The 144,179-nt window shown below is 38.3% G+C and overlaps 4 protein-coding genes and 1 long non-coding RNA gene across 8 annotated transcripts; 1 reads left to right on the forward strand and 4 right to left on the reverse strand.

The window, feature by feature from the left end:
• Positions 1-8,049: 8,049 nt before the first annotated feature.
• On the reverse strand, positions 8,050-13,277 carry LOC116713923 (uncharacterized). Its single transcript, XR_004337950.1, has 3 exons — positions 13,033-13,277; positions 9,267-9,388; positions 8,050-9,120 (listed from the first exon to the last, which is right to left on the reverse strand). It is a non-coding gene; the product is annotated as an uncharacterized LOC116713923 (long non-coding RNA).
• A 9,845-nt stretch (positions 13,278-23,122) lies between these two features.
• fbxo38 (F-box protein 38) lies at positions 23,123-67,641 on the reverse strand. Of its 3 annotated transcripts, none has more exons than XM_032555599.1 (21): positions 67,519-67,641; positions 65,799-66,019; positions 61,545-61,678; positions 60,547-60,710; positions 56,289-56,454; positions 55,727-56,002; positions 51,693-51,786; positions 49,086-49,216; positions 48,212-48,382; positions 47,976-48,118; positions 41,926-42,106; positions 40,527-40,718; positions 40,239-40,394; positions 35,789-36,469; positions 34,488-34,588; positions 33,941-34,043; positions 30,881-31,047; positions 27,969-28,114; positions 27,314-27,414; positions 25,322-25,435; positions 23,123-24,438 (listed from the first exon to the last, which is right to left on the reverse strand). In XM_032555599.1, the coding sequence occupies exons 2-21, from the start codon at positions 65,930-65,932 to the stop codon at positions 24,260-24,262; spliced, it is 3,534 nt and encodes a 1,177-aa protein (XP_032411490.1). In that variant the 5' UTR covers positions 65,933-66,019; positions 67,519-67,641; the 3' UTR covers positions 23,123-24,259. The 3 variants fall into 3 exon arrangements, with proteins under 3 accessions (XP_032411490.1, XP_032411491.1, XP_032411492.1); XM_032555600.1 differs by having other exon boundaries at positions 67,391-67,611; XM_032555601.1 differs by lacking the exons at positions 23,123-24,438; positions 25,322-25,435; positions 27,314-27,414; positions 30,881-31,047 and having other exon boundaries at positions 28,002-28,114.
• A 4,112-nt stretch (positions 67,642-71,753) lies between these two features.
• On the forward strand, positions 71,754-84,309 carry tmem129 (transmembrane protein 129, E3 ubiquitin protein ligase). Of its 2 annotated transcripts, none has more exons than XM_032555602.1 (7): positions 71,754-72,004; positions 72,302-72,360; positions 73,638-73,895; positions 82,789-82,949; positions 83,043-83,202; positions 83,299-83,371; positions 83,582-84,309. In XM_032555602.1, the coding sequence occupies exons 1-7, from the start codon at positions 71,800-71,802 to the stop codon at positions 83,764-83,766; spliced, it is 1,101 nt and encodes a 366-aa protein (XP_032411493.1). In that variant the 5' UTR covers positions 71,754-71,799; the 3' UTR covers positions 83,767-84,309. The 2 variants fall into 2 exon arrangements, with proteins under 2 accessions (XP_032411493.1, XP_032411494.1); XM_032555603.1 differs by having other exon boundaries at positions 71,997-72,060.
• A 5,223-nt stretch (positions 84,310-89,532) lies between these two features.
• Positions 89,533-106,575, reverse strand: atoh8 (atonal bHLH transcription factor 8). The gene is made up of 8 exons (XM_032555719.1): positions 106,486-106,575; positions 105,653-105,765; positions 105,139-105,256; positions 103,663-103,791; positions 102,066-102,251; positions 101,109-101,264; positions 98,067-98,258; positions 89,533-92,462 (listed from the first exon to the last, which is right to left on the reverse strand). The coding sequence occupies exons 1-8, from the start codon at positions 106,573-106,575 to the stop codon at positions 92,457-92,459; spliced, it is 990 nt and encodes a 329-aa protein (XP_032411610.1). The 3' UTR covers positions 89,533-92,456.
• A 2,979-nt stretch (positions 106,576-109,554) lies between these two features.
• LOC116714303 (E3 ubiquitin-protein ligase RNF103-like) lies at positions 109,555-142,604 on the reverse strand. Its single transcript, XM_032554780.1, has 4 exons — positions 141,647-142,604; positions 141,363-141,495; positions 124,385-124,471; positions 109,555-110,927 (listed from the first exon to the last, which is right to left on the reverse strand). The coding sequence occupies exons 1-4, from the start codon at positions 142,036-142,038 to the stop codon at positions 109,920-109,922; spliced, it is 1,620 nt and encodes a 539-aa protein (XP_032410671.1). The 5' UTR covers positions 142,039-142,604; the 3' UTR covers positions 109,555-109,919.
• Between the last annotated feature and the right edge of the window lie 1,575 nt (positions 142,605-144,179).

Consider the following 144,179-nt stretch of genomic DNA (forward strand, 5'->3'; position numbering starts at 1 on the left):
GCACCAGTGACTCTTGAAGAACTTCTGCAACAGCATGGCCTTTGGCCACTACCAGGCTCAGTCAGCAGCAACTTCAATCAGTTAATCTTGCAGTCAATCATATTTCAGATCTAAAAGTGAAATACCTGATGTGCAGAAATTGCAAATGATTTATTGATTTAAATACATGTCACTATGTCTGAGAAGTGACAAACATCAAGAACATTTGATCAAATGCATTATTCTTAAGATTCAATTACTACAAATAAAACTCCAAATTAACATGAGTAGGTAACTTTACAAATTTAATTATAAAATGTTGAGGTGTTTAAAGACATGACTAATTAAATATACATTCTGAAGAGGGAAATAAAAATAAAAATTTGGTAACACTTTATTTGACGGGGTGTGAATAAGACTGATATAACACCTGGCATGAACATGAGTAAGTCTTCATGAATATTTATGACTGTTGTCATAAAGTGTCATTCGGTAAATCATGACACTTTCAATACAAAGTTGACATTATTCAAATTGTCTTCGTTATGACAACTTGACATTAACCTAGAACTCATGATATGACATAAATTTGTTATGAAAGTATTACCGATTAAACTTTAAAAAATTATGTAGCTTTATGTGGTGATATTATATTGCTCTACCACATGTTTATGACATATGATGATTCTTGGTTAATGTCAAGTTGTCATAACGACATTTTGAATAATGTCAACTTTGTATTAAAAGTGTCATGATTTACCAAATGACAATTTATGACAACAGTCATAAATATTCATGAAGATTTACTCATGTTCATGACAGGTCTTATGTCATGTTTATGACAGTGTCATGTAAGTCTTATTCACACCCCATCACATAAAGTGTTACCAAAAAATTTTACTTTTGAAAATGTTCATGTAGAAATGACTAGTGTCTCCCACCCCCATTTTCAAAAACATCTTTTGGACCCTTTGAGCTTCTTTAGAATTTGGTTTTGTTTTAATTCAAATGGGCAGTGTTCATTACACGAACTAGAACAATCATTACAAAAGATTAAACCACAATGCCCATTTACACAGCAAAAATAAAAAATAATCTTACCAAAGATTTTCCAGTGCAAAGATCTTTCTACACTTCAAATAAGACACAAGACATAAGTAACTTTTTTATCAAGATATGAGCTTGTTTTAAGTAATTTTTTCCCTTAATATCAATGAAAAAGGACTTATTACATTGGCAGATTATTTCACTCATAGCAAGGGAAAGCTGTCCTCTTGTAAGTAAAACTAATATGCCAATGTAACTACTACGTTTTCATCAATACTAAAGAATTATTGACATGTAAATTAGTTTTATCTCTAGTGTACTAATATATTTGCACTAGAAAGTAGTTCAAAAATACTTGATAAGACCTTTTGTTTTTGCAGTGTGGCTCAAACATATACCTTTAAAATGTGAAACAAAAAAGTAGTTAAAAAAAGACATCTATTCTATGCAAAAAATATGCAAATATTGTATTTACATTTCAATATTTTCTGAGTTTGGCCATTACATTACCTTTACTATAACTTGCTTTAAAACACTTTAACTTTTCAAAACATTCCAATTCTTTTTTTTTAAAGTTACTTTTAACTGCATGTTAATGCCAATAATTTGGCATAATCAGCCAAATTATTGGCTGATTATGCAACACCAAAGGTAGGTGCCTGCAGCACCCCGTCTGTCTTTGTCTTTGTGAAAGACTCGTAGTCTGGGTGTACAGGAAGGCGGAGGTACTATAAGGCAAGTATTTGTTTCTGGGAAGACTTTGTTAGCCTCATGGAGGAATTCAGTTTGTGGACAGTGGAGACACCGTGGATGCTCTGGAAGCGAATTCCAGTATCATTTCGAGGGTACTGGGACTGCATTCTCCTTCCGAAAAACAAAATGTTGAAATTATGACCTTTGATATAAGGTATCCAGTGTGTACTCTTAAAGACATGGAAGAAAATGTGCTAAATGTCTGTCCTTGTTCCTCTTCAATCTTGTTAGATTGGTGATGACAATGCATTTCTTGTTTTGAAGTATTAGGGTATTATGACAATTTATGTAAAGAAATTAAAAATAATTTAGTCTGTTAGATTTCATTCACACTGCTGTCTATAGCACAGTTGACATATTACACTGTAATAAATATTTTTTAAAGTAAAAATATGTAGCTAAAGTTTGACAACTATTATCAAAGTTTGTCTTTACAATAAAATGCCTAAAAATTTAAATGAAGTTATGTTTTTTATTCATATGTTGAAATAGCAAATGCACATTGAATTATGGAATTGTGTTAATATGTTCATGAATACATCACTGTGTGTGTGTGTTCATCAAAAAAAAGATTTATCAGAATCAGCTGTATCAAATGTAATTCTTGTGCCCCAAAACAATGAAATAATCACATCAAAAAGTTTGAAACGTCCTTAGAGTTTTTTAATAGTGTGTGAGAGATTGTGTCAGTGACATTCATTAACTTAAAATACTTTACAGAATGGCACTTTACGAAGTTAGGTCCATTTACTTGTATTAGCCTGCTGGCAGATAAGCCTCTTTCAATATGGTTTATTTATTTATTTATTTTTTTTATATATATTTTTTGCATATATCAGAATAACAATAACAATCTCAAACAAGTCAGTAACAAATATTACAAAAAAGAATATCACCACTCATACTGTTAACAGATCTAATTTTAAACAAAGGCTAGAGCAAAGTATTAAAGCTAGTGATAAAACAAAAAAAACAAAAAATAATTAATTAAAGGGGACTACTAACTGAAAATCTTCCATTAACTCAAACAATTTAATTGTGTTTAAATTCTGCATTTTTCTCAGACAACTTTTAAAAAAGGAAAGTTTGTTTTGGAGAGCAGAGACTGAGAGGGAGCATTTTGCATAGCGACATTTATGGATATAAAATTTTGTTACAATCATTAGAACATTGACTAAGAATTCAAATTTTTTTCTTTTATAGATAAACCGAACTGAATGTTTTGTAAGGAAATAAAATCCACATTTATTGTTTTAGAAGACAGAAAGGTACGAAGTTGATCCCATAAGTTGAATACTTCTTTACTAAACAAATGTTTAGTTGTTTCCAATTGAGTTTTACAAAAACCACAATTCTCAACATTAAAATTAAATCTCTCTCTAAGAACTCATTGGAAGGATATATGTTATTAATTATTTTAAAATGTAATTCTTTATATTTTGGGAGGAATTGGGAATTTCAAATAATTTGTCCTAATTTTGACTATCATAGATTTGTTAAAATTTTGTAAGAGAACTGTGCTTTTCATCCTTCCTGGGTACATAATATTAATAGAATACTGATTCAAAAACTTGTTGCATTTATTATCTCTAATATCCACATGCTCAAATTGAATCGTATGGAGTCTAGGAAGAGAGAGATTAGGTAAACAGTTTTTAACTGACAAAATGAGGACATTAGGGATACTACGTAAAACTTTTTTATAAATTGTTAGTGAACAATCAGTTCCATACTTCCTGTTAAATTCCTCCAAACTTAGAATATCACCATTTCCATCCAGTAAATGAGTAATTGACCAGATTTGTTTATTCCACCAATCTTTCATAAATATAGATTTTCTACCACATAGAATGGTTCTGTTGTTCCACAGTGGGACATTATGGGGCTGAAGTTGTGTTTGAACATTAACTTCCATTGTAACAAAACCTGTTGATGGAATTTAGAGAGTTGTAGAGTGAGTTTTGATAATTCAAAATCACATTTCAATAACAGCTCAATACCTCCAACTTTTTGAAATACGAACGACGGTATAACAAACCAAATGAGATCACCATTTTTTAAAAGGGATTGAAGCCATCTAATTTTTAAAGCACCATTCATAATTTCAAAATTGATTGCCTTGATACCACCTTCCTCAAAATGTTTTAGCAAATCTCTTTCTAATGTAATGATGTTTGTTTTTCCAAATAAAGTTAAAATTAATTCTGTTAATCTGTTTTATGAGCTTTGGAGGGATGACTAAGGAATATGCATGAAATGTCAGCCTGGACAAGGATTCAGTTTGTTTTTTTTTTATATTTAATCTTTTATTTGGAAAGGCAAGTTACAATTACATTGTACAATTCAACTTCCAACACAATGGAATAGCATAAGCCAATCCAGGTTTTTTTTTTTTTTTTACAGTAACCAAACAACCATAACACAAGAGTGAGTGGGGGGTAAAGGAGGGTCAGATCTGATTCTTCTTATGTTAGGAGAAAAAAAAGAAAACACAATCAAGAGCATAATTTTGCCATAATCCTAAGCCCGGGTACAATACACTGCACAACAGTATTTGCATGTGATTGACATATTTAGTCCACAGGAATTATTGATTTTACATAGTTTGTCCATTTAGACCAGGTCCTGAAGAACGATTCCCTTCGACCTTGGACAGAAAAAGATAACTTCTCCAGAATGTAAATGTCCTGTACAATATTGACCCAGTCCTCAACTGTAGGTGCTTCAGGCTTTAACCATTTCCTAGTGATTGACTTTTTGCTCGCTGCCAAAAGCATTAACAGCAGTTTTTTATCATCCAGATTCCAGTTATCAAATGAAATGTTTCCTAAATATAGGGATTCACATTTACATGGGATTCTTTCAGTAAAGATGTTATTTAGGTGTGAACACAATTGCTCCCAAAAAACTTTAATCACAGGACAACCCCAGAAGATATGATGGTGATTTGCCCCGTTTGTTCCACAGAGTCTCCAGCAAGTGTCTCCGCTGCCCCGATGTTTTTTCTGAACTGGAGTTACAAAATATCGAACCGTATTTTTCCAGCAGAACTGTCTCCATGTAGGATTCAGTTTTTGTTAATAAAGTTCTACCAAACAACGTCAAGTCTCTTTGAAGCCAATTATTTAAGGTTTTTTCACATTTATCAATGTTGACTTGTAAATTTTTTCTTAAGCTGGTAGCTTTACATTTAGTAATGCACATGCCTACGTGCTAAATTTCATTTTTGACTGGAATATTGGAAATTGAAAAAGCAGAACAGTTATGAATACTCATAATTTCACATTTGTTTATATTTAGCTGCAGCCCTGAGGCTTGAGAGAACAATTCTATTTCCTTTAGAGCTAGAGGAATTTGTTCTTTGTTTTTTAGGAAGAAGGTTGTATCATCTGTGAATTGGCTAGTGATTATTTTCTGGTTATTAATTTCCAAACCTTTAATATTAGAGTTTTTAATTGTTATTGCAAGTAGTTCTGTGACTATAATAAATAAGAGAGGAAGGATACTGCAACCTTGTCTGATTCCCCTTTCTACTTTGAATCTGGGGCATGTGCCCTGTGACAGAGACACACAGCTGTTAATAATGGTGTTTAACATGGTAATCATATTAAGAAAACTATTTCCAAATCCAAAATTTCTCAACATGTTAACAATAAATTGATGTTCCACAGAATCAAATGCTTTGTGGAAATCTAAAAACAACATAAAACCCTCCTCTCCTATTAAATGACTATAATCAATAAGGTCGAGAACCAGGCGGATGTTGTTATGGATGGATCTGCCTTTTAGAAAGCTGGATTGTGTTTGACTAATTATTTTTTTTATTTTTTTTTACCCCTCCAGGGGGTCTTTTTGTGGGCTCTAGTGTCCCTTATATGACAGTAGGCTGACAGGAAACGGGGAAGGAGAGGAGGGAAGACATGCGGCAAATGTCGTCGGGTCCGGGAGTCGAACCCGCGACGGCCGCGTCGAGGACTCAAGGCCTCCAAATACGGGTCGCGCTAACCCCTACGCCACCACGGCACGCCCTTGACTAATTATTTTAGGTAAGCCAGATTTTAACCTTGTTGCCAAAACTTTCGTTAAATTATTTACATTTTTCTTATCCTTACCAGGTTTTGGGATTAGTTTAATTACGCCTTGTTTCATAGTTTCCATGAGTTCCTTCCTACTAACACATTCTTCTACGGCTTGAAACAGCAAAAGTTTTAAATCCTCCCAGAAATGTTTATAAAGGTTAGTTGTGAGTCCGTCTGGCCCAGGGGCGCGGTGAGAAGCTATATTTCTTATAGCAATGTCAAATTCAGAGATTCTAAGCTCTTTATCACAGATGTCCTTAAAGTTTTCATCAATAACAGGAATCAGATTACTTACTTTATCAAAAAACGAAGAAGTAATTTGCTCTGTATATGAAGATTTATAAAGATTACTATAGAACTTGAGTACTTCTTCTGTTATTCTCTTTGTCTCAGAACATTCCACTCCATCAATTATAAGACTATTAATTGCATAGACAGGAATATTCCTGTCTACGTTTTTCTAAGTTACAAAAGAAAGCACTATTCTTTTCACCATCTTCCATCCACCTGGCTCTGGACCTTACATAAGCACCTTTTGCCCTATTTATGTATATCTCATCTAATTTAGATTGCAATTTATTTATTTTTATTTCATTCTCCTCACTCCAACTTAATTTTCTGTAAGTGACAGTGATCTTTAGTCACCATTGTCTCTTCTGCTTTTATTTTTCTGTGTAAATCTTGACCAAATTTAATTGAATACTTTCTAATACTATATTTCAAGTATTCCCATTTAAGAATTGGTGTTTCAATAGAATTGTCAATTGATATATTTAGAATAAGTTCCTTAATAAATTGACAAAACTCTAAGTTTGTAAGAAGCATTGAATTAAATTTCCAGTAATTATTGGGTTTAGAACTTCTATCCAGTTTTTGCAGTTTTAAATTGATAATGCAGTGATCACTTAAAGGACAGTTTGCTATCTGTTTCTTTAATACACTCTAGGACTGCAGCAGATACCAGCCAATAATCAATGCGTGATCTACTTTGACCATTAGGTTTGTGCCAGGTAAACTATTTGACTCCACTGTGTAGCGCTCTCCAGACGTCCAACAATTTCGTGTTATTAACAAATAGCCTCAGTGTTCATTTGTTCCTGAGACATATCTTTAGTTCTTTTTTCCATGTGTGCATGTTTTTCTGGAGTGCTGGTTGGGGTACTGGCTACCCTTTCCCTTTTGCTAGCTGCAGCTGACTCCATTGGCACAGAATAGTCCTGATCAAATACAGAGTTTTTAGAAAGCAGGGTCTTGACTGCAGGTGGCGTAAACTTGTTGCTTTTCTTCATACTTCATACAAGCTGAGTACTGATATTACCGATATTTACTAGTAGTTTACTTCATAATTTAACTTAGAGATGGGACCTCTTAGGGAGCTCAGAGAAACTTGACTACCCTGTCCGCCATCTTCCCAGAGCCCTTTTCAATATGGTTTATATGGTCTATAGCGTATGGCAGGGGTGCCCAAAGTCGGTCCTGGAGGGCCGGCATCCTGAATGTTTTAGTTCTCTCCCTGATTTAACACGCCTGGATCCAATGATGGCTTGTTAGAAGACCTAAGAAGAACATTAACATGCTGAAAAGGTTGTTTAACATTTTAGAGAGGGAGAGAACTAAACCATGCAGGATGCAAGCCCTTGAGGACTGACTTTGGGCACCCCTGGCGTATGGCAACAACGGGCCGACCCGCTCAAGCGATAATTTCCGGTTCAAAAGCACTGTCGTCCAATCAGCGATCTCTCAGGTCTCCAATTGGGACATACCCTTTCCGTTTTGTTAATGTTGTAGCATTTTTGTAAGTTGTAATTGTGCTTTGTTAATGTTGTAGTATTTATGTTGTTGTGTTTTTGTAATTTGTATTTGTGCTTTCAATTTGCTGAAGTGGTTTGCATCTCAGGGCCACTGTATTACATATGTAATTACATATTACATATGTGATCTCATTTGCAGAATAAATTCACAAATTTGTTTTTGCCACTGAAATTCTGCATTATTGAGGTAATGCATGTTCGGAATCTAATATGAAAATAAATTTAATGTACAAATGGTCCATGACAAATCAGGTTTTATCACCTTTTTTTTTTTGCATGGAGGTGATTCAGTTGTTATGGGTTTTTGATTTCATGTCATAAATGATTTCATGTTTTCCTTTTGGAAAAAATGGTTATGAGTAAACAGAGAAAAATATACATTATTTTTAACTGTTTTCTTTATTCTGTCAGACAACCAAATACATTAGATATACAATTTGAAATGATATGCAAGTAAAACATGAGCGTAAATTACTTTGTCTTTTTTAAGATATCTCACAGCTGTCAACTCTTTTTTTTAGGAGTTCAGCTGAAGAGCACACACATATTAATTCCTTCTACTCTATTAATGTCATACTGGACTTGGTGAGAAGCCTCGCCCCCAAGATCAGTATTTCCAGGAATCCCCCTTTCTCGTGAGTGAAGGGATTCCTGGGAAAACTGGACCCCAGAGAAAAGGGTAAAGGAAAAACTAACTGAAAAGAGTGACTGTTCAAAATTCTACTTTTGGAAAAAAATAAATAAATAAAAGCTGAGTTCTTATTTTATGAACTCAGCTGGAGTTCATAAAATAAGAAAGGAGCAATACAAAACAGAAAAAATTACAGAATGGTAGACAGAATATCCTTTAAAACTCCATGGATGCCAGCTTCACTTTCTCCTTTCTTCTCTAGAGAAACATCTCATAGTTCCGCCAATCTTGATAGATGCTTCTTCCTTGTTACGGACATACCTCAACAGCTCTGTCTGTCCTCCGTCCCGAGCTACAGTGCTTCATCTCAGACTACCAACTGACCAGAGATGCAGCACTGCACCATGGGCCACAGGGATAAGCAGTAAGTCAACTGATGCAGCACATTTATTTCAGGACTTAATTGTATAAAACAAACAAAAGACTAAAAAAAATCTGTCATTAATGTGTTAAAAATGAAAAGAGTGCAGTGATATATGAATTACTACATTAATAAATTAAATTATATAATTAAATTTAATATTTAATTTCCCTTTGGAATCAAAAAAGTATTTTTGAATTGAGTTGAATTGAAATGTGTGAAGAGACCATAGAGATGAGCTTAATTTCCAGGGGACCTACATGACTTCCCATGTTGCTGTTTCTCCCTTGTAGACCACAGCTGTCTGAAGATGGAGGTACACACTTTGGAAGTACACAATAGGAAGCAGATAATGTTTGGCTTATCATCAAAAGCCACCAAGAATACAGATTCTTCTTTCTATAAGTAAGCAGAAAACAGTAAGTAAACTTTCTCTCATGTATGTTTCAAGTTGGAGCAGGAAGTGTGCTCTTACACTTAAATACCTATTTTAAATAGGTTATCTAAATAATCAAAGTCAAATAACAATACTTTAAAAATATTACCTTCTCCATCGGAAGAGCTCCATTTTTGTACAGACGTGAATCCCTCATGTTGTCCTCTGAACAGCTGCTATATTTTCCTGTTGCCTTAGGCTGCTGAAGCAATCCCCATCTTAGTATAACACCTTAGAAAAAACACAGCATGAAGGAGTTTGCTGACTTTTCATATGAAAAAGATTTTTGTTCCTCTAAGTGGCCTTTATGGCCCAGCTCTGACATTCACAAAGCAGGGAATTACATCAGCAAACTTGAGAAAAGAAGTTACTAAATGAGAAAGAATTCATACTGGATTTTTCTTACTCTTCTTTGGTAGAAATTCTTTCTGTCCTTATATGGTAGTTTTTGCATTTTGAGGACCTTGGAAAAGGGATCGCAGCATACGATAAACATTTGCTCTTCCAGACTGTGATTGCTTCCACTAACAGCCAGCCCCCGCCCTCCTCCCCACAGCTAACTACATACATTCCCTTTTCAAGTCACAGACTGGACATGTTGTTCAGGCAGCTTAGGAAGCCTTTATCTTCCATAGTCTTTTTCCATCTGCTATGGGCTAAATAAGGCCATATTAAGAAGAAAGAAGTTCAATGGACAGACCCCACAGATCTGTCTGGGAAATAAAAAAACACAATGCTATGTCTATGCAATGTATGTTCCAAGTTGCTTTTGTTTCAACTAACATTTAGTTAAATAGTTAATTCAAGCAGGATTCTCCGCTTGTTTGTTCCAGTCTGGCTTTTCATGTGATAAAGATTTTTGTTCCTCTAAATGGCTTTTATAGCCATTTACACACATACACAATTCACATACACACAGATACAGTAATTGTAATATTCCTCTCTGTTGGTTTTCTTTTTTTGTTAAGAAAAATTTTTCTTCAACCACAATCTGCACCATAGCTGGCAGATCAGTTAGTCCTTCTCCAGGACTAACTGTGCATGCTGCACAAGAAAAGTGCAGCATGCATAGTTAATGTTGAATCACCAGACAGACTATGAATATATGAGAAGAAAGGATCTACAAAAGCATTTTCAGGAGGAAAGACTGGGAGGATAAGATCAGATTGATTTCAGTCTCTCCTTTTTTGGCCACAGTTGGGAATGGTGTGTGTTTATGCAGACTGTGATAAGAGTCAGAGCCATCTCTCCTGCAAATCCAAACATTGCCTAATATGGTCAGCCTTCTCATTCCTTCTTGTTCTTTAAATCACATGCAGGAAGCACACTGTTCTATGTTTTGTCAGTCACCTTGCTTCAGCTCATTTCTCTCTTTTCCCTTTGATTCACATACACACAGATAAAGAACAATTTGGCATGTGTGTAGAAATCAGATTTAGTTGTTGTTAATCTGTTTTAAACCATAAATAGAGATGAGAAGAGGAAGATAAACCTGTGCTGATTTCAGTGATAATGTATCAATCAACACTCTACTGGATTTATATCTTATAAATGATCTTAACTGTTGCTGGTTTCTACTGGTGTTTCACTGGAAGGAAGCTGTTTGGATTTAGTCACAAAAATGGCATAGCCTAGAATGTCGCAGACAACTCATACACAAACATACAGAAAGTTTTAAAACAAACTTTTGCATAAGTTGAGTTTTACTGGAGTCAATTTGTATTAACCTTTCTCATTCCAGTATCTTCTGCTCTGTACTTGCCCTTCCCCCTCCATGTGAAAATTATCCTGGGAATGATAGTTTCTTAATCCCACTGGGGAAACAATGTCGAGGGTTATGGGAAAGCCTTTAGACCGTACCCTTCAGGATTTCAGTAAATAAATACAGCACTTCCTTTCCTCTCTGTCATCTACAGAGTATTTTCAGATACACTATTACAGCTTCTGTCTGGTTAAGTTGGTGATGAGAGCTCACCAACTTAAATCCTCAAAAGGTGCCCTGTGTGTTTTATGTTTCCCCTGGTTCTGCACATTTGAATCAACCTCTGGATGTTAAACTCAGTTATGTTGGAGCAGGAAAATATCCAGAACATGCATAACACTATTGTTTGTGTGCTGGAGTTGTTGACTGTATGCAGGAAACTTTACAGAAGAGACAATGAAAAATGCCCTGTTTTTAAAAATAAAATCCTAAAATGATCATAAAATATGGTGGATTTTGATGGATCCATTAATGAGCAGTCCATAAAAGAGACCCTACTTATAAAGAAAGGGAATGTCAATAGACTTGAACTTACATAGCACTTTCCAGTCATTTTGACCACACTCACAAACACTCAGCTTAACTTGGGGTTAAGCTGGAAATAAATCTACGACCTTCTTATCATAAGACATCTATGCTACCCAATGAGCCACAGTCACTCCTACATAACTTATGATTTCAAATGCATTGGAGTGCACACACCAAGCAAAGCTTTTGATGTGGCATGAAATGGTCCTACATTACAATTTGAGATCAGTGTCAACAATCAGTAAATTCAGCAAAAAGGTTATTTGAGTGACAGGCAGAGGAGGATAGCATATCCAAACTAATTGTACTCAAGCAACTTCAGCATATTTTCACCCAGGTAAAAAGCATCCATCCAAGAAATAACTCTTTTGTTTTTTGGAAGAAAAAAACTGTAAAAAAAGGCTACTTAAATACTGAGTAACTGATAAATTAATACTTTTATAAATTAAATAAAACAAAATAAAATTGTATTTGTATAGCACCTTCAAAAATCTGAGCTAAACAGTGTAATAGTATAAACTCAAAATGCATACCATATGTAAAATAGTCTTGAAAGCCAATCTTTTGCTAAAATTGGCTTAATAGGAAAAAGCTTATTTTTATTTGTGAAATAAGTGTTACTTAGAAGAAGACAATTGAAGGATGATTTTCAGATCATTCCATAAGATCCTGACCAGAACAGCACAATAACCTTCAGTTTTCAATCTTGATCTGGACATAGATCATCTGACCAGTTGCAGGAAGGTGTAAGGTGTGAGTAGCTCAGAAATACAAAGTGGGAAGATTGACTCAGTGTTGATTTTAAAATGTTATTTTTTGAAAGGAAAAATAAAATCTTAAAATCAACACTTTTTATTGATTTTAATTTTATTATTTAATATTTTTATTATTTTATTTTTCTTTAGAAAGAAAAATAAAATCTTAAAATCAACACTGTTAAAAAAACATACTACTTTAGAACAAATCTACAAAATATAAAATTGCATCTTCCTGTCTCTTCCTGGCAGCAGCCAGTCACTGCATGTTGGCATTTTGGATCATTTCGCTTGGCTTGTTTAGTGCAAGACCTTCAAACTCCTTACAGGTAACAAGTGCAAAGAAGCAAGTGTTGGAGTTCTCTATGGAGGACTCTAGCTGTACTAATTGGAGACAATTGAGGGCTATGTACACATGTACACAACCCTCCTTCATGTACATAGCTCACATGTGTGTGTGTCTGTGTACTGGAACACATACAGTATTGTATCTCCACAATATACTGGACATATTGTTTACTGTATCTTTAAATTGCACAAAGGACTCAGTCTGTGGAAAATAGCAAAACAAATCCTGTGTACACAGGGAAGCAGCAATTCTTATATTGGGTCAGCGGAATCTGACAGTGTAGATAGCTTTTTCATCTCTCACTCCAGGATTCAACACGTAATCATGCCGACTAGATCTATCTAGATCATTTATTGCCCCCCCCCCCCTCCAACCACAAAGGCTACCTATTTCTGTAAGAACGTAATTTAATGTAGTTTAAGCTTAAAACTGAAAAGCTGACTTACTGATTTTATTTCTGGAGAAATTGCTGTGGTCATACCTGAATATTTTGCTGCAGGTCAGCAGAGGTGCCGCTGGATGTTTTCCTTTGAAACCGGCAAAAAGAGGCTGATGCGATGTGCACTTTCTTCCAGTCTTCCAGTTGAAAACAACCATTATATGTTTTAGCAGATGTACCTGAAAGTATGAGGTGATTAAATAAATAACAGATTTTATAAATCTGAAGTTTAAGACCAAACAGAGGTGCAATCAGAGGATTTCTCACCAGACTGCTGCTTTCTGATCTTTGCACGTGCCTCTTTTATGGAGCAGCTGGACCCCCAGTCCAAAGCATTCCACCATCTCCTTGTATGGATGCTAAAGGGTGGGATTTAGAACAGAAAAGGCCTCCTCTAGATTTGACTGTCAAGCTGATGTTACAGAAGTTGCCATTGTGAATGTAGCATTTTTCATGGAAACGTAAGAACATTGCAGAGAAACTAAAGATGGAATAAATTATTATTTGTAAATGTCATATGTCTAAAATGGGAGAAAAAAAACTAATGAAATAAAAAGAGCATAAAGAGAGACTTTGGGAAAGGAAGTGAAATAGAAGGGCAAAAATTGTGAAGAAAGGGGTGTGTTAGAAATTAGGATTTTATTGTAAGGACATCAGCTTGACCAAAATTGACAAATTTCTGCCCCTTCTAGTTGATGATTAATCTTTATCTAAAAGAAACTGCAGGTTTGTGCAAAAGCAGAGGTGATAGTGATCAATTAGATTTTCTTGAGTTTTAATAAAATTAAATAATAATATTTTTAAGTTTGCAGTAGTTTTGCTGCAACATGCTTATGCTTGAGTAATTGTGTTCAGAAGGAAATTAAGCAAATTTGCGGCTATTCAACAAATTTCATTGAATAAAGAAATTACATGTTTTAGCAAAATATTTACCAGAAATGGACCCACATGCAATTTGTTAAAATGAGACTTCTGGTTTGTTAATTAATAATAATAATAATAATAATAATAATATTATTATTATTATTATTATTATTATTATTATTATTATTATTATTATATTATTATTAATAATAATAATAATAATAATAATAATAATAATAATAATAGGGCTGCACAGTGGTGCAGTTGGTAGCACTGTTGCCTTGCAGCAAGAAGGTCCTGGGTTTTTCTGCATGGAGTTTGCATGTTCTTCTTGTGCACGCATGGGTTCTCTCCGTGTACTCTAGCTTCCTCCCACAGTTCAAAAACATGACTGTTAGGTTTATTGGTCTCTCTAAATTCTCCCTAGGTGTGAGTGTTTGGTTGTTTGTCCAATGGACTAGCAACCTGTTCAGGGTGACTCCGCCTCTTGCCTGAAATGCCTCTCTGGAGACAGTCATCAGCACTTCTCAGGAACCCACTTCCCACTTCCATCCATTTTCCCCTTCAGAATGGATGTAATAATAATAATAATAATAATAATAATAATAATAATAATAATAATAATAATAGAAACGCTTCTTTGTCCTAGGGTTATTTTCTATTTGCTGAGCATGATGTGCTATCTAGAGGGCAAGTGCCAATACAATATTTAAATAAAATATTTCTTAAAATGTAATGTTTCTTCTGTCTGGATTAGTTATTGGTTTTTATTTGCATATTTGTTTTATTTTAGTTATGTTTTCAAATACCAGAAGTTGCATATAACTTTGTCTGTCTGACTAAATAGTTTTCTAAATGTTAAATCAGATGTTAAGATTACACAATTATTCAGTACCAGAGTAGCTTTTTCCCCCAAATACTCTTCAGTCATTTCTTGGGTGCCCTCCTTTGTACTTTTACTTAAGTAAAAACTATTGAAGTAAAATTCCAATAAAAAGCAGTATAGCAATGTATGCATTTTCCATAACACATACAGTTGAGTCTGTTCAGATGGCAGACTCAACTAAATTCAGTTAGCACAAAACTGTTTAAACACAAGCAGAAATTTAACAAGTGACAAACCAAAATAGGACAAGCCCTGTGAGAAGGACATTTCCTATTTACTACTATTTAACATTTCTTACACAGCAAGCACATCATTGTCTTTACTAACTTCATGTGTATAAAACACTGCAGCTTCTAAAACAATAGATACTATATTAGCTGTCAAGGACATTAAACTATCTTGTTCTCAACAATCAGAGCAGGCTGACTCATAACTCCTTCATTCCTTAAAGGTAGAATATGTGCTAACACATGTTGTATGTTTTTTAAAAGAGAGGCCCACACTAATGGAGGATTTTCAGTTTGCACTAAGTTATAAACATCCTCTTTCCTCAAGAGGGATTTACAGGTACTTACCACAAACTTAATGTCTTTATCTTATTTCTCTTTTGACACTTATTTTCTGTTGTGTTTGCTTTAGTATCTCCGTGCTAATGCCATATAAGGGGCCTGATGGGACTTGCTCTAACTCTCTCTGTTTGCTCTTTGGTTTGTCTCTTAATAAGGTCATGTTTGGGGATAATTGACCATGTAAAGAAACTGACTGGTCTGAACTGCTAACAGTTGCAGTGAACTGTACACCCTTTTTCTATCTTCACAATGAGTCAAAAAACTCAGGTCCAACTAATAGAGATACTGTCTATGAATGAATACTGAAACTCCCAAGAGCTGAGAATGTGGCTGTCTGTATTACAGCTATACAAAAAAAGAGTGACATAAGTCCAAACCCTTACCAACTTAGCTATGGTGTCTAATATACTTCTTGCCCACGCTACTGGAGATTGGCACCAGATAAACCAGTATCTGGTACCAAGGATGGATGAACTTCTGGAACTTGTGTCTTATGTAATTGTCAGGTGACTATTTGCTGAAGTGTAGCAGGAAAGAACCCAGGTGTCTCCTATAGGAGACACCTGAATTGGTTTTGGTTTTTTACTTCTATATAAAGGCTGAGAGGGAAATTGGGAGAAATGGACCTATGCTTCTTCTCTTTTGCATGATTGTACTCCTGGAATTTTGTTTGGTTGGTTGGTTTAGATTTGTTTAGTCTGGTATGTTTAATGTAAACAAACCAGACTCCTCAAACTTGAACTGTTAATTTTGTTTTCTATAAATGAACAATAAAAACCCCCAATAAAAGCAAATGATCTTCCTGTGTCATTTTCCTGCTTTTCTGTCACAAGGGATGGCTCAGGAGCCATCCCTTACCAAAGGTGTTGATGTGGTGATGGTGGTGATATTCAGATCAGAAGTCTCTTCTCCAGTGCTGATGGTGGTGAGGTCTGTCTACTTTGCACCACTGCCCCACTCATCCTAGTTCAAGGCCAATACTATCCCAATACTTGCACTTCCATCCTTATTCCACCCTTGTGTCCTTCAAATGCATATTCAGCCGTTATTCCAAAAGAACCATCTCTGACTAAAAATGGCTGTGACTTTAGGCAAAAACACAATAATAAATTAATAAGTAACACTCAGATGCAAATTTTATTCCCTGCTACCATCATGTTGTATCACCATTCAACTTCAAATTAAAAAATAATGTATTAATCCCAAAGAGAAATTAAATGTAACTCATTAATTCAAGCCTTCAAAGGGTTATGATGATGGTGAAAGATCTCGTGTAGCGATTTAAATTACAGCAAATCTGAAGACTCGTCCATCTCTGATACATCCAACAATTGGAGAGTCATCCGAGTACTTCTGTAGACAACAGAGGTCGAACTTGTGGTGGAAGTCTTAGAAATGTAGTGAAAAAGAATAGTGCGCCTGTGTGGCTGAATTAACACAAAAAACACAAAAACATTTCCCACACAAAAAATATGTAAAAACACCAAACAGAACATTCAGTTAGTTACAGTTTTGTTTTTTTGTTTTTTATCTTCAGGCTTGTTGTTTATTTTGCAATCATTAAGAAATGATCACCTGAACACTAGCAGTGGTTTATTAGCTCATTTAAATATTTGCTCTAAACTGTCAGAAAGTAGACGTGTGCGTCGCCTTATTTTTGTGTTAACTGATTCTAAACAAGCAATTTTAAATAGCAGTGGTGCATGGGCTGTTAATGCTTTGAACAACCAATCAGAGACAGGAGAAGGACTTATGTTGAAGCTGTAACAGCGTAACATCTGTAAATGACTGTACAAGGGTTTTACACTAGCTTTACGCTGTAAATCACCCTAGTTGTTTCTGAGTAGCAGAGGAGCCATATCCACCTTATTTCTAGCCCCCATGAGGCTATTCGTGATTTATGGCCGCGACTTGCGCCGCAAACCGGAACCGCCATTTGTTTACATATTAGCAACCCGCTAACCAGCTTGATTTTTACAGCATTCACCCTGAATGCTGTAGGGCAGTGTTTCTCAAACTTTTTCAGGTTGAGGACCACTAAACCCATTTAACAAAACCTCCAAACCTCACCTGAAATTGCCTCTGCATCTTAATATATGATGCAGCCTGAAATGAAAATATTAATCTCTTAACTCATGCACTGTTTTCTTTGGTCATCCTAATGAGAAGAGTGGTGCTGTGGTAAATGTGACTGGCCACGACAAAGTCACTAACAGGTCTGCTTCGGCATTTTGAGTTATTTAGAGATTCTGAAAGTGTCTAAGCTTTCCAATGACGTCAAACACATGGAAATAAAAAAGAAGTTGTTCTTTACTACCAAGCATTATGTGCATTAATAACATTTAGGGCTATTTGTGATTAGAAGCCCAATTAAGGAGAAATAGACTTGAATCGCTTTAGCAGAAACAAAAAATCAATTTCTCTACCATTAAATAGGAAAATAATTAACCCATTTTTATCAATTGTATTTATTCATTGTATTTATTTAATTAAATATTTTTTAATTAAATAAAAATAACAATAGCTGTTGACCTGAAAGCAGAGGATCATTTATAAAAGTCATAAAAAATAAAGAACAGTTCTGACTAACTAGAGCAATTCCTACCGCTAACCGTTCAAAGGAATCCAATCGCTAGTGAACGACGCATCAACACTCAGCAGATATAACTGAGTTTTTATATCTGAGTGCTTCCTCAGATATAAACACTACATACACTATAACACAGATATAGGAAGCTTCCTCTGATCATATAATATTCCAGGAGTTGTAGTCTTTCCACTGGTATCTGCAGCTTTTCTTTTCAGTAACCTGTTTTTAAGCCAGTTTTCCATTATTATTTTTAACACAATCCTTTGGTAGCTGTAGTGTCACACTTTGAGCTCATGTCATGGTAAATAATAATAAATCATTTACATGCTGTAGAGTGAATGTTTTTGGTCAAAATTGCAGAAGAATTTGAATTCAACTGCAGAAGATTTAGGCAGAAGCAGCAGAACAAAGCATAATCCTGTGAAACACCTATAGAAAAACTTTAAAACAATGAAACTAATCCCACCCAAAAAGTATTAAGCTTACAAAGTTAAACTCAAATATCACAAACATTTTTAAGGTAAAATAACCTGAAGAGCTAAAACTAGCTAAAAAAAAAAAAAGATAGCACTTAGGCTAGCGATAGCATGTTGAAAGGTTACTCTGAATGGTTAAATATATTAACCATTCAGAATAAAAAAAACCCATGTAAAGCTAAATTAGTTAAGCTAAAACTTGCTAAAATAATAATGCTAGCATCTAGGATATCACTACCTACATTAACATATTCCATGCAGTGTGAGAAAACTCAATTAAAAGCTCAAATTAGATAAAAAGCTAAAGCTAGCTTGTGTTTTTAAACCAATGATAGCAAACTAGCAATAACATGTTGATCTACATATGTCCATGCAGTGTGTAACAAAAAAACATGTAAAATATAAATTAGTTAAAAAGCTTCAACTAAAAAATAGCTCACAGGCTATACTGGTAGCATGATGATAATGCAAAACATACTACATGCAGTACAAAAAAACATGTAGAAGCTAAAATTAGTTAAAATCATATTTTAACCAATTTTTAAAGGGTATCATCATGTTTTTCTCTAGCATGATACCTTACAATGTTAATTTTAGTACATAAAAATACTTAAAGAGCTTGTATGCAAAGTTCTATTAAACAGTTCTTAAAAACTAATTACTGTTCCCTAGGTTTTAACAGCAGAAAAGCTGCTTAAATAAATACCCAATCTCAAAATGAGTAATGGCCATTACCTTAAAAGGCAGCAAATGGCTGTAAAACACCCACTGTCCTAACAAGGCTAGTAAATAGAATGATGCTTCTCTCTGTGTGTGTGAGTCACATGCAGGAGAGGCAGACACTATGAGAGAGGCTTTTGCTGGTGCTTAAAAGAGCAAACAATGTCTCCTAAACAACTCTCAGTATCTCTGGAACCATAAAAGCTTTGGATGTCACTGACCCTTTTTTTATCAGGACAAGTAGAGGAACATTCCTTTTCCATTCAACCTTCATGTTTGCACAAACTTGTGTCAAACATATTAATAAAAATTGATGAAGACTAAAATTGATCTTTACTCAGGGATTCCCTTTATCTTGGAAACAGTGACATGTGGTGAGGTTCATAGCTGCTGAGGCACTGACTTAATCATAATCAGATTTACAAATATGCATGTTATTGTTTACATACACAAGGTTTCTTTCCCCCAGACACAAGCTAAAACTAATAGAAAAAAATTAAGCAACCTACTTGCAAACTGTATGCAGACTTTCATGTAAAATTCACGAGCAGTAAATATTATGCTAATATCAGTATTGAACCAAAGAAAGCAAGGCAGTTGCCAGCCTTTAAAATTGTGAAGCAATTAAATTTTTTGTCATGGGGCCCAAGATTCCTGGCGGTACCACAGCGATCACTTATTGATAATCGGTAAATAAACATTAAGCCTAAATCCATACTACTGCAAAAGACTGAATCTTCTCTTCTTTGTGTGGGAAACATTTGAGGTTTTCTTTGGCAACTGACAACTGTGTGTAGCTTGGCCAACACAGAGGGCGAGAAAGAAGTGGTTTTGAGTTGTGCTTCAACGGCTTTCCCTATTCTGTGGAGCATAGCACTAAATAAACAATACCTACATTTCCAAGTTTAATTGAGTTAACAGAATTATTCTACCGTGGCAGCGCGGCCATGGATGACATGTAAAAGAATTTACTTCCATTTTGTGTTTTCAATAAGCCTCACAGAAACTGTTATGGTTGCTCGAGCTTTATAGGACGAGATTTTCAGACCTCTAACCACACTAACTCTGGCTGACAAAGTGGATAAAGCATTTGATATGGTTTGATGCATAATGTAATATAAAATAATAATAAAATAAAACCAGGGTGATGCGTGACTACGAGGCGAGCGCGAAAACTCCCCATTGGGTTGAACCTGCATGATGAGTGGTTAGAGCTGGTTCGTTAACCACTAACGCACCGGCCAACTGGGACCACATACATCAACTTTACAGGAATGCTGGGTAGCGTGTTGAGATGTAAACGCTGCATATAATTCCTTGTTCACATAGACAAATCATTCTCACCACTGCCTCCACGTGCACATTTGAAAGTGCGACTACAATTTATTCTTGCGGTTCATAAAGTCCGCTCTCGGTTTTAAATGCATCAACTATGACCACCGTGGCTGCCGGTGGTAGTCAGAGGACCCAGAGGTGCCAGTGTATGACTGCCTTTCTCCTGTCAGTCTGCGCCAGGGAAGCTGTAGCTACTGTAGTAGCTTACTGCCATCAGTGTGTGAATGTGTGTGTAAATGGAATATATAGATAGTCAAATGTGTACCTTACTGTGCAAATGTTGCACTACAATAATACTATATTCAAATAAAGAAACAATTTTCACATATTACGATTTTTTATATTTGGAAAAAGCACTTTTAGCCAATCTGTGAGAGCACCATATTATTCCACCGGTCACAATTGTGACTGATCATAACACCCTTTTTCATACATTTTTCCACAATTTTTAAAAATTACTTACCCTTGATTAGTTCAAATGGCTATCAATGACATCTAATCTTAATATTTTCATGTCTAGGAAAAATTTGGCAGGGTAAAAAAAAAAAGAAGAAAAAAAGCGATTTAAAAAACAATTTTTTTAATGTTATTTTTATTACTATTATTTTCCTAAAAACAAAAACAAGCAACACTTAGCCTGCTTGTTTTTGCAGGCTAAAAACAAGCCTGCAAAAACAAGGCTATAAGCCTGGCAGGCTTATAGCCTGGCAGGCCACCAGGCTTATATTCAGAATTTGAACCACAAGGAACAGACAAAGGCAACGTGCAAAATATAGATGAAGCAATCCAGACTTCTCAAAAAATGCTATGTTGTTGCATTTTATACAAGCTGCAGTATATAACTTTAATAAAAAATATGTTTTCTCCATATTTGTTAAAGCTGTCACCATGTCGTGACAGTTTGTTACAAGACAGATAATCTGTGAAAACAATCAATCTCCTCCACCTGAACTACTATTACTGGTTAAAGTAATGCAACGTTCTGGCCAAAAACAACCAATCAGAACCAGGAGGACGCTCTTAGTGTTGTCAATCAACCTCATTCACTCACTATTAAATGTGCTAATGGTGAAGAAACAACTTATCGTTATCACTAGCTACAGCATAGCACATAGCAAGGGGAGGAGGATGAGCAGCCACATGACATTGTGATTGACAGCACTAAAACTCTCCTGCCTCTGACTGGTTGTTTCTAAATAGTACTAGGAGAAAGCAGATGAAATAAATCTTTTACAGATTATTTCTATACCATACTGTCACAACATAATGAGTTTTAACAAAAATGTAAAAAAAAATATTTTTTATAAAAATTTGCAGCTTTAATTTCACTCAGGAGAGGTAGGTCAGGAGGGACATGGGTTAGAGCTGCTGCTGACTGACTCATGTTAAGTGTGGTAAAAGGTACAAGTACAAGTTAAATATATGAATATGTTGATAATGTTTTTCCTTTGTTCATAGAATGCTAGTGAAATGGAGGCAAACAGTAGTCTGAAGCTGAGCTAATTATGCTAAATGGTTGATAATCTCACACAGTCTACTCACCTCTTGGAGAAAAACTGGGATACAAACTGACACATTATATATATATATACTGTATATATATGCTTAATTACCAACACCACAACTGCATTAATGACAAGATTCTCCCTCTGGCCTGCCTACATCCTTCCATCCTGTGTACATCATGACCTATGCATTTTAATCAGGGCCAGAAATTATCTGAAGATGTAGTACAAGTTGTAGCATGTGACAGAGAGGAGATTATGCAGGCTGACAGGGGGATGTGTACAGTTTTTCTCTGTTTAAAGTTATTAACTGGAACACTGTCTCTTCGGTTTAAAAATAAGACAGAGAATGACTCTGTCTGGCTACAGTCCATTTTGTCAAAGCAGGAAGACCAAAGTGGAGTGTTAGTGGAATGAGGATGAAGTGCACAGCGACTTCTGGTGCAGGAAGCTGCCAAAAACCACTTGCTTCTGTCTGTTTTCTGTCAGACTCAGAACTAATCTGTTGTGTAACTTTGCAACAAAGATAATGCTTAAAGAAACATTTACATTTCTGCAGTTTAAATCTCTGTATTCGTGTTATCATTTGATCAGAACAGTTAAAGGCCAGGACAAAGGTGTATTTTGCAAAGAGAAAAGGTCAAAGGACCAAGGTTTTCTATGCAGAGAGGTTTGGAGCTGGTTCTTTCCTCTTCCAAGGGGCCAACTCTGTGGATCAGTGCACAAAGCAAGGTCCATAAAGACGTGGATGGCAGAGTCTGGTGTGGATGAACTTGACTGGCCTGACGGTTTGGGTCTTGACCTCAACCCGATAGAACACCTTTGGGATGAATTAGAGTGGAGACTGAGAGCCAGACTTTCTCGTCCAACATCACTATGTGACATCACAAATGAGCTTCTGGAAAAATGGTCAAAAGTCCCCATAAACACTCCTAAACCTTGTGGACAGCCTTCATAGAAGAGTTGAAGCTGTTCTAACTGCAAAAGGTGGACAAACATCATATTGAACCCTATTGATTAGGAATGGGATGTAACTTAAGATCATATGTGAGTGAAAGCAGGTGAGCCAATACTATGTGCAATATAGTGTACGAGTTTCTGTTTTTTTTCTATTAAGATTGGATGTTAAGAACATTAATGAGAAATAACATGAACCTTTTTTGATTTTAACAAAATGACTGCAATGAAACAAAGAGTGAAAAATTTATGGAATACTTTCCATACCCACATACATATATACATACATTAAAGTTGACCTAGCTCTTCAATTCTAGGCATTCAATTTATGCTGCAAACATTTTTGATTCAATGTTTACAAAAAACATGCAAAAATATATGTTCAGGAAAAACAGTTTATATGGCTTTTAACATGATTTATTTCAAAAGGCCATTAAATCTCAATCTGTCATAATGTGCACAGCATGAGAATAACAATATATTGAATCTTGGGGGCAGGGGAATCAACTCAGGTTCACTCTTGAAATTAAGAGTGCATTCTATTAATAAATAATTAACAATTTGAGAGGAAAAACATCCAGTGGAAAATGAGTCAAAAGCCAGATTCGATAGAAAAACTGAAAAACTCTAGAAACCTTTAAAAAAAAAGTGTATTGTTCTAAAGCCAAATAAAGGATTCCAATGAGAACAGGGTTGATTCTCCACTGCAACCTGCCATTTTCTGTAAGCAAGAATTACCTTACTTACATTTGGTTCAATTGAAAGTCCAAACATACACAAACAAACAAATAAAGTAAATTTATACTCATTTCTCCAACTTCCCCATGATACAATACAACTTTGAATCATGGCCTCAGCATTTTAAAATATCCAAAATCATAAAGAGGGAGAAAAAATAAACTCCAAAGATGAACAAAAAATAATAAATCAACGACTAATTTTCAAGTAGGAAGTAAGATCAGAGCAACTTAAGTATCATCCTTTGCTGCATGTAATTTTATATCAGAGGACCACTTTTTCACTATCAGCAGCTTTATTTTTTTACTGCTGAGTCTTCGGTAAGCTAAGATGAATAACTAAAAAAAATAATCAGCATTGAAACCATACAGTTTTAACCTTAAATTTTATCTGGATGTAAACAAAGTTGTAAGTTCAGTAATTCAGGTGTTCAACACAAGCTACTATTCCCCCATAAAACCTGCTGACTGGTGTATCTTTTTTTCTTTTTTACATAACAACAAAGTCATTCAGCCATCTTATTCAATTTTATGCTGAGAGACAAAGGCCAGGCTTGTTGTTTTCCAAAGTTATAATTACATTTGAAACATCTTTAGGTCAAAACCCTGAAGTTGAGAATTCTTCTACATCTAGATATAGTCATCATCCACAGGCTCTCCGGGCATATCACAGTGATGAAGGAAGAGAACTACCACTCGTTGGAACACTCCTTTCTTGCTCTGCCTGCACTCTGAGATCTCCTCACCAATTGTTTCCATGCAGATGTCAGCAGACAGTTGCCCTTTACGCCGCGGAGCATAGATTGTGGCTAACAGAACAGGAAAAAAAAAATTACAAGAGGTTTCATAGTGAAACATTTCTTTTAAGAAATGGTAAAACTGACAAGTACTAAGCAATTACTTATAATGATATACATTTCTCTTAAAAGCTGGAGATCCTTTGTCTACTTTGTTTCTTAAGTAGTCTGCCTTAGACTATTTATGATATGCTAAAATTGTATAGACAAGATAACATAAACCTTTTTAAAATCAGCAGTTTTACAGAATGTCTCTAAACTAGTTTGGTTGTTTAAATTAGGCTATATATCCTAAGTTTTCATCATGTGATGCAGGCCTGAAATTTAGTAATTTATGTATTTGATCAAATCAAGATGAAGATGCAAACATGTACAGTACAGACCAAAAGTTTGGACACACCTTCTAATGGTTCAATGGGTTTTCTTTATTTTCATGACTATTTATAAGGCAAGAAATCCCACTTATTAACCTGACAGGGCACACCTATGAAGTGAAAACCATTTCAGGTGACTACCTCTTGAAGCTCATCAAGAAAATGCAGAGTGTGTGCAAAGCAGTAATCACAGCAAAAGGTTGCTACTTTGAAGAAACTAGAATATAAGGGGTATTTTCAGTTGTTTTACACTTTTTTGTTTGGTGCATATTTCCACATGTGTTATTCATAGTTTTGATGCCTTCAGTGTGAATCTACAATGTCAATAGTCATGAAAATAAAGGAAACTCATTGAATTAAAAGGTGTGTCCAAACTTTTGGTCTGTACTGTAAATGTCGGTTCATTGTAAAAAAAAAAAAAAATCCTTAATTTCAGATTAAAAACTGTGGTTTGGGTACTTTAAGCAGGTCATGACATAACTGAACATTGGTCATTCAGTTACTACCGACTATATACTTACTGTTTTCATCATCCTCAAAGTCACAGCGGGCATAGCTGTTGGGATCAGCTGCTCTCAGTGTCCTTAGCCAGGGAAAATCTGTTATCATGCTGTACGGAGCTCCATCAACAATTCCTGAAAAATATTATACAAGAATTTCAGTGTGAACTTCCCCATTTTCTTCAAATTTAATAAAATTGGTGTCAATCACTTTGTATTACATTTGTGCTGGTTTCTGATGCTAAAACTTTTATTGTTGCTGCTTAAGTTTTAAAGTTTTAAAGATTTATATTTACTGGGTGTAATTTTATTTATTGTCATTTCTTTTTTAATTATCATGCTGCTATTTTTTTATTTTAAGATACTATTTTTGTTTTACTCGATTGCTATTGCACTTTTGCCTGCTCCTTAATGTACACAAAAAATAACAAAACAAAAAAAACACTGTTTCCCTTTTTGTTCTTCCGGGCCTGAAAAGTTCTGCTTGGTCCGTTTCATTCTGTTTTGCAGAAATCAATACAGTTCACATCATAAAAAAATTAATGAATGAGACCTGTTGGAGTCGTAAACCTGTAAACAGAATGTCTATGTAGTGACATGAAATAACTCATTATTTCATTATGCATACATGCATCATGTTAAGGATAAATGCTTAAATATAGTGAGATTCCTTTAGTTTGTGATAAACAATGGCTTTTCATCAGACTTAAACCACTTAATCAGGACTTTAATTTACCTAATTACACTTCAAAGTAAGCAAATTTATACTGCCCACTAAAAATTAGGGATATTTGGGTAAAATTTCAGGATGAATTAAAAATGCACTTCTTCTAGTGCATTTTTAGGTGAACCTAAGGTTCACCTACTGTAAGTTCAACCTTAGGTGAACTTAATGCAACCTGTTCTAAACTTTTGAATGTACAGTACAGACCAAAAGTTTGGACACACCTTCTAATTCAATGGGTTTTCTTTATTTTCATGACTATTTTATAAGGCAAGAAATCCCACTTATTAACCTGACAGGGCACACCTATGAAGTGAAAACCATTTCAGGTGACTACCTCTTGAAGCTCATCAAGAAAATGCAGAGTGTGTGCAAAGCAGTAATCACAGCAAAAGGTTGCTACTTTGAAGAAACTAGAATATAAGGGGTATTTTCAGTTGTTTTACACTTTTTGTTTAGTGCATATTTCCACATGTGTTATTCATAGTTTTGATGCCTTCAGTGTGAATCTACAATGTCAATAGTCATGAAAATAAAGGAAACTCATTGAATTAAAAGGTGTGTCCAAACTTTTGGTCTGTACTGTATATGTCGAGCAATTCAATGTTTCAGTACATTTTACACAACAAATTAACCACAAAATGCATAATTGGTCTATGATCCATAAATCAATTAATAAATGTCCTGGTTTAATCAGAGTTAGTATTATCTTGGTAATTACATAACAAGGGTATACTAATGACTTCAAGAAGGTAAATCTACTGACACAATTTTACATAAAGACAAAATGTTAAAGAGAAGTACAGTAGATATAGAACACCATGGGAAATGACCTTCTCAGAAGACAGGAAAGAGTTTGGATGAACAAAATCTGAGTTTTTTCAACACACCAAGACATAAAGACTACCAAAATGGGGAATGGCTGTTGGGAGACAGGGGTACCTCAAATGGAGTGGCCTGCTGTTTAGACAGACAACTCATCTGACTTAGAAGGGAAAAGAGTCTAAACCTGATGAGGTTACACAAAATGTTAGTTACACTAACATTTTAACAAATGTTTTGACTACAATTTGACTGAAAAACCACCACAGAGCCCAGAAATGGAAGTCACTCAATGAATATTTTAAGTCTTCAGTTTGTTTGTTTTGTTTCTGTAACATTAAACAGTTTCAGATTTGAGGTTAGATTCTCAATCTCACATTGTGCTCTTTAAGAGTGCCACAATTATTGCATATGAATGATGAAACTGTGAAATTGTCAAGTCTTAAATGTTGGCTTCATGAAATTACCCTCCAGTGTGTAGATGTCCCGACCCCATGGGTATTTGGGATACATATTCACATCATCTTTTCTTGTGGTTTCTGGGAAAAACTCATACTTTATTAACTCTCTGAGAAAAAGAGAAATAAAAAACACAATTAATAGTTCAGTCAGCAGTCCAGTTGAATTCAAATTTAGCCTAATATTTGCAAATGAATAATAGAAAATGCAAGATAAAACACATCTTGCAAGTAAGTAATAAGTTACTATTTCTAACTTATCACTAAAGTAATAAAGTATTATTGCTAAAGTAATAGTACTAAAGTAATAAATTAATAAGTTAGTAAAGTAATAAATTACTTTAATAACTTATTACTAAATTACCTTAGTAATAAGTTAGTAAAGTAACTTATTAATAAGTTACTTTAGTCATAAGTTACTAGAGTAACTTATGACTAGAGTAACTTATTACTTACTCTAGTTTGCTCTGTCAGTAGTACAAGTAGAGCTGTTTTTACAGAAGTTAAAAACAGCTCATTACCATGAGAAAACAGAGCTTCAACATTGATCACATAAAAGGAAAGGATTTTTTTTTGCTTGGAGGAGTATTCAGTGAGTTTTCAGTGTATGATTTCACAAGAGGACTACGGTGTAAAAATCTCTCTCTTGCTCTCAAATGCTTACTGGCAGATATTAGCTACTGTGTCCATCCAGCTCCGAATGCGGACTTTGTTGTGTATATTTGGTGGATTGCTGAATTCATGCACAACAGCAATATGATAGGGATATGGTCCCTGGAAAAGCTGACGCTCCAGTGCTATCGAGTCAATCTGTCAAGAGGAAAGAGAAAGGAACAACAACCACATTAAGTGCCTTTTGTACAGATAACCATTCAAAAAAATGTTATAAAACAGAATCTTTATTAGTTTGAATCCAGAAGTTTACATAAAAATAAGCCTTTTTTCTCACTGTCTGAAATTAAATCACACTTCAACAACTTCTGTTGTTTTTGGTCTAAGGTACAAAAAGTATTTATTTGTGCTAAATACCACAATAATGACAGAAAGAATATATTAGTCATCGAGGGTGGATGACTGATCATCATCCACCCTGGTTCTGAATATAGGCACACCACAGGGCTGCGTGCTTAGTCCAGTTCTTTTTACACTATTCACCCATGACTGTGCACCTACCCACTCCTCAAACAGGGTTCTTTAAAGTTTGCAGACTGTAGAGGGTCTGAAACAATAATGCAGCACCTGTTCCAGAGGTGTTCACTGAACAAAACCAAAGATTGGACTACAGAAGGTTCAGGAGGACAGTACACCTAAATGGAAGTGGTGGACTGCGTGGACAATGTCAAATTGCTGGGCATCAACATCACCATGAACCTGACCTGGTCAACAATGTGATGTTGTGATGAGTCAAAAAAGACTCTTCTTGCTCTGATGCTCATGAATGTCTACAGAGCCGTGATTGAGAGCATCTTCTGTCAATATGACTGCGTGGTATGGCAACTGCACAGTTTAGGACAAAAAGGATGTGGCCTGGATGGTGAAAATTCCCCAGCGGACTGAGGGGTCAACTATTAGACCTGGACTCAATATACGCTACGTGCTGATCCTACCCACCCAGGCCCGAGCTGTTTGTATCGCTGCTGTCTTTTTGTACGATAGAAGTACATAAAGACCAGCTTTTTTCTAAGAGCTGTGAAATCCATTTTCCCAAGTGCTGTGATCAGCTTGGTTGTTCCAGCATAGTTTAGTTAGTTTTAGCATAGTTTAAGTTAGGTTCTTAGCCCTTTAAAGAACCAGTTTACTGACTGGTCATGCACAAAAGCATAGATTCTAAGAGTTAATGTTTTATAGAGAGTCAGAAGAGCACAGTCCAATCAAGTGAGAGCTGGCTCCCTAAAAAATGTATTTATTTTTTCAGCCTGCTGTGAGCAGGATCTCTGTTTTGATTGGCAAAATGGCGGCCTTGAGGCCAATCACATGAGGAGTACTGAAAAAAGACAGGGTGACAGACACAGCAGTAGGGTGGACAATTTGTTCATTCTCTCAGTCAGTAGACAATGGTGAGGAGGAGAGTGCATAACAAAAATCCATAAGTATGACTGACAAGTGTAAATGAAGCAGCATCAGGCTGTAAATTAAAGATTACATGATATATTAGTGTTATTATTAGTAGTATGGTACTGTGCTTGAAATGGTTTGTTCATTTGTTCTTGTGTTAAATAAAAATTAAAAGTTTGATTAGAATATTACATAAAAGTAATAAAATATGAAAATACAGAAAATTAGGCAATTATAAGGCTTCTCATAAAACCATTAAATGTTAAAGGATTTATTAACATATAAAACACTCATATCTGTCAAGTTAAGCTAAAATACGATGCTACATATGACACTAAGTTAAGAGCCTTTTGGGAGTGGAAAGAGGCAGCTCTTCTTTGGGAGCCGTACAGGTCTTCAAATATTACCATTGTATCCAGTAGATGGAATGGATACTGGATGCAGTTTTACACATGAAAAGTGTGTAAAACTTTTGAACACATCACAGTTTTTCTTAACTGAAATATTTATAACGGGGCCACTGACTTAAAATTGACATCAGATGTCGGCAACCACCAAAGCAATCCACACACAAAAGAATCAAAACTAATGAGTCCACGTGTTATGGGTAAAGACTGAAATGACAAGTAATAAGGAGGCCAAGAATTCTGCTGAATTAGCCATTATTCCAGGGAAAAAACATTCTCACAGATATGTGTAAATCAATAACAAGTTGTTTAAAATGATCTATGTTTAATATAACCAAACTACTAAACAGTTCTACAACTGGTAAAATTAAAGAAACCTTAAGAAGAAACTCTTACTGGTTCAAGTCATACTAAAGCAGTGGTTGCTGGTGCATTTTCTAAAACCCCAGTGAGTACTATTGGAGCCATAAACACAAAGTGGGAAGAACATCATTTGACCATTATTAAGACACAGCTACCCACCTCTCGGAACACTTCTGACAAAGGAGCAAAAAATTGCTTGAGAGTCAGGAAGCACCGAGAAAGAGCTCCAGAAAGACCTGGAAAAAGCTGATACATTTTATTCCCATGAAAAAATTAAGCAATGCACTTAGTCAGAATGGGTTCTATGCACACTCACTGTGCAATACTCCACCAATGAAGAAAAATCATTTTGAACCTTGTTAAAGTACGCTGCAGAAGATTTAAACAAGTCACTGTGCCTCAATGGGAAAAGTAGTAATCTTGGGACAAGTAATCACATCTCAATGCGCTCCTGGGTAAGGCACTTAGCCTTAGGTTGCTTACCAGTAAGCAACCTAATTCAGTATATGAATGCATGAACGTTTGTAAGTGTCTCCTATTGGAAAATGTGTGTATGTTTGTGATTTACGACCAAGTAACTTGGTGTGACATATGGGAACCCCACAAGAATCAGTGTTAGGTCCTTTACAATTTAGCCTGTATATTAATGATCTCTATTAAAGATCATTAATTAATGATCAGCTGTTGTCCTAGTAATAGAATTTGTCTAAAATTGAAGTCTTCAAAGAATTGGAGATAATTTATCACCAACCTGATGCATAGGACGCATGTAGATAATACGATTTCTCTCAGGTGGCATTCTTAGTATCTGATCCAGAACCTGGTCCATGTCAAGCTTCTTACATTGAGCAAAGTCAAATCTATTGACTATGGGTGCCCTTTCTATTTTCAACTGCTTCAAAACACGACATCTAGTGGCTGCAAAAAGAGGAAAGCACAAGAGAGAGTTCATATGTAGATACAAAGACATCAATGAACTAATTTTTATACAAATATAAACATGAAAAAGTTAATCAAAGATACAAAGACTGCATTATGCGGTTAATAAACAGACATTTAAGCTCTTTTATAATTAAAAAAAGATCACTATTTTTCACACAGAGATGCAAAATAATTTACAAATTAGGTTAGGGGTGCAAAATACCTCTCTCTGTAATATATGCAATTTTCAATTTACAAAGGCCTTCCTAGACTGCAATAAATGGTTTTTAAAGTAAAACTTACCCCCAAATCAACTCTTTTTTTAATTGTTGATAAACTGTGTAAATGGGTTATTTATCTTTATGTTTTTGCACAAATTATGACATTTTCATGTAATTCCTTTAGTTTGGCATTATTTTGCTTAACTCCAAATGACTGGCAACCTGTCCAGGGTGTGCCCTGCCTCTCTTGGATACCCGTTGACTGCTAGAGATCGGCACCAGCACCTCTGCAGCCCCACTATAGTGATGTAAGATGGATGGATGGATATTCTGAGTAAAACTAGGCATGCACCAATTACAGTTTTCTGGCCGATCGTGATCTTTTAAAAAGACTAACTTACCGATTCCAATTTTGGCTGATACTAGTTTTTTGTCTGAAATGTTGCTTAATATATCAAAAAAGTTGCTGAATTGGCAACAGGGTGAGTATTGTTAACTGTAAATGTGCAGACATGACCTGGTCGGCAGGTTTGTCAGTCAAACCTCTCTCAGGCGAAAAGAAAAGCACAGTAGTTGATTTTTAAACCTTTGCTGACATTGATAACGTCAGTGGATAAGATTGGCTTCACATATAAAAAATAGGCCGATCATGCCAAAATTAAGGATGGCCGATAAATCGGTACACCCCTACCAAAAACCGTCTCACTACTGGCCTCTTGGGTCAAACAGTTATAGCATTACTCAGCTTTATACATGTGTGATTTATTTGCAATGTGTATACGGAGTAGAATGGGTCTGCTCTGCTCTGGCTATTGGCGAAAGTAATAAAAGCCAAAAGTGCTTCTATGACTGTGTGAGACTGACTGTAATGCTTAGAAAGCAAGACGACGGAGAAGCTAATAGTGGCTAAGGGCTGCTCAGACTGCTTGCTGAAGAGCGTTGTTGCCTTGGTTGTTGCCATAAATGTCTCCAAAAAATACTGTACTGGTCAGTTATGCAGCATAATTGAATACTGTAAGCCTTTCTTACGGTGGGCACCGTACTTTATGCTTTAATATAAGGTTATGTGAGGTTTTTCCATGAATGTTTGTATCTTTTTGTGAAATATCTGAAGTTTTATATCTTTCTTTAGGATAGAAAGGCACCACAAACCTACGATATAAACAGAAACCTTCCGTAAGTAGGAAAGAAATAAAAATACATTATAATTTGGACTATTTCTGAGTTATTATCGCGGGTAATAAGTCAGTGCCGTTCCATCTTAGCCTTAACAGACATAAACATGCAGTAAATAAATCGATTTTCAATCAGTATTTTGCAGCAAACAGTTTTTATTATTAACAAGTTTTTATTATTAAAAACACGACAAACTAATGATGGTACAGGGCCGCACTGGGTTAACTCGGGAAATCTCATCTGTCCATGTATCAATCAACTCCAAACCTCTTTTTTGTTCTGTCACAATTATCGACTTATTCCATTTTGATGATCATGCTCCAAACTTTGCAAGGACTGACCGCCCCCGCTCACCGCTTCCTAATACACACAAAGCCAGTATCTTTCCCATTCATACCTGGTGACGTCACTCCCACGTCGACACACCTAAGTGTCAAGGCCGCCTGCTCCTGTCATATCAATAATTACTTATTTCATTCATATGGCTCTTACAGAGCCTCAGTGAAAACTTGTTTGTTATTATTAACTGTTTGGTGCAAAAAACAGATTGAAAATCGATTTATTTTTTCCTGCATGTTTATGTCTGTTAAAGCTAAGATGGAGCGGCACTGAAAGCAGCTCTTTAAACCATTCAGACTACGAACACAACAGAGACACAATCAAAACTGTCAGATTACCCACGATAATAACTCAGAAATAGTCCAAATTAGGATGTATTTTTATTTCTTTCCTACTTACGGAAAGTTTCTGTTTATATCGTAGGTTTGTGGTGCCTTTCTATCCTAAAGAAAGATATAAAACTTCAGATATTTCACAAAAAGATACTAACATTCATGGAAAAACCTCACATAACCTTATATTAAAGCATAAAGTACGGCGCCCACCGTAAGAAAGGCTTACAGTATTCAATTATGCTGCATAACTGACTGTGATACTGTACTCAGTATTGCGAGGGAACGCAAAAGTTTTGCGAGGGAACGCAAAAGAAAAAAAATTCCCCATGTCCCCTAGGGGGCCCCGTAGTTTCTCTTTGTGACCTAGTATGCATCATTATTTTGTTCTGCAGTACACATCTGATGTCATGTTGAATGAAAATAAAGAGTCTGAATCTGAATATTTCCTGTTCTGAAAACATCACAGCAGCATCAGAATAAAAACAAACAAACTAAAGAGAGAGTAGTGTTCTCTTATTCAAAATAGTAGAGTGTATTCCAACTACAGAGGGCTCACACTCATAAGCCTCCATGGTAAGGTCTATTTCAGGGTTGTGGAGTGGAGGGTCCACCGGATAGCTGAACCTTGGATTGATTAAGAGCAGTGTGGTTTTTGTCCTGGTTGTGGAACACTGAACCAGTTGAAGAAATGTAATTTTACATTGATAAAAGGTAAGTAATTTGTTGCCAAGAATTAAGACTAATTACATATTTACCTAAGATTGCCAAATGATGATCAATTTGAGACATACATCAGTGTTACCACTTTCTCTTAATTACCATGAATGAACATCATTTTGGGACAGTCTTTGAGGACCAGGTCCGTGATTCCACAGTTGGTCAGAGTGATGCCCACCAGATTCTTACTCTTCAGAGACAAAACCTGTCCAAGTAAAAAGTATGTCAAAAATGAATAAAATTCATGTCCATCAAGTATAATGCTAATTATTCCTCAAATACACATACTAAGTAGAAACTAATTAGATTAATAGAAAAAATACATTGCTCAAAAACAAAAGGAAAACTACAATAAAACATCCTAGACCAAAATGAGTGGGATATTCAAAAATCTTCGTTACATAATGGAATGCTTGGAGAACAAAACATAAAAATTATCAATATACTGTAAATTCAAATTAATAACCCATGTCTAAACTTTTTGCTTATGAAATTTCCATCAGGTGTACATTAGGCATTGTTCAATGTGAATTAGTTAAATAATAGGTCTATCAACTCAAATGGATAGACCATTTGAGTTATCACCCATTGTGATATATTATTCAACTAAAAACAGCAAATCAGTCAAGCTTCCTTTGTATGTATTCACTTGTATATGATCGTCCTCAGTGACTGGGTCAGAGGTGCTGGTTGATTTGTCAGCCATCCGTTTCCTCCTCACTGCTACTCGAGGTCTGGCTTTTGAAAGATCTACAAAAGGGAAACATACTATATACATTAGACAAAAACTCAGGAAAAAAATGTGTTCTTTGCAATTCAGTTTGCATTGCATGTCATAGGTCTTAGAGGAATTCTTCTGTCAGTGGAATGTTTTTCAATTTAATACACTAAGAATTTCCTTTAATTCCCTATTTTAACCAGTTTCTTTTATCTTTTTTATTTGCTTAAACAAAACTACTAAAATGCTAAATGAGACTATTGATAGATATTAAAGAGGGACTTATTTGGATATTTTTAGCAAAAAAGCACTTGTAACTGTGGGGGTAATCACAAAATCTTAAGCATGACTGAATCCTCACTTTTAAATCCACCACAGAGAATTCAGCTAGGCTTTTAGCCAAATTGTCTAAAAAAAGCTATATCAAATCCCCTTTTTATTTAAACATTTTAGAATAATGTTGCTTATCACCATGTTTCTCATAGCCCTGGAATGGCACTGCTGAAAGTCAATAATGACATTGTACAGCCTCAGAAAACTATATATCGTCTATAGCTGTATCACTGGATAAGGTTGGATACCTTTTATTAATTTACAGATGCTTGAATATGCTGTAATGATCAAAAACACACTAGGGTGGGCTAGTTAAAATCTGTCTGACGGAGTTTTGTTTGTTACAAATGATTATGATAAATCTTCCTCTGTTCCCAAAATAGGTGTGGAATAGCAAAGGATTATACCCTTGAGCTATTGGGTGCCTTTTAGACTGTGTGTGTGTTGAAAGTGTAGCTGGGTGAATGGGGTTCCAGAGTAAATATTTTTGAGTGGTTAGCCACACTCATTACACACTACGCAACTCCATTTACCTTTTATTGATCATCTAAGACTTACAGGTGTACCCTGATTATTTAAAATGGAATTTAAAAATTCAGATTCAGATATCATGTAATTTGTTTGAAAGAATGCAGGGATAAACAGCATGATCTGTCTTCTAGAAAAAAACTTTCAAAAATCAGAAGCAGGAGCAAATTTTTACTGAAGTATAGGAGCCACATAATGTGGTGTAATAATGTGGCTTAGAACTGGATCTCTTGATGTGGAAAGTCAAACCGATTTTTCTACAGAACCACACTCCAGTACTAGCCTCTGTTATACTATATAATCAGTTTGGTGGGGGGAAACTCTAACTAGCAGAGCTCCACTGAAGTCATAAATTTTAAACTTAGTATGACCTGATGTAGGTTCCAAAGACTCCAAAGATGTGTGGGTGCAAGATCTTGTTAAAGGCCGCCTTGGAACAAAGTTCTGACCGCCCTTATTATGATGGGAACAAATAACAGATGGTATCCCAGCATTGGTTGGCTGTCTGCCTCCGTGTCTTTCCTGCTGTGCTGGTGTCTCAGTAGAAGAACAGCCTGTTGTCATGCATCCCACACTGACAGGACCAGCACTCTCCCCTTTCTCACTTGTGAAACTGTCCTCGGTCTGCATGTCAGACTTGGCACATTCAGTCCTACTGCATGAAGTAGATCTGTAAGTGGTTGGTCTGCAGGTGTTCTGGTTAGTTATCCTCCCAAATCCATCCACATGTCCGGAGGGAGCTGTATCAGCTTCGACCCTGCTCAAAGATCCAGTTATAGGTCTTGTTCTGCTGCTTGATGCTGCCCCAGTACTGCCAGTGATTTGAACTTGCCCACTGTCAGCCCTTTGTCTCACAGTGCCCCCAACAATCTCAGAGGTCTTTTCTTTATTTCCAGATCTCCTGCAGTTTTCTGTAGCAGCCTTTATGTCTGCCTTGATCTGTTCACTGGTCACCTGACAGCTCTTCTCACAGGTGCTCTGTGTCACCTGAGCCTTTCCCTGATCAGAGACAGGAACGCTTTTGCATCGTCGTAGAGGAGTCTTTCCTTTACCTGAATAAAAAGAAGTATATATGTACACAAATTTATTTTATGTCAGAGTAGAAAGATAGAGGTATGTCAAAATAGAAATTTAAAATGTGCAACAGATTTCTGAAAAAAACTTTTATTAAAACAGTATGGGACGAGGAACTCGGTGCGGATATGGAGGAGGAACAGTGGGAGGCTGCCAAGAATTTAATTAATAAATCCTCAATTTGTGCCTGATATACCTTAATAGATTAATATAGATTGCAATATATTCTATAAAGTGCATTGTACAAATGCAAAATTAGCAAAAATTTACTCATCAGTCAGTGACGCTTACAAATAGGTGTAGACAGTCGCCAGCTAACCATACTCACATGTTAGTTAGGCTTGTCCAAATTATAAAGCAGGTTTTGGGGTAACATTTTCAAAACACTTACTCAACCATATAATCAGACAATCGTTCCCAATCCATTGTCAGCTATATTTGGCATCCCTGCAGATGGGTGCTTTTCACGTTCTCTGTAACAGGTCCTAGCCTTCACTACCCCTTAGGCTAGCAGACTTATTTTACTTAAGTGGGAACTAAGCATTCCCCTGTCTCATGACCACTGGGTTAGAGAAGTTCTTTACAATCTGAAGCTGGAAAAACTCAGATTTTCACCTAAGGATCCTTACAGCAAATTTATGGAGACCTTGAGACCTTTTCTCTTTAGTTGGCACATCACTTTGCTCCCTCATACAGAAGCAAATTAAGCAAATCTGTTGGCCCTCTCATCTTTATTTAGTTCTTTTGTTGATCAATATATATTCTTCTTATTATAATTATTTTATTTTTCAACAGTAGTAAAACAGTTTTAGTCCATGGTTTGCAAAGTTATGGTAAGCATTTAAAGGTTACCTTAGCCCAAATTAAACACCATCCCTTGGATTTGCCAAAGTCACTAAACCATACCTGGATCAGTTCCAAAAGCCAGTTGTGAAATGAGAGGAGCAACTGTGATAACGTGTTCTGTGGGACCTAGTTGACTCAGATTACCAGTTGGTTATTCCATGGAAAGAAGCAGCATGAGACATTCAGATGTAGGCTCTTAGAACCTAGGCAAATCTTCTCCAATAAACCAGGTAGATAGATTCTCTTTGAATTCTGAGGTGGGTTATACTCTACAGTCTAGGGATCTAAGTACCGGAGGTGTACATTGTTAGGTGTTAACCCTCTCATAGGAAGAATTAAGTTGGGGGAGGAAGGTGCTTCACAAAGGGAGCATGTATTAGCCTCTCAGTGACAGGAAGTTGGAAGGAGAGGAGCACTTTGTGCAACAACAGCTTCAAGGAGATATCTTAAAATGTTTTCAAGTTCCAGTGACCACAGTAAACTATCACTGAAAATATAAAAGATATCCCAGACCTTGGAGAACATGCTGGGAAATCAAAAGTAACGCCTCATGCTGAGAAGTGAAAAGACTCCCAAAGAAATTGCAAGTCCACAAAAAATATACACTCTCCCTCTTTATCGGCTCTATGAGCTATGAAGTACTCCCACTCCCTCATGTGGTTGGCCTGTGTTGAGAAGCAAATGACTAAGGCAGCGGTCATTTAATGACCAGGATATGTAATCAAACAAAGTTGGATAACATGAGTAAACATAAGTTAAACACTGATTCTGAGAGTGAACTTCACAGACTACAGAGTTCTGACTTAAAACCTAAAGCCACAGGATATTTGTGGTCGAATGACAGATCCCAAAAACACGAGGAAAAAATAGCCTAACATTTGTCACTGCTGCTATGCCAACATACTTTCAATACTAAAAGATTTGTTCTTTTAACTTTATTACCTTTTCAATTTAACAACACAGCAGACGATTTAAAATATGTTAAATGAAATAAAAACAATAACATTCCACTAAGTCTAATGACAGAAGAGAGAAAAAGAGGCAGAAAAACAGTCATTTTATATGTGGCTGGTGTATCTGGAAAAACTAAGAAGGATATGTTCCAAGTATAGTGCTTTTAATTTAATTAAATTCAAAAATAAATTATACAAAGAGAAACTTAACTGTTGTAACTCATGTTATTAAAGTCTCCAAAGAGACGTTGTGGATGCTGATACTGTGAGTAGGAAAGATTTCAGGTAAGTGGTCAGCAAAGATGGGTTAAGCTGACACACTGAACTCATCGCCAATCTCGCGTGCCACCTTTCACTCATACTAGTACACTGCATGCACTTCCACAAATGCAAGACCATGCGATAAAGGCTGTGTAGTCTTTATCGCATTGATATTCAATGATGAGTTTTGTTAAAAGTACCTTTCAAAAATAAAATCTTAGCAGGTATGAAATACACTTTTCATTAAGCTCATATTTCTGTTTTTAGAAATATTTTTTATTGTTCTCATATAATATTCTACTTTAAATGTCATGTTTTCAATAACTAAGTAGAAAATCATTGTGATTAACAGAAATAAAGGCTTTCAAACATCCATCTGAATGAAATTATATGTAATATATTTCATTTAGTGATGAGGTTCCTAAAATAAATGGACTTTTCAATCATAAATTTATTGAATGGATGTGTAAAATACTATACTTCTCAACTTCCACAATTACTTTTCTTTCTGTCCTTTGCTCTCACACTTCATCTGCTTTGACCAACGCTCCTATGGCAACTTGAGTGAGAGAACTTTACTTAAAAGGTTTCTATGGAGCTAACTTGGAGGAATACAGTTTTTTCAAAAGAAAAAAAATAATCTAAAAAAAAATGTTCAAAGCTACTTTTGAGATTCAAGGTTTTTCTTTTCAGTTTCAGATTTTTTTTTTCAAGTTTCAACATTTTTATCCTGTTTTGACATGGATGACAGTGGTGTGGAACTGGATATGTCTTTAAACATCATTGATATTCTATGTGTAGGTGTCTGATTTTGAAAAACAACAAGCTTCACTGATATAACCTGCTTATGTCAACACACCACACCAATATCAGTGGAAAAAATATGATATTGACAAATTTGAACAGCATTTTAGTCCGTGTTTAACATTTCCCATGCTCTCAAAGTAAAGCGAAAGAGAGCTGCAAGACTGCTACTGAGGTTGCTCCTATCTCAAAGCTCTACTTGGCATGGCTTCCTCTTCTAATGCTCCTGCATTAGAAGAGGAATGCTTCTTCCTCTTCATTAGAAGAGGAAGAAGCAGTCTAGAGAGCAGTCTAGAGAAATGGCCTGACATAGCCTGGTAATCTGCCACTGTCTGCCATATTAGAAGTGGAATTATGAATCAATGGAACCAGATTTTGTCAGCCCCAATTTAGCTCCATAGGTTTCAGAATTAAATTCACTTGTTTTGCATATATGCAAAGCCATAAATGATACATATTGACAGCATATATGTATAAATATGCCCATATATTCATAATTGCAGCTAGTATTTTGGACAACTGTAGTCTGTCTTGGTGACTTATGAAAATATGGATGTGGTGCTCATGCATTTTCTTAGTTGGTCCAGTGTGATTGTTGTAAATTGATTCAAAATCTGCTGTGGTGTCAGGGAAAAATTGGATAAGGTTCTAATATTGATGGCTGACGATGCGGAGGTGCTGTGCTCTTTGCCTCCGTGCCTCCTTCAGCTACACAGCCCCAAAAACAATCAAAGAAAGCAATGCCTCAATTAAAAATGTACTGAATCTTTACTTTGGAGAAACTAATCAAAGATTACACTAAAAGTTGGCCCAGCAGAAAAGATTTATTTAAATCTACAGGGTAAGAGAGCACTTAGATGTGCGTCCTGAGTTGAGCTCGCACCTTTTGCACAGGATGCTGGCTCCTGCAAACAGGTAGGTGGTATTAGCCTGGAAACGAGGCCTTCCTCTTCATCACTATCAGAGTCTGAAACAGCCGATGGAAGCTTAGGAGCAACAGCACTAGCGGTTCTACACCGATGGTTCACACCACTGGGACCTAGAGGTGGAAGGGAAAAAATATTGTTAAAAAAAGAATAAATTAGTTTAACTTTTCTGAACAACAAAAATAGGAGAATATTTAAGTACAATATCATAGTTTACATATCCAAAGAAAAGAATTGTTCAAAACCTGCTTGTTCCTCATCAGGAGGTTGTGATGTTCCAGCTTGACAAATGGGGCCTGCCATATTTTCTATCCCTATTCCATCTTCTGCTTCTTTTATGTCTATATGAGGCTCTATCTCCATTTTCTCTTCCTCATATGCAACCTCATCCACTTCTTCTTCATCTTCTTCCTGCAATCCATTTATTTCTAGCGGCTCTTGGAAAAAAATACATACAAATATTATTCCTTAAGTCCACTGCTTTGTGGGATAGACAGAAATAGCGAGGGTTTATTTAGAGCAGTGTTTCTTAGCGTTCTTTTTGGGCCAGCGCCCCCCTATCCATTATCCAAGTGTCTACAAACCCAGATTTAGACAGATTTGTGAAAAACAAGTAGAGAAGTAAGGTAGGTAGGCAGAATAGTTAGTTACTTAGGGCATAACCTATTTGTACCAAAAATTCTGTTAATTCAGAACGCACATGTACAGAAAAAAAGTACAGCCTTGAATTTTTGCCAGAATATTATATGCAGAACTAAGTGTGCAATGAAACATTATAGAAAAAAAAATGCTAAAAAAAACAGACACCCAACCAAAAAATTATGTTGAGCAATAAAGTCTATAGAACCTCTCTCTGTATTTAGATTAATTATTCCCCTGAGACAATGCCAACCTGAATGTAAATATCATAGATACTGGTAAAAAAACATAAGGTGACTTCCACATGGCTGCCTGTAGCATTCAATCAGCCCGAACCTCTTACATCTTATTTGCCACACCTGTGAGGTGGCAAATAAGACATCTTATAAATAGCAATTAGGAGGAATCGCAATAAGAGGAAGTTTTACTAACGGCTGCCCATGCTGTGTTGACGTTCAGCTGGGACACTTTGTTGTCGAAATATCAACAGTACTCCAAAGTGATTTAAACTATTTTACTATTAAATATGGGCATAGTCTTATTAAAGGCCCCTTAACCTTCATCCCCAGAAAATACAGTGGAAAAATGGCACAAGGGCTTTCCGTTGCAGGTTAAGGGGTTAAGAATATCTAAACATTAACTGTTTTCAAGTGGTTATATTGTATATCTATTAAGATTTGGCTGTGCCCACTTGTACTACTTTATTCATTTTAAAAAATCCAAGCAAATCTCCAGTCAGTTGTATAGTTTCTACTTACAAGCTTCACAAAATAATTAAAATCTTAATAATTTCAGAAATTGAAGAAAATATAAAACAAATAGGATATTTTTAGAATCGCAGATGTGCGATTCTAAAAATATCCTATTTGTTTTTTTGGAACAAATTGCACAAAAGAAAAATCTAAAAAAAACGGGTTTTTTCCTAAAAAAACCCCAAAAAAAACAAGTCTGTCAAAAAGTTCACAGAAGAGATGAATGCTTAAGTTATATTTTTGTAGGACTTACCATCATGTTCCTGCTGCCTTTGGTTGTTATTGATATTGTTGACAGGTGGAGGAGCAGGAGGCATATTGGCCTCATTGGGGTGATGGTGCTGATTATTGTCATTGCTGGCATTCTGGTTGCTCACAAGTGCAGATGACACACCAATACCAGTTCCTGCGCTCAGTCCCACTCTGGCACAGCCCTGTCAGACACACAAAATCGACACTTAGGATGCAGTTCACACCAGCCCTGTATAGTCCGCTTGAATCAAACTCTAGTTTGTTTATTTAGAAGGTTCGGTTTATTTGGGGAGGTCTGAATGAACAATTGAACCCTAATGCGGACCAAAAAGGTGAACTCTGGTCCGCCTTAAAAACTTTGGCCACTGTTTGGTTGAAATGAACTCTGGAGTGGTTTGAATGTAGTGTGAATTCAAGCAGACTGGAGTCCACTAATTTTAATAGTGGCGATTATGCAAAATTTAATTATTGACCAATATAAAAGAGAAATTTGCTTAGTCCTCTCTTGCATCTTGACAGAACTGACAGAAACCAAACTGTTTATAAATTTATATTCAGGGAGAATACATATTTTACATATCAAATCAGCAATTTTCTCAGCTTCAATTAAAGCCTTATTTTACAGAAATCAGGTAAGAAATAAGGCTAATTTTTGTGACAGACTCCTGTTCATCCCGCATTTGAACATTATGGTTTTGAGGATATGACTCGTAGTGATGGTGCCTGCAGGAGCACATCACTACCTCCAGTAATGCACAGCAATAATGTCTAATCCAGTTATGTATGTATATCAATGGAGAAATACTTCAACAGCTAAAATCTGATTAGCTCAGATTAACTCCATTTTTGTTTACATTTTGCAAAGAAGAAAGTTGAACTGGTCTTCTTCAAAGGTTTTATGTCAATTCCTTCTGTAGTTCTTGGTGCAGTGCTGCACAGGTGAAGGGGGGAGCAGGTTTTTCAATTAGTTTGGATGGTTTAACACAGTGCAGTGTGAAAGGGAACTGTACCAGTTAAAAATGTAACAAATGTTGCAATTCTGGTCTCCAGTCGAACTAAATATACTGGAGTAATGGGTCTGAAAACACCCTTAAAATGATAAAGCGTATGACTGATAGACAAAACTGTTTCAGATCATTCTCAAAGGAGGTAGAGACTTGGCCAATTATTATTGGCCAATTATTGAACAGTAAAAGTGCTGCAAAGGCCTATGTAAGAACAAGAATTGTTCCACAACTTTAAGTGACTTTTTTGGCAGTCTTAACATGTTCAAAAACTCACCAAACTTCATCAAAGATTATGAAATGAATGTGGGCATGTCCAAGCTGCTCTAAAATGCCCCCTAATGTGGTCAAAACGTACATCATATAGAACTGGAACTTGGTATATAGATAGAAGTAGCCCAAAGCCATGGATTGACAGATCATCATGACATTAGGTATCCATGTCATCAAGACCTACAAAAAAGTGTTTGAAACCATGACCCAAACCCTACATGAACTTCGTCATTTTGGATCAAGGTCATCACTTTGTCTCTTCTGCGCATTCTGGTGTTGCATCTTAGATGTATTTTATTTGAATTATTGCTATTTATGAATAAAACACTCTCTTCACTTTTAACACACTTTATTTGCCCAGTTATTTTTGTTCAGCCACAGAAGTAATACAGAATCTGAGCTGCGTGCTACGTCACTGTTTTGTTGGGTAGCGGAAGTGTGTCAGTTGGTCAGTTCTAACATTGTAGCTCTGAAAAACAAGAAACCTTGTAGCGGTTTTCTGTCCATCTGTGCCCGGCTGCTTCTGAGGAGAACAATTCCGAAAGAAAATACACACAGCGTGAGGCAAATAAAGTTGCCGCACGCATTGAAGGACCCCTGTCTGTTTCATGAATGCAACACTGGATTTGAGCAAACTCCTTCTAAAGCTTTTGACATGCAGACTTCACAATTTATTTGTATGATTTGTTCTTTAAATTGCCATTCATACTATTTTTCGGTCTCAGGAAATGACTGATGTCTGGTTCTTTAGGTTCTGACGGATCTGAGGTGTTCCTCTCCTGACCCATTCTGTCTGATATCAAACAACCCACTGTGCGTCACTGAATATCACCGACCCATTTTTTTAATGCCCCTATTAAACTTCACTGTAATTGTTTAGCCTGGAATGTGCGTCTTCCCACTCACGTCTGTATTTTTGCTTCTAAGGACGGTGTAGTATCGGGTGGACATTTTAAAAAGACGCGGGTTGATAGCAGTTCGGCTGTGTAGTGTCCGTCTCTACGCAACCATGACAACAGCATCAGTTTGTGGGGGTTGGGGAGGGGAGTAATATTTAGGTCCCACAACGACAATTTAGCTAACCTTAATATTTCCCGTGTTTTGTTTTGGTCATCATTACTACACTTATTGTTGAGACGTGTGTGATAGGTGTGTCTATCAGACATTTATAGCAATACGGAATAAATCGCGTCCCGTATTGGTTCAATAAGGGGCGGAGACAACAACCACCTGTCATTTTAGGCTAACTAACCTGAAAATTTACAACTCTCTTGTTGATACACTAATATTACTTACCTACTGTCTTTCAACCACTTTGAAAAGTTTTTCTTCGTCTCTCCAACATTTTTATCCCTCCCCCTCTTCCATTTTCTGTTTTGTGCCTCGGAGTTTTTTTTCTGCTGCTCCATCTTTAGCTCCCTGTTGTCAAATGCATTAGTACAATTCAAATTTAAAAGGAAAAAAAAAAGTGCCTCAGCACGTTCTTGACTGTACGCTGCCCAAGCTATCTGTATGGGAGGGAGAGCGGCTGGCAGGAGGGGCGCCTAATCAGCACTGTTCCTCTGTTATTGATCATTTCATACACAAGCAGCTGTTAAGTACATAAAATGCTGACTAGAAAAAAATTCCCCACATCGTTTTTGTGCCCCCTCTAGTGCAGCGCCCCTATGAATTGCATACAGTGCATACCCACTTTTTGCGCCACTGTTTATAGAGAATGAGAATGTTATTACATTTTATTTAATGCATTAAGCTGAGACAAAATACTGTACACTTAAGATTTAATTAGGAAGTTTACTTTGTAAAAGTTTAAAGAATTGTCTTGATAGTTTGATTGTGTTGTGTTACCATGGCTACAATATGGTGCAATCTTTGTGTTTGAATTGGGTTTGTTCACAAATACATCACAGCAAACAACCAATATTCAGTGGTTGATTTTAAACTCGGCCAATAAATCTGGTCTCCCTCTCACAGACTTCACCTTATCTATATTTAAACATGTTAGTGATGCTGAGGTTCTTAGTAGGAAAGGTTTCGGGGGGGTGGGGGAGGTTTCTATCTAACGCCCCATATTACCTTTGGCCGGCCCTGCATGCACAGCCACTGCGATGAGCATCTCTAGAATCTACCTGAAATCCCCCGGTGGCCCCTATGTCAGTCTGCCAATGCTTTGGGGACAATTTGTTTCATTTAATTGTGGCCTGTTTGGCTTTATGCTGCGGTTCTAAATATTGCTACAGTATTTTTCGCTGATGTTTATTTTGTGAACTCTAAATGCTCTGGGCCGAATCTTCCTTTAACACTTGAGGTTCTGCAATAACTTCTATTTACAGCCGCAAACCTCCAGCCCAGATCCCGCCTGCAGCGGCTTAAACCCACCTGGTAGAAAAGGTAAGGAGAAGCATAGCGAACATTCACCAGTTGGTACCGGGGCTTTAGGTGCGTCGCGACTCGCGGTGACAGTTGCAGTACCGTGTCTTATATCAGGATGTCTGATATAAAGACAGACATTCTTTATATCTGTCGGTGGGACCGACTCAGACTGCCTGTAGAGAACCGGGCATTTAGCAGCCTGATTAAGTTAAAGTCAAAAGTTTTCTATGCAGCCGAAGCATTTCTATGTTTAGGGGCGAGGTGGGTTTTTTCCCGCTATTCCGATTGCAATTAAGAAAATATAAATAGAAACAGTTTTTCTAAAGTCAACATCAGACCTATGTTTTTATTCACAAACCAGTGTATGAAAAAATATTCTTGCCCATAATTTGATAGTTAGAGGGTACAGATCAGCCCCCTCCGCTTCACCATGGACCCGGTGTCTGAACAACATGGAGGCACTGAGAGTCATTATTAGACTGAGGGCAACCAGACTAATTTATTTTGCTAAATTATTATATTTAGATAAATATAATTGCTGAGGGGCACAAACAGGCCTTCTGACAGATTAAAAAAATAAAAAATTGAATAAAAATGTTTCTGGGAAAAAAAAACAACTCAAAAATGGCACTCGGGGCATCAAGGATAAATGGGGCAGGGGCTCAAGCATCCTTCACCCCCCCTCTGCACGTGCATGCTTTTTTACCCTCCTCATAACTTTGAGGAAGAAGCTGCATCTCATCTTCTCTGCCCCGTGCGCGCGCTCTCGTTATGTGGCGCGCACTTCTGCACTGCGTTGTTCTCAGCGTCTGTTCTTGCATTACAGAGATAACTCAGTCCGCCCAGAGTCTTTCTCACTAGTTGTGTGAGGCCATCTCACAGGCTTACACTTCCTCTGGACTGTGTGAACCACAGGAATAACTTGTAGTTGCGCTTTCAGACGTGCGCGTTGAGGGAGCAGTGAGAATGATTTATCTTTGTAAACAAAGAATTATGTGGAGCCTTTACATCTCAACACGCTGCTCAGCACCTAATTCTGTCTTCCCTGTAAAGTTTATGTATGCGGTCCTGGTTGGCTGGTGCGTTAGTGGTTAACGAACCACCGCAAATCACTCATGAAGGTTCAGCCTGGTGAGGAGCTTACGCGCTCTCGTAGTCACGCATCATGCTGGTTTTATATTATTTTACTTTAAAAAGTAAAATAATATTTTTTAGTATTATCTTTATGGTTATACGATGCACCAAACCATATCAAATGCTTTGTCCACTTAGTCAGCCAGAGTTAATGCACGCGGTCACATGAAGAGCAGAAAAACTCGTCCCACAAACTTGAGAAACCAAAACAGTTTCTGTTAAAAACTCGACACACACAAAATGGAAGTGCTACTAAATCCACATTGGCAGAATTAAATTCAATCTCCTGTTTGTTGCGCATCTCTGTGCGCAGTGCAGGGCTGGCCATCATGCAGGGCTGGCCTTGAGCAGAATCACTAACACACCGGCCAACTGGGAACACATACATAAACTTTACAGGGAAAACAGAGGCACAAGCTGGGCAGCATGTTGAGATGTAAAAACTGCATTTAATTCTTTGTTCACAAAGACAAATCATTCTCAACAGTCCCTCAAAGCGCACCTCTGAAAGTTATTCCTGCAAATCACATAGAGCTGCACAACCAGAACTAATCTTTTCTGGGTTTTAGACTCCTGTGACCAGTTTGAGTGAAAAGAGGCGCGCAATCCGCGCCGAGGCAAACTTCAGAGAGCAAACAATGGCAGCGCGGGAGGCAACGAGCAGAGGCGCCACTGGTGTGATTGGTCCGCTCTCCTGGCTTTAAATGCATCAACTATAAACCACTCTTTTAGGAATAAATCTACTCCGCTAGTGAAATACTCAACAGAGATGCTTGTATTGTAGCTTTTAAGAAAATTAAGCGATTTTTAAAACATTTTTATTGTTGTTCGTTATTATTATTATATTTTTCCTAAAAACAAAAACAAGCAATGCTTAGCCTGGCTGGGGGCTAGTGAAGTATGGTGGGCTGCCAGGCTTATAATACACTGGGGGAAACCCTGGACTGCCACAGCTCCCCAACCATCAGATTTAGTAAGTTTTCTCTGGTAAACCCTGGTATCGATATCAGCAAGTACCTAAACTGAAATACTCGTACTTTGTCTGAAAAAAACTGCCATCAGTACACCCCGCAATAAGAAAAAACACTGGTAGGTGACTTTACTATTGGGTATATTGATAACAAACATGAACAAAAACTTTGGTGTCTCTAATACGGGCATTCCTCACCCTAAAAATTTTAGTAATTTGCTTACTTTTCTTTTTTACATAACTAGAAAACCCCAATGCTTAAAAAATGGATGATGTGAGGGAGAGTGTCTAAAATACCTTAGGTGGCTCTCTGAACATTTGGTCCAAGCAGATGAACTCCAAACAGGGAAGTAACTCTACGAAGTGGCAGAAAGATTCCAATCTGATAGCATGACAACGAACTAAGGTAAGGTCAACAAGACGGCTCCATCTGGAGTGATCTGAAGATGAAGGTAGCAGAAGACACTCTGCAATTCCACGTAGAGACTAAATAGAAGACTTTAACATGTCAGCATTAGAAACAAGAGGTTTACCTGTGATCCACTGATGAGGGTTATGAAGGTGAGGACAGTTGTAGATAAGCAGATATTTAATATTGGTGAACACCTCATTTACCACCTTGATACCGATATCCGTGATGATGCCAGGGTTCTCAATGACATCAGCTAGGCCATATTTCACCAGCTCCAAGTGACTCATCTTACCTGCATTAGCAAAACAGCAGAACATTTACCTGTTTTCATCCAGTTTATTATATATAAAAGATATTCATAAGTAAATTTAGATTTTATGGCACATACACTAATTATACAGTCGCCATCAAAATGGGTTGGTCTTGAAAATGAGACTTCAAAACTTAAAGATATTTACCCATATTAAAAGGTGAGAAAAAAAAACAAACTAGCCAACTAATTTACTACTTAGCAGCAATCTAGGGAAATGTCTTTGTTGGTGCCTGAGAGCCGAAATTAAAACAACTCTAAAGAGCGTATATAAAAACCTTGTAATTTATGTTTTTTAATAGCGCATTCAAAGAACTCTAGTTTCCACTCAATGAGTTACAATAACATTTAATTTCACTTTGGGATGAATAAAGTGTATTTGAATTTGAAAAACGTGAACATTAGTGTGTATTTGTGCCAACAGATGCACACTGGCCTTTTTACTGGATAAAAACTATGTAGAAGTATGTTTAGATTTCTACAAACCAATCAGAGTGGGAGGAGATATGGTCCATGCAAGTGTTAACAGCAATATCACCAGGAGTGTTTTTGACTCCTCAAATAACTAATCAGTCAAACCAACCAGAGTAAACAATGAAACAAAAACAGGCTGAATGCAGCCACCACAAAACAAGGCATGCTGACTTAACCACATTTTTTTCTAAGCTTTATGAGAAATACAAACATTGCAGAAGAAAATCATCCACATATCCCAAATGGAGAGTCTCAAACTGGGGGAACTCAAGTTCGGCCATTTTCAGAGCAGAGAAAACTCCATCTTTAGTAAGTGAAGGCTGGATTCGCAGTTCATGAAGCCTGTAAAATACAAATGGGATAGAATTAAACATGAATTTATTAAAATGTTAAAATAATATACTCAGTAAATCAACAATCTAAAATGCTGAGGACTACTATGAGGCCCAAGCAGCAATAGTGCTGTGAAGGCCTATTGTATTTGCCATGTTTTTTTTTTTTGTTTTTTTTCCCCAGCACTTTATGTGGCTTTTTGGAGGCCTTAACATATTCAAAAACTCACCAAATGTCACAGAAAATTGTCACTTCACAGAATTGTTTGGATTTCAATAGCATCCAAAAGTGGCCGTGGCCAAATTGCTCCAGAGCAGTGTTTCAGAGTCTTGGTCCTCAAGGCAAACTCCCCTGCATATGTTATGTTAATCATCCATCAAATAAAATCAGCTGGGCTGAAGCAAGGTAACACCTCAAACATGCAGGGAAGTGTGCTTTGAGGCCAAGGGTCGAGAAACACTGCTCTAGAACACCTATCTGAGACAGGCCAAACCGTACATCATAGAGATCTGAAGCTTGGTATATAGGTATATCCTTTCTAAAAGAAGAAAAAAAAGTTTCTTGAATACATGTCCTAAAATATACAGGGAGTTAGCCATTTTGAGTAAAAGGGCATATTATGGCCATGTTTTACATTTTATCACATTGACATTTTCCTATTAAAAATGAAACACTGAATCAATTAATTTGATTTAAAACCCTAGCATTTAAAGACACACACAATTAAAATTAGAAAGAAAAACAGATATAAAAGGGAAGCACCAGAATAAATAATATAGAGAAGGTAACTGAACCTTATGTGCTTGTTAATAAGAATGAAACACTAACTCCCCTTCAACTGAATTCAGAACAGAGCAATTGACCTCTAACCAAAGAAGGTGATTAGGACGTATTATCAAAAAAGTTTAGCAAACGTGAACTCTGAATTTGCCTACTTAAACAGCCTCATTTGTTTATTTATTTAGCCTCTTTAATCAAAATGCATTTTAGAAATAGATAAAGGAATACAACTCATTTTGAACCGTAAGCTAACTTCTTGTGTTGCTCCTACTGTAGTGTGTGATCACTAGACACTATAATTGGTTCTTCAGTCAATCAGGGAATACCCAAACTCTGCCGATGTAGCTGACATGCCCTCGTTAGTAGACATTCTTGCCCTCACTCCTGGCTTGCTCCATTCTGGGCCAGACTGCAGCTCTTTTCCCCAGGTCCAATTTGCAGAAATTTTGTTTGAAGTGGTTGCCCAACTCCTTGAACGTCTTGGAATCTTTAGTGAGTTTCCAGAAGGCATTCCAGTGGTGCCTCATGCTGAACTGAATCAGTGTTTGTCAGTGTCTTCCTTTTTGTTTCCACAAACAATGCGCGGTATCCACTGCGTTGCTAATTGATGAGGCCCAGTGTGGTGTGATCTTGGATAAAATATCAACAACTTCTGTGCAGGTATCTTCTTTATTAATTTTCTGCAAGCCCTGGATTTTCAAATTCCAATTGCGTTTAAAGCATTTTGGTTCCAACAATCGTTCCTTCAGCGCCACACTTTCTTTAATGAGCACAGGCACATCTTTTTCCAGGCCGGATAGTTTAGTATTATAGTGCAGTTCATATAAATATGAACTGCACTCATTTTGGCTAGCTTAGAGATGTTACCCACCATTATCATGTTGCGTAGCTGCACACTCAAGTCATCCATCTTGTTTGTCAGCTTGTTAATGGCTTCCACAATTAGGTTGCTGATAACCTCATTCAGGGACACAATTATCTTGCTGGATTTTTGTTTTAACATATTTATAGGCAATATTAGTAATGTTTTTGGTGCTCAAAAACAAAGGTCCAAACTGTATATAGGGATTAGTGCATTACTGCTTAAAGGAAGCTGCCTGCCTGAATTACCATCTTCCCAGAAACCAATATATCTCACTAGAGGGCTTTTAGCGCTCTGCCTAATTGCATTAAACTGCTACATGAGAAACGCACTAAAAATTGCTCTTGATTTTATGTCTTTCCTATTTTCAAGTGTGTAACTACTTGAAAAGTCTTCTGGAGAAAAGTCACCAGCAGAGAGGATATAACAAACCTTGATACCATCATCCTTAGCTGACATAAACTCATTATAGTACTTTTATTTCCAGCTAAAATGTGCATCTCTCTTCTCCCTCCATTGTTTACATTTGTGTTGCTACATGGTACTGCACATGAAATATCTGTCCCCAAAACATTTGTAGGAAATGAAGGAATTTATCAGGAGAAATGTAGGAAATCAGTACTCTTGAGAATTAAATTTCAATCCTCAAGAGCACACACAAATTCTGCGCAGCTCACAGAACATGCGCAGTTTGCAGAGTGTGACAGTGTATGTGAGGCTGTCGATCTAAACAAAAACATAGCAACATAGCAACAGTTCAACAGATATTCTCTCCAAGAATTAAACTCCATAATGATTAGCTGAATAAATGTATTAAAAGTATTAGCATAAACGGCTGAGTACCTGCGGGCAGCAGTGATAATGAGGTAGCCCAAGTCCACTTCCAAGGCATTCTTGCAAGCTCCAAACACAATGGTGTGAAGGTTTCTAAATCCTCCTAAGTAAACACATAAAAGGACTTAAAGACAACGTGACCATTTTATACTTGAAGAACTAAATTGTGTAAAAAATGGCAAGAAAGTTTAAAGTACAAAAATATTAAAAGATACACATAAATTCATTAAAAAATAAGTTACTAATAAATAAAACTGAAAATCATAACACATAATGAATAAATCAGGTAGTTATTGCATAAGTTATTAAATAAAGAAGCTAATGAAAAGATGTACACATTGATGTCTCACAGTATAATTTAATTACTGACAACAGTTGCACAGTGATTTAATAACTGTACTTTCTGTAAATTTAGTCACATGATTATTTATTTATTTCTGTATTTATTCTTAACTATGGCCAGACAGATCCTCCACAGTCATGAGCTATCTCTGCATTATGCTGCTATAAGTTTTGGATGCTAGAGGACATAATGACTACACTTCTTCACTTTGTTGCTCTCTAATTTTATCATTTGCTGTTAATTCAGCTTTTAACTTTATGTTCTGTCTGTTTTTCTCTCCAGAGAAACTAAATCTGGTCTGGTATTCTTCTTAGCTTTGGCATCGTCATTCAGTCTGTTACAATATCAGGTATCCAGGCTTGATATTTATTTCTTGATTATTAATAATCCTCTCATGAACACAGCGATGTTTGAGTAGCTAATCTAAACTCCTGTTCTGCTAGTCAATCGGTCTTTGAGTCGCCTTTTGGGTTAATGGAACCGAAACGCACTGAATTGCGCAACACCTTGTTGAAACAATAATTACTGATTATTAATTTTAACACATTTTGTTGATTTTTAAAAAATTATTATTCTGTAATGAAGCAACAAATGTTTAGGATCTTAGTGAATATTTTGATAAGCCTGTCAGAAGAGGAAGTGCTGGTCTCAGTGTCCTGGCGGCGTTCAGTTTGTCACCTACTGCCGAGATCGACTCAAAACCTTCCCGCCATCGACCGGTTGATCGCGATCGACGTATTGAGCACCCCTGCTCTAAACATGACAAGGAGAAGACTGATCAGAGATGCAGCCAAGAAGCCCATGATCACTCTGGATGAATTGCAGAGATCTACAGTTGAGGCGGGAGAGTCTGTCCATAGGACAACAATCAGTCATACACTGCACAAATCTGGTCTTTATGGAAGAGTGGCAAGAAGAAAGACATTTCTGAAAGATATCCATAAAAAGGATCATTTAAAGTTTGCCACAAGCCACCTGAGAGACACACCAAACATGTGGAAGAAGGTATTCTGGTCAGATGAAACCAAAATCAAACTTTTTGGCCACAATGCAAAACAATATGTTTGCCATAAAAGCAACATAGCTCATCACCCTGAACACACCATCCCCACTGTCAAACACAGTGGTGGCAGCATCATGGTTTGGTCCTGCTTTTCTTCTGCAGGGACAGGGAAGATGGTTAAAATTGATGGGAAGACAGATGGAGCCAAATGCAGGACCATTCTGGAAGAAAACCTGTTGGAGTCTGCAAAAGACCAGAGACTGGGACGGAGATTTATCTTCCAAGACAATGATCCCAAACATAAAGCAAAATCTACAATGGAATGGTTCACAAATAAACTTATCCAGGTGTTAGAATGGCCAAGTCAAAGTCCAAACCTGAATCCAGTCAAGAATCTTTGGAAAGAGCTGAAAACTGCTGTTCACAAGCATTCTCCATCCAACCTCACTGAGTTCGAGTTGTTTTGCAAGGAAGAATGGGCAAGAATTTCAGTCTCTTGATGTGCAAAACTTATTAGAGGCATACCCCAAGTGACTTGCAGCTGTAATCGCAACAAAAGGTGGTGCTACAAAGTATTAACGCAAGGGGGCCAAATAATATTGCACGCCCCACTTTGCAGTTTTTTATTTGTTAAAAAAAGTTTAAAATATCCACTAAATTTTGTTCCACCTCACAATTGTGTCTCACTTGTTGATTCTTCACAACAAGTGAAGAATTAATTATAAGTGTATAATAAATTATACATTTATTATAAATTATAAATAATAATTATTATTATTTTGTGCACTTTATATGCACTGGATATACATTTTATGCACTGTATATACTGTATATATATTTTATGCACTGTAAAATATATATACAGTGTATCACAAAAGTGAGTACACCCCTCACATTTCTGCAGATATTTAAGTACATCTTTTTGTGCGACAACACTAACAAAATGACACTTTGACACAATGAAAAGCAGTCTGTATGCAGTTTATTTAACAGTGTAAATTTATTCTTCCCTCAAAATACTACTACATACAGCCATTAATACCTAAACTATCTGCATCAAAAGTGAGAACACCCCTTAGTGAAGTTCCTTAAGTGTCAATATTTTATGTGGCCAGTATTATTTACCAAAACTACCTTAATTCTCCTGGGCTTGGAGTTTACCAGAGATTCACAGGATGTTACTGAATGCTTTTCCAGTCCTCCGTGATGACATCATGGAGGTGGCAGATATTCAAGACTTGGTGCTCCTCCATCTTCCTCTTGAGGATGTCCCAAAGATGTTCTTTTGGGTTCAGGTCTGGAGATATGCTTGGTTCACCTTCAGCCTCTTCAATAAAGCAGTGGTCATCTCAGAGGTGTGTTTGGGGTCGTTATCATGCTGGAACGCTGCCCTGTGATCCAGTTTCCAGATGGAGTGCTCCAGTCGTTCACAGTACATATTGGAGTTAATGAAATATAGTGCACCATGAGTGCACCTGCTGCACTTATGCAGCCCCAGACTATGGCATTCTCACCACGTTTAATTGTAGGCATCACACACTTATCTTTGTACTTCTCACCTGACAGCTGCCACACATGCTGGAGACCATCTGAACCAAAAAAAAACTGATCTTGGTCTCGTCAGACCATAGGACCTGGTTCCAGTATTCCATGTCCTTTGTTGACATGTCTTCAGCAAACTGTTTGAGGGCTTTCTTGAGTACAGACTTCAGAAGAGGTTTCCTTCTAGGGTGACAGCCATACATACTAATCTGATGTAGAGTGCGGCGTTTGGTCTGAGTACTGATAAGCTGACCTCCCACCTCTTCAATCTCTGCAGCAATGCTGACAGCACTTCTGTGCCTGTCTTTCAAAGACATCATTTGGATGTGATGCTGAGCACATGCACTCAGCTTCTTTGGACGACCAACTCGACGTCTGTTCCGAGTTTGACCCTCCTCTTTTAGAAAGCTGCAACTCAGTTCCAGGGTGTTATCAATCCTCTTGTAGCCTTGGCCATCTTCATGTAGCACACCAATTCATCTTTTAAGATTATCAGAGAGTTCTTTACCATGAGGCGCCATGTTGGAACTTTCACCTATCAGTATGAGAGAGTGTGAGAGCTGGAGAGCTGTACTACAAAATTTAACACACCTGCTCCCTATGCACACATAAGACCTAGTAACACTAACTAGTCATTTGACATTTTGGAGGAAAAATGACAAGCAGTGCTCAGTTTGGACATTTAGAGGTGTCGTCTTTTAAGGGTGTACTCACTTTTGTTGCCGGTGGTTTAGACATTAATGGTTGTATATAGAGTTATTTTGAGGGAAGAATAAATTTACACTGTTATATAAGCTGCACACAGACTACTTTTCGTTGTGTCAAAGTGTCATTTTGTCAGATGATTAATGCTGGTTCTGATTGGCTGTTTCTGACTGAGCTGAGTAATTCTGCAAAACACAGGGAGGCGGTAGAGGAGATCGATCAATTTTTTCAGAAATTATCTGCCTTATGCTAGGACATAGCAAATGTAAATGCATATGTAAAATCTCTTTTTTTGTTGTTTTAGTCACATGCTGCACATTTAAGACATTCAGTGTGAGTTCACTCATAACGGCGCCAAATACTGTCCCTTTCACATGGATCAATTTAGAATGTAATTAATTGAATGGGAATTGAATGCCTATCTGTACAATAGACAATCATATGTCTTACCTGACCTCCAGCTATCCTCCACCACATGTTGGATAAGGCCTCCCAGGAAAGGAACCCTCACTAGCTCCAGTTGCTCCAAGTTCCGGGCTGATGCCAAGCCCGTAACCAGTGGAACATATTTCAGGGAATTGGTTGGTCCTGCACAATTCCTCATCACAAAAGATCTCAGGTTCACACACAAAAAGTCCTTAAATGGTTGTGGCTTGGTGAGTCGGACCCACTTCAGGTAAAGGTGTCGTAGCATAGACACACATGGAATCTCTGGGACATTCACACCTGCAAAAGTCATTTGAATTAAATGCAGCTGTAGCATTTTAAAATGGGAGCTGAAAATATCTTGTGAAAAAATAGAATCACGTATTCATTTCAGAGACGAACAAAAAAAAACAAAAAAACATCAACATTAGCGAGACCTTGTTAGTCATGTCCTGGACTGTGGGAGGAGTACTCTGAGACAAATCATGCATGCTGCAAGGTAACAGTGCTACTAACTGCACCACTAAAGTATACAATTCATATTAAAAAAAAGTCATGTCTCTTTTGGGTATTGTACCCCACTCACCCACAAGGTGTAGTGTCTGGAGTTTTGCAGTTACAGGGATGGTAAGTTTATTCTCAGCAGGAATTGGAAAAGCCCCATTTCGGTTACGAAACTTTCCCAGAATGTGAACCTGAGGCATGTAGTTCCAAATGGCTTCCACTAGCTCTAGATGAGAAGTCTCAAGACCCTAAAACAAAATAATGATCAATGGTTATTTATAGCACTTTTCATACAGTTGGGTGTAACACGTAGCTCTTTAGACAGGTTAAAAACAGAAAGAAGGACAATTACCAAAACACTTTATTGTGTCAGTGTGATTAAATAAACACATAAGGCAATGGTGAATTAATAGAATAGAACAGAAATATGCTTTATTGTCCCACAGCAGGCAAATTAGGGAGTAGGACCAAATACTACTGTTACTATATAACAGGAATCCTCAAATCCAGGCCTTGAGGGCAAGTGTCCTTGGTCCAACACACCTGATTAAATGGCTAAATTACCTGCTCAGTATACAATCAAGTTCTCAGGGTTCTCCTCAAATCCTGGATTTGAGGATTCTTGCCATATAATAAAATAGATTTCTGGAATTTAAATAAAACTACAAAATTTGGATTTTCACAGAAAAATGTAATTCAAAAGAAATGTAAAAAAAATATCAGCTGTTAACTAAATTTTTGGTTGAAAATTGCCAGAGTATTTGAAGTTAACTGCAGAAGACTTGCAGAAATGTACAAAATGGGCAGAAGCAGCAGAAGAAACCTAAATACATAAAGAAAACATATTAAAGAGGAGAGAAAACTTTCAGTCAATGCAAAAGTCCCACTCAGATTATTTGACATTGGTGCAGAACACTGCTTTCAAAGCTAATCAAAGAATAAATTGCTGTAGAGTTACAGCAATTTATGAGGTAAAATGGGCTAAATAGTTAAAGCTAACGAAAATACTATTGATATCATCTAGGCTAGCACTAGCATGTTGACCTACTGTAACATATTCTATACAATGTGGAAAAAAACCAAGTAAAAGCTAAAAATTGCTAAAAAGTTAAAGCTAGCTAAAATACTCATGATAGCAACAACTAACATGTTGACCTGCAATAGCAGCATGCTATTGTAAAAATCTCACCTGCCTGCTCCATGCCCATGTATCATGCTTACAAAACCCTGCATAATGAAGTCTGAAACAACCCTATTAAAAGAAATCACTGTTGTCCTGGTATTGGAATAGCAGCAGTATTTTTGAGTCATAAAATGGCTGCTGCTTTTTTTTTTTTTTTTTTTAAATCAGGCACCGACATTATTTAAGCAGTGCTTCACTTCCATTAAACATAAGAAGCGTTTCAAACAGCTCTTTGAAGATAGTAGCATTGATTAGGTTAACTTTAACTTTAAAAGACAGCACGTTATAGAGGCAGTGTCCTCACAAAGACTATACATATACTGGCACATGTTGGAGAGCTGCAGGAGGGGAAGACACCAGTCCAGCCAGTTCAATAAAGAACTTTAAAGCAGCCACCGATAACTCTGGACGCCTGTTGATACCTCAGGAAACGCAAAGGCTTTGTATATCATTAATCTATCATTTTTATCTAAACAAATTGGGGAATGTTCCTGTCCTACTCAATATTTTTCAAAAATATTGAAGGCACAATACTGTGTCAAAAACATTAATAAAATGGACACACTAAAAATTCTTTAGTAGGTTGCAAACTGTGCCCTCTAACTCAGAAAATATAAGGGCCATGGATATGATACTTACACCCTAGGAATCAGAAAGGATCAGTAAATAATCATGACTTGTTTCATGTGTGTATCACAATTTATTTAGGAGCTGTGACTATGTAAAAATATGTATAATTTTAGAAGTTTATAATTTGAGCTCTTTCAGTGAAATGCTGATTTAGTGTTTATGGAAAAACCTGAACATGTATTAGAATAACTGTATCAGGAACCCCAGAGAGGTCTCAAGAGAAACTCATATAAGCCATATGGGTCTATGTGGCATCATTTAGGAAATGACGTTACAAAAACATGTCAGATCAAAGCTGTATGTCGATGATTTTTTCCTCTCTAGCGCCCTATTCCCAATTTGGTGACACTGGCATTGATTTCCCAGAAAACTGCAGGTCCCACGTCAAAGTGTGTTACGTTTTATGAATCCAGACATAGATTCCTATGTTTTCATATATAACATGTACAAAGAGTAAAATTTGAGCACATGAGCAGAAGTTGTTTGGAGAGCAGAATTTTAAAAAAAAGTTAAGAGTGGCTGGATTATTTAGAGAATTATGAATTATTGGTTGCTTTATAAGAATAATGTAGCACCTACTGTACATCTTTTAACATTTCAATTTCCTTGCAGTTTCTACTATCTTTTAGGGGGTTCCATGAATGTCCATTGATTTCATAACATTGTATAAATATCTTTGCATCAACATAGGTGAAAATGTAACTTTTAAGCCCCACGACAAAAATTTTCTTTAAAAAAAAAAAACTTAAGTTAAAATAGGTTTATTTATTTGAATTAAGAGTTATTTCTCAAAAAAAATGCCAGAAAACATATTGTTTCTGACACTTTTATGAGCATTCTAGACTATGGCGATATTGTGTATATGAAAGTCTCTGCAAGCTCATTATATTTGTTGGTCACTGTCTAACATTACATTTGTCACATGTATCAAAGCCCTCCCTCACTGTTGCACTTTGTATACCTTAGTTAAATCAAATTCCTGCTTCATCTGCTTAGGCAGTTTCCCCAGTGAAAGCAGAACACTTTTCTTTTTTGTCCCATCTAGCTCCTTCTGCAAGTGAGGAAGCTGAAAAAAAAGAATTACCTCAGTTTTACCTTTAACTAAAAGAAATTCTCATCCGAGTGTTATCTCTGAGCTGACTAGCGTTTGATGCCGCTGAACTACTCTAGAGCAGTGGTGCCCAACCACCGGGCCGCGGACCGGTACCGGTACCAATTGGTACCGGTCCGCGCAAGAAATAATGAACTACTTCCGGATCTTTTATTTTGAAAATCCTAAACCGGATTTTACCGATTACGTCTTGCGCGTCAAAATTGAGCCAACTTGCAGCAGAATGAGTAACAAAACAACATCGGAGGACAGTGAACCCTCGCTATTTCGCGGTTCACCTTTCGCGGTCTCGCGGATTTGCATCGTGCATTGTGTTCTGCATTCTGATTAGCTAAACAGTCTCTCCGCTTCTTCTCTACCTGTGTGTCAACAACGTTGCGGTATAATATGTACACGTACGTAAAACAGCTTCCCAGATTTAACATAATCAATGGTGGCATGTCGGTTTATAAGAATCTTTTTGCCCAGAAGAAAAAAGAGTGACAACAGGTACCGATAACTATGTTCTTCTCTCAAAAAAACACACCTGCACCGCAGGCTTTAGAAGAAGAAAAAAAAAAACGCTACAGAGCGCAGTCAGGCTGCAGCGGCTCAGTCAGAAGAGCAGTGAAATACACGTGAGTCACTATTTGTCCTACTGTACTTTTTTTTTTTTTTCATAATCATTTTTTATTTTCTCCCGTTCTAATCCAATAACTCAGGTCACGGTGGGGCGGCGCTGATCTCCGCAATTCGGGCACGGGAATCCACCTTCAGTTCGTATTAAAATTATTATTTTACAATACAGTAGTTATTTGTAAAAAAAAAATAAAAATGTTTATACAGTACTTTTTATTTGTTAAACAAATGTTTGGGCCTGTAAAAAGGTTTTGTTCTTTGGTTTCAATGTATTATGGAGTATTTTATTGTATAATAATTGTAAAAAAAATAAAGGTTCCTACTTCGCGGATTTCGCCTATCACGGGTTATTTTTGGAACGTAACCCCCGCAAAAAACGAGGGGGTTAGCCCTAACCCAGCCCCCACCCCCGCCCCCGACTCGATACTTACAACCCCCCCCCCCCCCCCGAAGCAAAATTGCGAAGGGCTGACCGGTCTGCGTGACTAAAAAGGTTGGGGACCACTGCTCTAGAGGCTTCAGGGATTTCCACTGCTGGAGTGAAGCGAAATGCTGGTCTTGTACTGCTGCTCAAAGTAAATAGTTTAGTGAGATCACTGTTAATTTTAATTCTGTCTGTAGGTCTGTAGGCCCAACAGTGAAATCGCTGCAATAGCCTTTTGTAATTGCAAGAATTGCCAGATAAGCGACAGGAGCTGTTTTTTTTTTTTATGTCACAAGATCAAGCAACAAACCCGTAAAAATAAATCACCAATGTTTATGAAGTAAACTGAGGTAAGATACATTGCCCACACTTACCAGAAGATTAGGACATGCTTGTAGTGCCTCCAGTACTCCAGGAATACTGAAAGCTTCATAACCTCTGACACGTCTCCTTTCCAAGTACCGAGGGTGAAGACCATATAGCTGTTCCAAGTCAGGCATCTTCTTCAAAAGAATCAAAAAGCTTCTATCTGTAAAACCTAAGCATTAAACATAATCAACTAGTGAATTGTTTATGAAGAGTATGATGGCTCATTAAAGCACTACAACACGTTCCATAGAACCTTTAGATGTCTTGCAATAGGGCAGAGCAACAAATCACAATTTTTGATTTCGGCTCTAGACAATACAAACATGAACCGACTATGTTTCAGATTATATTTGTACTTCAAAGACTGGTGATTCACACATGAAATCCTGTAGAATGAAAAATTCTTTTACATTAATTTATTCTTTTAATAAATAGATTAAAAGATAGATTGGAATAAGTGTACAAACAGGCAGTTTGCTTGAGGCAAAACAATGTTTCCCTCGGAACACAAAGGGAATTCAAATAGCTTGTTCCAACCCTCCCATGCCACCTAAACCTTTACAACACCAACACTAAGATACTTAGCTGGAGTGGGGATAGTTCACTCCCTATTTTGAGCACAATAAATTGTTATAACTCAAAGCAAAATGCATTCAGTTGAAATATAACCCATGCAAATGAGTTAAATAACTTAAATTTGATGCATTGAGTTTAATCCTGTGACAAAAGTTATTTGCTATATTATATAACAAATAACTGCTATGTGACAGCAGTTATTACATAGCAAGTTATTGATTACTTTCAACAACTTGAAAATATAATAGAAAATATTTTTGCTATTTTCACTTGAAAATAATAATTCAGGTTATTCTTTGAGTTATTTTTGTCACCATCTTGTAGCTTGACATGGGTAAAGGAGAAAATCTACAAAGCTGGAGAATTTAAAATGGTTTAAATTATTTGTTATGAATGAAACTGAATGTTTCGTCAAAAGGGCTCTTACCTGAAGGCATGTACTCCCACCAGCGACCAGCACAAAGATCCACTATTTTGATTACTCTCAGATACAGACTTACAGCTTCTCGAAGCTTTCTAGACAAACACTCCATACACACGATATCCTTCATGGGAAGGTACCTAAAATAAAAAGAGAATGTTCTTTATATATTTGCACTTTTAGGTTAGATCAAATATATGGTAGAGTTGGATCAATTAAAAAAACAGTCCAACCTTTTATTTACATAACACCAATTCACTATATATACTGTGTGTATATATCCTCCTGAGACCCAGAAAAAAAAAAGTTTTTGAATTTTTTTTTTTTTTCACTACATGACTCTTTGGAGTGAAAAAACATCACTACAATTGAAAAAGTTTCAAAACATGTTATTATTTATTTATTACAGTATGTCCTTTGGAGAGGACATCGGGACTCTCTTGTGGCAAATATGAACACATTTTGAGGCCCAGGATGTCCTCTCTAAGGACCAACAGGATTTAACACAGTGGCATGTATGGTTTCAGAGTTATGAACAAAAAAACCTATGTCCTCCACAGAGGACAAAAATGTATTGCTGGGTCTCAGGAGGATATATATATATATATATATATATATATATATATATATATATATATATATATGTGTGTATGTGTGATACATATACACATACATATATATACATATATTTTATATCCACACCTTCCGTGGAGGTGCGCACGCCCAAACCTAAATGTTATTGGTCAGTTTACGTTTGTAAATTTGGCAGCTTGGCACTTTTTTGTAAGCTAAAAATGAATAAGCGAAGTTTGAATCCTCCTGTAGTTCTAAGAGCGGTCTTTTGGATCCTGCCAGAGCTTTTTACCGTGTGCGCGGTTCTGGCGGGTTGCCATTTTATGAGCTTTTTGTGTGTGTGTGTGTGGGGTGGGGGACGGGGGGGGGTGGGGGTGGGGGACGGGGGGGGGGGGGGTTGGCGAACTGAAGAGTTGATGGGTCTCTCGGTTGAACAACTGTTTCACCAGCTACTGCTGCGTTCACACCAATGATGTAATGATGGCAAAACCTTCATACAAACATGGGTTTTTAATACCGTCGATCTCTGTATCCGGCTGCAGGCATTTATCCATCTTTTACATTTTTCCAGATTCCAGTTTTGAAAATGGAATAAAGTCCATTCAGCCATCTAAATGCTCTGTGTAAAGCTGCCTTCTGCATGTTCCCCACTGACAACTTTTAACATTTTTTTCAGATTATTTTCCACCAAATCTCTATGACCGCAGCAAACAATAATCAAATCTAGCCACACCACAGACTTGATGCACAGTGCATGGTAGACCCAAAAACATTGTCCTCCAGGTAAGGGGTGTTTACTATTTACTTCAGGACAAATTGTAACAAACCCACTGAATTGATTGACAGGCGTCATCATATCAACTGAACAAAGTACCTGACATTCAAAGTGCGTAACACAGGAGCCGAAACACCCCATGGCCCCCCACCTCAAAAATGAAACCGGCGCCGCTGATTGGGTTTCCCCCAGAAAACTTGCTACGGGAAAACATCGTCAGTGAAATGGTATTTAAACCCACAACTGTTCTTAAAAACAACAAATCAAAGAATACAATTAAAATGAATATCAATTACTAGGCCTGTCACGATAGCAAATTTTGCTCAACGATTAATTGTCTCAAAAATTATTGCGATAAACGATAATATTGTTTGAAGACCTTTTTACACTGATTTAATGGAAATGACGTAATAATGCATGCGATTTCCTGCTAAAGATAGATACACTTTATTTTCAAAAGAATATTTAACACTGGACCTGATAAACAAAATAAACAAAACAACCAAAAACAAAATGGATTCTCTGTCTCCATTAACAAAAAACTCACTTGAAAAAAAAAACTAAACAACATAAAGCCAAAGTGGAAATAAATACTGCATTCAACCAAAAGAGTGCAGATTATGAAGTCTGTATACTATGTTGCCCTTCAGTAATAATTAGATTTAAATAGAGAAGATGGGCAAATCCGACTACCTGATGCAATAGTTCACACTACATGATTTTTTGCTCCTATTTTTCCCCATACAACAATCTTAGAAAGTTGATCTTTCTAAGATTGTTTGGTGTGTTACGGTAGATCGTCGTTGCAGCTCCGATCTAAATCAGGGGTTTTCCCCGACTGGGCGCTTTAACGCAGCCTGTTGAATGTGACAGGCAGCCAATCAGAAAGCGAGGATTCTCCTCCTTGTTTTCTTAGGGGAAATTGGAGGGGAATCCCATAAATGGTGATAATTTAAAACAGACCACAGATATAAATGTCGCAATTATTTATTGAGATCATCAATGCTGCTAAATTTGATTTAATGGTTTCAGTATACATAAATTAAAATATTTTCAATTGTTTATCATTTAAACGTAAAATTTTAAGGAGCTGGCAAGTTTACTTTGTAAAAGTTCAAAAAACAATATTCATAGTTTAATTGTTTTCTTACCAAAGCAACAATCTGATGCCATGAGTGTAAGACTCATGGGTGTCCAGATACTGTGATTCTCCTTTGTAGAATGATCCACAGAAACAATTGAGCTCTTTCTCAGTGTCGAACATTTAATTTATTTTCCGCTACTCAATCAGCTGTCACCGAACTCTGCTGTCCCGCACTCAGCTGTCACTGAACATTCGCTCTTCTCCCCATCTGGGGAGCCTTTCAAAATAAAACATTTCCAAAACATTTTACATTTTCATAACTCCAATTTTCTGGCATGAGTTTAATCTTTGAGTTTGAGCTCTGTTTGTTCACAAACACAAATTAGTAAATTGCTTTTATGCTAGCAAATTAAGCAACTCACCCTCTCCCAGATTTCACTAAGTCTAACACAGAAACTGTTAGAGGTGCTGAAGTTTTAGCAGCAAAAATTTAATTCTATTCAAGGCCTCACAGCCTTGGACCGGCCCTGCACGATGAGTTAAATCCACTGCACTGCGCGCAAAGATGTGCAACAAAAGGGAGATTTTATTTAACGCTGCTAATGTGGCTTTAGTAGCTCTTCCATTTAGTGTTTGTGGAGTCTTTAAAAAGAGTCACAGAAACCGTTTTGGTTGTCCAAGCTTTAAGGATGAGTTTTTCAGATCTCCACGCAACCATGAGCATTAACTCTGGCTGACTAAGTGGGTAAAGAATTTGAGACAGTTTGGTGTATCATGTAACCAAAAAAAATAATACTAAAAATAATATAAAACCAACGTGATGCTTGACTATGAGGCGAGCACGAAAGCTCCCCACCAGGCGAAACCTGAATGATGAGGTTAGTGGTGGTTCGTTAATCACTAACACACCGGCCAACCAGGACCACAACACAGGGAAGACCGATACAGAGCCACACGCTGAGCAACACAGCACATAATTCTTTGTTCACAATTAGAAATCATTCTCACCACTTGCTCAACGCGCACCTCTGAAAGCACGACTTCAAGTTATTCCTGCGGTTCACATAGAGCTGCGCAACTAGATCTAACATGGTTCGTTTAAAGCTATTACCTTGATATAGAGTTCTCCAAAGAGACATAATTCCTCACATGGGGTTAATGTAAATATCCATACACGTCAGCCTGTCCAGTTTGACTGAAAGGAGATACGTGTGATCTGCGCTGAGGTAAACTGAGATCAAGCAGACGCATCACGCGAGGCAATGCGCAGAGGCGCCAGCTGTGTGATTGGTCCGCTCTCCGGCTTTAAATGCATAAAGTATAAACCTATCTTTTAGGAATAAATCAGCTCCGTCAGTGAAATGCTCAGAGCAACAGAGAAGTGTATATATATATATATATATTTTTTTTTTTTTGAGTGATTTTTTTTTTTTATTATTATTTTCCTAAAAACAAAAATAGGCTACGCTTAGCCTGGCGGAGAGGGGCCGGGGGGGCAAGGAAAGCATGGCGGGCAGATGTTCAGATGTTGTTATTATTGGGCCCCAGTCAGTGTTTTTTGTCATTAAAGACAAAAGGTTCATCTACTTGATGTGCGATCTGCTCACATATAAAACAAATGAATAAATTCCTGGATTCTCTGTTCAACTTGTTGAATATTAATGAAACTCAGTAGAAATTAAATGCAACTGAATAGCCTATGTCATAATTATCATTTAAAAATTAACGAGTAAAAATAGAAACGTCAGTTTTTTGACAGTCAGTCAAATGACAGTCAACAAAAGTGTCTAGAAATTCTAAAAAGAAAAAAACAATCTCTGCTGTGTACCTGAAAATATGACAAAGAACTTCATGGGACAGCTCATTGATGTAGTCCTTGCGTTCAAAGGATGTCAGGGCTTGTTCCTCCACAATACTGCCTACTGAGGACTGAAGTTTAGAAGTCTTCTTCCTTGGTCCCATGGCTTCAGTGTCACCACCTTGCACACACTGAAATGTGCACTTGTCCTTGTGCTCTTAAGCGCCTTTTGACATGAATGAGCCTCAAACCTACAAAAAAAAAAAAATTATAACTACGTTCAAACTCATTGTGATCACCGACGCCTTTAATAAAATGATTTAGTATTTTTTCATTAATTCTCTCATTTTTCTGCGAGGAGTCGATGTTGGTTGAACAGTTACAAATGTCAGTACATCTACTCCAACCTAAACACTTTCCTCAGTCAGTGTATGTAAATATATATAGGAAGAAAATGCTAAAGTAGGGATGGGTCATGATAATGAGCCAATGATATGCTAATGATATGCCAGAAGATGAAAAAAAAAAAAGTTTTTTGTTTTTTGTAATGGTTTTAAAACCAAGGAAACAAGTAACCAGTAGGGAAAGAGAAAACAAGTGCATACATAATCAAGAACAAAATAATTAGCTTACCACTACATGCTGTCTGATAGGGGCCACACATTGTCAAACAGTATTTTAAGTCCGACCTTTATCATCAATATAGTCACTTTATTGCCTTACAGCAATTGCTAGAAATGTAGTAGATGTATGAAGATTACTATTTTGTTGGACCTGAAGCAGGACCTTCATAAGGCTCTTGTGGATTTTTTTGTTTGTTTGTTTTTAAATGAATTGGTTTCTGACCTGACGACTGCACTCATGGCTAAATTGGAGAATACATGTCATTTTGTACCAACAGCCCTAAAAACCCTATTACTATCTTGTCCATTGTGTAATGAAGTTAAAAATGAACTTAGAATTTTCTTTTCTGGACCAATACAACAAAATTCAAAGCATCTGTACATTTGTACATTCAAAGCATGTACAAATTCTGTCAGACTTCTTATGTCAACTAGACTTTATTTTATTCTTATTTTCTTAAACATTTTCATGACACACAACAATATGGCCACAACCAATGCAGGTAAAAGGGTATTAATCCTCACACCTGCCGAGTATTTCTACAGAATATTTGCTCTCCAACATCTACAGGTCCCTCCAGAAAAGGAAACACCTTCTTTGGCACCTGCCTTATGTAAGGCCTCAGCTAAAAAGTAGGAAAAGCTTAGAGTTAGTACAAACAACTCTGCAACTGAGCAGAGTTACGGATATGTTGCAAAAGCAACTTGATTAAGGATAACGGCTACCTGGCTTTCTGAACCCGAATGCCTAGCATATGCACATACTTGCCCCTGAACTTGCTTTGAGTTTTCTACCAACCTCGTTTTCTGAAATGAGGCCCAACAGTCACTACTACCTCCTTTCAATCTGAATCAGCTCAAACGTAAACGCCGAGAAGTATTTAACAAACCATTAAGAATTCAGTTTTAAAATGCCGTTTTTAAAACAACGAAACTAAAAGTAATGCTTAAAAAACATTATCAAACAGAAGAGTTATTGATGAACAGAAAGAGCCTTACGTTCTAAATTCGCTCTTAAGCTGGGTCTCCCAGAAAATCCTGATGGCAAGTTCCAGCTGCAGTCTTTGAAAGCGTCTGGGAATTCCAGCAAAACTGAAAAACAAACTCGTACGACCTAACAAACCTACCAGTATTGCTTCTTCTGTTTCTGTTAGTGGTCCTTCTTTCTCGTCCGTAAAAGACTGTACATCCGGTTCTTCTCTTCTTCTTCTTCTTCTTTTGCTTCTTCTTCTTATTATTATTATTTTTACCAGCAAACTTAAGGTGCATTTACCGCCACCTACCGGACTGGAGTGTGATCATCAACGATAGTCAGAGGGAATTTTATTGTACACACGTAAGTGTGCAAATTCACAAACATACACACTCATGTGCACATATATGTATAAGTGTGTGTATGCACATGCTTACATTCATGATACCTTAAGGATTTTGTTTTGAATAATAGGTTTCTCCTCACTTTTGCTTTTAGGAATTCTTAATAATATCCAATTTCAGGGGATGTTTAGCTAATATATCTACTTCTTCATTTCTTTCAATACCTATACGTACAGGAGTCCAGACAAATCAAACAAGGCATTTCTTATTATGTAGCTGAACTATCCATCCATCCATGTTCTGTACATTGTTGTCCCTAGTGGGGTTGGGAGGGGTGCTGGTGCCTATCTCCAGCTAACTTTTCAGGTGAGAGGTAGGGTTCACCCTGGACAGGTCGCCAGTCTGTCGCAAGGCAACACAGAGACAGACAGGACAAACAATCATGCACGCACACACTCACACCTAGGGAGAATTTAGAGATCAATTAACCTGACAGTAATTTTTGACAAATCTGACAGTTTTTGGACTGTGGGAGGAAGCCGGAGAACCCGGAGAGAACCCACACATGCACAGTGAGAACATGCAAACTATGCAGAAAGATCCCAGGCCTGGAATCGAACCCAGGACCTTCTTGCCGCAAGGCAACAGTGCCACTGTGCAGCTCATAGCTGAACTAATAAACTTGAAAATTTACATTTAAACAGGACCGGCCAAAGTGTGCCCGTCGGTTGGAACCCAGCGTTCTGATGCTAAAAATTAGCATCAATGCTAAGTTTAGCTAACAATTACAAAATAGCATGTGGAGAATCACAAGAATGTTAACTAACATGGACTTGCACCAGTATGTTAAAATTAATGCATAAGCTAAAATTAGCCTGAATGCTAGCTTGAATGCTGTTAGTAGCATTGGGGCATCACTAGCATGTTGTCTGTCATTGCCTTGCTCCATTCAGTAAACTAAACATGGCTAAACAAGAAAGACAAAACACTTGGTTTTCAAGCTTGTGTAAATATAATTCTGAACTTATACAAGAAGTTGAAAAATGGCTTTCAGGTGAAGAACAACTCAACAATTCAGCTCAAATGGGTGAAGAAGCTGATTTATATCAGGCTCAGTTGTCCAGTGTTGAACCCTGCGTGAATAAAGAGCTTAATGCACCTTTAGTTTCTCAGCATTTAGAGTGTGATGAAAATGCTGATGTTGAGGATGATGTAAAGCCAAGTGACAGTGTTTCTAATGTTGACAGCAGAAGGTCTAGAGGAAGTCGTTCATCAAGAATTAAGTTCTCTGTGTCTTCTACATCTTCAGCTCGTGTTATAGCAGAAGCAGATATGGCTGTATTAAAGGCACAACACAAGCTGTTGAAACAAAAACATGCTTTAGAGGAGCAGGAGGAACAGCTAAGGAAAAAAAAAAGAAGAACTGGATTTGGAGATTGAAATTGCAGCCTCAATGGCTAAAGTTAAAGTGTTTCAGGGCTCTGTCTTCTCAAGTAACTACTGCTGCACAGATTAGATCTGATGGCATGAATTCATATTTTGAGCATGAAAATAAAAGATCTCAAATGATGAATGTTGATGCAGATACATTTGTACCTACAGCAGCTGGAACTGACCGTCATGATAAAGCTCCAATCTTTCAGTCCTATTCTTGTTTGGGTGCACGACCTAAAGACACAAAGGTTAAACAAAATCCAGACACATTGACTGACCAGGTGAAGATAAAAACAACACAAGTTGAAGTTCCAACAGACCGAATGTTTCATCAAACTCAGCCACAATCATCACATCATAAAAATTCATTGTCAGTTGATGAAAATAAACAACTGTTAAGTGTATTGGAAAGACAGAATGAAATTACAAGCTTGCTTGTAAATCAACAATCTTTATTTTTTCTGCCAAAACGAGACATACCGATATTTGATGGTGATCCACTCCAATTTAAGACATTCATGACAGCGTTTGAACACAGCATTGAAACAAAGGCGCACAGTGCCAAAGATTATTTATACTTCTTGGAGCAGTACACTAGAGGTCAGCCTCATGACCTAGTAAGAAGCTGTGTTCATATGCCTAGTGATTCTGGATATGCTAAAGCTAAATCTTTACTTCAAGAACATTTTGGTTGTTCATTGAAGATTATTGCTGCATATATGAATAAAGTTTTGTCGTGGCCTGCTTTGCAAGCAGAAGATGTAAAAGCTTTACAAGCATTCAGCTTTCTGCTCAAGGAATGCTGTAATGTGATGGAAAACAATGGCTGTATGCATGAGTTGGATGTCCCTGCCAATATGCAAGCAATCATCAAAAAACTGCCCTTTAAGCTGCGGGACAGATGGAGAAATTGATATGTGATTTACAGGAGAAGTTCAAAAGAAGAGTAACTTTCAGTGACATTGTTCGGTTTGTAGAAAGGCAAGTGAAGATCGCCAGTGATCCACTTTTTGGTGATATTCAAGATTCTTTATCTAGACCAAAGAAGGATGTAGGAATCTATAAATCACTTTTATAAGATTAAAGGAAGTAGTTTTGCTACTATTGTTGGAGATATGCAGAAGAAAGCTGACCTTGAAGTAAAGAAAAGACAAGAGACAGCTGTTATAAAGAGTTGTTTATTTTGTGGAGCTGGACAGTCCTTGGACACATGGCCTCGGGAAGGAGGACACATGGGGAGAAATTGACATTTCTGAAAGAAAATGGGGTGTGTTTTGGCTGTTTATGCACTGGGCACATCAGCAAAGACTGTAAAAGGCTACATCACTGTAAAGTGAAAATTTCGGTTTGATTCAGTGCCAGTATAGTTTTAGGGTTCCACAGTCACCAATTCCACCATGGTTATTTATCACACAAGAAGTTGATCTGCAATTGGGGGAATCTTTTAAAAAGGGAAAGACTCTAGAATGGGTTATAGTTAATAATTATTTTAGGAAGATTTAAAGATAGTATAATTATATATACAGATGGCTCTAAAGATCCAAATAGTGGCAGAACAGAACAGGAGCAGCTGTGAATATTCCACACCATAAAATCATGATTAAAAGGAGAACAACAGATCATCTAGCAGTTTTTGCAGTTGAATTATCTGCCATTATGTTAACTTTAGAATGGTTGCTTGATGATAATATTAGGGAAGAAAGTAAATATATAATTGCATCAGATAGTCAAGCTGCATTATTAAGTATAAAATCTGGCAAATCTTGTAGATTAGATTTATTATTAGGTATATATCACTTATTAGTTCAGCTACATAATAAGAAATGTTTTGTTTGATTTGTATTCCTGCTCATGTAGGTATAGAAGGAAATGAAGAAGTGGTAGATATATTAGCTAAACAGGCCCTGAAATCAGATATTATTAACTTAAGTATTCCTTTAAGCAAAAGTGAGGGTAAATCTATTATTCAAAATGAAATCCTTAAGGTTTGGCAGGAACAATGGGTTAATCATGAGATTTATATAAAAAAAACTGGTAGAGATTTATATAAAATTCAAAAGACTGAGGGGGGTAATAGTTGTATGAATGGAAGGCGGAAAGAAGAGGTAGTCATATTTCAACTTTCATACTGGACTTAATAGTTCTCTTTTCAGAATAGGGAAACATGAAACAGACTTGTAATTATTGTAATCAGATGGAAATAGTGGAACATGTCTTATTAGAATGTAATAAGTATTCAGAGAAACGTCAGCACTTAAAGTCAATACTAAATAGAGAGAAAATAGGATTTTCTATGATAAATCTTTTAGGAAATAAATCAAATTCTGTTAGAAATCAATTAATTAGATTTTTAAAAAACACTGGGTTATTTAATCGTATTTAAAGTTTGTATGTATGTGTGGGTATGCATGTGCATATACACACATACATATATATATATGTGAGTGTGTATGGATGTGAATTTGCACATTCGTGCATACCATTGAGGTGTGTATTATTAGATTCCCTCTGAGATCATTGATGATCACACTCCAGTCTCGTAGGTGGCGGTAAATGCACCTTAAGTTGGTTGCCATCCGCCAATAAAAAAAAAAAACAGGAGAAGAAGCAGAAGAAGAAGAAGAAGAAGAAGAAAACGGAAGCGAAGTCCAGGAAATATGGAGAATCCGGAGTTATCTTTCACTTTGGCTTATACCGTGTTTGCTGTTTGTCTCATCTTTACACCGAACGAATTCCGCGCAGCAGGTTTAACCATCCAAAATGCGTTTTCGAACTGGCTGGGCAGTGAGGATATTGACTTCATCGGGCATCATTTGAGGAGGACCAGCCTCACTGTGTTGATCCACAGTTCTCTTCCTCTAGGTTAGCTGTTAGCTGACTCTTGGTCAAAGACTTTCAGATTACAGAACGTTGATCCGGTAATCTTGTTAATTTAAAATCTAAATTACCAAGAGCTGGTATGTTTTCATGCATACAGCATGGGTATTCTTTCCAGTATAGATTATCTAAATATATTAGATTGTATATTTAGATAATAAATATATTATTTATTATATTTAACCCCATATATCTAATATTTTTCCCAGTAAATATTATATAATATTTACTGGAATATTAGATATTTAATGGAAAGCATACCCATGCTGTTATTCTCCCCAGGTTACTTCATGGGAATGTGTGTTGCTGCCCCAGAAAAGAACCTGATATATGTTCACCAGGTAGGTGCTGTTTTAATCAGTATTTTTGATTCAAATCAGACACAATATATGATCATATTCATCCTCTAATATTCACAGTTGGTCAACCTGTCATGCAAGAATTATAAGAGCCACAGCTGTTTTGAAACATAAGTGCAGCAATACAGACTGACATCCTAAGCTTTCAACAATCAAGTGAATTTAGGTCACCAGACACATTAGAGTACAGTGTATTTGACTAGTTTTAAATAGCTGTTTTTGCATGATCTTGTTGGGTCATTTCAGATCGCTTAAATGAAATTTAAGTCAGATTCCTGGCTGAGTCAGGGATCTCACTCTGCTTTGAACGAGTGTTAAATCGGGCCAAGAAATATTTTGATATTTTGATTATCTCAGCACACTAAGCCTCCAAGATATGTAAATATGCACTTAAATGGGCACCTTGTGTATCCTTGGATACTTATGATGTTGCTCATTATTCAAGTATAGCGGGATCAGTAATGCATAAGTTACAGATTTGAAGTAATGCATATTAAAATATAAACCACATTTTTAATTTGTGTTTAACACATTTTGAAAAATTCCACCCAACTGGGCTGCGTCAGGAAAACTAGGCTTTGCAGATTTTGGAATGGAGAACTGCCACACTCCATCATGATTCTTTTGTCATTTAAATTCACTCCATATCATACTTGTCACAAGTATTCAAAACAACAGTGATATTTATGCTTCTGCTGGTGAGCCTTAAGGACCTTTCAAATTAAAAAGGGGTTTTGGGCCAACTTAAAGTCTGCATCAGTTTTCTTACATTTCTCTCTGAGACACTATACAAAGATGGATGATCACTGAGGTTATATGTACCACAGATTAACACATAAATGTGACAAGGTCTGAGTCAAACAGACTGTAAACATGTTGATAGAGTGGTGACACTAGTGCATAATTCTGCACAATCGAACAATTGGCGCAAGAAGAAAATTTGAATTATTTGGGCCTGATGTACTTGACCGATATAACCTGCAGATGACAGTGACTACCGTATCTGGAGGCTTGGAAAGGGCTTTAAAGGCCAGCACCTGAGTGCAGAAGAGGATCACTTAAGTACTGCTCACTCCTATATGCACCCAAATGTGGACCATTCCATCGGCCTCCTAAACTGACAGTGGTGGTGTGTTCCTTTTATTTTTCACGCCACTACTGTGGCTACCAAAAATTAGATAAACATCAAGTTCAGTTTATTTATTCAAGTTGATAAGTTTTGTATCTAATCTGAACCCTATTGTATTGTGTTTCACCAGATTAGTGCCAGCTGGAGAGTTTTTCTCTTTCTCTCTGTGAGCCTTCAATTGACCAGCTGGCTGCTTGTCATTTACTGGTACTGCTGTCATTGGCACAACCATCCCATCAGCAGGACACTTAAAGCTCATGCACAGCTTCCTTATTCCACCTCTGGCCATGTGGCAGCCAGCATCAACAGAGAGTTCAGACGAATAGACAAAGTTGTGACAGGAGTGCCTGGAGCCCGAGTTATTGTTACAGATAGCTGGATACTGAAGGTGAGTGTAACAGTGATCTCTTCAATACTAGGTAAACAATTTCTGCAAGGAAAAAACTGCCTTATTCCTCAAACAAATGTGCTTCTGACAACTTGCATATTAATATTTCATTGAATTCACTAAAGGTCTGTCAAAATTCCTTTGTCTTCAACTTTTAGCACAGTTACTTTCATTCCTTTATATGACCCTTTTCAAGGTATATTTTTTTCTTTTGTCTGAGTGGGGTTGCCGTGATCAAAACTAGAGGCGGTCCAATTAAATATTTATGTGTGACCTTTATTTTGATGACAACCTTTTGTTTGGTGAGACATACATAGTTAATAAGGTATGAATAATTGATATCTTGATATAATAAATACTACTAAAAACCTTGATTTAACCAGGTAGTCACCATTGAGATTAAGAATGTCATTTTAAGGGAGACCAGGTAATGATGAACAGCAACATAAAACAACTGTTACAAACATTACATACAAATAACATCCACAAAATCTACCTAGAAAAAACCTTTTAACTCATACAGGCTGTAAACGTTTACATGTTATACATGCACTTAATCTGAAAATTTGGCACATTACTTGAACACAATGTGTTAAATTCTATCTAATCTAACGCAGATTAATCAAACCACTGTTTTGACCTAAAAGCCTCTCTTCTGTGGAGGGTTACCTAATTCTAGGGGCAGGCGACCTGTCAGGTTGCCCACAGTTGGAAAAGTTGCACATGTTGACAGGCGGATTTGTTGCAAATTTGATAAGAATATGACTGCTTAATTCTAATTTAACTAATTAATTATTAAATCATATTTATTTATGTAGCAATTAATTATTTAATGGTATCCATGGCAGCTCACACTTATGCAATGGACGGAACAGCTTTTAGCTCTCTTAACAACTAGACAAGCTATACATTATTATAGGACGTTGTTGAAGAAAGGACACAGATGTCATGTTGACATGGTGAAGGACTCACACCAGACTCATTCTATCCAGATTTCCACGGATTGTAGTTAGGCACAGAAAGAAACACTGGTGGTGCAACATTTGTGTCATTGGACTTCGAGGGCTGCAAAGATACTAACAAGGTTGCCTTCTTCTAAGACCTGGCTGCTGGCTGCTGGAGCTACTACAGATTAGCTTCAAAGGAGGAGTGTGAAGCTGGACTGCTGTCACCGCATTCTGGCATGTTGTCTGGGCCCCAACCAGCAACTCTGGCAGTTGTGTTGAAGCTCCACGACTTTCAAGACAAAGCTTGGATTATGCAGGAAGTGAGGAGGGCTCAGTCTCTGGTCTACAAACGTGCCCAGATCATGATGTTTGAGGATTTTTCTGCTGCTGTTGAAAGGAATCAGCAGGAGTTTTACTAGGTGAAGCAACAGCTTAAGAAAAGAGGGATTGTGTTTGCAATGCCATCCAGTTGGATGGCTGTGCTCGGGATCCAACATAATGGACAGGAAAAAGTCTTTAAACATCCCAAAGATGCAGCTGCCTTTTTGGATGGAACCCTTCTGGGTCGTATCCATCTGATCGAGATAAACATTCTCCCCCGCCTTTTGCATTACTTTTAGATGCTGCCAATATAGTTGTCAAGGAAGATTAGTGCAACTTTAAATAGTTCCAATTTATCTTTTATTTCGCATAACAAAAAGAACAAGTTAAAATACAGTTTAGTTTTCTCTGTTTAAAGGGGAGGATTAGCTGCACCCTCATTTCCTGTTTACCTATGACCTGCAAAGTGTAGGTTTCTTTTGGAATGGTGCATATAAGACCTTGACTCAATGTGGCTCAGTTGCGAATCAGCCGCTTTAGGTAGGGTGCCTTTACGAAATCTGTTATACGTCTCTTATACTAGAGCTGTGGTGCTGGTAACTATGCTTTTAAATAATATGTTAAACATCTGGTGTAAATTCAGAAAAATGGAAAGGGTATGACAGTTGTTTCTCCTCGCTAACTCCTATTTATGAGAATCCCAACTTTCAACCTGGACTTTGATCTGGTCTCGCTGACTGGTAGCGCAGAAGTATAAAAATTGTGGGAGACACGATTCAACGTAGGCTCAATTCTGCCCTCAATGATCTCAATGTAGACAATTCTGGTAGAGAAAAGGCAAATGGAAAACTGATGAGGGTATAATTGAGGACTGAGAGGCCTTGAGCAACCACCCCTCAAAGGTTCTGGTGTCGAACTCCTTTGGGGAGAGACAAAAAGTGTTAGGAGTGATCTATAGACTATCTTGTATAGACTCCTGAAGCTAGACATTGGATGAATCCAACATTGTCAGAACTTGGTATCAAACGTCAATCTGCTGTTGATTCATTTAATTCAGTGGTTCTCAAACTTTTTTCAGTGATGTACCCCCTTAAAAATATATTTTTAGTCAAGTACACGGGCAAAACATTTTTGGAATAAAAAAGAGGTACAGTGCTGTAAAATCACTGTCTGATTTATTAAAGCCAAACAACTTATATCAGTGAACCTGACAAATACATCCATATTGCAAACATTGCATGGTTAAACAAAAAAGAAAAACAGAAGATGGTGACCACCAGGAAGGTATAAAACCAGTCAAAACTGAAATATGCAAAACGCTGCTAATTTATATTGGTCTCTGTAATGGTACAAAATTAAATATATACTGTACATAAATAACTAAAATGTGTTCACAGAAAAAACTTGACTTGATGAAGTTTATAACTTTAATGCTGTCGTTCAAAACATCGTGAAACACAGGGCTCATTTTCTTGGACGCTAGCGCTTTCCTGTGTATCACACAGTGCGTCCACTTGATGTCGGGATTTTCTTTTTTAGTCCGCGCTATGAGCCCTTTCGCGCTGCCTGTCATTGATGCAGCCGCATCTGTGCAGACGCTGCTGCAGGATTTCCAGCTGATAGCGTTTTCAGTGAAAAACATGTTAACGACATTAAAAATGTCCTCTCCGGTTGTTCGCCCCTCCATTTCTTTGCAGAATAGGATGTGTTCACAGATGTCGTCCGTGTCAATGTATCTTACAAATGCAACAAGTTGCGCATTTCCACTCACATCTGTGGATTCATCCAGCTGCAGTGAAAATGAGTCGCCAAGTTTCCCCACAACTTGTTCGACAATGTCTGTGCCCATGTTATCTATTCTGCGGCAAACGGTGTCATTAGACAGAGGCACAGTTTTTAATGTATCCGCTGATTTTTTGTCCAGCATAGTTTCGGCCAATACAACAGCAGCGGGGAGCAGTAGATCTTCTGCTATGGTGAACGGTTTTTTGGCTTTAGCAACGAGCAAAGACACCGCGTAAGAAGCCTCCAGGGCTTTGGCTGATGTAGTGGAGGCTTTTCGCATTGTGGCTTGGGATGACTTGAACTCAGAAAGTTTTCTCCTGAAGAACTCCGGTGGCTTACCAACGTGACATCCATGTTTTGTGGTGAGATGCCGCTGGAGGTGTGCCGGCTTCATGCTAGCGTTGGCTAATTTCTCCCCGCACAAAAAACACAGTGCCTGAGGGGGGGTCAGAGATCGTGGACGTAAATCCCATTAAAACATACTTTTCCATGTACGTTCTGTACTTCGTCGGCTCTGGTTTTGCCTTCTTTTTCACTTTATCTGTACTTTCAGCATGCTACGCTTTAGCCACGTCTCCATAGTTACAGTGTAATCATGATAACGACAGGTCGTTGACGAGTGCCCTGGGTCCGTGGGTCAAACTAACTTGGTTGGGGGGGGTCCGTTTTATTTTAAAGGATATTGAAACTAAATGCTGAATATAAAATTCAGTGCATGAACACACATTTATATTTTATCGAACTTTTTACAAAATAATTTTTCCCAAGACTTATTATGAGGAGCCTATTGATTTTTTAAAGATATTTTGAAAAGCTTCACGTACCCCCTGCAGTACCTCCACGTACCCCCAGGGGTACGCGTACCCCCATTTGAGAACCACTGATTTAATTCACTGCTTCTGAAGTTGCCCTATATTCAAAGGTTTTGGGGCATAATAGCTCAACAGTTTGTTATAATTTTTAAGGCAATATGCTTCTGAGTATAAGAACATGTTTGTTGGGACTGAGTGAGCACAGTGATGTCCTGCTGACATCATTGTGCCTGGAAATGCATCCTGTCCATATGAATCAGTGTTAAAGCCCCCACTCTCAACCAGTGGAAGCAGACTGGCTGGTATTATTCTGTATGAAGCGTTCTCTACATTGTTGAAGGATAAGCCGTTTTTTATTTTATCTGACCTGGCATCCATTCATTACCTATAGGTGCCACTTCATCCCGCAGGATGAGATCAGGACTTATAGACCTGACCTGGAGTGAGAGTCCGATATTAAAATGATCTCAAACCTTACTATATTTGATGTATACTGTACTTCCTTAGGCTCCCTAGACTATTAATAAACATGTCCTTATAATATGTACTGTATATATATGTGTATGTATATATATATATCTATTGAGCTGGATAGCTCAATAGATAAGGCATCAGTATATCACCCGAGAGGGCAGGGTTCGAATCCAGTCTGGGTCCTTAGGCAAGACCCTTCAAGCTACTGCCTACCTCATACCATGAGAGACACAAAAATGCATAACATGCCGGCTCAGACGTCGCCCGGCCAAACAAGGTCTGCGTCAGGTGTTGGGGAACCAGAGCACCTTGATGACAAATGGGCTACTGGAACAAGACGGAAATGGGCGAGAGATGAAAATGTGGATCTGTTGGAATGCTACTACTCAAGTAACCCTAATCAGAGAGGTTACATGCAAAGACTGGTGAAGGAATGGTTACTTCGACATCCCCAGTCAACACTAAGCGCTAAACAACTAGTAGCTCAGTGTTCCAACATCCGCAAACGGCAACTGCTATCACAACTTGAGATTGACGAGATACAACACAAATGCTACGGCAAAAAGGAGGAACCTGGATGTCAGAACTGTGGGGACTTAACTACAAGTCCCCACCCAGTCAGGGGATACACGGCCCCATTGAGCTGAACGAGACGGCTGCTGACCTGAGAGAGAAAATCATGACCCGAATGACAACCAGACCTCCTCGGCGCCAATTACAACGAACCCCCTCAGCCAAATTATCAACAAGACTGGCTTGTTGAAGGTCATCCGCACAGAAGGGGTCTCACTCCCAGAAGGAACAATAGCAGACATAGAGGACAGTTACAAGTACCTAGGTATACCACAAGCAAATGGCAACCTCGATGAGGTCACAAGGAAAGGAGCCACAGCTAAATACCTCCAACGAATAAGGCAAGTCCTGAGAAGCCAGCTCAATGGCAAGAACAAAATCCGCGCAATAAACAGCTATGCCCTGCCAGTAATCAGATACCCTGCTGGAATAATTAGCTGGCCAAAGGAGGAGATAAAAGCCATTGATATTAAGACTAGAAAACTACTAAATGCATGGAGGATTCCATCCCAAATCCAGCACCCTGAGACTGTACACGAGCCGCAAGGAAGGAGGCAGAGTGTGGACTAGTGAGTGTGAGAACCACAGTCCAGGACGAAACAACTAAGATCCATAAATACATCAGGGACAAAGCCTCAACAGACAATGTGCTCAGTGAATATCTCAGACAACAGGGAACGGAGGTTGAGGTGCCAGAGATACCATCATGGCAGGACAAGCCCCTACATGGGATGTACCACCAGCAAATAACCCAAGTGGCTGATATCAGTAAATCCTACCAATGGCTGGAAAAAGCTGGACTCAAGGACAGCACAGAGGCCCTCATCCTGGCCGCCCAGGAACAGGCCCTAAACACCAGAGCAATAGAGGCCCAGATCTACCACACCAGACAAGACCCAAGGTGTAGGTTGTGCAAGGACAGTCCAGCACATAACAGCAGGGTGCAAGATACTGGCAGGGAAAGCGTACATGGAACGACATAACCAAGTTGCAGGCATAGTGTACAGAAACATCTGTGCAGAATATGGACTGGAGATCAAAGTGGGAAACACCCCCAAAGGTGGCGGAGAACGCCAGAGCTAAGATCCTGTGGGACTTCCAGATCCAGACAGACAAAATGGTAATGGCGAACCAACCAGACATTGTCGTAGTGGATAAACAACAGAGGAAAGCCGTTGTGATAGATGTAGCAATACCAAGCGACTGCAACATCAGGAAAAAGGAGCACGAGAAACTAGAGAAATACCAGGGCCTCAGGGAGGAACTGGAGAGGGCCTGGAAGGTGAAGACCACAGTGGTGCCTGTGGTCATCGGGGCCCTCGGGGCAGTCACCCCCAAACTGGACCAATGGCTACAACAGATCCCAGGAACAACATCAGACATCTCAGTCCAGAAATGTGCAGTCCTTGGCACAGCCAAGATACTGCGCAGAACCCTCAAGCTCCCAGGCCTCTGGTAGAGGACCCGAGCTCAGAGGATAAGAACCACCCGCGGTGGGTGAGAAGGGAATTTTTTTTTTTATATATATATATATATATACATATATGTCTATATATGTAGACATAACGAAAACAAAGAAATCATGATCTGACATAAATTTGTTATAAAAGTATTACTGATTAAACTTTATCTTTAATAGCATAAAGCTACATAATTTTTAAAGTTTAATCAGTAATACTTTTACAACAAATTTATGTCAGATCATGATTTCTTTGTTAATGTCAAGTTGTCATAACAAAGACATTTTGAATAATATCAACTTTGTATTAAAAGTGTCATGATTTACCGAATGACACTTTATGACAACAGTCATAAATATTCATGAAGATTTACTCTTGTTCATGCCAGGTGTCATGACAGTCTTATTCACAACCTGTCAAATAAAGTGTTACCGAGAACAATAACTAATTTGTTCAAAAGAAAAGACAGTCATTCCTAAGTTATTTATATAAAAAAAACTGCAGTTAAATACAAATAAAATTACTAGTATTAAAAGTAACTTTATTTGTATTTAAGATGATAATTTTACTTATAATGAGGTACTTTTTGTTACTCAAAAAGTACCTCATTACTTTTTGCTCAGAACGTTTGATGAGCAAAAGTTCAGCTCATCACAAAGGAAATGAGAACATATTGGCCTCAAGCAGTTTTTTTAAAGGGGCACATTTATAAATAAAAAGCAACAAAATATTATGTGTATAATGGGAAATTAATTTCCAATATTTTATGTCAGCTGCTGTTCGTTACTCCTATGTAATAGCTTTAAATAACTGATTCCAAACTAAGTCAATAGAAGAATTATAATTGCAAGTACCTGATAAAATTGACATTTACATTTGTTAAAATATTAAAGTTTACAGTATCTGATAAAACTGCTGCCTATACTTACAGCTAAACTGATGCATTAAATTCAGCAAGGGCTTTTCTTTTTCTCAGAAGTTAACTTGAACTAAGCTTGATAGATTTTGCTCCTCTGTCTTCCAGTTGATGCAACATCATGAGATCTTAATACAAACAAAGCTGAAAGATCAATCCTGTTTTTTCTGGTGTTTTATCTTTATTCATTAATGGATATTATTTCAAATGTAATTGAGTAACTTTACTCAAAATTCAAGGAAAAGTAAAAGTTCAGGTTTTGTATACAACTTAAAGGACAAATTAGACAAACTGTAATTACAGCAATAGATGTAAATGTAACTTATTACTTTCCACCCCGTACTGCAAAACCAAAATATTTATTTTTTCCACATTGTGAAGTGCTTATACCTTCTGCGTTATCCATACAGGTAGCCTAGAGTCTATGTATGATTTTATACATAAGTACTGGTAGGTCTGTACTTATGCCATGATTCTGTTATTTCTTTCCATTTTTCCATAGTTAACTCATTCTGCAGATCTTCATCCCATTCTCTCTTGAGACCACTAAGTTTTGGTGGGTGAAAATGTCTCTGAAGGAATTCTTAATTTTATTTTCCACCCGAAATCGTAAATTTAGGGTCTAAACATATTCAAAAACTCACACCAAACTTTGCCTAAAATTGTCTCCAGCATGAAATTAAACAATTTTAATGGAATCGCAAGTGGGTGTGGCCAAACTGCTCTACAGCGACCCCTAAGGTACGATAGGACAAACTACACATCTTAGAGATCTGAAAGTTGGTATGTAGGTAGATCCCCCAACCCCCAAATTATGAAAAAAAGTATCTTGGAGGTATGCCGTAATATGCACAGGGAGGCGGCAAAGGGCAAATTTTACACACCTTGAACTTTAATGAACTCCTAGGGATTTTGAGCTGCCTGCTTCATTTTTGGTCAGTATGCAGTAACAGGTGGGGAATTAAAGCATGCCCCTAAACTGACAATCACGTTGGACTGTCAAAATAAGAGCATCCATATCCTAGAAAATGAAAAACCTTCATATTTTTCACATCAAGTAATTGCTGTTTTGGGCTTTATATGACTGGTTTAACCGAACCACTGTTGCACATGGGATTAGTGTGGTCTTTTAAAATTTAGCTTACTGAAAATTTCTAAGCCTCATCATTACTTACTTACTCTGAAAATAGACTATAATGTGATATTGGCTTATAACAAAGACTTCCCTGATGGTGACAGAACACATTCTCATGGCAGAGTCAACAAGCTAACCTCTCTGGTGGGAGGCCAGCATGTTGTTATTGCTAACGTTAGCACTAACATTAGCAGTGCAACGCCTCTCACTAGTGCACTGCTTTGCAAGGGAGTGCATTGGCATTAAGCTTTTCCCTTAAATAAGCATTTAGTTGTTTTTTTTATTTATTAGCTACGTTTAGTATACTGAAAAAGCAAAAATCTTTTGAGGTAAAAAATTGGTGCTTTTACCTCAAATGCATTATTTTCTTTGTCTTATAGAGGAATTTTAATTGCATTTTAAGATAATTTGACTTTTGTCTGTTAGAAAGAGCAGTTATTCAAAAATGCCGGCTCTTTTTCTGTTTGTAGGTGACCACATATCACATTGACATGGCCTTACAAAGTGATTGTCATGTGACCGTGACAGATTCCAGGCAGCATCAGCTGAGCCCAGATTCACCTTCCCCCATAGAGATCCTGAGCTTGAGGGTGGAGAGCATTAACCCTACAGTCAGACCATTCAATATTAGGTGTGTGTGTATGTGCTTGTACACAATTCATTCAATAATTCTGTATAAATGGTTTAGTGACCAATTGGTTATTTTTTTTGTTTCTGTTTTTAGTCTTAACTCAACAGATTATACTGATTTGAGGGTAAAGCTCCGAGCTCCCATCAGAACTTCTCCCAATGTTGTGATCCACCAAACAATGAGTGAACTCTTTCTGGAAACCTTCAGAGCTCAGGTGGAGCTCAATCAACGATACACACTCCCCAGTGGGCAGGTAGTATTCTGAATCTCTTGCAAATCAGAGATTTTGTTCAACAACCACAAAGAAATATAAGCAAATGCATTTTGCTTACTCTTCCTATATCTACAGGAAGTGGAACCCTGTATCGGCTGCATGCAAGTTCCAGCAAGTACCAAGTTGGTTAGACTCTGCCAAACAGCAGGTAAGAGCTTACATTTGTGAGTTTCTGACATTGTTTATGCTTATGTCAGAAACAATGACACATGTTTTTTTCCCTTAGAAAGACATAAGAAATCACTTTTTAAATTAAGGCTTATTAGTTTATAGTATATCTTCAGAGTAAGTAATGGGAAGACTGTGTTCATATTTGGGTCTATAATAACCAACATCACTGTCTGTATCTTGACTACAGGAATAGACAATGAATCAGAGTGCCAGCAGTGTTTCTGCAGACCCATGTGGTGCCTCTTTTGTTTGGGTCGATGGTTTGCCAGTCGCCAGGACCAACAAAGACCTCAGACTTGGTTATCCAGCAAGGTTCCCTGCCCTACATGCAGAGCCAAATTCTGCATACTAGATGTTTGTATGGTCCACTGACCCACAATATTAAAATGACATATTCTCAGATAAACCCACATCTGTGTCAAGCAAAGAAGCCATATAGCAGCACCGAACGGGACACTGCCTTCATTATGTGGCCTTACTCATGAACTACAAATGTATTCTACCGTCTCAAATGATCTACAACATTCAGATCACATACCCTACAAAATAAGAACCTTCATATCATATTTTTCACATCAGGTAATTGCTGTTTTGGGCTTTATATGACTGGTTTATAACCTGTCATATAAACAGTCATATATATATATATGTACACACACACACAATTAGGTTCAAAATAATAGCAGTCCCACATTACTAGCAAGATAAATCACTGTTTTTGTTTAAATTACAACTTCTACACTGCAAGTAATTCTCTAGGAGGTTTAGTAATGGTATAGAAAACCAACAGGCATGATATGCAAGCTGCTGATTCTGTGAAACTGAATCATTTACTGAAAGGGATGTGTTCAAAAAATAGCAGTGCTGAGTCCAATTAGTGAGGTCATTGATTATGTGGAACCCCCCCCCCCCCCCCCAAAAAAAAACCAAACATGTGAAACAGGTGACCCTTATCAAGGGTCAAAGATCAAGGCAAGTGATGCTGCATAAGCTGGAGGTGTATTTGTTTTTGGAAAAACAGAGTAACATGGGTCGATCAAGTCATTGTTCAGAAGAAGAGCGTTTTTTGATCAAAAAATTAATAAAAGAGGGGAAAACCTATAAAGAAGTGTAGAAAATTATAGGCTATTCAGCTAAAATGGTATCAAATGTTTTAAAATGGCAGCCAAAACCACAAAGTTGAGTAAGAAAAAGAAAAACTATTGAAATGGATTGGAGAATAACCAAAATGGCAACGGCTCATCCAATGATCAGCTCCAGGAGGATCAAAGAAGATCTGCGATTGCCTGTGAGTACTGCAACAATCAGACGATGTTTATTGAAGCCAAGCTACCAGCAAGAAGCCCCGCAAAGTGCCATTGTTAAAAAAAGACATGTACTGAAGCGGCTACAATTTGCCAAAGAACATATTGACTGGCCTAAAAAGAAATGGCATAATATTTTGTCGACTGATGAAAGTAAAATTGTTCTTTTTAGTTCTAAGGGCCATAGACAGTTTGGCAAACGTCCTGCAATCTCTGAATTCAAGCCGCAGTACACAGGGAAGACGATAAACCATGGTGGTTCAAGCATTATGATATGGGGATGTTTCTCATACTATGGTGTTGGTCCTATTTATCGCATAACAGATCATGGATCAGTTTGAGTACACCAGAATACTGGAATAAGTTATAATGCCATATGCTGAAGAGGAAATGGCCTCGAAATAGATGTTTCAACAAGACAATGACCCCAAACACACCAGCAAGTGAGCAAAATCATGTTTCCAGACAAAACAGAATTCAAGTAAAGGAGTGGCCAGCACAATTCCCAGACCTTAATCCCATAGAAAATTTGTGGGCTGACATAAAAAATGCTGTTCATGAGGCAAAACTAAGAAAAACCAATAGGTATTGTGGAACATAGTACAGTTGTCCTGGGCTGCAATACCTGTTGACCGATGCCAGAAGTTGGTTGACTCCATGTACCACAGATGGGCAGCAGTTATCAGAAACCATGGTTACGCAACTAAATATTAGTTTATGATTCTTAGGAAAAATGAATCTTCCAGCATTTCTTAGTTTATAAAGTTTATTTTTGAGTTCGTAAAGGATGTCAACACTATTTTTTCAACATTGTATTTCTTGACTTTCTGTAAAATATTGTAATATTTAATTACTTTTTCCTCTTTTTTTGCTTTGAAATAGAATGGGCAGTGTCCCCAAAGCATTTGTGTTCATTAAAATACAATTTATTTGAAGAATTTTGAGGTTTAGTGACCTTTTTAAAAACACTGCTATTATTATGAACATAATTGTATGTATACAGTAGCTCTGATAAGAATTAAGTGACCATTGCATAGTAGTTCTATTCTATGAACTACTGATGAAATTCCAAGCAAAAATGAAGTATTTATTTGCAGAAAATGAGAAATAGTCAAAATCACAAAAAATATGCAGTGCTGTCAGACCTCAAATAATCCAAAGAAAACAAGTTCTTATCCATTTAGAAACAACAACCATCAGGTTTTCAATGGAGTTCAGTGCACTTGTCTTTTTCCAGAGCTGTATATAAATACTTATTGTTAAATTAATATTTTGATACCTTGGATGGAGTAACTTGTCAACAAATAAGCAATTTCCACTTGTGGACCAATAAGGTATATTCTACCTATCTATCTATTACAAATTTATTGTCACTGTATACATGTAAAATGAGATTAAAGTTTGCAAACAGAACCTAATACTATTTAACAGTTCATTGCTTTGGTGGAAATCCCAAGCTCTGAAATCTGATTGCCCAAGGGGAAAATTGTAACTGCAGTTCACAAAATAAAGAAAAGACATGTTTTTTTTTTAAAATCAATATAATTTATGCTAAATCTCAAGAATATGGAGTGTTTAAAAACTGCTAAATGAAGTAGCTGTTGGTACTAAACATTTGCAACTATTTTAATTACTATGCATTCTTAAGATTTTCCACAATTTCAGAACTATACATTTAGAAGAGCAGAATAGTACATCAATGTACTGCACAAACACGTGTAAATAACGACATGGCTATTACAGTACCATGATAATACCATTATTTGTCGTTGATAACAGATTAGTTCTTTTTGCTTTTTTGTCACATTAAAATGTTTCAGATCAATATGTTTATATATTTTTATGGGTTTCAAATTTAGTTTTTTATGGGTAAAAATCTATCAAAACCATAGTGTCGACAATTTCAAAGGACAAACAAAACATACATTTTGCCATATGAAATGAAATGTTTGGCCCTAATCCTAAAAACTGGCTAGGGATGCATGATTAGGGTGACCAAACGTCCGTATTTCCCGGGACATGTCCGTATTTCACGTCCTGTCCCGGACGTCCCGAGTTTTTTTTTAGAAAGTGAGGAAATGTCCTGTTTTTTAAATTACCTTCATTGGACCATTAAATTTACAGGCACTAGGGCACTGCGCACGGCGCTGCGTGTGACGTAATCCCTGAGCCGCGTCAGTGCGGGCAGCCCTGTTCTTAATCAGAAGATAGATAGCGTGGCTGTCGGTACGCCAACAACATGCCAAAGCGCAAATGTATGTTTACCGACGATTTACAAAAGAGTTTCCCCGCTTTCAGACCGGGTCGAGACAAATGGGAGGCCTTGTGCACAGTGTGCAAAGCAGGCACATATGTCTCGGTGTCCAATGGAGGTGCAAGGGATCTGAAAAGCCACCTGGACACCGAGAAACACAAAACAGCTGTCCGAGGTGAGAGTAGTGCTAGCTCGATCACACAGTACTTTGTCAAACCAGGGAACGAGGATGCAGTGAATGCAGCGGAGGCTGCATGGTCATTCCACACAGTGAAACATCACAACAGTTATCGATCTATGGACTGCACGAGTTCATTGTTGAAAAAGACCCTCCCCGATTCAGACACTGCCAAAAAGTTTAGTTGTGCCTGAACTAAGACCGAGGCTATTGTTGATGGTGTTCTGGCACCTCATTCTGTTGAAGTGGCGCACGAAGCGCTCAAAGACATCCCATTTTGTGGTGCAAGTACTGATGGGAGTAATCACAGTGCGGTGAAAATCTTCCCCATAATTATTCAGTACTTTGATTGGAAGGAGGGTGGTGTGCAGAGCAAGTTGATTCAAGTGCAAGATACACCAAATGAGACTGCAACCACCATCGCCAATTACCTAATGGAAACATTGGCAAAAAACAATTTGGCTTCCAAATGCGTCACATTTACCGGGGACAATTGCAACACTAATTTTGGTGGAACCCAGCGCGATGAAGGGGGGAATAATGTATTTGCAAATTTGAAGAGAATGCTACAAAACAAAACATTGATTGGCGTGGGTTGCCCAGCACACATACTTAACAACTGTGTCCATCACGGGGCAGACAGACTTGATGTGGACATTGAGAATATAATTTTTAAAATCTACCAGTACTTCCACATTTACACTGTTCGTACAGAGTCCCTCAAAGAGTACTGCGATTTTGTTGATATTGAATACAAGAGGATGCTGTCACACAGCAAGACAAGGTGGCTCTCTCTGTTCCCAGGCATAGAGAGGATGCTACAAATGTTCCTTGCTTTAAAAGCATTCTTTTTGTCTCAGGAAAAGCCACCCATGATGATCAGGGCATTTTTTGAAAACCCATTTAGTGAGATATACTTGTGGCACAAGAAATGGAAAGGGAGAACAACTCCAGGTTAAGAAAATATTGAGCAGCATCCACAACATTCTTATTGAACGGAATAACAACAATTTCATGTCCCTCAAAGTTAAGGGACTGCTGGCCGAAAATCGCAGAGAAGGACTTGAAGAGGGCTATGACAAGTTCATGGCTGATGTGCTCGGCATGTACAGTTCATGTTTGGAGTATCTGGAGAAGTGGATGACACCTATGGAAGAGTTCTCACCATTCATGTGGATGGACATGAGTGAGCCACCAAAGTGGAATGATGTGGAGGCCTGCATCAAGTACCTTGGAGAGAAGGGGGTGCCAATTGATGATGTTAAATGCTTTGACCAAGTTGCCAATCTGAAGAAATTCATAGAAAGCTGCAGTGATGATGAGTTCATGGGCCTGCAGGTGCACCAGAAGTGGACCAAATACTTTGAGAAGGCCAAAAGTATTGCATGCTACTCAGAACTGCTGAAGATTGCACAGTTTGTCTTTGCACTTCCTCCTCACAATGCAAATGTAGAGAGAGTTTTTTCACTGATGCAGATCCAGTGGACAAAGGAGAGGAACCAGCTCTCAGTTGAATCATTGAAAGGGATCCTATTTGTGCAATACAATTTCAATTGGTGTGGGTTTCAAAAATATGTCTTGCAAGGACTTTCATATGTATGTGTTGAGCCACAAGAAACTGCTGAGAAAGATCAGCTCTACAGCAAAATATAAATGGGCAAACAAGGACAAGGAAGAAAAACCGGATGAAGAGGAAGACGAGGATTAAGCAGGAAAGTAAAGATAGTCTATTGATATGTTTGTTCGTTTTTGGTACATTTTGAGTTATTTTTGCTACACAAGAGGTATTTTTTGTTAATTACCTCATTTGTTAATTTATTTTTTCCAATAGCCTACAGAACAGACATTATTTCGTTCATTACTGAGGCTGTGTTATTGGGAGTTGAGAGTTATTGTTAACTTTTATTGTTAAGTGAGGAATGTTTAGCTGAGACATTATTTCTTTCATTGTGCTATTCATTCATTACAGGAATTGTTAAGCATTTTTTAATAAATATACATTTTGAATAAAATTATCATTTGTTATTGGAGTTATTGTTACTGTTGACTTTTACTGAAAAGCATTTTTAATAAACCAACTGTAAACATCATGTTATTGTAGGATTACGTAGGCCTATGTTAAGTGAGTGCATGCCACAGACATTTCTATGCAAGGGAACAGAGATCCCCCCCCCCCCCCCCCTTCCAAGGTGTCCTGGTTTTCCCAAATGAAAATATGGTCACCCTATGCATGATATTATTGTCATGGTTTTGGTATTGGCCGACATTAGCTGTAAAATTTTATATTGCATATCAGCCATTCGATATAAAAGGCCTTGTTTTTATATGTAACTTTCTGATTTAGAGCAGCAACACATGGGGACAAGGTTACAAGGTTAAGTTAAAGAACAGCGGATTCCAACTTGAATGGTTTATTTCAGATGCATTTATTATGTAGGAATTTGTCAAGTAGATGGTCCGAAATAACAATAGACAAATAATAATCAATATAGTAGTATGAACAAAACATAACACAAAAGTTACACGCAAAATATTGTTTCAGTCAAACTGTCCCAAAAGCCTAACAACAAATCAACTAAACCAATAACATAACCACTATGTTTGTTTTTTTCTGAATAAATACATTAAAGAGTAAATGTATCAAACTGTTTTGTAGAACAGGTGATGTTACGTGATTGTTACAAGTTTCCACTGTTCAAAACTGATTTTTGGGCAGCATCATACTGGTTTTAGGTGTGGTTGAAATTAGTAAATAAAAAGGGGCGTGTGCGTCGGCGCAACCGGAGAGGACGACGCACACCGTCAGATCTGTGCAGCGGGAGACTTGATTGAATGTTTAAAACAAGTTAAAAAAAAAAAAGAAAGAAAAGACATAAAACAGCAATCAAAGTTCGCCCCAGCGCCGCAGATTGTGCATTTTAGAAACTGGATCGGAGCTTGCACCCAGGAAACGCCGTCCGGTGAGAGAGGACACCGAGGGGAAAGAAAGACGCTCCCGGTGAGTTCTGGACTTTACTTTTCTTTTTGGGGTTTTTTGGTGGTACCACTCTTTTTTTCTCTTTTTTTTTTGACGTTTTGGATTTTTCATTTTGGATTAAAACGGGGAAATACTTTCCAGGACTTTGTTTTGTTTTTTGAGGATATATATATTCCTTTATTTAATCAGGTAAACCCCGTTGAGATCTAGATCTCATTTTCAAGAGGGACCTGAGATATGGATGTGAAGATATGGAACTCCTTTGCGGACATTATTCTCATTAAAAAAGAACGGACATTTTTGGACATTTAATTATTTAGGTTTTTTTTTGCTGACATAAACTGAATGATTTAAATCTAACCTATAATTATTTTTGAGGGATTTTTGGTTACTGATCTACTTATCAGAATAGATGTTATTATTTCTTATTGTGGTTTTTTGAATAAATCATTGTTGTTAAAAATCAACAAATTTCATATTGAGTGGTTGGATATTTATTTTCTTATCAAATTAAATGGTGTAACATATTTTACCTGATTCCTGTGACGGATCCCCTTGAGTATATTGTGAGTTCCGCTTTAAATCAAGCTGAATTTTACAAACGCAAATCAGCATAGCGAACTAGACGGAGCTCTAAGACGGAAAAACTTCAGCCCCTTCAGAATTAAACCAATACGCTCGGCTGTACCAAACCCACAACACAACAAAGTAATGAAGCTCACATTTTGGAAATTCACACACAACGACAAACCAAGACATAAAGGCAAAATCTCCTCTACCGCTGCACCGAGGAAAAAATGCAGAAAAGTGTTGCTGCTGCGCAACGTCGCACATCTGTGGTGCATTCAAAGGGTGTCTGTACAACTATGATGAGTTCAATAACATAGAAAATTAGAACGTACAATGATAGAACAGCAAAACATAATACTATAATACACAGACTAAGTATAAACAGTGTGGGCTTTCTAACAATATGACACACCAGTGACAATGACGCCTACAGCACACCACAATGTCAAATTTACACTGTTTGAATGTTGTCATTGTCTTAGAGAGCAAATGTTATGAATAAATTTGACATTAAACATAATGCAAGTGGAAAGTATTAAATCATTTTCAGCCTCCTTTTTAGCATTTGCATTTGGTAGCAGTCTAAATTGACAAAGAGAATGCAGTATTTTAACTCCACAGCAGAGAAAGCCATATAGTTTCAGTAAGTAGGTATAGGAAAAAATATCGGTATTGGTATCGGCTATCGGCCAAATGAGTTTTAGAATATCGTCATATCGCATAGTGACCAAAAATCTAATATCGTGCATTCTTAAAACTGGCTCATTTTATGCTGCTATCAAGGATTTATGATTGCTGGCAGTGACTCTTAAACGGCTTTAGAGGAATTTCAGTCCACTCTTCTTTTCAGAAATGTTTGACTATGTTTCATACTGTCGGCACAAAACTGCGGTTGTTCTTCAGAGATACCAGCTGCTTACAGCGCTGCTAAATCACGGTCATTTCGTTGCCAAACTTACCGCATGTGTTTCTGGCGCTGCTGCTGATTAAACTCATAGTTAAGCTCTTCTGAGCAGCTCTCCACAGCTAAATTATAATATTATTTTGGAGATTTCAGTGACATAAATCAAGAGCCAATCAACAAATGCTGGCAGCTGTTAATCAAATCGTTCTGGTGCCGTACCTGGTTCGGTGCGCCTCGTACTACCCCTGTAGTAGGTACAAAAATCTGAAAACAGCCAGGCAGAACAGCACCGAATCTGCCAATGGAAAATTAATCTTGCTGGGGCGGACCAGTTAGAAAAGGTCTAGTTGAAAAGCACCTGATCTTTTAATATGCTTTGGTGTACTAGATCACATGTCTGAAAATATGCCAGACATTTTATTTGACTGATTACCTGATGGTGCAGGTTTCACAATTATCAAACTTGGTAATATCCAAACTCAAATCAGCTTTCTAAAAATGGAAGTAAATCAGCTATTTCATGAAGAAATCTCCAAGTGGGTGAATAAATTTTTATTGTGTACATTAATGTGCTGGTCAGAGGTTTGGTCATTATTTGCTGTATGTATTTAAATTTGTTATTTGGAGAAAAAAAAGACAAATTGATATCTTACAATAGTCAAAATCTACAATAATCATTAACAATACTGTACCTGTATGATTCTACTGGTACTTTCCATGGTTAACGTTGTATCCTGAACTATGTGACACAGACTCAGTTTCACAATTGGATATAAACAGACAACTTATGAAATGCATAAGTCAAACTTTTCTGTATTCATCCACTTCTTCCACTTCAGATTCAATGGTTTTTCTTCAACTCGCCTCCAAGATCATCACTCCTAAAATAAAAAATACAAAACAGTACAAATTAAAAATTTGCGCATTAACTAAGCTGAAGCAGTGAAAAGTTATCAACAGGCAAAAAAGTTGCAACTATGCAACCCTTAAGTTGCATAGTTTCATCAGAAAAGTACGTTTTTGCAGTCACAATGGAGATACAATCATCTCAGTCAGAACTGCAGCTATGGCTATGTTCACATTGCAAATTTGTACAAATCAGATTTTTTGTGAAATCAGATTTTTTTGACGTGGTCTTTCACACTTCAAAATATATGCGACGTGAACCTGAAAGTATCCTGCAGTACAGGGCGCAATAACGTCACAAAGAGCGGACTCTGTGTTTTGCACACCGCCATAAAAAAGAAGTGTTTGCGGAAGGAAATGTGGATGCTAATGGCAGAGGGTGTCTTATGATTTTAAAGAGAGGGTCGGTTTTTAAAGATGGCGGGTTGAGCGGCCATGTTTTCTAGAGCTAAATTCTACTCTTTTTTTAAGTTAACTCTCCCCTAAAATTACCGAAATGGCTTCCCAGAACATTAATAAGACACTCAAGCCTAGAATTGACTCGAAAAAAGAAGAAGCAACTTCTAAGTCAGACTATGGCTACGTCATGGACATCTCCACTCAAAATAAAAGAAAACGACTCTGCACCCTCAAAGCCAAGCAAGATACCTGGAGAAAAGCGACCCAGGTCAGTTAAAAGTCCTCTACCATTGTCCCCCTGCCGAAAAGAACCAACATCAACACCCTGAACGACTACCGTCCAGTGGCACTCACACCGATCATCATGAAGTGCTTCGAGAGACTGGTGTGGAGTCACATCCTCGCTGGCCTGCCTGCTGAGCTGGACCCTCTCCAATTTGCCTACAAAGCAAAGAGGTCCACAGAGGACGCTGTATCCACAGCACTTCATGCTGCCCTGACCCACTTAGAGAAGCAGGGGAGCTACGTCAGAATGCTCTTTGTGGACTTCAGCTCAGCATTTAATACTATACTTCCCCAACGTCTGGTGTCCAAGCTAGCAAACCTTGGGCTCCCATCAGCCACCTGCAGTTGGATCCTGGACTTCCTAACAGGTCACTCCCAGAGGGTCAGACTGGGCCCCCACACCTCCACTGCTCTGAGCCTGAACACCGGATCGCCACAGGGTTGCGTGCTCAGCCCACTTCTCTACACCCTCTACACTCATGACTGTGTCTCCAACCACCTCAGCAACAAGATCATAAAGTTTGCAGATGACACAACTGTTGTTGGTCTCATCTCAGGCGGGAAGGGGGAGCTGGAGTACAGGGATGAGGTGAAGCGGCTGTCAGAGTGGTGCAAAGTCAATAACCTGCTCCTCAACACCTCCAAAACAAAGGAGCTGGTGATCGACTTCAGGAAGAACAAAACGGACATCCAGCCTCTCACCATCAGTGGGACCTGTGTGGAGAGGGTCCCAGTGTTCAGGGTTCTGGGCATGGAGTTGGAGGACAAGCTAACCTGGAGCACCAACACCAAGGAGCTGTTGAAGAAGGCACAGCAGAGACTGTACTTTCTGAGAATACTCAAGAAGAACCGTCTCCCCTCAGACCTGCTGCAGGCCTTCTATCACTGCTCCATAGAGAGTGTGCTCACGTACGGTCTGTGTGTCTGGTACGGCAGTAGCACATCCGTGGACAAGAAGGCGCTCCAGAGGGTTGTTAGGGCAGCAGAGAGAACCATAGGCTGCCCCCTCCCCACTATGGAACAGATTTACACTTCCAGGCTCCACAAGAAAGTTTTGGACATTTTAAATGACTCTTCACACCCTGGCCATGGTCTCTTCCAGCTGCTGCCATCAGGCAAGAGATACAGAGCAATAAAAACCAGGACAAATTGCCTAAAAAACAGTTTTTACCCGATGGCAATCATGGCACTAAATTCAAAGGCATAAGAACTTCTGCTCTTGACACCACTTTGTTAAAAAATGTAAATTCTGTTGCGACACCTCCAGGCGCTGCAACCATCTTCTGATGTCTATTTATTTCCCATTTTGTACTATTTATTTCTTTATCTTTGTATATTATGTATATACACATAACCTGCATCTTAACTCGAGTCGAGCAAATCTCAATCTCTTTGTAATCTGTTGATGACAATGACAATAAATCTTATCTTATCTTATCTTATCTTATCTTATCTTATCTTAAAGAGGACGAAGCGGAGGAAATATCTCTGAGATATAATGAAAGGTATTCTGATGCTAGGAGAGAACGTCGACAATATTGAACTACAGGTGACACACAGCAGTGTGTCACCTGTAGTTCACCTGTAGAGTCCACTGCCTTGGCTAGGCTAGCCAAGGCAGCCTAGCCTTGGCTAGGCTGCCAAGCTAGGCTGCCAAGCCTAGGCAAGGCTAGGCAGCCTTGGCTAGGCAAGGCTGCCTAGCCAAGGCAGTGGAGTTCTATGCTAACGAAGTTAAAGAATGCTGGCAGCTGTTAATCAAAGGCAAAGGTTAAAGAGCTGGAAAAGCAAGGTGAAAAATTACGAGAGGAGAATGCCCTTAAAAGGAGGGTAAGAGAACAAGAAAAGTACAGAATGAGATGGAGCCTTTGCATAAAAGGCTTGAAGGAGGAGAAAGATGAAGTCGTCAGGGCTTTAGTCATACAGACTCTGAAGCACATCGTTCCTGAATTTGGGTCAAGGCTGGAGGAGTATGTGTATTTTGTCCACCAACTGGGAAGAAGGATGGAGAACACGGAAACATCATCGTGCTATTTACACGAAGATTGTTGAAGGAAGAAATCTGGAAGAAGACCAAAAAATCCACTTATTGCAAGGAACTGGGCATCCGGTTTGCTGAAATGCTACCCTGGGAGGAGAGAAATCATCTGTGGCCGCAGATTGATCAAGCCAGGAGAGCAGGGAAGGTGGCCTTTCCGTGGACCCTTTGGATATATTGATGGACGCCAAATCGGACTGGAAGGTACGCATACGGAATAAGATGGAGATGTAGACTTTGTAAAAGGACCTGCTGCTGCAACTCTTCAGCTTAAGTTTTTTCTACAGTACAGACCAAAAGTTTGGACACACCTTTTAATTCAATGAGTTTCCTTTATTTTCATGACTATTGACATTGTAGATTCACACTGAAGGCATCAAAACTATGAATAACACATGTGGAAATATGAACTAAACAAAAAAGTGTAAAACAACTGAAAATACCCCTTATATTCTAGTTTCTTCAAAGTAGCAACCTTTTGCTGTGATTACTGCTTTGCACACACTCTGCATTTTCTTGATGAGCTTCAAGAGGTAGTCACCTGATTTGGTTTTCACTTCATAGGTGTGCCCTGTCAGGTTAATAAGTGGGATTTCTTGCCTTATAAATAGTCGTGAAAATAAAGAAAACCCATTGAATTAGAAAGGTGTGTCCAAACTTTTGGTCTGTATTGTATATCTGACTTACTGAATATCATTTCATGGTATCATTTCATTTCATGGTAAACTGAATATCATTTTATGGTATTCAGTTTAACTGATTTTTCTTTTTCTTTTCTATTCAAGGACTTTTTTTGTTTATGATGTTAAATAAGAAAATTTCATTTGGTTCACTCAATCTTAGAAGTTTAAAAGACATTGTTGAAAGAAAAGCATTATTTTTGTTTTTGAAAGGACAGAAGTCAAACACACAAATAGTAACAGGGTTGTTAAAATAAACTAATTGAAAAGACAAATGTTTTGTAATTAACTGGTGATCAGTGGGTTGTATTTTCAAAGCTAGACATGAGTTTGGACATATGAAAGTTTCTCACAAAAATGGAGTCACTCAGTGACTGGGAAACTGAATGAAGAAGAGCATGAACTGAAACTGATGAGGTTTGAGCGATAATTTCTTCTGTTTGTTTAGCGCCAAACATTTTTTTTTGCTAAATTTTCATTAGCTGATGAAAAAGGTTAATATTTATACTAAGATTTTACTAGGAAGAATCTAGTTCCTCAACTCAAAATAATCAAGTTCTAAAAGAAAAATCTAATTTTGTTTATTAAACTGTAAATTTTCAGTATGTCATATGTATATTCCAATGCTTTTGGAGGAGATTGTGATATGCCTTTATTTTAGAATAGTGGCAGACTGATAGAAGATGAGAAAATAGTCTGATAGAACTGAATGAACAAGCCCAGAGGAAAATGGGAAAACTGAGCTGAAGAGAGATAAAATAACATATTATTTAATTGGGCCTTATATCTCGAATTTTAAGTGTTTCTCTTTACTATTCCTGTGGTTTTTCTCAGTTTTTCACGTAATCTTTTCTGCTCTTATTCTATCCAGACTACGCCTGATTCCTGATCACTGTGGCTGACGGCTCTTCAGATGGAGAAGGGCTTACAGATCCAGAGATGAGCTCAAGTTAGCGGACTTCCTGACCGAAGTGCACTCATTGCAAACACACACAATGTCTTTACATATCCACTACATAACCTTACACATACACCTCATGTATTTCAGGACACCCATGTGTCCATGCATGCACAACATTCACATGTGGACAAAGTTGTTGGTACCTTCTGTTAATGACTGAAAAACCCACAGTGGTCACTGAAACAATTTGAAATTGACAAATGTGATAAATGAAAATTTACTGAAAATTAACCCGTAAAACTCAGACAATGTTTTGATTTGCGATACAACAGAATAAGAAAATGACAGGCCAGGATGTTAAAGCAGCTTGATGCATCTGCAACTACAGTTGCACAGATTATTCTGAAACTTAAGACCCACAGGACTGTAGCCAATCTCCCTGGCTGTGGCCACAGGAAGAAAATTGATGACAAATTCAAGAGAATTATGATCTGAATGGTTACCAAAAAGCCCAGAACAATCTCCACGGAAAGTAAAGGTGAACTCTAAGGAGGAAAGCATGTCATAAAAAAGTGTGGCTGGAATTTTTCACAAAGGTTCTGGGAGAATGACCTTTGAACAGATGAGACAAAAGGTACACCAGCTCTATGGTCACAGACAAAAAATGCTAATAAGTTCTCATGATCATTTTAATTGAACCACAATTTAAAAGCAGTGTCTGACTTTCATCAATTTGTCAGTAGACAATTTTTTGTCAGTTTCAAGTTACTTCAATTACCATTGTAGGCTTTTTGTTCATTAACAGAGGGCTACCTACTATGTTTTTCGTATGTATGCATGCTCTCTTACAAAGTATGTACACAATTTCCCCACATATTTCCAATTTTAGTTCTCTATTTCTAACACCTATTATTATTACTGTTAGAAAACAACAGTGTGAAGAGACACATTCTTGCTTTTACACTGGATTTTTAATGTTTAAATATTAATAAATATGTAAACTGTAACTGTCACAGTTTCTTCATTTTAATTTTTAATTTTTTTTAATACCCAGATTTAGTCTTGGAAATCTGGTCATCTTATCTTAGACATAAAACTCTTAGTCTAAAAACGAGTCCCACTCTGGCCCCGTATAAGACAATAGTAAAACCTGGTAATTCAGAGATGAAAAAAATAAGACAATAGTTAAACCTGGTAATTCAGAGATGAAAAAAAAAAAGTTTCATTATATGATCCTTTTTAATGATGGATGGTTTGCTGGAAATAAGAGCTGCCTCACCTTCCTTTTTTTGCTCCTCCCTTCAGCCTGTAGGGTCCTGGTACACTGTTCCACACACTGAGAGAAGCTCACACTGCTGTGATCTGGACTGTAGTCAAGCTCAGCTAAGTGAGCCAAAGACAGAATATAGTTGCAAGCAATACGTAAAATAGCAAGCTTGGAAAGTTTCTGACCATAGGAGTAGCATGGCACCTAGAGAAAACCAGAGACAAAGGTTAATGTTAAGTAGGTTCTGTAAGCAGAAGACCATAAACATACCTCAAATCCCTATAATAAAAAATATATATTTTTAAGTTCTTTTAAGGAAAACTAAAGATGCATAAAGCCTCTGCATCTGTAATCAGACAAAAACACAAAAACATTTCAAGTGTATTATTTATTTAACCCCTTCACTGGTAGTACCAAAATCACCAAAAACGCCTGAAAAGGTATATCCAAATAAAATCAGCTGCTGTTCTTGAACAATTGGAGTACATGCAAAAGCTTGGTCTCTTTGTGAAGATGACAAGCTAAATTTTCTATTTTTGCCATCAAAAATACTTTAACTGTAAGTAGTTTGTAGCTATTACGTTTGTAACACAAAAGAAATTGAAAAATTTTGCTTCACCCAGATTTTTCATTTTTATTTCTTGTAAATGCACATTGAGTGTTGAATGTATGGACTGGAAAATACAATAAATCTGTAGAACAAAGTATTCTGCTCATGGATTTCAAGACTGACCAAAATAGCACAAAAAGAAATGTCATTTTGGACATGTTTATTTATGAGTCACTGATACAAACTTCAAGTGACTGTAACTCCTCAGTGCTTCAACATACAGTCATCAATGAGGGCTCTAATGAAAGATAATGACCAGAGGAATCCTCAGGTAGACACAAATGATAGTGGAAATTACTTATAATTATATAAATAAAATAGCATTTCTGTCAAATTTTGGATTCGAGAATATGGGAAGGTATATGGCAGGTTGCCGCCACCGTTAGAGCAGAGGAGGGACGGACGGAGAGGTGGTTAGTGTACAGTCAGACCTCCTCCCCCCTCTTGCGATATGCCACAACCCCCTGTCCCCCCGCCCCAATGGTATGCTAACCCCCCCTCTCCTTCTATTTCGCCCCCCGCGTCCCCCACTCTAATGATACGCTAACCCCCTCCCCGTTCCTCCCACCCATGCACACCCCCTATGCTGGCTCTGACGGTACGCTATCACCTCCCCCCCGTTCCTGCCCCGATGCGCGTTCTTACGGTATGCTCGTACGCTCTACCCACCTCGCTCTGACTGTAGCAGCAGATGACTAAAAGCTTCCGGTATTCTCAAATCCAAAACTTGTCAGCACTCTTATGGCCATAATCATCCACTCCTGTGAGTTGTGAAGTTCTGTTGAAGAAATACATCCAGTTTTGACAAGTTTTGACAACGTGTCTCTCTGTTGGTGAGAAAAAGTCCTGTAAACACTGAGGGCGCACAGAGCCTGACTTTGACGCAGCAAAGGTGCACACATTATGCGTGGCTATGCATGCAGCTGATGGATTTATGTCAAAACAAACCCTAAAATGCCTTATATCCTTATGACAGGACAGGTGTTGGCTACACATCTGTGGCTTTAGATTTAGTCTCCAAGTTGACCAGTCAGAAATATTCCAGAAAGAACAGAGGCATGTCAAAATGAGCTCAAGTCACTCTCTGGATATTATTGGCTCGGGAAAAGCCATTTCATAGCATCATTGATTGAATAATGAATCTATCAAAAGGGGGAAGGGGTGTTCTAGGCTGCCATATAAAAGCGTCATAATGGGCACTGGCAGAGTTTAAAGAGGAGAAAAAGGCAGAGAATTCAGACAAACTAGATTTGCCCCATGCATGGGACACCACCAGTTAAGGGGTTAAATGAATTAATATTTTTCTTAAGCCCTCATGTTTCAGCCAGCAGTGGCAGAGGACCAACCTGAGTCTGGTTCTGGTATGACTTGCTGCCTGTACACAAAGTTTTAATTCTTTTACTGCTTCAATGGCAACAGCAACAGAAATAATCTAAGTCGACCTTACCTCTGTGTAGTAATCTTTATCAGGGTGTCAAAATGTATTGTGTGCATTGTTGTATTTAACAGCAAATTTGTTGTTAAATACCTTCAACCCTTCATTAAATTTTGCTGCTCAATGTGATTCTTTGCTTGACAAGGGCCATATCTAGAAATGGGGCTCTTTTGTTTTTTATTTGAGTTAATTGCAATTAATTACATTTTAATCAGTGGCTAAATATTGACAAAATGAGCAGCATTCTCAATTTTAAACCCTTTTTGCTTCTAAATTAATAGACACATGAGATCAAAAACAAAGATATTTCTTGTTTTTAATCTGTTATTTATTATATTTAACAATCAGACAAGTGAAAAGTGCTATTGTAGCCATTCAGTTTTCAAGTGATTCAGGAAACAAAGTGATTCATCTAGCTTCTTTGAAAAAAGATTTTTTTTAATGTGGACTGTATAGGGGACATCTGTGCTTGATGCTGTTTGTTTATTTGTTTGCTTGTTGTATTGAGATGGTATTTAGGACCTGAATAGCTTTGGTAGAGGACTAACTTGTTTTTGCTCAACTTGCACACAACAATAGTCTTCCAGTTACCATCTGATCATTTCTATGAAGCAATAATGAATCCTTAGCAGGACAAGAGTGCTTTTGTCGTCTATCATAGTTGTTTGCAGGTGTTGTTTGGGTGTCAGCTTTACGGGGGTACCAGAAACACACAAATATATAGATTACGTTATGTTAAAGTCCCTAATCATTTACTGTTTCATGTTTTTATTAAAATAGACAATGTACACAAAAAGATTAACATGTGCAAAAATATGTATAATTATCAAATCTTATACAACTTCCATATGTGTTTCCATGTTTGTTAATGCACTTTAAAACCAGATAAATATATTTCTGTTATTTTATATTAATATTACATTTTTACCTGCTTCCATGCAGTTATAAATGAGACATAGGTATAATTTGTGCATCTTTTTAAATTAAATATTTTAAAAAAGAGTAAAACCTGTTTCCTTAGTGCCTCAAATGCAGCACTGATGGTGTGAACACGAGTCCTCTCCCTGGCATTGGCCAGTAGCCTTCTAGTTTGTTGTATAGCTTTGACCTCTGGGAGACGTGCCCGTGTATCACCATCAACTCCAACCTTCTTCCTTGGAGATTCCTAAGGACAGATGATCATAAATGATCACCCACAGGGCAGAACTTTCAAAAACGCACATCAAAAATGAAAACAACTTTTATATAGTTTATTCGAGATTTCATGATCAACACAAAGTAGCACTTATTTGTGAAGGAAAATCTTAAAATTTCTGAAGCCATAACAAAACAGCTGGATTTATACTGAAATCAGATTACAGGCAGGTGTTGAGTAGTTGCTGAATTGGTAACTAATAAAAGCAATAAGAGGCACTAATGTTTTGCCACTTCTTTTAGATTTGCTATGTGTAAAAACCAAAACCAAAGTATCACACTTTATCAAATGGCTGAATCACCTCCTCAGTACGCAGCCAAGTTCTTCAGAGTCTATGCTAAGGACATTATTTGACTCAGATGTGTTGAAGCAGAGGGATATGTAAAAGTCGCCCTTGACTGGAGTTGAATACCTTGTTCTGCCCTTTGTATTAGTTATTTTAAAACAATTTTATTACATTTTTATATGTTTTATTACATCAAATTTCAGTAAAATACAAAGGAGTTGTAAGGTGATGAAACATGAAAATTCAAGGAGTATTATTGCCTTTGCAAAGCATTAAATAATATAAAATAATTTTCACCCAACAACAACATGTTTCTTTGAATCAGTAATAATTTTGCTTAAAGATAACAGAATATTCTTAGGAATATTAATATATTATATTAAGTTGTATAAAAATAAGCAGCACCTCATTACAATCTAAACATGACACAAAGTATAATCTCCTTTCTTACAGACTATTGTGTTTTGTGGATTTGGTATAATTACCTTCTGTTCAGAGACTTGAGTTTTTACATGGTCGAAGCACTGGGAGACTCTGGGTGCTGTTTCAGGCTGGCCAGGCAGTGAGGACTCCCAACAGAATGCCTGGTGGCTAGGAGAAATGGTGCCACTGGTTGGTGCTGGCACAGGTAAGGTGGAGTGTAGACCAAGCTTCAGTCTGTTGTTCAAGGGCTGAGAGATGGAAATTGGCCAGTGGGATATTTCATGATAGGACAGGGGAGAGGCAGGTGACTGGGACACTTTAGTAGACACTGATGGTATGTTAATGCCAACTCTCATATCTATGGCACCGCTCTGGCCTGGTGCTGTACTGTCTTCTTGTCTTGCTGACAGAATGTCACTGCTATTGGCTATAATATCATGTGACCTCATCAGTGGTCTCTGGAGAGGAGCCAGATTGCTGAAGTTAACCATTTGGTCATCTACAAAGTCTATTTCTGACATGTCCACTGGGAATCTGTTCATGTTTTCAGTTTCAATACCAGTACAAAGTCTTTTAGGCTCACGGGACTTTCTCTTGAATTTCTTGTTCGTACCTGGGACAGAGATCACAACTGACTCTTTGTTGTTTGTGTTGTTCAAATAATTATTCAGTAAAAGAGATTTTTTCATTTTGCAACAATTTGTATATCTAACAAGTTAAAGCAAAGTTAATTTCAGACACAATTCCATTAAAACAATAAAGTTACAAATTTAAATTAAAATAACGGATATTTAATTTCTAGACAAGTTTCACCATAGAAGAGTTACCATTCAGTACATTTTTCTCATTAAAGCATGTGCTTCTTTATTTGAGGAAATATGGATGGTAATGTTGGTGTATGCTTAATTTAAGTAGTCAACAGCACAAAGCAAACTACAACCAGAAGATTCAAATGTTGTCTCACACATTCTGTTTAGCTACATAACAGGATGTGCTGTCATGGCTGTTACCAGCAGGTTTTATATGGCTCCTCTCTGTCTGCATAACAGCATCCTGAAAAATCAACACTAATACACCAAGCTGTGTAACATATGCTATTCTACACAACGTGGACTGGAAAATGCAGAGGTTCTCCTCTGCTTCAAAGATTTCTTTCACTGTGAGCAGCCCAGGCCTATCCCTCAGAGTGGGGTTCAAGTAAAGCTGTCGTGTGGCTCCAGTCTGTCTGCATAGCAACACTGTGAATAACCCACACTAACGCACACACAGAATGAAGATATGCAGTACTGCAACTGTTGGACAAAACATACCAGAACAGCTGAAACGGCTTCTACCACGGATTTTACAACACAATCATATAAGCCAACATCTGTTAGTAGTATATTTATAGAGAGTCCAGAAACATTACTTCTCATTAAAAAGAAAATGTTTTTAAGCAGCCAAACGAAACTGGGTTTCAACCTGCGAATTCTAGAAATGAAAGCGTTTTCTAAAAGGGAACAACCACTGCCACACGAATCTACTAGATTTCTTTGAAGACGTATCAACAGTTCCGAGCGATGTCTTACTGAAGTTCTGTTCCCCTTGCTACAAATAAGTTCACCACAAGCCACGCACTCTGATGAAAAAATCGGACCAAAATTAGGTTTCCACACTGACTTGATTGAGCGATGTCCTTAAAGCATCAGTCCATCCGGATCTTGATTCGTTGTGGATCCAGGAATTGAAAGCGCATAGTGTCCACCAAATCAGCCCTGGAGGAGAACTCCCACCGCTAATGTTGGAAAGCTACCTACTCTCTCACTCCTCCCAGTCCAGCTCCTCTGGCGTCTGACTGGCTGGACTCGTTCCCAGACACGGGAAAACACATCGAGAGTTGAACGGAAGAGAAAGCAACCTACAGAAGTTTAAATAATGAAGTCCGGCCAGAGGTCTTGGAACAGAGGTGGACATCCTGATCGTCTGCTGTTTTTTATTAGTATTTGGGTCATTGAAGTATAACGATTTCCACCAGGTTAAATAATTTTTTTTTTTAAAGTATATCCATTGCAATTACAAAGAACATTTGAAATGTGCACACAGAAATCATAATTAAACATTACAATGAGACCTTTTCAGAGGTTTTTCATCAATATGATTTGGTTGTGTATTGCCCTTTGTTTTGTCTGAATGTTGCCATGTGCCCTAATGTGTCCTTTCCTCTTTTTTATTTTATTTTGTTAGAAACTGTGGAGTACTCACTTTTACTTTTAACCCAGAAAAGGAATTAGAACAAACTTGGAATCCAGAGACTTTAGTTTATTAGTCACTCTTAACTTATATTTTAGAAACTGTAGAGTACTCACTATTTAGATGCAGAGAGACTCCTATTATTGTAACCCAGGAAAGGAATTAGAACGAACTTAGAATCCAGAAAAAATTCTTCCAGAACAGGAACATTTAGTTTTTATTACTTAGAAACTGTGGAGTACTCATTACTTTTACAAATTTAGAGTACACTTAGAAAGTCCAGATAATACTTATACTTATCTAGCATCCCAGAAGTCCAGGGGATACAAACTTACTGACACTTTTTTAGCAACCCAGAGCAGGGACTAGAACTTAGAATCCAGAAAAACTACCGTAGCAATTACTTTTTAGACTCCTATTCTCCCAACCCAGAAAAGGAATTAGACCAGAGGATACTTACTTACTTATACTTATCTACCAACCCTGAATAAGATTATCCAGAGATTATTTATTTATACTTATTTAGCAACCCAGAACAAGGATTAGAACTTGGAACCCAGAAAAACTACCTTAGTAACTACTTTTTAGACTCCTATTCTTCCAAACCAGAAAAGAAATTAGACCAAAGAATACTTACTTATACTTATTTACCAACCCTGAATAAGAGTATCTAGTTTATTTACTTTGGATCAACATTATTAGCTTTTTCTTCTTTTGCTCTTTCTTTTGGTTTGTTATTTTGTTTGTATTTCCTTTTAATTCCTGTAAAGCACTTTGTATTGCCTTGTTGCTGAAAATGTGCTATATAAATAAAATTGGTGAGCTCATGAGAAGGGGGACCCTTCTCCATGGGGAAAAGCCCAGCCACCAGGCGCTCGTCTTTGTGTCCTATCGTGGGCAGAATACTTCGAAGACCTCCTCAATCTCCTCAATCATGCCTTCCATTGAGGAAACTGAGCCTGGGGACTCTGGGTCAGACTCTCTGATCTCTGGGGACGAGGTCACCGAGGTGGTTAAAAAGCTCCTTGGTGGCAAGAGATTCACCCAGAGTTCCTTAAAGCTCTGGATGTTGCTTTAACCAACACAACCAACACAAGTAGGGTTGTGTTGGTTGACACGACTCTGCAATATTGCATGGACATAAGGGGCAGTTCCCCTGGATTGGCAGACTCGGGTGGTGGTCCCCCTATTCAAAAAGGGGGACTGAAGGGTGTGCTCCAATTACAGAGGGGTCACACTCTTAAGCCTCCCTGGCAAAGTCTGTTCAGGGGTTCTGGAGAGGAGGGTCTGTCAGACAGTTGAACCGCAGATTCAGGAAGAGCGGTGTGGTTTTCGTCCTGGTGGTGGAACACTGGACCAGCTCTACACCCTCAGGAGCGTCCTGGAGGGACGGGCATGGGAGTTTGCCCAACTGGTCTACACGTGTTTTGTGAACTTGGCGAAGGCTTTCGACTGTGTCCCTCGGGGAACCCTGTGGGGGGTTCTCCGGAAGTATGGGGTATTGTCAGGTCCCTCCATGACCGGTGTCAGAGTCTGGTCCGCATTGCCGGCAGTAAGTAGCTTGTTTCCGGTGAGGGTTGGACTCCGCTAAGGCTGCCCTCTGCCAAAGATTCTGTTCATTACTTTCATGGACAGAATTTCTAGGCGCAGCCAAGGCGTGGTTGGGATCCGTTTTGGTGGCCTTAGGATCGCATCTCTGCTTTTTGCAGATGATGTGGTTCTGTTGGCTTCATCAGATTGTGATCTGCAGCTTCCGCTAGAGCGGTTCGCAGCCAAGTGTGAAGCGGCCGGGTTGAAGATCAGTGCCTCCAAATCCGAGGCCATGGTCTTGAGCCGGAAAAAGGTAGAGTGCCTTCTCTGGGTTGGGGGGGCTGTCCTGCCCCAAGTGGAGGAGTTGAAGTATCTCGGGATCTTGTTCACGAATGAGGGAAGAAGGGAGAGGGAGATCGACAGATGGATTGGCGCAGCATCTGCAGTGAAGCGGGCGCTGTACCGGTCCGTCGTGGTGAAGAGAGAGCTGAGTCAAAAAGTGAAGCTCTCAATTTACCCGTCGATATATGTTCCTACCCTCATTTATGAGGGTAGGAACCCTCACAGGTAATGAGCTTTGGGTCATGACCAAAAGAACGAGGTCACGGATACAAGCGGCCGAAATGGGTTTTCTCTCCAGGGTGTTTGGGTGTCTCCCTTAGAGATAGGGTGAGAATCTTGGTCATCTGGGAGGGACTCAGAGTAGAGCCGCTGCTCCTTTACGTCGAGAGGAGCCAGCTGAGGTTGCTCGGGCATCTGCCTCTTGGACGCCTCCCTGGTGAGGTGTTCAAGGCACGTCCCACCGCCCGCCATATTTAATGTGGCTTATCTGCCAGTAAGCTAATACAAGTAAATGGGTCGTACTTCACAAAGTGCCATTCTACAAAGTATTTTAAGTTAATACCTGTCATTGACACATTCTCTCACACACACTAATATATTTGGTAATCAAAGAAAGCACTAAAGACAGCGTTTCTAACTGTTGATGTGATTGTTTAATTGTTTTGGGGGGTTTCTGAATAAAGAGCCAATGTTTTTATTTGATAGAAATGTTTCTGATAAATAGTTTTTATATTAACATTGATGAACAGACACATACTTTTAGAGTGTTTTATTGAAGAACATACTTACATGATTCCACAATTTAATGTACAGTACATTTAATGTTTCAAGATATGAAGAAAATAAATTAATTTCCTTTTGTTTTTTTGACATTTTATTGTAAAGACAATAAACTTTGATCATGTCGTTGTAAAACATTAGCTACATTTTAAAAAAAAAAATTTCCAGAACAAAAATATTGCAGTACAAGTCAACTCAGATATGGACAGCATAGACAAAGAGTGAAAATATTCTAACAGAGTAAATTATTTCTATTTCATTACATAACCTGTCTTAATACACTAATACTTCAGATTGAGATATTTCTCTTTAAAATACACAAAAAGTTAAAAAAAATAAAAGTGTGGAATAAAACACAAATGTATTTATACTGGAAACACTGGCCACAGGCAGGGGTTCAGTCTGCTGGTCAAACTGAGAGAAGTCCAATGAGTACTGAGATGTCTTGGTACACAGGCTAAAGCCAAGGATAAAAGAAAAATTATCTTGAAAAAGTGAAGGATTTTTTCTGAATCCTTCACATTCAGAAAAAAAAAAACATATTTTCAGCATGTTGGGGCTCTGACTTGTAGCATCTTTATAGTTAAATACCGACATTGTGAAGCTGAGCTGTGAAACAGACTGAAGAACAGCAGCTATAGCTCTGATCCTGACTGACCTTTCCTCTCAAAATCCCCTGGTCTTTAATGCACTTCCCCTCTAACAGCGGTTTCTCATCAGCTCGCTCTCATTAGAAAACACAGTATGAAAACGTTAGCTACGCTAACAATCAGTGGTTACTTCGGGTCAATTTAGCTACATAGGAAATATTTCTCGGTAGCTAAGATCTTTGCACCTCAGCTTCCGCGTTCGGGGAAAAGCGGCTCAATCGTTTCCGATCTGTTGAAAAAGGCACTTTACACTGGGTGTTTGCAGGGCTTGTCCAAGGTAACAATTAATGATGTACATCGATCCAAAGCCCCATCGATCCAGGCTTTCTCCAAAACCTGGAGAAAGGTTTTAAGATGTTCGCCTCCTTATACACAGACACGAAGGTGAGTTTTACTTTCTTTAAACTTTGTGGCTAACATTAGCTTTAGCTTATGCTAGACATTTTTCTTGTAAAAATGTGCTATTTAAGTATCTAAACATTTTTCATCCATTCTAACGGACAATGTTTTTACCTTGTTTTCAAGTATATTATGTGCGTTTATTGTCGTTAGTGTCAGAGACCAAGTAACGGGGGATTTTACGGTTCAGGCTTCTGAAGCCTGAGGAACAACAAGCCCATAGCTTAACAGTAGAGCAGCTCTGGTGTCAACAGTTCTAGTTCAACTGACTGTTCAGGTTCAGAGTTGTTGCTTTTAGAAAAATATGGCCGTGTTCCTTAAGGTCTCTGTGTTACTTCGCTTTATTAGTTTTATATGCTTCTTGTGAAGCAGGACGGTGTTTACAGCGGTTTGTACAGGCGGATCAGTTGCTCGGCTGTCTGGCTCTGGTCTGCTCTCTCGTTCCCGTAAACTTGCTCTTTCAGGCTGAATACAGAAGTGATTCCATGGAAATAACACAGGAGGCTCCTTTACCTTCTTCTTTAGACTGAAGAAGCTGATCCGGAGTGAAGTGAAGGCTGAAAACTTTGCTGTGCGGCGTTAGCTTTAACTGGTAGCGACGAATATTTACAAACCACCATCTTCTTAATTCAGGACCGCTTGGAAATCCATAAAAACTTAAAAGCCCATTATATTAGGAAGACAGCAATGTTCATAGTATTGTTTTATTTGTGTCTGAAATAAGACTGTGTCTTTTTTAGCTGTCATGGTAACTCAAAGCGGAAAAAAGAGAGCCGCATTTGCGCATGCGGTTGTGACGTCAGCGCGGCAGGTGCAAAGAGCCCATTATGAGATGCCGGCTTTTCTTTACATCGGATTTCAATATTCAGCGGCAGCTTGATGGAGCAATGAGGAATGAGTCGTTTTTGTCAAAGTAGCGGAGAGAATGGAAAGCGTCGGTTGGCCGCTTCGGAGCATCAGATGAATCATAATTAACCGTATTGAGAAGTTAAAAACAACAGAGAGATTGTTCATGCACTTCTGTAAGAACATCGGCCACATTTTTTTTAATTATCAAATGTTTTATCAGCACATTGAGCTCATGTGATCCCTGCTCCAGAAAGATGAAGGTCTCTGGACATCCTGAAGGTAAACACCGACTGGCAGCCAGGAAGACGGACACTGATGAAACATCCTACAACTCAGAGGCTGCAGAAATAACCACACTGGTTTCTTTTGATTCTCATCAAAACAATAATGCTATTATTTTGATGAGAGAATAGCATTATAACATGATCTAAAACTCAAAAAAGTTGAGTTTACATATTGCTGTGCCTTTTAAATAAATCAAACCAAATCTCCTGTCAGTTCTATGTTGATCACTTTTTTTGCCTTTAAACTAAAAGTAAACTAAAAATGACTTTAAAACTGTAGTACATACAGAACTGAGATTTTTGTGTTTATCTCACCCCTAGCTGTTTGTGTCCAATGTCTCTTTATTGCCCTATTGTCCCCATGGACAGCCAGTCTACACAGGGCACAATAAGCTTCTTGGGCTTTGACCACTGGAACTCACCACCAGCCTCTCTACAAACCCACAAGTACCAAGTAGGTAGGAAAGGAAAACAATGACTGCAGTCAATGCTGTTGACAAATTTCATCTGGAAGATTATTCTTTATTATTTTGGCCAGAAGCAGATTTCCTTATAAATATACAGAATATACATTAAAATCTAAACAGATACACCAATGTCTTTCTACTTTTCCTGTCTTTGTGATGCAGGATGAACCCTTGATACATAGAACACTGTCCCTGGGTCTTGCTTGTATCAGCTCTTATGATGATCATTGCACTGTATATTACTAGGAATGAAACCAACCAAGATTATGGATCGTTAATGCATTTTCATTGCTTCTCCAGTCTACCTTGAATCTGATTAATTGTGACCGTAAAACATGGCAATTGTCAAAGAAGATGCAGAGTTTAATTATAACAATGAATCAGTTCTACATTGTGTTTTCAGTGATGGTGCTTAGTGCAACTATAATGTTTTTCTTCTTGTAGCTGGGCCAGCGACATAGTGGGCACCAGTGCTTACCTCCTGCTAACCATACCACAATGCACTGCTGGTGGAAGGCATGGCCACAGGGCAGGCCCATGAGCAGCTCCTCATTCACAAAGTTCTCAAGGCACACCACACACTCTGAACAAGGAAGCATGTCATTGGGCCACCCAGACCAATTTACCTGAGTAACAGAAACTCCTACAGGAATGATGCTACCATCCTCAGGAAATCTGTCAACTTTTTGGAAGCTTTTATTTCTGTAGCCATAGCAAGATGGGTAAAGAGAAACAGACTTTACAAATTGACTACTGTTGGCATCTTGGTCCCTGCACAAAATATTGAGCCTGTTGTCCTGATTGCACAAAGATCCTATTTGGCTTAAACTACTGTGTGGAAGTGTGTTTATGCTTGGAGGTGAGGAATCTGTCAGTTCTTGGCAGTTTATGTTTGATGGCAGTCTATCCTGTTTATCATCTTGATGTAAACAAGACACAGACTGGCATTGATGGAGAACAGTTTTAACCTTCCAGGTTGGAAGAGATTTTAAGTAGTCTACATTTACTAGTGGGTGAAGCCAGAGATCTGGGAAAGCCAAACGCTCAAATAAAAAGCTGGGGTCATCTTCCCACTCTGAAAGATCAGACGGGAACTGTTGCACTAATGTAATAGGGTGAAGCAGAAAGGAGGTGTACCAGTCCCACAGACTGGCTAGCCACTCGAGGTTGGTTGTGGAGTTCTCTTGGTTCCTTGTACCACAATGGCGTTTCCTCTCAAAATAGTCAATCAACAGGCCATGAGCCAGGTAGGTGGACAGAAAGAGAGCTGGATGGGATGAGTAAAAGGTCCAGTCAGCCCTAACTAAGCTTGCGAATGTGGTGGTGTCTGCATAACGAATCAACTTCAGACTGTAACAATACAGTTTGTCCAGATAGGGGAGTTGAATGAGAGCCTGTGGGGAGATACAAAAACAACAGTTACCAGGAGCGTTTTTAAAATTACAGTTAAGTAGTCAGTCTGTAACTGCATTCACTTTATTAGGTGCAGTAAACGCAAGCCGCGTTAGTGGAAATGTAGTTCATATTACCCAGAAATGAACCTGTGCTTATGTGCTGTAGAAATTAGAAGCAGCTTTATTGTATTTGCATATTTATAACTTCCTATAGTATTGTGTATAAAATATCTGTTGGAACAGTATTTTATTTTCCTATCAACTATATTTTACTATCTTTTGTTTTTCACCACACTGAATGTTTACTTTTCTCATCAACACAGGACAAACTGTCTCCTAATTCTCTGAAACCATGTCAACAATAAACTAAACAGTTTTCTGATTATGTGTTTTCTGATTATACTTATCACTTCAATTTAAGGCTTATAACATTAAACTTTAATACAATTGCATATACCAGGATGAGTATTTCTGCTGCAAAAATCACAGACTTTTACTGGCCAAAATTTGTGGCACAGCCTTTTTCCTGAGTAAGAACCTTTTGAATAGAAGTATTCAAAAGGTATAGTTTATTATTTAGCCTTTTGGTGGCATGCCGAGGGGTTGATCTGGACTGAGGGTGTGCAGCATCACTTCAGGCAGGACGTGGTGATTAGGCATTAGTACTGCCCCTTTCAATCAATATGAGAAAAAAAATATTCAACTGCCATAAATGTTTTTTCTTTGATGTAGGAGTGTTATTTTACTTGAAGTAATGATTAATCATTAGTAACTTAAATAAATAGTGAACCTGTTGTTAGTGTGGTTTGGCCTATTTTTAAAAGTAATTTCTAACTCTTTAGTTCCCCTTTATACCAAACTGGTTGGATCAGTCAGTATTTAATTTCCTTCTATCTTGTAACATAGGTCTGTTTTTTTCTTTTTACCAGTTGTGTTAAATTGCCCCTGAAGCTAAACCTTGGGTGATTTTGAATTCTTTCAAAGTGCCCTGTGACTTCACTTTACTGTTTTGTTATTTTATTTTGGGGTGAATATTCCCAACTTTTTAAAAAACCCATGGTACTGTGACCTAATGCCTTAGTTCAGGCATGTCCAAAGTCCGGCCCGAGGGCCAATCACGGCCCGCGGTCAGATTTCATACGGCCCGCAGCTTCGGTCTTATAATGTATTATTTATGGCCCGCCTGCACTGTCAAACAGAATAAATAAATCATAAAACTTGAAACTGTAATTCCTCCTTTCACCAAATGGTGGCAGCACCACTTTAATACTATCAGTCTGCCTTCGTGCAGCGAACCCCTCTCCGCTCATTTCTGCCACTGCAAAGAAAACAAGTTGACAGTGAGAGCCGCCGCTTTCAAGAGAGCCGCCGCTCTCTTGACAATTGATTTTCAATTGTCTAATTTGCAGAGGTGGGGACTCGAGTCACATGACTTGGACTCGAGTCAGACTCGAGTCGTTAAAATCACGACTTGAGACTTGACTTGAAAAAAATGCTCAAAGACTCGGACTTGACTTTGACTTTCATGCCATTGACTTGGGACTTGACTCGACTTGAAGCTGTTTACTTGAAAAGACTTGATATTTTTTACTCAAAGTCTTAAAATTTAAAACACATTATTTATAAAGTGGCGTCATTAATTAATGTCACTCATTCCGTATCAATATGCGCAGACCGTCACTATGGTTTTCCTCTCTCCTTATGTATGTATGTGTACGTAGCTGCAGCACAACCAATCAAATTAACAGGATTTGGACGTTTAAAAAAACGCGGCAAAGCTACAGAGCTCAGGGAACGAAATACGAAATAACAGCTGGAATATGCTTCCGCGAGTAATTTCTTTTGGCTACGTAGGTTATGAACTTTCGACTAAAAAACGAACTGCAACTTGTAAAACATGCAAGAAGAGAATATCGGATGGAGATGCCACGACGTCCAACTTTGTCCGGCATTTGAAGCTTCACAAAGATCGGTAGGTGGCACTTTTCTTTTGCTGTAAGATAGTTGACTTTAGCTAACTTCGTGTTAGCATGTGTACTCCGGGTTAAATTGGTGATTATTTACCATAAATCCGGTCCTTCAAATGCCTCCACAAATAATGTGCACCGTGTTAGCTCAGGAAGCCGGTGGATAGTGAGCGGGGCTCCGGAACAGAAAGCAGATTCTGGACCTGAACACAGGGAACAGAGTCTCTCTGTCCCATCATGATGATGAGCCGGGTCTAGTATCATCTAAGGATGGTTGGTGTATTTGAAGACATCTACGTTGGGAAATTATATTGACAATATATTGTTTACTGCAGTCAGTGCATTAAGTCAACTGTTTTTGACTTAATGCACTGACCGGCGTGACTGTCACATGTGGCACAGAACCCATTTCCAAGTAGTATAGCTTTGCTGGGAAAAAAAAAAAAAGACCAAATACAGTGACTGTCCCAAATACATTTTGTATTTAGAATATCTGTCCCATATTTACGGAGGACTGAAACTAACATACTTAGAAATAAAAGCAGAAAAATAAATGCACCAGACCTTCCTGAGTTTACTTGTGATAACTTCATTTATACTTATTTCATTTTTTGAAAACTATGATTGTTGTAGTGTTGATGTTTATTTATGAATAGAAGGAGTAAACTGAAGTCAAATGTAATTCATGAAAGGCTGTAATTTATTTTCTGACATCTGTTTACTTCTGACAGATTTGAAGAATACCAGATGAATAAGAGGATCACAAATGAACCTCAAATACATATTTTAAAAAGAACAAATGGTCTAATATTTGAATTTTATGTATAATTGCAAATTATTAAAAATAAATAAATAAAAACGACTCGAAATGACTTGAAATTAAAGGTTCCTGACTTGAGACTTGACTCGACTTTTGCCTGTCTTTACTTGAGACTTGACTCGGACTTGAGGACAGAGACTTGAGACTTACTTGAGACTTGCAACACAGTGACTTGGTCACACCTCTGCTAATTTGTAATGAGACGGTTGCCTTGTTTAAGGATTTCAACGTAAAGAGACACTACCTAACATGCTACGTACAACAAGCTAACAGGAAGTGACCGTGCTGAAAAACTGACGCAGCTCCAAGCTGCACTGGCATCACAACAGCGATTCTTCACGCGGGCCTGTGAGTCAAAAGAAAATACCACCAAAGCAAGCTACGAAGTGGCCATGTTAATAGCTAAACATGGCAAACCTTTTACTGAAGGTACATTTATCAAAGACTGTGTTATGAAAATGGTGGAGAACATTTGCCCTGAGAAGAAGCAAGAATTTGCGAATGTTTGCCTGGCAGTAACAGTGTGGCACTGAGAGTTGAGGACATGAAATTGAGTATTTTGAACGATAACCGTCTGTCACTATCAACAGTGAAGAGCCAAAAGAACATTTATGCACCTGGATTTATGGCACTTATTTTTATTAAACTCTTGAGTGAGATTTGGTTATTACTGTTGATGTTATGAACCTGTAGATGTGACACAAACTATTACTTTCTCAAAGATATTGTAAATGACAAGAGCAAAATTCACTTGTTTTAAGATTTAATAATAACAGACAACTTTGCATTACTTATAACTCCTGTTTAAAATGTTCTTGAGGCAAAGATATTTTTAAACTCATGTAAATTTAAGGTATTTCATACAGTTTGTTCAATGTTATCTGACTCTCCAGATATGAATGAAAGGCAGAATTTGGGTTTTTAGACTTGTTCTCATCTGCCTTATTATTATTATTTGGTTATTTTGTCATTTGAAAAATTGAGATAATTGTGACAATGAAAATTGTTTTATAACAGTGTATGTATTTGCATGAAACTTTTGTAGTTAAAAAATGTCCGAACAAACTATTGGCCCCCGGGCATCTTCACTTGATCAAATCTGGCCCGCTTTGCAAAAAGTTTGGACACCCCTGCCTTAGTTGATCAAATATAAGTCTATTTCTCACAAGTTGATTAGTGAATATAAGCATCTTCTTTCTATAATAATGTGGGTGCACCCTAAGGAAGCATGGGAGGACCTTTTCGTGCAATAAAAATAGAGTAATAATCAGTTCCCTCATGATAATGGTTTTTTAAATTAATGTACTCTCAATTGTCTTTTAAGTTTATTTCTGTTTTTGTTTTTTAAGCACAATATACTTTCTGCAACAACAATTTAAAAATAAAAATCTTTGAAAATATATATTTTTGTTCTGAACATATGTTACTCTATTTGGGACGCATCAGAAAATCGTGTTAGTTTCAGTCCATCTGGAAAGAATTCACAGTTCCTTTGAAAAAAATTAACTATTTATTGCAATAATAGTCAAACTTCTCCATCAGCATTCTACACATGGTAAGCAATTATTACAAAGCGACAATTTTAGAAGTTTATAAAAATAGAAATCAAAACAAATTACAAATCACATGTACATACGTACTCACAGTCTTTGATATAACAAAATCTAAACTTAGGGGCATCTGGTTTCAAATTAAAATCCTTCAGATGTTTCTAAAATGTAACAGAATTCACCTGAGATAAATCTGATTGGTTAAATATGATATGACATGAAACATTGATCTATATAAAGTATCACTAATTTTAGAGCAAGAACCAAACAAAATCAAAGGAATTGTCTTTAGAAAATCTCTATTTTGAGATTGCTATCTCAAAATACAAAAGTTGGGAAGGATAAAAAAAAAAGACATTTGGTGGCACCAAATCTCCAAAAGCACTCTGGTGTCCTTTTTTTTTTTTTTTACAAACAAACCACAACATTTCCAAGATCTGGTCACTGATCAAGCTGAGTAATAAAGGAAGAAGGGTCGTGCACAGAAAGGTGATGAAGAAACCATTGCATAGTCCTTGTCAGGTTTCTCCTGTTCTGAAAAGCTCTACAGTGTATGTGTTTAAAATTTATAAGAGCCAGATGAAAGTTCTTGCTTATTGAAAATGTATAAGAACTTAAGAACTTCCGTTCTGGATTAATGAAAACATTCTTGGCAAAAGCTTTTTGCAGAGCTCCAATTTTCCCCTGTGACATTTTGGGTGGAAGGACATTTGCTGATAGGACATGGCAGCCTATCTGAATTTTGCAGATAGCCACTGTAGACATTCTTAGAACCAAATGTGGAAAAAGTTAGCTGGTTCATTGCCTTCCTATGCAATTCTGTATAGGACGGTTTTCTCATTAAGCTCGATGTCTCCGGCTGAATTTCAACTGGGCTAATCAATGAACAGCAGAAATTGTGAACGATGTTGACGTTTAGTTTCTGCGCTGTTTTATAATTATAATCTGGTGATATAGGGTTGCAATTGACACTGAGAGTGAGTGTAAGGGAATGAGGTCATTTAGTCTATGTGGGCCTTGCTTCCAAAAATTAAACAACTAAACTCAAAGCAAGAGGAATGGATATTTTATTGCTGGCAAAGAGAGCTACTACTTACGGGGTTGTTTACAGGCATGCAGTTTCTGGTAAGCTTTATTAAGCTGGTACATTACATCAAGGCCAAAGGTAGTAATTGGGTAAATTCAGATTGTTTAAAACTTTAACAGAGTCCATGCCTTCAGCAAACAATTGTTTCTCATAGCTGAGGGTCCAGAAGCTCTGTAAGAAGCGTAGAACAAGGGGCTGATTTTTACCAAGCTAGAAATAAGTGAAGCACTGGGAATATGTTATGGATGTACATTGTCTTGCAATTCTATTGATACCCCTTGAATACAATTAGGTATGCATATTTTGTCACATTACAACCACAAATTCATATATTTTATTAAAATTTTATGTGAAAGATTGACAACGTGGTATCCAAATTTGAAGTAGAGAGAAAATTAGACATGTTTCAAAACATTTTTTACAAATAAAAACTGAAAATACAGTGTGCAAAAGTATTCAGTCCCCTTTTTTCTGAGTCCAACCAATTCCTTTCAGAAGTTGCCTGACGACTGCTAATGACTAAAAACATAAGATTTTGTCGTTATGTTTCAGGAACATATCAAAATTGCAGTGGTACCCTCAATGATAAATAAAATAATAAAGCAAATAAATATCTGTCTAAGGTTGACTAAGTCTCAATCCTTAGTCAACCCTCAGTCCAGCCCTTTTTAGTTTTCTGAGAAGAAGAGTCTTTGTTGGGCATTCCTTGCCAGAAAATAGACCTGACCTGGTTACTGAACCAGGTCAGGTCTAAGGTGATGTGGATGCCCAGGAATTTTATGTTGTCCACACACACACTCTACCACCTTCCCTTGAATCGTAATAGGTGGGCAAACTGTCCTCCTGGACCTCCTGTAATCCAATATGACCTCCTTGGTCTTGCAGGTGTTAAGCACCAGGTTATTCAGTGAACACTACTGAAATAGGTGCTGGATCTCCTCTGTACAGGGTCTCATCATTATTATCAGACTCATTACTTTGGTGGTATCTGCAAACTCTAAAACCCTGTTAGAGGACTGAATAGATACACATTCATGGGTGAACAGAGCATAAAGAACCAGACCAAGCACACAGCCCTGTGGTATGCCTGTATCGACTGGGGTGGATGATGTTCGGTCCCCTAGTCTCACCACCTGAGGCCAGTTTGTGAGAAAGTCCCTGATCCAAAGACACATTTATGTTGAAAGTCCCAGGTCATGGAGCTCCACTGTCAGCTTCTCTAGGCTGATTTTTTGACTTTAGTTAAATCAAGGCCAGCCCAAGCCTCCATGGGGCCCTAAGCGAAATTTGGTTTTGGGGCCCTCTAGTTCTGCTAACAATGTGGACTGGATGCAATCAGCAGCAGTCCAATTATTAGATCATTCACATACCTACTATAAACTTATTGCATCTCTGGCAATGCTGTTTACATTACATACATGTATAATAGGATACATTTATTGGCCAACTGATTTATCGACCAGTTGATTTCTGGGTGCAGATTTCCTTAATTTTGGGGGATTGTGATTGGCCGATACTTACACGTGAAGCCCATCTCATCTCCTAATCTTATCTTCGTCAGCAAAAGTTTAAAAATCAGTCTCTGTCCTCTTCTGCTCTACAGTGAGAGGTTTGACTGACAGACCAGTCCACCAGGTCGGGTCTGCATGTTTGCAGTTAACAATATTCACCCCTCTGTTGCCAACTCAGTGACTTTCTTGCTATATTTAATGACATTTCAGACAAAAAAAATTCATATCAGCCAAAATCAAAATCGTCAGGTCAGACTTTTTAAAGATCGGTAACCAGGGATCGGCCAGAAAACTGCAATCGGTGCAGCCCAACTTAAGATGGAATACATATACACATATTCATGACATTAATTGATTAAATAAATTTATCTTAAGCATTACTCCAATAGCTAAAAATGTAATTTATACCAGGTGACTCTTTCTCCCCTGAGAATGTGGAATGGTACTGGACTGATTCTGTGCCTTAAATGATTTTAACAGAAGTTTCACATAACTTAGAAGTTGATATAAAACTAATGTTTGTTTTAGCCACAAAATGATTATGCTCAGCAGCAAATAACATATCTCCAACTACAGCATAGAGTTGCTCGTCTATGTAGCAGCTATGTATCCTGACGTAAAAACATTTTGCTAGACAATGTCAAACATTGAGAAGTTTTAATTATTGTTATCAAATGTTATCAAACACAGCTCTTTGAAGCCAAAAAATACCTCAGAAATATACAGAGCCAACCATGAGAATCAACTAATTTAAAGTTTAAACTCATTTTCACACAAACACAAACAGCCTAGCATAAATATTTGGCTGTTGAACTTGACCGTTTAAGCTACTTTTCTATTAGCAGCTTTACAAATCTTTTACATTTCATTACATTACCAAGGCACATTAAAACAAACCTTTATCTTGGCTTTTTTTCTATTCTTCCTCTTTCTTTTCTCCCTCCCTGAAGGATAAGTCCTTTTTTGAGACATTATTTTGCTTACTTAACTTCTGACCGGAGCTTTTGATGTTTGGATGCGCACTGCACATTGCACGACAGCTCATGCTACGGGAGAAGCTTGCGGTACCTACCGCGGCCACCAGGGGCCCCCAAGAGCAATTTCTTTTTTCTTTTTACCCATAAAATAATGATTTCTACATACATTATCAAATATATATTATTTAAAAAACAAATCACTGAGGGGGCCCCTTATTGGCCATGGGGCCCTAAGCGACTGCTTAGTTTGCTTATGTCTTGGGCCGGCCCTGATGTTTGTGTCTGTTAAGGTTGAGATGGAACTGCACATGAGAACGGCCCTTTAAACCATTCAGAGAACCAGCACAATAGAGACACAATCAAAACTGTCAGATGACTGATTACCCCGCGACAATAACTCAGAAATAGTCCAAATAGTTTGGATGTATTTTTATTTCTTTCCTACTTACAGAAAGTTTCTGTTTATACCATAGGTTTGCTGTGCTTTTCTATACTAAAGAAAAAGATATAAAATGATAGATATTTCACAAGGAGATATTAACATTCATGGAAAAACCTTACATAACCTTGTATTAAATCAGAAAGCCCCGTAAGAAAGGCTTATAGTATTCAATTATGCCGCATGAACTGATAAGTAGATTGTTGTGAGGGAACGCAAAAGAAAAAGAATTCTCCATGTCCCCTGGAGGGGTCCGTAAGATGGCGTATTGCACCGCTTAAAGAGGCTTAAATTATGTAATGTTTCAAACGTAAAGTTCATTAGTATGGAGGACCAAAACTGACATAATAAAAAATAAAAGCATAAATATATATTTTGTTTTTTCTTGTCCTTACATATGTTTCTGTCAAGAAATATACATATATATTGTTTTTCCTTGTCCTTACACATTTGCTGTCGTCAAGAAATTTATGTATTTTGTTTTTCCCTTTCCTTTATACGTGCGCTGTCATCAAAAAATGTATATTAATTGTTCTTTTCCTTACACATGTGTTTTCGTCAAGAAATGTATATATTTTCTTTTTCATTTCCCTTAAACATGCGTTTTTGTCAAGAAAAGTATATGTTTTGTTTTTTCCTTATACAAGCCCTCGTTCTTTTGTCATTGCCTCCTCTCCTTTTTTCTTACTTTTCTGTGTGCATCTTTATGTTAATGAGCAGGGCTGCCTTCTATGTCCAGCTCCTCTGCTTCTGGCCAATAGAGCTTTGGAACCAACGTCACTGCATATTATATATACTGTATATACTGTATATAAGTCATGGAGTGTCTGTACATAGTCACTGTAGCCCGCTTGGCAATTAGAGATTGAGGTCCCAAACACCAGATCCACTGGAAGTCTGGGATGTCTCCCAAACATTAAATAGTACGGAGTGTATCCAGTTTAGTCATGTCTCGTGCTGTAAGCATGGGTCATGGCATCCACATATACTGTACATGCCACCTGGGCTTTAGGTGAGGTGGCAGAGTTCCTTATACAAAACTCTTAGTATTGATGATACATTTTTAGACAAACTGATGGGAGAGAGAGGATGCAATTGACAGAAGGCAAATACATCAGCATGTATTCATTAGGACCCTAGAACCGGACCCTAAATTATTCATTAGGGTCCGGTTGAACCTTTCAGTGGTCCCATTCCCCTGTGGGTGATATGGAGTGGTGTGAGTCTTAGTGATGCCAGTGATCTTGCATAGTTCTTTTACAATTGCACTCTCAAAATTGCATCCTTGATCTGCATGGAGCTTTGCTGGAAAACCAAACCAGCAGAAGAAATTCTTCCACAGAACCTTGGCCACAGTGTGTACTTTTTGGTCTTTGGTGGGGTAGGCTTGAGCATAACGAGAAAAGTGATCTGTTAGAAGTATGTTTTCAATGCCCCCCTTTGACTTTTCCAGGCAGAGAAAGTCTACACACACAAGCTCCATGGGGGCATTGCTGTGGATGCTGACAAGAGGAGCTCCAACACTGCCTGTGGGGGTCTTCCTAAGACAACATCTTTCACACTGCTCACACCACGATTTGACTTCCAGGGACATATCTGGCCAGTAGAATCGCTCTCTTATCAGCTGTAAAGTTCTCTCAAAGCCTAAATGACCTGAATCATCATGCGGAGCAGTTTTAGCCACCACCCGCAGCTTCTCTGGCAAGATGAGCTGCTCAATGCGTCCTCTTTACCCATCTGTGATGCGTCTGTATGGGATGCCATTTCTGACCACTAGCCTCCTCCACTCTTTTATGAGAAGGCTCCCATGTCTTCCCAGACTGATCCTTACGCTCCGAGGTGGTTTTTTGTTATTATTTTTGAAATACAGAACTTGGCCAATAATGGAATCATCTTTCTGTTCTGCATGGATTTGTTGAATTGTCATTGCTGGAAGTGCATCTGTTCCCACATCCAAATACAGCTGATTCACTGTTGGGAAAACACAGCTATCTGGCCCATTTGAAATCGCAGTGTTGTCGAATGTATGTGTAACAGTGTTTAGGTTTAAGTTGCAGAATCCCACTTGCTTTATATGTATCAGTACAATGGGGAAATAGCGCCCCCTCTTTGTGTGGCTGGTTATATGTTGATGGCCCCTGTACTCAGTGCTAGTCTGTGAAAGCTGCACGAGAGGTGAGTTACATTCTTCAGCACACAGTGTAGAAAAGTGTTAGCAATACATAAAACATCATTTTTATTAAATTAGACAAATGACTATTTACTAGATGTGTGCCTGGCACCAATTTTTGTACTTTTAGTTTTGTTAATATTGTAAAACACTTCATGTACTAAGTTAAAAGCTAACATAGCTCTCTGTTGTAGTGTGCTGATTGAAGCTGAGCTGTTGCACTGATTCAAACCCCCTATATCTACTCATTCAGGAAATAAACTGCCTGATCACCCAGAAACTCCTTGTCTTCATTAAAAAATCTACACAACGCAGAGTCGAGGGGTTACTTGGGCCGGCCTGGTACAGTGGAGTGAAGCGGAACCCGGTTACATATGCTGGGGCTCTGGAAGACATTGGGGCCCTAGAGGCTTTGATTCAGAAACCCTGACATGGTGACTGTAAGATCTGTGTGACTACTTGGTTGGACATGCGTGAAAGAGCATCTGCATTTGCATATACAACTACAGTATATATATACAGCGTCATATACAGGATTTACAACTCAATTGAAATAGTGTCCAAAGTTTTTGTCAACACCATCAGATAAAAAGAAAGTAAGAAAATCAGGCATTATTGGGGGGCATCAGAAACTCTGAGGACTGCAGGACCTTTTCTATCTTTGGTAGGAGGGCTACGCTGCTCTGGTAAGCTTATATTATTCTTTAGTTTTTTCTTTACAGTACAATTTGTGCGTGTTTTTCTGTGTTTTTGTGTGTTCCAGTATTGTCTGGAAAACTATAAATAGGATTTTAAACCCCCCTCAGCCCCCCCCACACACACACCCCGCTCCAGCGTCCAGGTTCTGCGTTACGGCCCTGCGTTTGTTGTCAGAGCACAGCGCTCCTCCTGCCGCTCCACAACTCAGATGTCCCGTTGCACAGATTTGTGACACTTATCTTAATATTACTGATTATAATGGCGTTTAGTTCCACAACTTTACGGACTCGTTCATTTGTGGGTGTTTTCACTTTTATTGCGCTGTCTCGATGTTTGCAGTTTTCTGGAGCGCAACGCGAAGCTCGACGTAATTCACAGCAAATATATTAACTTGATATTAACAAAGACACAGCAGGACGAGTAGCGCGTTAGTAAGTAACGCGTTACTGACGTCACTGCTCAGTTGTAACGAGGGGTTATTTGAGTCACTGTTGCCGTTCTATCAGCTCGAACCAGTCTGGCCATTCTCCTCTGACCTGTTGCATCAACAAGGCATTTGTACCCACAGAACTGCCGCTCACTGGATATTTTCTCTTTCAGACCATTCTCTGTAAATCTTAGAGGTGATTGTGTGTGAAAATCACAGTAGATCAGTAGTTTCTGAAATATTGAGACCAGCCTATCTGGCACCAACAACCATGCCACGTTCAAAGTTACTTAAATCATCTTTCCATCTTTCCCTATTCTGACGCTTGGTTTGAGCTGCAGCAGATCGTCTTGGCCATGTCTACATGCCTAAATGCATTGAGTTGCTGCCACGTGATTGGCTGATTCGACATTTGCATTAATGCATAGCTGTCCAACTATTCATAAAGTGGCCAGTGAGTTTATATAGTGATATGAATTTTATGCAATATCACCCATCCCTAGTTCCAATCTGTAAGAAAAATATTAATGGCACAGTAATAATGGTCTCATAACTCACAGGTAGGACTAACAAGAAATGACAGGGTAATGTAATAATACAGAAAGATACATAACATTTTAAAGTTTGATAATTAATACCTGTTATAACCTATTTATGACAACTGATGATTCTTGTTTAATGTCAAGTTGGCATAAAAAAGACATAATGACAAATTGTTATAAAGACATTTTAAATAATGTCAACTTTGTATTAAGTGTCATTATTTACTGAATACTGACACTTATCTAGATTAATGACAAATTGTTATAAAGACATTTTGCCAGACTAATTTTGCTAAATTGTTATATTTAGCTAAATACTACTGTTGAGGGGCACAAGCAGGTCTCCTGGCACACAGATAAAAATAAAAATAAAAACCCTTAAAACAGCACTTGGGACATCAAGAATAAAAGCTCAGAACTGATAGGAGGGTGGATGGAGTCAAATACAAGGCAATCTTGAAAGAAAACCTGTTGCAGTCTATAAAAGACTTGAAACTGGATCAGACTTGAAACTTAGGTTGTCCTTTCTTCTGGAAGGACAACTGCAAGGTCGTTGGAAGGGCAGAACTAAGGCAAAACTGTCGTAGTTCTGACCTGTCCTCCTTCCAGTAGGACAACGACCCTAAACACAAACCCAGGGCTATAATGGAATGGTTTAAAACAAAACATATTTGTGTGTAGAATGGTCCAGTCAAAGTCCAAACATAAACCCAATCAAGAATTTGTGGCAAACTCTGAAAATTGCTGTTCACAAACACTCTCCATCTAGTCTGACTGAGCTTGAGCTGTTTGGCAAAGAAGAATGGAAAAAAACTTCAGTATGGATGTGCAAAGCTGGTACCATAAAATACTTACAGCTGTAATTGCAGCAAAAGGTGGTTCCACAAAGTATTGTCCAAGTGGTGTGAACATTTTTGTATACCACACTTTGTTTTGAATTAAGCTTTGTTTCATGGAGGAGCCACTTGGGTCAGCTACTCCAGGAGAATCCTAAGGCAGACCCCAGCCAGCCAAGACGAGCATGTTTATCTATTTCTTTCTACTTCACAATTCTATACCACTCTATGTTGGTCTTTCACGTTCAATTCCAATAAAAAAAATGTTTGTGGTTGTAATGTGACAAAATATGGAAAAGTTCAAGGGGTATGAAAAATTTTGCAAGCCAAGATATTTACTTATTTTTTAGTTTAGTGTTTCAACCCATTAATTGATTAACATAATATTGAATAGAAGGCAGCTGTAAAAATATGAGTCAGATGATTTCCTACCAAAACAGGAAGCCAAGACACCAGCAATATGGAGTTGTAGGTTCCAAGTGTTCTGATCAGAACAACAAATCGCTTGATTGTTGCTCCCTGTGAATGAAAATAAATAGGAATGACAAATAAAAATTAATGGCAGGAAGAAAAAAAGGTAACATTCTTTTTTATGAATATATCACAGTTTCAGCGAAACAAGGAGACCTTTGTATAAAGATTAATAGCTTGGAGTGGACTCACTATGTAGAATAATACTTCTTTAAAATGTAGGTAAACCCCATATAAACTTTTTGTGCAGATAAGCTATATAAATTTGGCATTAAGGGTGCTATCTCTTGTCACTGAGCAAATTGTGACACTTCCTTGTAAACTTGTTTATTTTCCATTATTTGGCCTAAAACTGTCTTAGTTCTGCCCTCTTTGTAACCCAAAGAGTTATGATGGCTGCTGCAGTTGGATTTTTGTGTTGATTATAAACTGCACAGCTTGGTCATTGTCTATGTCACACCCCTGCATTCGGGTATAAAACCAACTCACTCAAACACGTAAGTTCAGTCAGGAGTTGGAATTGTGTGCATTGACTGAGTCACTAAGTGGCAGCTGAAGGAGGAACAGCTTGCCCTGCTCTCTCCCGTCCTTACTGATAACTTTGCCTGAGTTATTTTTAAAGTGACAGTTTTTATAGTTATATTCACATTTTTGACATCATAACTGGATTACTACAAACCTAAGGACTGGGGAATTTTCTTACTTTTATTTTTTACCTTACTTTTCTTCATCTTCAAGTTGAACCAGGACAAAATGCCTCCGGCCGACCCCAAGAACATTAGCAGTATTATACACCGACTTCAGTCTATAGAAAGGAAGATCAAACTGCTGGAGGTGAACTTTGAAATCAACGCTAACTGTGGAAATGAGACAACTCTCCCTCAAATCAACGGAGAGGTCGTACGCTTCGCATCAAGCAGCTCACCCTGGAACGCTCTGGGTGCCAAGCCGAAGCAAAAGTCTCACACTGCAGATCTGGTGAGGTGACTGATAGGGAGAACCCCTCACCTGGATGAATCAGCGTGGCCGGCTCTGAGCCGAAACCCACCTTCAACCTCAACACCTGCTCCACCACAGAAAAACAAACAAGCAGCTGCAACCAAAATGGTTCCACCGACCCCGCTCCCAAGGACAAAGCGACCAGCCCGGGTGTCAAAACATTCTGACTCTGGGAATCCCACTGAAAAACAGATTTTCTGTACTCCAGCCTGAGCCTCTGAGTGAAACCTCGTCTTCAAACATCAACAATGAGGCAAGACCAACACATCGACCCCCCAAAGCTCCAAAGGACAAAGCAACCACCAGGAAAACGAAAGGTATGCCAAAAGTGCTTATTGTCGGAGATGAGGAATCAGTCACGTTTGCAATCCCAAGAAAACGAGAGTGATTTCTTTTCCTGATGACACTGTATCTGATTTAACTCTCAAAGTTCTTTCGCTAACCGCTGATCAGCCAGATATTAAGTCTTTAGTTGTGCATGTTGGAGCCAACGATCTGGCAAAGCAGAAATCTGAGATTCTGAAAAAGGACTTTAATATTCTTCTGAACACTATGGGAAAGTTAAAAATGAAGTTATTTCTCAGTGGTCCAATTCCATCACCTCAATGAGGAGACAAAAAACACTCCAGGCTGGACATGATAAACAAATGGCTGATTAAAACCTGCTCTGCCAGCTCAGTGACCTTCATCGATAACCTCTGGATCTATTGGCAGCGCTTTCACCTCTTTGGAAGAGGCGGACGCAATCTTAATAAACATGGGATAAAGCTACTCACTGCAAACCTTTTTCATTACATCAACAAGGACAGCAACGTGATCATCGCTTCAGAAGAACAGGCTCAAGGATTTCTGACTATAGGATGGAACCCTCCGCTTATCAGGAACAAAAACAAGCTGATACATTGACTGGAGACGGAGCGACTGGTTCCCTTCCTCCTTCCTTCCTCCTTCTCTGCTCACCCACTAATTCACAGGATTCACAAGATACACATGAAGAAATGTCTTCTGGACCGGAGTTTCTTAAATTTACAGATGGAATGAATCAACAGGTTTTACTTGGCACGTCTCTACTTAGCGCTCACATAGCAGACCTCACTTCATTTAAGCCACCTGACTCTAACTTCCCTGATGAATGGGAGGTTGGAGATCGGCCTGTAATTCTGCATTAGTGATTTGTCCAGACTATTCTTCTTTATAAGTGGTTTGATTACTGCTGTTTTCGAAGCCTGGGGGAAAACGCCTGATAAGAGCGATGAGTTTACTATTTGGATCAGATCAGTAGCAATAACAGGCAGGACTTTCTAAATAAATGTGTGGGTAAGACATCCAGACAGCAGGAACTGGAGCTTAGTTGACTTATAATTTCCTGTAGGGTTTTATAATTAAGTAGATGAAATTGGGTCATTTTTGCTGTATTTATTTTGTTTGGGCACAGCATTGGTACTGACTTTATAGTGGATGTGCAGATTAATCCTTTGATTTTTTGAATTTTCTCTGAAAAGAAGCTGGAAAACTGGTTGCAGGCAGCAATACATTGGAATTCAGGTGGTAACGTCACAGGAGGGTTTGTGATTCTGTCAACTGTTGCAAATAAAGCTCGAGCATTGTTAATGTTTTTGTTTATGACATCTGCAAAGAAAGCCTCTCTTGCATGTTTTAGTGTTAAATGATAGTTACGTAGTCTTTCTTTATAGATGTCACAATGAACGTGAAGTTGAGTTTTACGCCATTTTCGTTCTGCCCTACGGCAGAGTTGTCTTACAGATCTAACTGTCTGTGCATTCCTCCATGGAGATTTCTTCCTACCAGACACAACCTTCATTTTAATTCAGGCAATGGAATCAATAATATCTGAACCTTTAGACTGAAAATCATTTACCAACTTATCTACGTCATTACAGCTTAAGGGAGAGGAAGAAGAGTAGATTTGATTAAAAGTTTCTGCTGTGTTTTCAGTGAGAGAATGTTTTGTGATGGTTGCTGTTTGTCCAAGTGGGTTAAAAGATAAAAAACTTTCAAAGATAACAGCGAAGTGATCCGACAATGCGACATCAGTTACAGAGAGATTGGAAATATTCACACCCTTACTGATAACCAGGTCCAGTGTGTGTCCTTGAGTGTGTGTTGCTTGTTTGACATGTTGTGTTAGACCAAAAGTCTCTAAAACATTAGCGAGCTTTTTTGCCCCTCTGTCTTGGGGGTTGTCAACATGAATGTTGAAATCACCAACAATTATTAAACAATCATAATCAATACATATAAGTGATAGAAGTTCATTCAAGCCAGCAAAGAAATTTTCCACAAATGTTGGAGTTTTGTATAGAGTTACTGTCAAAGTTTGTTTGTGGCCTTTAACTTCAATTCCAAGATACTCAAAAGAGGTGAAGTGACCCAAAGAGATCTTACTACAATTTATGGTATTCTTAAATATTGAAGCCACGCCTCCTCCTTTTTTATGTTTTCTATTCTCACTTAAGAAATTGAAGTTAGGAGGCGCAGATTCAATTAGTACGATCTGTTCATTATTGTCATTCAACCATGTTTCTGTCAGAAACATAACATCAATATTATGCTCAGTGTTGAAATCATTAATTAATAGAGCTTTAGCACAGAGAGATCTTGTATTTAAAAGAGCTAGTTTAAGTGACTTGGAGGCCAAGAGTTCTTCAGTCTGAGGTTCCTTTAGGCAAGGGAACAGTCTGATGTTTGAAATAAAACAGCTGTATTTTATGTTTCTGTTTTTTGTAAATTTTCTTGTAGTGATCCGGACAGGTAATGTCCTGTTCTGCAGTGCCGGGGGGCCAGACACATTCTGGAGCAAGACGGGTGTAAAGATAAAATCTGGACCCCGGCCTCAGAAACGCAGAGTGATGGATCCTCTGGGAAGTTACAAAGTCGGCCTTCTATCACCTGAAGAACATCTCCAGGATTAAAGGACTAATGTCTCAGCCAGATCTAGAGAAACTCATCCATGCGTTCATCTTCAGTCGTATTGATTATTGCAACAGTGTCTTCACAGGTCTGTCCAACAAATCAATCAAACAGCTGCAGCTGATCCAGAATGCTGCTGCTCGCGTTCTCACTAAAACCAGGAAGATAGAGAACATAACACCAGTTTTAAAGTCCCTACACTGGCTCCCTGTAGCTCAAAGAATATACTTTAAAATACTGTTGTTAGTTTACAAATCACTGAACGGCTTAGCACCACAATACATTAAAGATCTACTGTTGTTGTATCAACGTTCCAGACCTCTCAGGTCTTCTGGTTCTGGTCTGCTCTGCATCCCCAGAACCAGAACCAAATGAGGAGAAGCAGCTTTCAGCATCTATGTACCACAAATTTGGAACAAACTTCCAGAAAACTGTAAAACAGCTGAAACACTGACTTCTTTTAAATCTCGACTAAAAACCCACCTGTTTAGGATTGTATTTGAAACGTAATCAATTACAAATTTAATGATGGAACTTGACTTAATGCTGTGTTTTGATTGTTGATTCTATCTTGCATTGTGTTTCTGTGTTTGTAATGATGTAAAGCACTTTGAAATGCCTTGCTGCTGAAATGTGCTATACAAATAAAATTTGATTGATTGATTGATTGATTGATTGATTGACTAAGTTGGAAACCGTGTTTTGTCCTTGTCCTTGCCACCCTCTTTAACCACCTCCACTTATTCCCAACACTTTGTCATACCCATCAAGCAGGATTATGCTTTTACATTGGGTTTAGTTCCACTTTAAGTATTAAATTATTTTAATATACTATAATTTTTACAGCAAGCTTCAATCAGTTTTTTTTGCGGGGGGGGTTCACAACCCGAAGGTAATGGCCTAAGCAGAGAGGCCCAGACTTTCGTGGAGGAGCCACTTGGGTCAACTACTCCAGGAGAATCCTAAGGCTGACCCAAGCCAGCCAAAATGAGCGTGTTTATCTGGATCACCTCAACAATGAGGCATCCAGGTGGCACGAGCCACCTGAACTGGCTCCTCTCAAAGTGAAGGAACAGCAGACCTCCCAGTTGAAAGAACTTCTCGCTTTCTCTCTAATGTAGCCAAAACAGAGGTAAGTAGATCCATGGGCTGGCAAGATACAACAAAAGGTTGATGCCAAACCTGCCAATTCTCACAAGATACACAGATCAGTCTGACCTAATGAGTTCTACATACAATGGGACACCTGTTGGTTGGTCCCTATCTAGTGACATCTGAGACCATAAAACAGACTCTCTTGGTTGGGTGCCACTGCTTCACAAGTCTAGTCTCACTCTTACTTTTATTATACAGAATGATGAATGAATTTTTGAGTTTTAAGATTAACCTAAAAAGAGCAAATCAGGAAAATTGTGATAAATAAGATTGAGCATTTGCTGACACTTCATTGTACAAAAGTAATATTTCTCTTGATTTGTGTATAATTTTAATCCAACTTACTGTTAGTGAGCATTACTCAGTGAGTTGTTTTTTTTAATCAGTGCATGTCCTGTGGGTGATCAGACAAAATGAGCAACAGCTGGTCAATCCTTGGACTGGGGACAATAAAATGACAAATTTTGTCACAAGTCATAATGCCTCAGATATCGCAAGTTAGCCATTGTCGCGAGAGCGTGCCATTGGCATGTTGGATGCAGGGATGTCCACCAGAGCAGTAACTGCATGACTCTATGTACATTGTCGGACCATAGGCCATTTAAGAGTTTGTTTTCAACAAAGTGTCACTACTGCAAATCAACCTCATCCTCATCTGCCACGTGTGACCACTCCAGCACAAGATCACCACATTTGGTTCGTCCATCTGAGGGATCGGCTAAAACCAGCGGCACACATGGGACTATTGGTCTGTACAACTGACGCATCACACCTCAGACTGTCCGTAACCACCTACGAGAAGCCAACTTGGTCAAAATCAAATTCCTCTGACAGTAGCGCCTGCAGCTGTACGTACTGGGTGTACCTTGAGATTTTCCTTTAAAAAAAAAAAAAGAAAAGAATACATTTTGGATTTTTTTGTTATCTAACCCTCTTTACTAGCAACAAAATTGTAGAGGAAATAGTGGGCACATGTCCACTACATGGGGTGGGCACATGTCCAGCCTAAGCCTAAATGTTACTGGTCAGTTTACTTGTACTTATTTGGCTACTTTGCTCTTTTTCTGTAAGCTAAAAATGAATGATGGGGTTTTAACCCTTCTATAGTTCTAAGAGTGGTCATTTGGGTCTCGCCTGAGCTCTTTACCATGTGTGTGGTTCTGGCGGGGTTGCCGGTTTATGAGCTTTTTTGAGTTTTCACTTACTGAAGAGCCGACGGGTTACCCGTTTGGACAACCATGACATCTACCTTGTTCTTCCTGAGTGTTGCGTTAAGACTGCAGGAAGGTTAAACAGTTAAATCTAGTCAAAATGTTTGCCAAAAGAGTAGAAATTAAGCAAACATTGTTGCTTCACTTTCTCCTCCTCTGGTTGTCTCAGACACACCACCAGAACCTGGGAATCCCCATCCTCTTCTTCCCGGGGATCGCAGGTGTAGGCAGGACCGGCCCAAGCCTCCATGGGGCCCCAAGCAAAATTTGGTTTTGGGGCCCTCTAGTTCTGCTAACAATGTGGACTGGCTGCAATCAGCAGTCCGATCATTAGATCATTCACACCTGCTATAAACTTGTTGTATCTCTGGCAGTGCTGTTTACATTATATACATGTATAATAGGATACATTTATTGGCCAACGGACTTATCGACCAGTTGATTTCTGGGCACCAATTTCCTTAATTGTGGGGAATTATGATCTGCTGATACTTACACGTGAAGCCCATCTTATCCCCTAATCTTATCTTTGTCAGCAAAGGTTTAAAAATCAGTCTCTGTCCTCTTCTGCTCTACAGTGAGAGGTTTGACTGACAGACCAGCCCACCAGGTCGGGTCTGCATGTTTGCAGTTAACAATATTCACCCCTCTGTTGCCAACTCAGTGACTTTCTTGCTATATTTAACGACATTTCAGACAAAAAAAATTCATATCAGCCAAAATTAAAATCGGCAGGTCAGGCTTTTTAAAGATCAGTAACCAGGTATCGGCCAGAAAACTGCAATCAGTGCAGCTCTACCCACATATTCATGACATTCTTTGATTAAATAAATTTCTCTTTAGCGTTACTCCAATAGCTAAAAATTTAATTTATACCAGGTGAGTCTTTCTCCCTTGAGAATGTGGACCGGTACCAGTTCTGGACTGATTCTGTGCCTTTAAATGATTTTAACAGAAGTTTCACATAACTTAGAAGTTGATGTGAAAATAATGTTTGTTTTGGCCACAAAATGATTATGCTCAGTGTTGCAGGGTATAATACTCATTTGATCTTGTTAATATTAGATCTAATTGTTTTGATTATTTGCATTAATTTAGTTTGATTTGGGGTGTGCAAGGAATGTAGTTGGGTTCTTTGTCTGGAAGAGGGGTGTGTTGGAACCATAATCAAAAGAGTCCACTAGGGGGACTGGTGCGCTCTTCTCTACACTCAATACAAGAGTAAGTGAAAGTGAACTGATTTCATCTTGTGATCATTTCTTCTCTTACATTTGTCCTTTTATAAGGGCTATCATTTGGATCTGGGATAGTTTGGCAAGAGGACCATTCCCAAAATTCCTGTGGAACCCTCCTGCTGATCATCCCAAAACAACCCAAATTTGAACAAACCAAAGTGGAGGTCTTCAACCAGCAGTTGACAGTTTGTATCCTGAAGTGTGCACTGACCACTAGAGATCAACACCAATCAATTGAAGGCAGTTAGGCCCCATTCTGCTGGTTTTGAAATCCCAGAATATAAAATGGAGTTGGAATTGGAAAATCTTCAGCTGGAGATAAAAGAAGCATTGTATAACTTGACAGTTGAACAGCTGATTGAAGAATGCATCACACTGCAGCTCTCAGCACCTGGAAGAGAACCTTTGACTAGTAAAAAACGCAGTCATCTAATTTCATATGTCATCAAATATCTTTAAATATGAGCGGGAGGAACTGGCTAGCCTTGAAGATGAAGGCATGTCAGAATATCTCAGCATCTGGGACACAACAAATAAAGTAAAGTCTGTTGAAGAGTCACCGAGAGTAGAAACTCAATCTGATGACCAGGAAAGGCTTCAAAAAGAAATAGAGGCACACAGATTGTCACTACAACAGAAAGAAAAAGAGGCTCAGGGTGTAATGGGCAGAAAAACACTCTCTTGCCCACAGGTTTCACAGATAAATGTGACTCCAACATTTTCAGAAAATCCAATGTGGCGCAAAGATTTCAAGATTCTTGGACAGATAGGAAAGCCAGGCCAGAAGGATCGTCTGACATTCTCTAGTCTGGCAAGACAGATTGAAAGTGGGTTTACCAAAGGCTATTCAGAGACAGACATTATTGATGCTTTGATCCGTGCTATAACACTCGGCCTACAATTATGGAGCTACTGTATTTGGAGGGAAAAGAGACCTTACCTGCTCTGCGCAGAATCTTACCAGGAGAGGGGTGCCACAGATTTATACAAGCAGCTAACCTCTGAGGTACGAGGCAGCAAAGAGTCTCCTCAGAATTTCTTAATCAGGGCGATGGACCTGAGGCAGAAAATTCTGTTTGTGTCTCAGGAAGCAGTCAGCTTTAAAATATGACCCTGCTCTTGTCCAAAATCTGTTTATGCATACCATCTTGACTGGTCTACAGAATGACAACCTTAAGAGGGATCTTCAACCTTACCTCACAAAGGGGCGATGGGCAGCCAAAGGTAACCATAAGTCCCATTTTTGTGTAAATTGTAAAAAAAAAAAAGAAAGTGAAGAAGGAATTAAAACGCAGCTCGAGTTTTAAAACTGCACTTTATTGCTCAAAAACATGTCAGAAAATGCATTGGCCTGTTCACAAAATTGACTGCAAGTCACACTCATGTTTCGATGTTAAACAAGTCAGGCAGTCACGTGAACAATCTGAACCTAAAACTATCAGAGCTTCTGTTAAAGACCAAACTGTAAGAGAGTTAGTAGGAAAAAAATGTATTATCAAGTGTTTCCTGAACGGACAGAATACTCAAGCACTCTGGGACACAGGTTCACAAATATGTGCTATAGATGAGGTCTGGAAAGAGAATTACCTACCTGACCTGCAGCTAAGGGATGTTACAGGACCCCCTAGACCCATTACATATTGAAGCTGCTAATGGCACTGACATGCCATACTCTGGCTGGCTGGAAGTCAGCTGACTGGTAGTTGACTACCATGGATGATTAGCTGCTAATACCTGTGCTTGTGCTGAAAGGCAACCAACAGCAATGCTGAATCATTGGGTACAATGTAATTGAACATCTCGTGCAGAACAACCAGGGAGGCCAATCAGTATATGGCGATATGGACAAATTTATAAATGCAGTAAAAATCGAATTCCCTCATCTAAAAAATAATAAGGTAAAAGCCTTTATTTCTGCTGTCAGCCTTGGTCAAACATGTGAACACAATGTGAGGACAATAAATGAAAGAGTCAATGTGCCAAAACACACCACCATCCAGATTGAGTGTCGTATCCAGGCCTCAAAGTTCAGGGAGGCTAAAACTCTGCTTTTTGAGCCTCTTGTGAACCCACAGTGGTGCGAAGGATTGGAATTCTGTGATACCCTTGTATCAGTTGAGTCAGAAACAGCCCCAAAGGTTGTTTTAAGTGTTCAAAACCCCACAAACCATGATATTACACTTCCAGGCCGGACAATCATTGGAGCTGTGCAGTCTGTAAAGTCTGTGTACCCAGCTGACTTATTCAACACAACCCAACAACCAACAAATAAATCAGTCGATCACATCCAGATCCAGAGCACCAGTGAAGGTGCACCTGCAGATGGACAGTGGGACCCTCCTGGATCAGGGATTCGTGGACAGAGACAGCAGGCATTTATCTGCCTTTGTGACCCCCGAGGGTCTATATGAGTGGATAAGAATTCCATTCGGCCTTACGAATGCCCCCACAGCTTTTCAGTGCTTCATGGAGCAATGTTTAGCATATTTGAGAGATGAAATGTGTGTACCATATCTTGATGATGTTCTTGTGTTTAGCAGGACATTTGAAGATCACGTCAGCCATGTCCGAGCAGTGTTGAAGCATCTGAGGCAGCATGGGATTAAGCTAAAACCTAAAAAGTGCGACCTGTTTAATGCTGAGGTGCGGTAACTGGGCAGGATCGTGTCTGCTGAGGGCAACAGAATGGATCCAGCTGATACTGATGCTGTAAGAGCCCTAAAGCATAAACATCCTGCGAATGTTGGTGAGATAAGAGCAATTCTTGGACTCTTGAGCTATTACAGGCAATATATAAAGGACTTTTCATGTATTGCTAGTCCCTTATATGACCTGTTAAAAACACCTATAAAGCATGAGCCATTAATGAACAAAAAGAAAAAGTGGCCAACAAAAAGTGGCAGCAGAGCTGTCCCATCCAGCACAATCATTCAGTGGACTGAAAAACACCAGTTGATTTTGGAACAACGCATTGACTGCCTTGTCAACCTCCCTATTCTTGGCTTCCCAGATTTCTCACAGCCATTTGTTCTTCACACGGATGCGTCCAATCTGGGTCTAGGTGCCGTGCTATACAAAAAGCAGAATGGAAAGCTTCGTGTGACTGCCTATGGCTCGCGCACCTTAACAGCTGCAGAGAAAAATTATCTTTTGCATTTGGGGAAGTTGGAGTTTCTCACCCTTAAATGGGCTGTAACAGAGAAATTCATAGACTATTTATATTATACTCCACTGTTTTCACTGTCTATAGTGACAATAATCCACTCGCATATGTGTTGTCCACTGTCAAACTAAATGCAACAGGATGTCGATGGGTTGCAGAGCTGGCAGATTTTCATTTCTCTGTGAAATATAGGCCAGGAAAGGAAAATGTGGATGCAGATAGCTTATCCCAAATGCCTCTAGATGTGGAGTCTTTTATAAAGGAGTGTTCAGAAGAAATGCTATCTGATGTCATTGGGGCAACTACAGAAGCTGTGAAAAATCAAGATGAGTCCAGTGTGTCGTGGTCCATGTGTGTCTCAGTAGCATATGCAGGTTTGACCCCTGACATGCCCATCATCCCACTAACACCAGAACAGATCCAGGATGACCAAAGAAATTATCCAGTTCTGGGATCAGTAATCCAGTTCAAACTAACCGCAAGCAAACCGTTGGGTGCTTAACTCAAACAACTTAGTCCACAAGTGGGGTGCTTGCTAAGAGAGTGGGCAAGTTGGAAATTAATGAAAGTGGGGTGTTGCACAGAAAGACAACAAGCAAAAAACAACTTGTACTCCCAAAAAAACATAAAAATAAAGTGTTGAGGGAACTTCATGACGGAATGGGCCACCAAGGTGTCGACAGGACATCATCTCTGATACGGGACAGGTTTTTTTGGCCATATATGCAGCGTGAGATAGAGAGCTATGTCATGAGAAAATGTGAATGCCTCAAACATAAGAAATCCAGTCAGGAAACAAGGGCTCCACTCACCAACATTGTAACAACTCAACCATTTGAACTTATCTCTGTTGATTTCCTGCATCTTGAGAAATACCTCGAGGTTATGAGTACATCCTGGTGATCATTGATCATGTTACTCACTTTGCCCAGGCCTATGCCATCACTTCCAAATCAGCTAAAACGGCAGCAGGCAAGATCTTTAATGATTACGCCATGAAATTTGGTTTTCCCGCCCATATTCACCATGACCAGGGTGGTGAGTTTGAGAATCAACTGTTCACACAACTGACAAAATACTGTGGATTTGCTGGGTCCAGAACCACTCCCTACCACCCGCAAAGGAATGGACAAGTTGAAAGATCAACCGGACATTACTCCAGATGCTTAGGACACTCACAGACAAACAAAAACACAACTGGAAGGATTCATTAAACAAAATGATCTATGCATACAACTGTACTCGGAGTGAGGTGACAGGTTTCTCCCCCTTTCAGTTGTTGTATGGGCGTTCTCCCCAATTGCCAGTCGACATGCAGGCCGTAATCATCATAGCTACATGAAAAAGTGGAAGCAAGGCATGGAGGAGGCGTATGGAATCGCCAGAGAAAATGCCCAGAAAGCCGGTCTGAGTACAGCAGCAAAGTATAAAGTTCAGTATTACAACCAGGTGATCATGTTTTAGTACGCAACTTGACGCCTCGTGGGGGCCCAGGGAAACTGAGGAATCACTGGGAGGACATTGTCCATGTTGTTGTAAATGAAAATGTCCCAGTTTATGAACTGAAACCTGAAAAGGGTCAAAGAAGGTCAAGGGTCCTTCATCGCAATCTGCTCCTCCCATTTGACACTTTACCCCTTGAAGTCCCAGTCCAGGCTGGAAAGAAGAGGAGAAAAGTGTTAAATAACAAAGGAGGGGAAGAGTTGGAGGAGGAAGAGGATGCTGATGCTGATGAATACCATCCTGTGCTATTGTTTTTTTTTTACCCCTCCAGGGGGTCTTTTGTGGGCTCCAGTGTCCCTTATATGATAGTAGGCTGACAGGAAACGGGGAAGGAGAGGGGGGAAGACATGCGGCAAATGTCGTCGGGTCCGGGAGTCGAACCCGCGACGGCCGCGTCGAGGACCCAAGGCCTCCAAATACGGGTCGCGCTAACCACTACGCCACCACGGCACGCCCATCCTGTGCTATTTTACCAGCCAGCCCAGTCTGAGAAAGAAAATTCTATGGGTTGGGTTGGGGAAAATGGTGAGCTAGGAGATATCCGGTTCAAGGAGAGCACAGTTCCTGAAATGGATCACAAATAAGGAGAAACAACTGCTATGGAGTATGAAGAGTCTGGCACTTGTAACAAGGAACAAACGATGGAGGATGCCACTGAACAACCTGCTTCACTTGGGATCGTCAGAGAGGGAGTTCAGTCTCCTGAGGAAGCTCAACGACCTCAACGGCTTCATAGGAAGCCCAAAGTTTTTACATATGAGAGACTTGGATCTCCAGTCTGCTACAACCTAAGGACCCCACCACAACCCGCATACTTCACAATGCCATGGATGAACATTGTTTACCCATACTACATCTCATATGGCTATCAGAGATGAGAGCACAAAACATGGTGCACCACTGAGTCAAAAGAATGAACACACATTGGGTTCATAATATGATGGACTGTTTATTATAACATTCACAATGAGGGACTATTTTCTATGTGAACTGACATATTGGCATCTAAGCCACAATGTACTTTTCAATGAACTCTTGTTATGGAGTCACAGGATGACCACTAAGATGATGGACAAGTAGTGACTTTCAGGTTTAAAACATGGACACTAGGTATTGACCCTCAAAATGAAAATGCATGAAAAGAGTTCCAGTCTGTAAGTAGATTTAATGGCTTAAGGAATATTTTTAAGACTGATGTGTTGCTTCACATGTTTTTTACTACTTTCCCAACATCGCACGAGTTGAGATGTTGGGGACAACATCTATTTGTTTTTGTGGGGGAGTGTGTTGCAGGGTATAATACCCATTTGTTAATATTAGATCTAATTGTTTTGATTATCTGCATAAATTTAGTTTCGTTTGGGGTGTGCAAGGAATGTAATTGGGTCCTTTGTCTGAAAGAGGGGTGCGTTGGGGGGACTAGTGCGCTCTTCTCTACACTCAATACAAGAGTAAGTGAAAGCGCACTGATTTATTCTTGTGATCATTTCTTCTCTTACATTTGTCATTTTATAAGGTAAGAAATGGGATCTAACTCTCAGGAGAATGACATGAGGAGGAATGCTGGCCCTGTATGTGCAAATTTGTGTGTATGTTTGTATGTAACGGCAGTAGGCCTCATGTTCCGTTCGGCATCGGGCAGTTTGATTTGTTTAAATTTTAATAATAACTTGTGATTTTTGTGAAGTAGTACAAGCAGTGTATCGTTTTTCATAATTTTGGTTGGAAATATTTCTATTTTTTAATTATTAATTTAGTTCTGACTGTACCATAAAAACATTACTTAAATAATTCAGAGTGAAATGTTTAAATATTGTTAAATAACTGTAATGTGAAATACTTGATTTTGTCTAAAAAATATAGTATAAATAACTTGTAGTTAGAAAGGTTGAGAATTGTATGAAAAGAGATTTCTGTGTTCTGCTTCTCTACACTCTATACAAGAGTAAGTGAAAGCGCACTGATTTCATCTTGTGATCATTTCTTCTCTTACATTTGTCCTTTTATAAGGACTCAGCAACAAACAACAAATCCCCAACCACAGCATAGAGTCGCTCATCGATGTAGCAGCTATGTAGCCTGACGTAAAAACATTTTGCTAGACAATATCAAACATTGAAAAGTTTTAATTATTCTTATCAAACATTATCAAACATGATGTTTTGAAGCAAAAAATACCTCAGAAATATACAGAGCCAACCATGAGAATCAACTCATTTAAAGTTTAAACTCAGTTTCACACAAAGACCCTAGCATAAATGTTTGGCTGTTAAACTGGACTGTTCCAGGTCGCTATAAAGCAAATTTTCTCTTAGCAGCTTTACAAATCTTTTACATTACATTACTTTACCAAGGCTCATTAAAACAAACCTTTATCTTGGCTTTTTTCTATTCTTCCTCCCTGAAGGATAAGTCCTTTTTTGAGACATTGTTTTGCTTACTTAACTTCTGACCAGAGGTTTGGAATTTGGAGGCGTACTGCACGTTGCACGGCAGCTCATGTTACCAGCAAAGTGTGCGGTACCTACCGCCAGGGGCCCCCAAGAGCAATTTATTTTTCTTTTTATCAAAAAAATAATTTCTGCATATATTATCAAATATACACTGCGCAAAAAAATAAAGGGAACACTCAAATAACACATCCTAGATCTGAATGAAAGAAATATTCTCATTGAATACTTTGTTCTGTACAAAGTCGAATGTGCTGACAACAAAATCACACAAAAATCATCAATGGAAATCAAATTTATTAACCAATGGAGGCCTGGATTTGGAGCCACACACAAAATTAAAGTGAAATAACACTACACGCTGATCCAACTTTAATGTAATGTCCTTAAAACAAGTCAAAATGAGGCTCAGTATTGTGTGTGGCCTCCACGTGCCTCCCTACAACGCCTGGGCATCCTCCTGATGAGGTGGCGGATGGTCTCCTGAGGGATCTCCTCCCAGACCTGGACTAAAGCATCCGCCAACTCCTGGACAGTTTGTGGTGCAACGTGACGTTGGTGGATGGAGCGAGACATGATGTCCCAGATGTGCTCAATCGGATTCAGGTCTGGGGAACGGGCTGGCCAGTCCATAGCTTCAATGCCTTCATCTTGCAGGAACTGCTGACACACTCCAGCCACATGAGGTCTAGCATTGTCCTGCATTAGGAGGAACCCAGGGCCAACCGCACCAGCATATGGTCTCACAAGGGGTCTGAGGATCTCATCTCGGTACCTAATGGCAGTCAGGCTACCTCTGGTGAGCACATGGAGGGCTGTGCGGCCCTCCAAAGAAATGCCACCCCACACCATTACTGACCCACTGCCAAACCGGTCATGCTGAAGGATGTTGCAGGCAGCACACCGCTCTCCACGGCGTCTCCAGACTCTGTCACGTCTGTCACATGTGCTCAGTGTGAACCTGCTTTCATCTGTGAAGAGCACAAGGCGCCAGTGGCGAATTTGCCAATCCTGGTGTTCTCTGGCAAATGCCAAGAGTCCTGCACGGTGTTGGGCTGTGAGCACAACCCCCATCTGTGGACGTCGGGCCCTCATACCATCCTCATGGAGTCAGTTTCTAACCGTTTGTGCAGACACATGCACATTTGTGGCCTGCTGGAGGTCATTTTGCAGGGCTCTGGCAGTGCTCCTCCTGTTCCTTCTTGCACAAAGGCGGAGGTAGCGGTCCTGCTGCTGGGTTGTTGCCCTCCTACGGCCTCCTCCACGTCTCCTGGTGTACTGGCCTGTCTCCTGGTAGCGCCTCCAGCCTCTGGACACTACGCTGACAGACACAGCAAACCTTCTTGCCACAGCTCGCATTGATGTGCCATCCTGGATGAGCTGCACTACCTGAGCCACTTGTGTGGGTTGTGGAGTCCGTCTCATGCTACCACGAGTGTGAAAGCACCACCAACATTCAAAACTGACCAAAACATCAGCCAGACAGCATAGGTACTGAGAAGTGGTCTGTGGTCCCAACTGCAGAACCACTCCTTTATTGAGTGTGTCTTGCTAATTGCCAATAATTTCCACCTGTTGTCTATTCCATTTGCACAACAGCAGGTGAAATTGATTGTCAATCAGTGTTGCTTCCTAAGTGGACAGTTTGATTTCACAGAAGTTTGATTTACTTGGAGTTATATTGTGTTGTTTAAGTGTTCCCTTTATTTTTTTGAGCAGTGTATATTATTGTAAAAACAAATCACTTCATAGTAAAATTGTGTCTTTTTGGTATTATAATGACATAAAATTATTACAAAAAAAATAATAAATCAGCTCCACTGAGCCCTTAGTGGGACTAAGCGGCTGCTTCATTTGCTTATGCCTTGGGCGAGCCCTGGGGGTAGGCTTTGCTTTTACGCATTATTCAGCGTAATTTGTAAAAAAAAATTACTGTCTTAGTGGGCCATGTGAATTACGCAAGAGCACGACCAAATCTAAAACGCGCATCGTGTGTGTCGCACAAAACCAGCACAAATCAATACCACACAAATACAGGCCACACATATCAATTGGAATGTATGTGGAATTGAATTGAAACTGTCTTCTTTTGTGAAATGCCTTGAGACGACACCTGCTATAAACTGGGCTACATCAATACAACTGGATTATGCTGCGAATTTTGGTTCTGGCTTACAACATAGCCTGGTAAAATAAACAATTTTAAACCAGCTTAAAAGAGAATCACACAAGTTCAGGTTTTGCTCTTTGCCCCTAGTCACCAAATTGTCTGAATAAAGCATAATAAGTGACCTGTGTAATGAAGAAGTCCATCCAGGCCAGCAAATTTATGAGTACCAGGCTGAGGACAAACAGGTCATTGACTTCTGGCTGGACTGAACGCAGGAATGTATCCATGGCAGCAAGAGACAGAAACTCCCCAGTACTTCAGGAAGAAAGAAGAAAAACAAGTTAAAAAGAAGCATTGTTATAACATTAAAGAAAGTAGCATAGAAAAAGTAGCATGAAAGACAGAAGACAATTTACAGTTGTCTCTTTCACAAATTATAGTAAATTTTGTCCATGCTTAATGTTACCTGTTACCATAGTGATAGATACCCTCTGGCATCTTAAGTATGTAAGAAGGGCTCTGTGTCACACCAATATCTAAGAGGGTGCTCCGGTTGTCCCAGTGACGTACATCCACAAAAATAAACTCGATTCTGCCAGTGAACTTAACAGACAGCGAGGAGAAGAAGGCAGGAGGTTGGGACAGATGGGTGAACAGAAACATCTTGATTGGATGAGCTGGGTCAGAGTGCCACTCCTCAACTAGTTGTGCAGACTGACGTACAGTTTTGATTCGACGAGCCAGGTGGGAGGTCATCCACCGAAAGATGTGTTCAGTTTCAATGTACTGTCCAACATATTCTTTTAGCATCACTTTACCCTTTGAAGCTGAAGTTTGAGGAGCAGACATGATGATCATTGAGCGTTGCCAACCACGTTTGACACATGACCTAGTGGAAAGAAGAGAGCCCAGATGTCAAATACATTTTTATCCATATTACTGACAGTAAATGCGTTTTGGAAATGAACATAATCAGAATCATTTTTATTGCCACTGCCAGTAAACAAGTTCGCAGGCTAGGAAATTGTTTTGATGTAAAAATAAATAATGAAATAAAATATGAATATGAAAAACAAAAATATGTATGCAAGTGGTGAGTAGCAGATTGATAAAGTGACTGTGTTATGCCAGAATCAAATATCTACTGTTCAACAGTCTAATAGGTACGGGAAAGAAACTGTTCTAGTGGGGGGAAGTTCTGGTCCACATGAACTGTAGTCTTCTGCCAGAGGGGAGCTTAAACAGGCTGTGTTTAAGGATCAAGCAACAAGTTTTGGAAGCAACAAACAACAGCATTTTCATTCAAAGTAAGCAGGCTGACTGCTATGTGTTACTGTGTGCACGTGCAGACAGTGAAGATGAAGTCCATCTGTTGCACAGATGCTTTATTTTTTCTTTGTATCTAGCCTTGCTTTAAATCTGACTGTGCGACCTCTTGTTCCATAACTAAAAAAATAAATAAAATATCACAATATCATAATATTTTAGCAATTTTTGTGTCAGCTGTATTGAATACTTACCAAATAAACAATAACATGTTATTGAACTTAAATATTTACAACATATAACAAAATAGGAATCTATTAGTTTGCTGAATATAAAAAGGTGTTTCTCAACGAAGGCTGTACCGCCTCCCTGGGGGCGTTCAGAGGACGGCAGGGGGCGCTGGCAGAAAAATTTACAAAAAGGGGGCGCTGCGATTCCTTTGGGGGGTGTTTGCTCGAAGGTAAACTGTACCCCTTATGTGCACAACAATACCAGTTTAGACTGCTTGCTAAAAAATGAGATGTGTAACAGTAAAACACGAATGGCTGCAACCGTATCAATGGTAGCTCTTCTTCTCTTCAGTGTTTCTGTTAGCTTCTTGATACAGTTACAGGACACCATTACACCGGCTAATGGCCTTGCTGTGATTCACTTGTCAGGTCATAGGTGTCTGGTTTTCAAATATTTTATGTCCTATTGGGAGTTTTTTATGTTTTGGCAGTGATGTAGTCGTGTCAAAGCAGCAACTTATACTGAAAAGTGTTTTCATGTTGGTCTGGATGCTGCATTTTTCCATGGAAGGGCAACGGAATATCACTTTGATAAACATGTAATAATTATCACAAAACTCTTGCTGTGTATCCCTCAGAAAAATGAACCCATTTAATTTAAAAAAATCCTTCCATGGGTGATACCACAATAGAGCGTTCATTTTAGTTACCATCGATGCTGTAAGCCAGGGGTCTCAAACTCGCGGCCAGCGAGCCAACTGCGGCCCTCGGGACGATAGTTTGTGGCCCCCGCCTTAATATGAACGTTTAATGTTAGTGCGGCCCACGAGTTTGATATAATTGGCACTTTTCAGTGTTGTGTGCGGAGCTTAACAAACTTACCAATCACGGTGGAGTATATTGCTCTCGGGGGCGGGACATCGGCCAGGCCTATTTGCATTTTCTATTTGTCATTATTTGCATGCGGTACATGCGCAATTTCCACGCCCGTTCCTGCTTCACGTGCTTCAGCATCCAGTCTAGACCCGGAAGTTGCTGATCAGTGTAACGTAATTAAGGTTAGGCGCTGTAACGCTTGGGTTGTGTTTAAGGGAGGAGAGGAGGCGGCAGATTCGTCAGGACGGTCAAAAACTCACAACCACACTGGTACTGGGAATTCCACAGTGTTGTCCTTTAATAAATACGCTCTTTACCAACCTTACAAAGCCCGGTTGAACAGCTGCTATATTATTAGACATGAAAATTGAGCAGCGTCCAAACAACCCGTAACATTACTAAAAAGTTAGGGAGCTAACATGTCCGTCTAGCACGTTTCTCCCACGCTCTCTACAGAGAAGCCGTGGCGCATACTTCTGACATCATTAGCAATACTAGAGTATCTTAAAGAGACACTACACAATTACGGCTGTTACAGCGCCTGACTACGGCCAAATATGGTAATAGGCAATCAGAAAGGTTCGGCTGAGGAGACCGTGTGTGTGAATGCGGCCCAGCCTCACCCAG

The sequence above is a fragment of the Xiphophorus hellerii genome, chromosome 23 (assembly GCF_003331165.1).
Source record: "Xiphophorus hellerii strain 12219 chromosome 23, Xiphophorus_hellerii-4.1, whole genome shotgun sequence".
Lineage (NCBI taxonomy): Eukaryota > Metazoa > Chordata > Actinopteri > Cyprinodontiformes > Poeciliidae > Xiphophorus > Xiphophorus hellerii.

Bases quoted from the DNA above. Each gene is read 5' to 3' on its own strand.
- fbxo38 (XM_032555599.1), bottom strand. From the start codon at position 65,932: ATGGGACCAAGGAAGAAGACTTCTAAACTTCAGTCCTCAGTAGGCAGT. The intron at 61,679-65,798 runs GTACACAGCAGA...TTTTTATTTTAG, and splicing joins GTTCTTTGTCATATTTTCAG to GTACCTTCCCATGAAGGATA. The intron at 27,415-27,968 runs GTAAGCATTTGA...TCTTTTTCTCAG, and splicing joins ACAGTAGCTAATATCTGCCA to AGAGTTAATAAAGTATGAGT.
- tmem129 (XM_032555602.1), top strand. From the start codon at position 71,800: ATGGAGAATCCGGAGTTATCTTTCACTTTGGCTTATACCGTGTTTGCT. The intron at 72,005-72,301 runs GTTAGCTGTTAG...TATTCTCCCCAG, and splicing joins CCACAGTTCTCTTCCTCTAG to GTTACTTCATGGGAATGTGT. The intron at 73,896-82,788 runs GTGAGTGTAACA...TTCTGTTTGTAG, and splicing joins CAGATAGCTGGATACTGAAG to GTGACCACATATCACATTGA.
- atoh8 (XM_032555719.1), bottom strand. From the start codon at position 106,575: ATGGCGGGCGGTGGGACGTGCCTTGAACACCTCACCAGGGAGGCGTCC. The intron at 105,766-106,485 runs GTAAAGGAGCAG...AATGCGGACCAG, and splicing joins CTCAGCTGGCTCCTCTCGAC to ACTCTGACACCGGTCATGGA. The intron at 105,257-105,652 runs GTAGACCAGTTG...CTTGCCACCAAG, and splicing joins GCCAAGTTCACAAAACACGT to GAGCTTTTTAACCACCTCGG.
- LOC116714303 (XM_032554780.1), bottom strand. From the start codon at position 142,038: ATGATCATCATGTCTGCTCCTCAAACTTCAGCTTCAAAGGGTAAAGTG. The intron at 141,496-141,646 runs GTAACATTAAGC...TTCTTCCTGAAG, and splicing joins ATCTATCACTATGGTAACAG to TACTGGGGAGTTTCTGTCTC. The intron at 110,928-124,384 runs GTAGGAAATCAT...ATCTCCCCACAG, and splicing joins TGTCTTGGCTTCCTGTTTTG to GCTCTCATTCAACTCCCCTA.